The 127,647-nt window shown below is 43.7% G+C and overlaps 7 protein-coding genes and 2 non-coding genes across 11 annotated transcripts; 4 read left to right on the forward strand and 5 right to left on the reverse strand.

Annotated features, from left to right (window-relative positions):
* On the forward strand, positions 21,036–22,823 carry LOC8077660. The gene is made up of 2 exons (XM_002452284.2): positions 21,036–22,225; positions 22,591–22,823. Exons 1-2 carry the CDS (start codon positions 21,115–21,117, stop codon positions 22,638–22,640), a joined length of 1,161 nt encoding a protein of 386 aa, XP_002452329.1. The 5' UTR covers positions 21,036–21,114; the 3' UTR covers positions 22,641–22,823.
* TRNAW-CCA lies at positions 24,741–24,812 on the reverse strand. The gene has a single exon. It is a non-coding gene; the product is annotated as a tRNA-Trp (tRNA).
* Positions 25,377–31,689, forward strand: LOC8070393 (uncharacterized protein sll1770). The gene is made up of 20 exons (XM_002452285.2): positions 25,377–25,829; positions 26,375–26,510; positions 26,820–26,986; positions 27,472–27,592; positions 27,656–27,756; positions 27,977–28,075; positions 28,170–28,280; positions 28,367–28,446; positions 28,533–28,602; positions 29,229–29,302; positions 29,412–29,481; positions 29,567–29,655; positions 29,805–29,929; positions 30,022–30,102; positions 30,185–30,245; positions 30,370–30,424; positions 30,532–30,630; positions 30,739–30,828; positions 31,133–31,192; positions 31,287–31,689. Exons 1-20 carry the CDS (start codon positions 25,377–25,379, stop codon positions 31,401–31,403), a joined length of 2,259 nt encoding a protein of 752 aa, XP_002452330.1. The 3' UTR covers positions 31,404–31,689.
* On the reverse strand, positions 38,612–44,589 carry LOC8070545 (LRR receptor kinase BAK1). Its single transcript, XM_002454009.2, has 11 exons — positions 44,252–44,589; positions 43,168–43,300; positions 43,010–43,081; positions 41,990–42,133; positions 41,456–41,527; positions 41,307–41,378; positions 41,110–41,225; positions 40,888–41,016; positions 40,466–40,807; positions 39,975–40,369; positions 38,612–39,314 (listed from the first exon to the last, which is right to left on the reverse strand). Exons 1-11 carry the CDS (start codon positions 44,343–44,345, stop codon positions 39,003–39,005), a joined length of 1,881 nt encoding a protein of 626 aa, XP_002454054.1. The 5' UTR covers positions 44,346–44,589; the 3' UTR covers positions 38,612–39,002.
* LOC8055395 (hornerin) lies at positions 66,640–71,532 on the forward strand. Of its 2 annotated transcripts, none has more exons than XM_021460389.1 (2): positions 66,640–66,880; positions 68,842–71,532. In XM_021460389.1, exon 2 carries the CDS (start codon positions 69,197–69,199, stop codon positions 71,120–71,122), a length of 1,926 nt encoding a protein of 641 aa, XP_021316064.1. In that variant the 5' UTR covers positions 66,640–66,880; positions 68,842–69,196; the 3' UTR covers positions 71,123–71,532. The 2 variants fall into 2 exon arrangements, with proteins under 2 accessions (XP_021316064.1, XP_002452331.1); XM_002452286.2 differs by having other exon boundaries at positions 68,946–71,532.
* Positions 73,912–76,308, forward strand: LOC8070546 (aldose 1-epimerase). 2 transcript variants are annotated; one of them, XM_002452287.2, is made up of 5 exons: positions 73,917–74,394; positions 74,519–74,568; positions 74,647–74,770; positions 74,918–75,025; positions 75,432–76,308. In XM_002452287.2, the coding sequence occupies exons 1-5, from the start codon at positions 74,154–74,156 to the stop codon at positions 76,091–76,093; spliced, it is 1,185 nt and encodes a 394-aa protein (XP_002452332.1). In that variant the 5' UTR covers positions 73,917–74,153; the 3' UTR covers positions 76,094–76,308. The 2 variants fall into 2 exon arrangements, with proteins under 2 accessions (XP_021314575.1, XP_002452332.1); XM_021458900.1 differs by having other exon boundaries at positions 73,912–74,394; positions 74,519–74,770.
* Positions 86,748–89,930, reverse strand: LOC8055397 (sucrose transport protein SUT5). The gene is made up of 9 exons (XM_002454013.2): positions 89,700–89,930; positions 89,507–89,572; positions 89,011–89,109; positions 88,674–88,857; positions 88,481–88,583; positions 88,310–88,385; positions 88,006–88,185; positions 87,544–87,927; positions 86,748–87,434 (listed from the first exon to the last, which is right to left on the reverse strand). The coding sequence occupies exons 1-9, from the start codon at positions 89,928–89,930 to the stop codon at positions 87,153–87,155; spliced, it is 1,605 nt and encodes a 534-aa protein (XP_002454058.1). The 3' UTR covers positions 86,748–87,152.
* Positions 96,079–100,497, reverse strand: LOC8055398 (NAP1-related protein 2). Its single transcript, XM_002454014.2, has 10 exons — positions 100,239–100,497; positions 99,348–99,470; positions 99,194–99,244; positions 98,966–99,034; positions 98,770–98,883; positions 98,620–98,681; positions 97,093–97,153; positions 96,747–96,803; positions 96,591–96,632; positions 96,079–96,387 (listed from the first exon to the last, which is right to left on the reverse strand). Exons 1-10 carry the CDS (start codon positions 100,368–100,370, stop codon positions 96,343–96,345), a joined length of 756 nt encoding a protein of 251 aa, XP_002454059.1. The 5' UTR covers positions 100,371–100,497; the 3' UTR covers positions 96,079–96,342.
* TRNAL-CAG lies at positions 107,254–107,334 on the reverse strand. The gene has a single exon. It is a non-coding gene; the product is annotated as a tRNA-Leu (tRNA).

The following is a 127,647-nucleotide window of genomic DNA, read 5'->3' on the forward strand; positions in this document are numbered from 1 at the left end:
GCGATAGCCATAACCTAACTCAGTAACTGGCTGATCATGCTTTTGTGCAAATGCTTGGCTCATGAATGAATGCGACGATCCAGAATCAAACAAAACAACTGCAAGATGTTGGTTGACAGGGAACATACCAGCTGTTACCGGTTCTCCTTCCGGGATTTCCTCAATCGAGGTATGATGCACACGAGCTGGATATGTTGGCTGCTGCCTCTTGGGGTAGGGACATTCCTTAGCAAAGTGCCCCATCTTGTGGCAGTTATAGCATGGACCCTTGGGCGCATTGTTGGCGGCAGGTGCTGCGGCTTGAATTGCCCTTGGTTTGGCGGGAGCTATCGCCACCTTGTACGGCTTCTGCTGTGTCAGATGTCCGGTGTTCCTTCTCTGCGGTGGTCGGAACCTAGCACCCGGGGCAGGAGGACGATACTGTTGTCGCCCTGCCACTGGTGCCCTGGACTGGGATGATCCTGCTTCAAAAGCCCTTTTACGTGACTTGGATGCACTGTAGTTGTTGTTATTGTTCTCTTGGGTCAGACAGTCACTGATGTAAGCATTGAAAGTAGCCCTGGCCCCTGTACCCATGGTCTTTAGCATCTTTGGATTCAAGCCCCTCTGGAAACTAGCAATCTTCTTGGCCTCCGTGTTCACAAACTCAGGGGCATAGCGAGCGAGATTATTGAAGGCATGTAGATATTCTTTCACAGATTTCGTCCCCTGGGACAGCCTCATGAACTCCCCAACCTTCATTTCAACCACACCAGGAGGAATGTAATTTCCCCGGAAAGCGGTGGTGAAGCGGTTCCAGGTGATTGGTGTCCCCTCCGGGTAGGTGGTACGGTGATGGGACCACCAAATCCCAGCGGGTCCTTGCAACTGATGTGCCGCATACTCAGCCTTGAGTTCTTCTGTCATTCGGAGAAGACGAAACTTCTGCTCCATGGTGTTGATCCACTCATCTGCTTCGAGCGGTTCCAAGGCCTCCTTAAAGATCGGTGGCTTGGTATCCATGAAGTCCTTGAACGAACTGTACTGGTTGACCTCCCGACCACCCTGATTATCTCCACGACGGGTGTTGTCAGCTATGTTGCGCAAAGCTTCTTCCATGTTGCGCTGCATCTGTTCCATGTTGCGTTGGCTTCCCAGAAACTGCGCGAAAAACACATCCGCAGTGTACGGGGGAGGCGGTGGTGGCGGTGGCGGTGTTGGTGCTCTGTCCTCAATCCGTTGAGCCCCACCTCCGGATGTACCTGTTCCAAGGCCCGGATTGCTGCTACCCCCGCCACGTGTTTGCACCATCTGCATACGCCAATGATAAGCAATCGTTAGGAGTTGCCATCAACCGGTAGAAAATGTGTAAAATCGTGCCATACTGAATTTACTGAGGGAATAGATTCACACAATAAACAAAGGCACAACAACTCATTAACCACGCACAACATCACTAACAGATTACTTAACATTCACGCAACAAGGTTCGCGTACATCCAACTTGCCAGCATACATACACTGGACTTTCGGTATCAACTCATAAAGTCTTACACAGCCCAGATCCAAAGTACACGACATGCCACGCAACATACAACACAAAAGAGGGAAGACTAGCTCTAGAGCCCTAGCATCTACTCGCTATGGTCACTGTCCATGCCAGAGCCATCCTCATCCTCGTCACCACTAGCGGCTGCTCCTATCTCGGGATCCGCGTCCATCTCGTCCTCAGAGTCTAGCTCCGCGGCTCCAGGTAGGTGGTGAGGGTGGAGCTGGTTATGCAGCTGGTGGATCTCCTCATGCAAGTTCTCATTGTACTCCTCGGCATTAGCTAGCTGCTGCTCTAGCTCCAGCTGTCGGGCCCTCAAAGTGTCCTCCTCGTGCCAGGCTTCATTCCTCTGTCCAAGCACATGGACTAGCATGCGCTCGCAGTTCCTGTGAGCAGTAGTCACCCGGTCCTTCTGCTCCCGTACTGCAAGCAGGTCCTGACTCAGCTCACTGTTCTTCTGGACTGCCTGGTTCCTCTCTCTGGTCACACGAGCCAACTCTGCCTGTAGCCTCTCAACCTCAGAGTCAAACTCACGCTGCAGCTGATGCTTCTCATCCTGAACGGTGAGAAGAGACCCGGACAAGCGACCCAAACAACGCTCCAGGCCTCCATAGGTCTTCATCAACGCGTACATGGCACTCATAGCTGCACTGTCACTGTGCTGGTCCTCATCCGCACTCCTCTCTAGAGCATTCACCTCGGACTGATCCCACACCGAAGTGTAAGGGTCACCCCGGGGAAACACCCCAGCGAAGGCGTGGGCCAGCTCCTGTGGAAACCTCTCCATGAGGTCCCTCAAAACTGCGAAAGCTGCCCTGCTGGCACCGTGGAAAGGCGTGACACCTCGGGACTCGTACACCCAGCCGCCCCAAGCAGGGTCTCCTCCACTGGTAGGGACAACTGCCTCAATCCCCACCAGGGTCTCGTCACCAAGCGGCTCCTTATCCCAATAGTAGCGAGGCTCCCTCCCTTCGGGATACCCCATCGAACTGAGCACCCTCCAAAGCAAAGTGGGCATCCCAAACTCCTCTAGGAACTTGCTCTTATGTCGCGAGCTCCTAGCTGCCAACGGATGGCGAGGGGCCCGCCCACCAGTGGACTTGCGAGCTGTGAGCCTAGTGCGTGCCATCTGCTGCAAATGGAATACCGTGGGTAAGAGCGAGGATTACCTTTAATTATTTTATTTAGAAATGGAACAAATTAACTTAAGGGGGAAGTAAGCAATGATATGAAATGAACATGATGCATGCACGAACTTACGATCTCACAAACTTTGAAACAAAGGTCAACACTAAGCGGTATATGCGGTGGCACACAACGTTCTCTCATAACGTAACTAGCGTTCTAAGCGAGAACGTGGTTAGTGTACCTGCAGAAAACTCATTTCAGCCCACCCACAATATGATCATGCAGAGCAAGAATTTAAAACCATGCACTTCACCTACACAGACACCCGTCCATGCAGGTGACGTGCCACTACCCACATCATCGCCCTATTGACGGCATCGCCTCTCAAGACGGAATTCCCAGCATGCGGTACTGTTCCCAAGACACACCAACATGTGTGCCTGACACAGCACCTGACAACACTTCCCTAGACCGGCAGTGTATCCGATCACGCTCTCACAACTCCCACTTACCATGGCGTAGAGGAAGAATTGATCCATACATTACCACTCAAATGAATGGCACTCATACTATTGCACGCCGTATGAGCGACGAAATAAAAATATGATGCATTAACCCCCAAGTCAGTACTTAGCTAGCCACCTTAGAGTCCTTAACTGGGCATAAAGGATATGACCATGGCACACTAGATAGTTTTTCAAAACTTAGTTTAACACCTTGATCTTTATTAATTACTAAAATCTTTCACTAAACCGGTTTAGACTTTTGTTCAGAACGTGCTTATGAACAGTAACTCGCTAAACTTTGCTCCGATGCCAGCTGTAACAGAACCGACCAAATTATAAGAGATTAAGCCTAATAGTGACCATTTGCATAGTCAAACTATCACGCTTAAGCCCATATAATCCCGGTAGTCCGTGAAATCTCGAAGGATTTCAAACCACACATCACATAAACAGCCAAGATCGTAATAAGTTTAACGGTCGCCATCCACAATCACATCCAGATTACAACGTTCATAAATACATCGGAGTGCTTAAAGTTATTACAAACCAAGTTCTTCAAGTAGCGGAAGCTTCATAGTTCGAAAATACAACACACGCGATAAGTCTGATACAGTGCCATAGTTCGGTCATTCCCACAAAAGCAAAAGAAGAGACGGAGTGACCATCGCCCTTGGTCTAGTCATCACCCATAGCTGGGTACAGACAGAGGATGCAATAACCATAGTACATTTGGCCATCTGCAAAACAACATGGGAATAGAACCCTGAGTACGAGAAGGTACTCAGCTAGACTTACCCGTCATAAACTTAAAATAAAGACTCATCAAGGATCATGAAGGCTATTTAGTGGGGTAGCTGACAACCATTTTGCAAGGACCGCAAGATTTTATTACCCGAACCTACATAAATCTTTTCTTCTTTTAATCTGCTCAAGTTGAAAGTATCATTATCTATTATCTATGTTTGCTCCTGTGCTATTACAAGCAAGTATGAGACTATGATAGTACCTCATCACAGCAGTCATAAACCGTTTCATTATAACCCAAGTGTTCCATAGTCCTTACTACGAGGACGAAGCTCATGTCAAGTGCTCACTATCCAGGAGCGATGGCGATTCGAATCGATTTCTAACCAGCTGGCGACTTTATTCCCCACACAAACCACACTCACTGATCAAGCGAGCTACAGGTCACCGTGTTGCACTATCCAGGACCAATTCGCGGGTTCGACAGGCACCGCCCGTACCCGAGGACCGTTCCGGCGACCGAGGTATCCAAGGTATACCAAGGTTGCGCGCCGCGCCCTCGTCGTTCTCTTCGACCATCACCAATACAGCGCGTACATCGGGCCGATTCCCGGCCCGGATAGTGCTCAGGCTTCGCGGTCGGAACGACTTATCCTTCCAGCTAAATGTGGGGCATGCGTTCAACATGACAAGAGGGCCGTCAACGATCGGTCCTTAATCGACACAGGCAGGGGCACTATGGGCAACCCACCATAAGACCCTGCCCGGTCTCCAATTACTTTCCACACTTGGTTATTTCTTTCCCCAGCAACCACTGCTTTAATCAAGCCGGTATCCACCTATATCTCGCAGGTGACAGGACATCACCCGACTTCTACCGGACTAAGCAAGCTAAGCATAGACTCCGCGCCTATCTACATAGGACAAGGTAGATAACGAGTAGGGATAACAAGGAGTACATATGCAGCAACGGCATCAGACAACTCCTATCACTTAATATGCAATATAGTAGAATAAGTATAGCACTTTATATAAGTTAGCGAGAATAGGGAGACTTAGAATGCTCCGGGGCTTGCCTTTCTCAAACGTGCTGGGTCGGTGATCCGGGCACTCTTGCAGTTCCTCTCCGGGCTCTTGTGCTTCCGGAGGTTCCTGCTCCTGAAGCTCCTCGGGTTCCTCGGGTCCCACTCCGTTCTCCTGCGAGCCTGTATGATGCATATATGCTCATGAGTGGAGTGCGAGATGCCCGAGTGGATGCTTATATGAGAGAGTACCAAAAGAGTCATGTTATGATGCATAGGTAATGCACTTGATCATGCTTATTACAAGGTAGTCAACATCATCCAAGAATAAACAATTGAATCAAACATCTATTACATTCTCTTCTATAATTATTTTTCAAATGACATCAGCAACCTACATGATGCTTCAAAGATACACCAAGCCCAACTTAATCCATTCAACCCATATACACAACCATTCATAGTTTTCTTTATTCATTTCTAAGCCCATTAAAAATGACATGCAATTCTGTTCATCAATAAATTCCAGAAAAATTACAGGAGACTACTAGCTAATCATAAAGTCTACTGTAAATTTTTCATAATTTTTGGTTACTTATTTTGAGCCACAAAAATCACAAGATTAATGGATAAGGCAAGTATAATCACCCTACTGTGGTATAAATGTTAAACAACAGATTTCATATTTTTACAATTTGTCTAATATCATAAGAAACATCCACAAAATTTTCCAGATTTATTGCATGACCCATTTAATTATTAAAAATCATAAAGCACTGCCATGCAAGCATTTAAATTACCATAAATTCATTTATACACCAAATAATATGTAACAATATTTTCTCAGTGAGTAATCACACATGCAGAGCCAGCAAAACAAGTTTCACATTTTTCTGAGCCATATTTCATTCACTATGCATTTTCCAAGTTTAACAAAAACATGGATTAATTATACTTACACAGAAAAGTTACTCAAACATGACATGCAATCATACTAGGACATAGATCTGGAAATAAGGAACACACCAAAATTTATTTCACCATTTTTGGAGCTATATTCATCAAGATATGGATTTTTGAACATTTAAATCATTTTCTGGAAAAACTTTTAAAACGGAAAACCACCTAAAACGCTAAACGCACCCGGATCCGTTCCCTCGGAGTCACTGACAGGCGGGACACGCGAGTCAGAGGACCCCACCTGTCATCCACCCCGGGACCCCGCGGCCAAAGATCGGCCGGAATCTCGCCGCCGGTGAGGTTTCCGGCGACACCGTGAGCACCTACGGCTTCGCGCGAACGAGACGAGTCCAGCCGTACCCTCCTTGGCACCGGACGAGCACCGGAACTACCTCGCCGTCGTGAATGGCGGACGCGGCGGCGCTGCTCGCCGTGGTCCGGCCGTTTCACGGCGGTAGAGCGCGAGCCACTAACGGGAAAAGGTGCGCGAGGTCACGGCGGACCCAAAGCACCTACGAGCGCAAGCAGAGACAGAGAGGAGGGGGAGTATCGCGCGAGCCGAGAGGTCGCCGGAGCTCCGACTTACTCCGGTGAGCTCTAGCGGACACGCAGGGCTTACCAAGCGCGGAAGAGCGCGAGCACGCGACGCGGAAGGACGAGGCGGAGCCGGTGGTGGTCGCGAAGGGGAAGAAGAGGGCCGGAGCTGGCCGGGAGAGGAGCTCCGAGCCGTCGACGGCTATGGCGTGCGGCGGAGCGGCGAGCGCTGCGCGAGAGCGAGAGAGCGAGAGAGAGGGAGAGCTGAGGGGCGCAAATGGGAGCGGGGGCGGAGGCGAGCGCGACCGGGGGCACCTGGTGGCCGACCAGGGCGTCTCCACGCCGTCGCATGCCCGCCACGCGGCGGCCGAGCCCTGCCGGCGTGCCACGGCGTCGCGGCGAGCGCTGTCCGCGCGCGGACGCGGGCGCGAGCGCGGGGAAGGGGGAGGGGAGAGCGCGGGCGGGCCGAGCCGGCTTCGGCCAGTGGGCCAGAAGCGAGGCCGCGGCCTGCTAGCGCCCCCTTTCTCCTTTTTTTCCATTTTTTTTTAATTTCTTTTCTCAAATTCTCTCATAAATTCATTTGGACCAATTTAAAATCATTTTCACCTCTTGCTCCCAAAAACAAAGTTGTTCCAAAGCAAAAACCCTACCACTTTGCTTTAACAAGCAAGACCAAATTCCAAGCAGAATTTGAATTACAAGTTAAACTCAGTTCTAGGTTTCAAATAAATTCTTTTTGGGTATTTTTGTATAAATTCCATTTTCTCAATTTCCATAGCTCCAAAAATTGCACAAAAATATTCTAAATTCTTTTCACACATGAATCAACCAAATTTGAATTATTCACAATTTTAGAAGCAAGCATCATATTTTAAACATATTTAGAACACATGAGATGATGCACATAAAATCATAATTTGGCAAGAGTGTCATGCTCATGATGCTTATGCTTGATGGAATGCTTATGCATGGCTTTGGTGAGACTAAGTGCATGCTTAACACCTAGGGTGTTACATGTCTCACTACTGGATGACGGTCATTGATAAGCAGTGTACGTATGGCCATGAATTTATTAATACAAAGATTATTCACCAGGAAATTAGTCTCCAGTAATTAAGAATGAAATATGTAAGTGCACGGCGTCTACGATTTATAAAATAATAATAATAAAAAGCTGAAGTAAAAAGCAGATGATCTAAGAATAGAGATAGTTTTTCAAATAGATACTTGCGGTTCTTCTCTAGTGTAACTAAATGAACTACTAGAGAAGAACTGTCAATCCTTAAGATGAACCCGTGTGAAGAAAAAAACAGAGCCGTTTATGAGGGTGATGGGGATGTGTCGTGCTTGGCCTTACGTATGTACGGTGCCTGCCTTGAGTGGCGCTCACCTGGAACCCAACCACTATTAACTCAGTATTAACTGAGGCTGCTAGGTTGGGTGGGGATAGATCATATAGATGGGCGGTTAATCGCGCGGGCCCCCTGCTGCCTGCGTGATCCATGTCGTCGTCGGTCTTCGTCTTTCTTCTCGATAGCTGCTGGTACCACACACGCACCGAACCATGCATGCCTGCACGCACGCACGCGCACCCGACGGTGCCGTGCGGTGGCGGCGTGCCATTTGCTGGCTCGGGGAGCTTTTTCCTTAAGCTGGGGCCGGACCTATTTAAGCGACGCACTTTTGTTAGAGCAGTTTCAATGCTCTCCGTATAGAATTTGACAGCGACACGGTATTTTGATCTCTTATTTTTATAAAAATATTTTAAAAAATAATATATATGTATTTTTATAAAAGTATTTTTCAAGACAAATCTATTCATATAATTTTTACATTTGCAAACTTAACAATTTAAAAGTTATTGATGATTTATATTCTCAATGTTTGACCTAAACCTTTCTAATTATAAATCCTATACGGAGAAAGTAGTTTCTATACCTATTAATTTTCATGGATATTATATATAGAAACTATGTTTTCAATGAATAGTTTTTATAGAATATTTTTTTGTCTAATCACATTCATTCTCTCTCCATTCTCAACCAATTACATCACTTCATGTCTTGGTTCTCGTGTAGATATGATTTCTAAGGTCTTGTTTAGTTCACCTCAAAAACCAAAAACTTTTCAAGATTCTCTGTCACATCGAATCTTGTGGTATATGTGTGGAGCATTAAATATATATGAAAACAAAAATTAATTGCACAGTTTGCCTATAAATCGCGAGACGAATCTTTTAAGCCTAGTTACTCCATGATTGGACAATGTTTGTCAAATAAAAACGAAAGTGCCACAGTATGAAAATCCAAAAACTTTTTGGATCTAAATAAGGCCTAACTTAGACTCAATTTATATGTTTTTTATTCTCTCTCATCAATAACTATATTGTCACATAAACAAAATGCTTAAGTCGTAATATAATTAATGTCTATAAAAACTATAATAGTTTCTGTATGGAGAGTACACTTCCATGCATCAAGATTCAAGAGCCTGCGTTTCTGGTTGAGCAAAAGTTGCATGCGTTCCAAAGAACAACCAATAAATAACACATGCACCCATCCATCATTCCTGGCACAGGTGTAGCACATTAGTGCGGCGCGGTGGTACACCGTACACACGTACGTGGCCTTGGCAGGTCCACGACACGAGCGATCGAGCTGGGGTGTCATTACACAGGAACGTCTGGGAATGAATCGTCGTCATCCAGATGATGAATCATGCATCAACGTCCGTACGTCCTGTGGTCGATCTTCAGGAGCGTCCATTTTATATTATCCGTTCTGGGCTGCTGGCCTGTCTCGTCCGCGCATCGCGCGGCCCCGGCCCCTTGCACGTGCATGGACGCGGCGGGCTAATGCCATATCGGCCATCGGCCATCGCCCATTATCAATGTTACGAGTAGAATGCGAGAGTACGAGAACAGAGAGGAATAGAATGAACTCGGAGTGTTCGTTTATTCATTGATCACGGGTATTTATACAAGTCGGGGGGAGAGAAAACTCTCGCCCCAAGTAAACTCGTGCCCACGATGAGTCGTGGATGATATCACGGAGGTGGAACCGGTCTCCACGGGTACGTGCGTAGTCGTGGGTGATATCCCGTAGACAGTCGTGGGGGGACGTCGTAGTTGGATAGGATTCCTCGTAAAGGGTATCCGAGGAGATGAGATCACCCCGAAAAATATCCGTAACACTCCCCCTTGATCGAATCACTTGTTGAGATCAATGAATCGTATTGCTCCTCCAAAAATTCCTGTAGGATAAAAACGAGGAAAAATACGTGTGTATATGTGCTATAGTAAAACTCCTTAAAACCGCTTGGGAAAAGAAGGAGAAAGTTATAGCACTTAATGATTGCCTCATTGTAAACTAATATGAGAAAACCTTTGCAGGAGAAAAACTCATGTTGTAGTTTAGAGGACAATATGTGTCTTTGATACCCCTTTAAAAACCCCTGTGGGGAAAACAAGGAATATGACACTCTTGTGTTAATATTATCTCATTAAAAACTCCTTATGAGAAACCTTGTGAGGAAAAACTCATAGAGAGAAAAGAGTATAATGTGATGGTGTAGACAGGCCAATGTCTAGGAGATTTCTCCCCCTGAACTTTGTAAATCCCTAAGTCGTCGCATACCAATTCCTTTGACACATTTTTCAAATGAGGAAGCTGGTAGGGACTTAGTGAATAGATCAGCGAGATTGTCGCATGATTTGGTTTTCAAGATATCAATCTCTCCTTTTTGTTGTAATTCATGAGGATAGAACAACTTTGGAGAGATGTGTTTGTTGATATTGCTCTTGATATAGCCTGTCTCCATCTGTGTAACACAAGCAGCATTATCTTCATAGATAATGGTTGGAGCTGTGATAGCTTTAAGACCACACGACTGCTGTATGTGGTTGATCATTCTGCGAAGCCAAACGCATTCACGTGAGGCCTCATATAATGCGACTATTTCAGAATGATTCGTGGACGTTGTTGCCAAGGTTTGCTTGGATGATGTCCATGATATGGCGGTTCCGTTTTGTAAGAATACGAAACCAGTTTGTGATCTGCCATTATGGGGGTCTGATTGATATCCAGCATCGGTGTATCCTATCATCTCAGGATTTGTTCCTCTTTGGAAGAATAATCCGAGATCCCTTGTGCCATTAACATATCTGAGGATCTGTTTTACTCCTGTCCAATGTCTCTTGGTAGGAGCGGCACTGTGCCTTGCTAGCAAATTCACTGCGAAAGCGATGTCAGGCTTGGTGCTATTGGCAAGGTACATCAGTGCTCCAACGGCACTAAGGTATGGGACATGAGGTCCTAGGATTTCCTCCCCCTCATCTTGTGGTCTGAATGGATCAGTGTTTAGTCCCAAAGACCGAACAACCATAGGGGTTTTGGAAGGATATGCTTTGTCCATATTGAATCTCTCCAATACTTTCTGGACATATGCAGATTGATGCACAAAGATTCCAGTTGAAAGATGCTCAAGCTGTAGGCCTAAGCAGAATTTGGTTTTACCCAAATCCTTCAACTCGAACTCCGTCTTAAGATGTTTGCATGCCTCATCAATATCTTGTTTGTGGCCGATGATATTTAAATCATCAACATACACCGATATGATGCAGAATCCCGTTTGGGATTTCTTGATGAAGACACATGGGCAATCATCACTGTTGGAGTAGCCCTTCTGCAGAAGGTACTCGCTGAGTCGGTTATACCACATTCTTCCCGACTGCTTTAAGCCATAGAGTGATTTCTGTAGCTTTACACAATACATGTTGCGATTTGCGTTTTGATTCGGTATTGGGATTCCGTCAGGAACCTTCATGTATATGTCCGAATCGAGTGACCCATAGAGATATGCAGTCACTACGTCCATCAACTGCATAGATAGACGATTTTGTACAGCCAGAGAGATTAAGTATCGGAATGTTATTCCACCCATGACTGGAGAGTATGTTTCATTGAAGTCAATGTCGGGTCTCTGCGTGAACCCTTGTGCTACAAGCCTCGCTTTGTATCTCACCACCTCATTGTTCTCGTTCCGCTTTCGGACGAAAACCCACTTGAATCCCACAGGGAATACTTGTGGAGGTGTAGGTATTACTTGTGAGAATACCTGTCTTTTTGTGAGCGAGGATATTTCTGCTTAGATTGCATCCTTCCATTGGTTCCAGTCCGAGCGCATTTTGCACTCTGCCATGGTCTTAGGATCTGGATCATTTTCAAGGATTTCGGCAATCATTGCGGAGAAATATGAGTCGACAATTGTAGTCTTTCTATCAAATGACTCTCCAATTTCTGCATAGTTGATGGAAATTTCATGGACCCTTTCCGATGCATCATCATTTCCCAAGATGGTCGCATCAGGGTATTCCGATGTCCCAGCATCAGTAATTGAGTGCACTGTTGATGTGGGATGTGAAGGTTGAACCTCCACTGGGTGTTCCTCAACATGAGGTTGAGCTACATTTACTGGATTAGAAGATTTTTTCTTCCGTTTCCTTTGCTTGCTAGAAGCTGTATCCGTGGAGATAGTCGTACTTCTCCCCCTCTTACTAGGGAGTTGAGTAGTTTTATTTGGTACCTCTACTCTTTCCGGTACATTTCTCGCTGGATTATAGGATTTTGTAACACTCTTATAATCAGTAAATGCGTCTGGCACGTTGTTTGCAATGTGTTGCAAATTTATGATTTTCTGAACTTGGAGTTCAGATTCTGAAGTACGTGGATCTAAGTTGGGTATGTCTGGGGCATCCCAATTGATTTTCTGGCATTGTTTGTGATGTGGTAAGTCTCCCCCTAATGCCGGAAAGTGATCTTCATTGAAGATACAATCAGCGTATCGGGCCGTAAAGAGGTCCCCTGTGGTGGGCTCCAGATACTTTATAATCGACGGAGATTTGTATCCCACATAGATCCCCAATTTTCTATGGGGGCCCATTGTTGTACGCTTCGGTGGTGAGATCGGTACGTATGTAGCGCAACCGAACTTTCGCAGATGGGAAATGCTTGGGGGATTTCCATGTACTAGTTGCAACGGGGACGCTGCATGGTATGCAGTTGGTCGCAATTGAATCAGTTCAGCAGCGTGTAAGACTGCATGACCCCAACATGAGGTTGGTAGATTGCAATTCTGCAATAGCGGTCTAGCGATGAGCTTGATTCTCTTGATGAGAGACTCGGCTAACCCATTTTGTGTGTGGACATATGGGACAGAATGCTGTACTTGTATTCCTAAGGCCATACAATAGTCATTGAAGGCACGAGAGGAAAATTCAGCAGCGTTATCCATCCTAATGGATTTTATTTGATGTTCAGGATGTTGCGCTTTGAGTTTGATAACTTGCGCGATTATTTTGGCAAAAGCATGGTTTCGTGTCGATAGAAGAGACACATGAGACCATCGTGTGGATGCGTCTATTAGAACCATGAAGTACCTGAACGGTCCCGATAAAGGATTTATCGGGCCACATATGTCCCCTTGAATGCGTTCAAGGAAGTTGAGTGGTTCAACTTTGATTTTGAGGGAAGAGGGCCTCAAAATTAATTTCCCTGTTGCACATGCAGTGCAAGTATAATCTGAGGATTGGGGAAATTTTGCATTGGTTAGCGAGTGACCAACAGAATTGCTAGTAATTTTTCTCATCATCCCTGTGCCAGGGTGACCAAGGCGATCATGCCAAGTTTGGAATGCATTGACATTCTGAAAAATTACATTGTACGCAACATGTTGTACGGGTTTTATGTATGAATAGTACAATCCAGACGAAATTGAGGGAATTCTTTCGAGAGTATCTCTGCCATATCCGTTATCCTTTGTAATGAGGAGGAACTCCTCATTATTTTGGTGATGGGTTTCAATATGATACCCATTTTTGCGGATATCTCTATAACTCAATAAGGTACGAGTTGAATCAGGATACAGAAGTGCATCCTCGATTGTAATCGTTGTACCCATAGGGAGCGTAATAATGGCTCTACCAGAGCCTGCTATTACGGCATCGCGTCCAGCGATTGTTAAAACATTTCCTTTGCTCTTTGTGAGAGTTTGGAAATATTTTATTTCCCTGAGTATAGAGTTAGTGGTGCCACTGTCCACTAGGCACATTTCCTCATCCATCGGATTGACTCCCGTACAATCTTGGGGTGATGCCCTGGGCGAAGGTCGATCCCTCGACGATGTTCTATCCAACCGAGCTATTCCCCTCTGGGGTAGGGGAGAGCGATGTGCTGATAACGTGTTACGAGTAGAATGCGAGAGTACGAGAACAGAGAGGAATAGAATGAACTCGGGGTGTTCGTTTATTCATTGATCACGGGTATTTATACAAGTCGGGGGGAGAGGAAACTCTCACCCCAAGTAAACTCGTGCCCACGATGAGTCGTGGGTGATATCACGGAGGTGGAACCGGTCTCTACGGGTACGTGCGTAGTCGTGGGTGATATCCCGTAGGCAGTCGTGGGGGGACGTCGTAGTTGGATAGGATTCCTCGTAAAGGGTATCCGAGGAGATGAGATCACCCCGGAAAATATCCGTAACAATCAACGTCCCTTTGCGTGCACCGCCGGCCGTGCAGTCAGTGGCGGAGCTAGGATTTAGATCTTGGATATTCCTTTATTTATGTTTGGTGGGCCACCACTCAGCTGTTGCCTCTAACCTCATGAGCGACGTGCGCCCTCATCGGTCGCCATGTAGGTGTAGCATAGAGACAGAGGCCACGCCCGCGCTGCACGCCCCGCGTCGCTAGGAGCTTAGGACAATGGAAACCAGCAATGCCGCCACTACGTCATGCCTGGTCGGCTAGGGTTAGAGATTTAGAAATAAGGATTATGGAATTGCCTCCCACTCATACCTTGTTCACTCACACGAAAAGAATAGTTTGTTATACATGTTGTCATGCGCATATTCGGATTTGTCTTGGAAATGAGTTTGGAAATAAGATATGATTTGTACTAATATTTGGTGGCATGTGTATGTGGTCTGGAGATAAATAATTAGGTTTTCATTTGTAGAAACAATAAAATATAATACTTTTGGCAATCGAGCTAACATACAACCTATGTGGAAAAAGGAATACAAGGATAAACTAAAAAATGAGAGAAAAATTTTATTTGCTAAATATAGGAATGCTAATGTACTATATATATATAGTGTATAAAAAAGTTAGGTATTTCTGGAAATACCAGAAATACCCACTGTATCCGCCAGTGCGTGCAGTACTGTCCCGCTTGGATGCAATGCAAGCCAAGGACCGCTTTGACCGACCGAGCCATATGCGATACAGCAGACGATCTAACGGCATCTTATACTGACGTTGGGCGCCTTTTATCGATCATATCGATAGCATATACTATATACAAAGACGCCTGTAGAGCATCAGAGGAGAGGACATCCTGGCAGACAGTGCTTGCCTGCTGCTTGAGAGAGAGAGAAGTAACGGACGCAAGCACAAATCACGGACGTGAGAGGCCAAGCGGACGCTCCCGCGTCCACAAATCTTACACTAATAAAGGCAAAGAACGCATATCACATAGTTGTAAATAGAACATCTCTCTTCTTATCTTACTAATTAAAATATCTTTCTATCCTAGCTTCTTATGGCATACAATATGAAATATTTCACAATGCAATGTATCTTTTGGAAACAAATTGTAATGTATTTATTAGAGACTGAACAATGACATTCATCGAATATGTGAGGACTTCATCCGGATTGACTTATGTTTCTAAAATTGAACTCGTATTTGCTTACAACTTCATAAATTTCATTACACAAAAAATCTTTTATAAGATGTTTTGATTTAGTCCTTGGAGGCGGTTGGGCCAGCTGCCCACCTCAATTAATCACTACAGGATTCGGACGTTTTGCCGGGAGCCGAATACTTCCGGCAAAGGCTACTTTACACTCGGCAAAGTCTTTGCCGGGAGTAGCATCCGGCAAAGACCCTCCGGCAAAAAATTGGCCGGCAAAGATTTCTTTGCCGGGAGCTTTTTATCGGGCACCCGGCAAAGACTTTGCCGAGAGTAAACACAGCCCCCGACAAAGAAAAGTGACCGTCACGTCGCCGGCTCCGTCGGTCCTTTTTTTGCCGGGAGCTGTGTCAGAGACACCCGGCAAAGATTTTTTAACTTTTTTTCCCAAATATTCTTTGCCGAGAGCTTTCTGGGTAGGCTCCCGGCAAAGGTTTTTTTTCCAATAATTTCTTTGCCGGGAGTCTTGTCCCTGACACCCGACAAAGATTTTTATTTTATTTTTTAACAATTACTTTGCCGGACGCCAGGGCTAGGGCACCCGGCAAAGCCTTTTTTTAATTTTTTTTTATTTTTATATTTTTTGATTCTATATTTACAAACATAATATAACACATATTTATATCAACAACAGAATATAGCACATCTATCTCATCACAAACTCAATCCGGCATATATATATCACTCACCAACACAAGATCTCACATGCATACACGACATCGCAAACATAATAGTTCCAATATCCATCATCACAAGTCGATAGTCGTTCACAGTGCATCACATGTCCATCAAGCCGTGAAAAAAGAGAAACAAACTAGAGGTGGGGGGAAACTGAGTGCCCGGTGAAGGAAAAGCGCCGTCGCCTGCTTGCGCCTGAGATGGGTTATTTGAACCCGCCCACTGAGGCTACATAAAGGACAAGAGATTGCATGTGTGAGAGTGGTCAATTTGGTCTTTATGTCATGAAAGAATATGAAAGCACTAGTCAAAGCAATTTGTTTTCATACTCACAGGACTAGCTAGAAGTAGCGGCGGTGGAGCGAACTGTGGCATAGCTACACCGTTGACTTGCCCAAAGCTCTATAAAAACGCCGTAATCTCCGCTAGCTGCTTGGCTTGTCTTTCCCGCTCGGCCCGCTCAACCTCTCTTTCCCGCTCGGCTTGCTCGGTCCTCGCCGCCAGGTCCCGCAGCTCCTGAGCCATCCTCTGGTTCTATTTAAGAGGTGCAAAGGCATCTAAGTTATGTAAACATCAATGTATGGAGAGTTAAATGGGAGAAACCTTAAGTTCATCGACGCGCTGCTGTGAAGGGGACAGCCGTTGGCGTATGGCTGGGCCTCCGCTCGGGGTCTCTGCTCGGATCTGGGAGAGGGTGGGAACAGAGCTGGACTCAAGGGTGCCATCACCAAGCCAGTACCGTCCATGCTGAAGGGTCGAGATGGCGGACTAGAGAGGGGGGGTGAATAGTCCTTTTTAAAACTTATCGCACCGGCTAACCGAAACAAATGCGGAATTAAAACTATCGGTCTAGCCAAGACTACACCCCTCTATCTAAGTTCTCTAGCACCTTGAAAAGATCCTAAACAAGCAAGCAAGGTGCTACCTTAGCAAGAGCTCACCTAACCAAATCTAGAAGCAAGGTCACACAAACCTATGCAACTAGTACTTTGCAAACAGGGGGAGCTCCTACTCAAACTAGTGAGGCAAAGCGCACAAAGCCTAAGCACACTAGCAAGCTCAATAACAAGGTAACTAATGCCAAATTAGAGAGCGCAACTTACTTAGCTACACAAACTAAGCAATGTGACTAATAAGGTTACACAAACCAAATTAGTCACGCAAGGGAACTACTTCTAGCTACACAAGCAAGAAGGTAACTAGCAAGCTACACAAGCTAACTAATTACAAGAGCAACTACACAAGCATGAATATATGAATGTAAATACAAGCTTGTGTTAGGGACTTGCAAACCAACGGGAAGAACAAAGTTGACACGATGATTTTCTCCCGAGGTTCACTTGGTTGCCACCAAGCTACGTCCCCGTTGAGACAAGCTCCAAGGTTGCCGCCGGTCCTCTTGCTAGTGGTGACCCGCAAGTCACACTCTCCCACGTGGAGTGCTTACCACAAGCTCTAGCACTTGACCCGGCCGGACCACTTGTCGCTCTTCACGTCTCGCTCAACTAGAGTTGCTCTTCGCGATCCCCGCGGGGTGAGCACCGTACCCCTCACAATCTCTTCTCCGGAGCACCGCACAATCTCCTTGCGTGCTTCGACGGAGTCACAAGCCACCAAGCCGTCTAGGAGGTGGCAACCTCCAAGAGTAACAAGCACCACCGGCTTGCAACACGAACACCTAGTGCCACTCTATGCAATCTCTCAATGCAACGCACTAGAATCGCTCACTCACACAATCGGATGATCACTATCAAGCATATGTGAGTTAGAGGCTTCACTAGCACTCCCCAAGCATGGACACTAAGTCCCAAGGGTGCTCAGCACCAGCCAAGGCCGGCCACCACTTCTATTTGTAGCCCCAAGGGCTAAACTAGTCGTTGCCCCTTCACTGGACAAAACACGTGGGCACCGGACGCTCACAGGGAGCCACCGGACGCTCCACACCTAGCGTCCGGTGCTCAGCTGACCGCCACGTGTCACTAGCCATTTGAACTCGACCGTTGCTGCCAACGGCTACTGCGCACGCGCGCCTGCACAACACCACCGGACGCTCTGTGCTCACCGGACGGTCCGGTGCTCACCGGACTCGTGCGCAGAGAGGGTTGCAAAAACTCCTCACACCGGACGCTGAGCACCGGACTCACTCCGGTGCGTCCGGTGCACACCTGCGACACCACACCGGACGCTCTGGACCAGCGTCCGGTGCTGCCAGCACCAGCGTCCAGTGGAGAAACACTCCCGCGACTTCTCCAAACTTCCCACCGGTGCAATAGAAAAAATGCACTTAATTTTCTCAAAAGCGCCGAATCCCGCCTCGCAAGCTCGGCGGGAGGGAGAGAGAAACCCACACCTCTCTCAACCCTAGGAACACCACCTCCTTTGTAAAGTGTGCCAACACCACCAAGTGTACACCACCATGTGCATGTGTGTTAGCATTTTCACAAACATTTTTCCCAAAGGAGTTAGCCTCTCAACTTGCCACGCCACTCGATCCTAACACGTATGTAAAGTTAGATCGCTCAAGTGGCACTAGATGACCGATATGCAAACAAGTTTGCCCCTCTTGATAGTACGGCCATCTATCCTAAATCCGGTCATAAACTTCTCTACACACCTATGACCGGTGAAATGGAAAAGCCCTAGGTTATACCTTTGCCTTGCGCTTTCCATTCCATCTCCTCCTATGTTGATGCAACACATGCACCAACCAATCACCAAATGATATGATCCACTTCATATCATCACGTGACCGTATTGGTTCATCGATCTTGACCTCACTTGCTCTTCACCGTTGCCTCGGTCCATCGGCGCCAAGTCTTGCTCAAGCTTCACCGTCACACGCGGTCCCTTGCTTCAAAGCCTTCGACTTGCCCTTTACTCTTGCAACCGGTCCATCAAGCCAAGCCTCATCTTGATCTTCTCCACCTTGGTCACATGACTCCATGTCATGTCTCATATGCAATGAGCTCCTCCATCATCACATAATCACCTGTGGACTAATCTCCTGTGTATCTCACATAAACACTATTAGTCCACCTAAGTTGTCACTCAATTACCAAAACCAAACAAGGACCTTTCACATGCTTCTTGCCTTGTCCGATCCTCATAACCATCGACCCATCAATGTCGTCGGTGCTCGGATCCCACTCTGGCCCATGGACCGACCTTGCCTCCGATGTATAGGAACTGATGCGGGTGTGGGAGCTCGGATTGCTGTATGACTCGGACGGGTCATCCGGGTTAAAGGTGGCATCATATGTGGAGATGTCTGGATTTTAAACATCCGATGTTACAACTTGCTCCAAACTTTCTAATTTTTTTACCTCGGCCCCCACATGCAATAACAAGACACATCGACAAGTTTCGTGATTTTCGGACTTTGTTTTAATTTTATATAATTTAAATACACTTTTCTTGCGAGTATAATATCAGGTTATGATAATATGATGCGCTAAAATTCATGCGACTTCCTAGATACGGCCTCGACATACCCTAAATATTATGAATCTCATTTTTCGAATAACCGAATTATATTATTTCATATACCTGTAGTTCAATTTTACATTACTCGGAAAAATTCAACGAAATGAAAAAAATTAAGTAAATATAGTTTATAAACTCAAAATTGTGCCAAAATTTGAAATAAGAAATTATTTACTGTATCAAGTGGCCACACAAAAAAATAGATCCAAAAAACAAAAAATAAAAAAAATAATTTGCCGGGAGCTTAATTTGGCTCCCGGCAAAGAAACCTTTGCCGGGAGCCAGGTCAGAGACACCCGACAAATATTTTTTATATTAAAAAATAAAAAAATCTTTGCCGGGTGTCTAACGGCGTGGCTCTCGGCAAAGGGTGACAACCGTTGGCCCTCACCCCGCCGACCACCTTTGCCGACGGCCTAGTTTTGCCAGGTGTCGGCCTTCGGCAAATAAGGTTGTTTGCCGACGGCTAGACTTTGCCGGGAGCTTGACCCCCGGTAAAGGCTGATTTGCCGGGAGCAATACTTTGCCGGGAATCCTTTGCCCGGTGCCCGGTAAAAAGCTCCCGGCAAAGTATTTAGCTCCCGGCAAATCGCCGGTTTCCTGTAGTGAATGTTTGGCACTAACCGAGGCGCTCACTTTTTATAACCGAGATGGTTACAAGAAACCACCTCGCAAAATTCATTAACTGAGGTGGTCATTATAAAAATAACCGTCTCAGTTAATAGACATTTGCTGAGGCGGACACCCTAACGCAATTACCTCGGTAAATCATTAACCGGGGGCGTGCATTCTAATTCAGAAAAACCGTCTCCAACAGTTTGACATTCCAATTCTCCATCTTTTCCAATTTTGTATATCTTCCTGTCTAGTGTGTAAATATGCGCGCGGACTCCATTCTTGGCATCGGTCTTTCTTCTCATACTTAGCGGGGCTCTTCGTTCGCTTAGCGGAGCTCTTCGTTCGTTTAGCCGGGCACTTCGTTTCGTTAACGGGTTTTTTGGTTTTTGGAAACGAAATTTGTCAAATTATTGGAGATGAGGTCTTTTTTTCCCTCTCTATACTATCGTGAGAGTTGGTAAATAACAAAATTGAATAAACAAATTTTGCCAAACATGCTCCATGCTAAGGCTGTCTTCAATAGGAGACCTAGGCCTTGTTTAGTTCCGAAAAAATTTCGGATTTCGGTACTGTATCATTTTTGTTTGTTTGTGACAAATATTATCTAATTATAGACTAACTAGGATTAAAAGATTTGTCTCGCGATTTCCAGCGAAACTGTGTAATTAGTTTTTACTTTCGTCCATATTTAATGCTTCATGCATGTGCCGTAAGATTCGATGTGATGGGGAATCTTGAAAATTTTTTGCTTTTCGAGGTGAACTAAACAAGGCCCTATTTGGAAACCCAAACCCAAAATCGGTTTTGCAACACAGGTCCTATAGCCTCCAACAGAGTATCCATACATAAGACCCATTTTGGGTATCGGGAGAGGCATAACCCAAATTTAGGTATCCTCTCTCCTCGAGACCCATTTGCAGAGAGTGTTGTCTTCTAGGTCTTGTTTTTGGAGAAGACTAAAAATAGATATGAAACCTTTTACCTGTAGCGCTTGTATTTGTATTTTGGGTGACGATTTTCGTCCCAATCGTTATAATCGGATGGGTGACGATCGTATAATGGCAAAAATGTAAATTTCCCCATCCACACCTCCGTCTTCCCTCAACACCCACCCAACCAGACCCTCACCTTGGCTGAGCACGAGCACGGGCGCCTCCTCCCCATGGCGCCGCCGCAGCGCTGGCCGCCGGAGCTGAACGAAGACATCACCGTGGAGATTCTCCTCCGCATCCCGCCGGACGAGCCCGCGCATCTCATCCGCGCCTCCGTCGTCTGCAAGCTCTGGCTCCACGTCGTTTCCGACCCCGCGTTCCTCAGCCGCTACAGCGCTTTCCACCGAGGTGCCCCGCTGCTCGGCTTCTTTTACAATCTCGATTCCGCATGGTTCTTCCCTGGCTTCGTCCCCACCACGGCAGCCTCGCCGCCGCCCCAGCCGGGGCACAGCGACTGGGTTAGATGGGTCCCTGACTGCCGCCACGGCCGCGTCCTCCTCAAAGGGATTGGCAGCCTCTGCAAATGCATCCTCATGAGAGGGATTGGCAGCAGGACCTTTCTCGTGTGGGATCCATTCTCCAATCACTGGGAGGAGGTGGAGGCGCCCAGCTCCTTGTCCACCACATTCCAATCCAACGCAGTGGTGCTTTGCGCCTTGCCTGGCTGCGATCACAGCAGCTGCCGCGGTGGTCCGTTCCATGTGGTCTTTGTGGGCGCCGACAAATTCGACTACACCATTGTCCATGCACATGTTTATTCATCGGAGTCTCGTTCCTGGTGCACAACAGCTTCTGCACAATTAGACGGTACACGAAACTTCTTCGACAAGAAGCGTGCTGTTCTTATCAGAGATGGAATCTACTGCACTGTGAATGATGGTGCTAGAATTCTGAAGTATGATTTGGTCGAGCACCATTTGTCTTTAATCGGCATGCCTTACCTGTACAAAAATGTTCCAGTCCTTATGCAGAATGAGGATGGTTCGTTGGGGATTGCTGGTGTGTTGGATTCAAGACTTTACCTTTGGTCGACAGTGGTGAATTTAGAGGGAGTTACAGGATGGGTACAACGGAGGGTCATCGAACTTAAGGAAATATTGCCTGTGGATGTTATTTCTGACCAAGCTAATTTGATTGGTTTTGCTGAGGGTGTCGAGGTTTTCTTCATAAGCACAAATGTTGGTGCCTTCACATTTGAGCTGAAGTCTCGCAGGGTGACAAAGGTAGGCAAACCTAGGGATTACCATTGTGCCACCCCCTTCATTAGCTTCTTCCGTCCAGGTATGGTTTCAGCCATTTTCTTTCTCTAACTGTGTAGTTCACAAGTTTTATGTCATTCAGATACTGATTTTGTAGATATTTTGTTGACTATAGTAGAGATAAATGATACATGGAAACTAATTTGTAGATGTTTTGTTAGATGGAAATAAATGATACCTGTGCGAGATTGAATATTTGACAACAACTAATTTTGTTGAGCTTCACCTATTAAGGATCATTCTTATATTTCGCAAGCTGTGATGACGTAGTAAAATTCTACCTTCACAACCTCTGAATTTGCAGTTATTTCCTTGTGTTCAGTCTTAAGAAAACTATGTAAAGCGAGCTATGAAATAATTCATACTTGTATGCTTGGTTCCTTTCAGATCGTGCTTGCAGCAAATGGACAAAGTCATCACTAGCTCACCCAAATTAAGAATGGCAGTATCTGACTCCACCGATGCTTTAAAATGCTTTGTATTCCTTTGGGTGGTTTGGTTTATGGAAGTGTAAGCCACCATGCATATTATGTTATCGAACTCATGTACCTGCATGCTTTGTATTTGGCTAAGAATTATGATCATGACTGAAGATATTCCAGGTGCACACTTAATCTGACCTTGGTTATTGTTTTTTGATGGTTGATATTTTGATAAATCCACTGATTGGAAGATTAATTATCTGTGTGCTTCAGTTAAGATTATTTCTAGAATGGGGTTCGTAATTTTAGCCCATAAAACGAATACACTTGAACTGAAAGCGCTCCAACTATTTCTGAGTTTCTCTACAAATGATCATTGGTCAGTTGGACCACATATACTATTTCAAACCTCATCTATCTGCTATATGTTGGTAGTATTTTTTTGTACAATTTTGTTTTGAATGAAATGAGCAGGAACTCTGCCATTCAATTTAGAAAGAAATTAGAGATTAGTCAAGGACTGGAAGGGCAGGTGTAAGCCTCGCGACACACCACACAACACTAGTTGGTTCACAGGACCGGTCAGCCCTGAGAGGCTACAACTACAACAACAGAAAAGAGAGGTAGAAAGGCATGTGCCAAAAAGGTCAACAAAAGAAACCGAAGGCCCTATTACGTTGATTAATATCTTCTATTGTTCTTTCACCATCCAGGCCACCTGTTGTGCTGTTTGGTATTTGTTGTCGAAAATGCGCTGAATCCTCTTTTTCCCAATGTTCTTTTTGGGTAGAATTCTATAATGCATCGGGTGGCTGTTGCTTTTCTTCACAGTCTGAAAGGGGATATATTGTTGAACTGACTGTTCCAGAATTAGGTCCAATAAATTCCAAGAGATAGGTTGCAGCCGAATAGCATGAAATGGGTTGAAGGCTGAATACCCAAGAACGAAAATCCACACCTATCCGGTTCAATTGGCAGATGTACCTAGGAAGAACTTGTTCCTACCCTTGAAATTGGCAGATGTACCTAGGAAGAACTTGGAACACCTTTATTTTCTTATTATAGGCTATTATCATTTTATCTTCTATGGCCATTTGGAAGCTCACAGACGAATTCAAGCCATGTAAACCTTTGAGTTGCACTGCGAAAAATCGTTAGCTATGGCCTGGTTGGCTTACTCTCCATGTAATTGTCAGTCTTGAACAAAGATTGCTCACACTTTTAGGAACACAACTGTAACTGAAAACACTCAAATCTTCATACTGTATAGATGGGGTTGCTTGCTCCTCGGTACTCTGATAACTGTTATGAGTGGGAACTATGGTACTGTCCAAATTGTGGTGCCACTGTATTGCCATTGCCATAGGATACACTATTATATTATTCGTTATTAATAGAGAAGAGGGTTGTATCATTGTATGAATGGCAAGGTTGTATTGCACGGTCCCAATGGGCAATATATAGGGGGTGTTTAGTTCAAAAAAAATGCAAAATGCCAGCTACTTTGGAATAGTTTCATCCAAAATGCATAATTTATTGTTCTCATGGGGGGCTCATGAGGTTTTTTTTTTTGGCCTGTTGAGGCCAAAATTCAAAATAGAGAATAACCACATTTTTGGTGTTTAGTTTTATTTTGCAAAATGATGAATCAAACCCAAAATTTTTTGAAATAGGAGGGGAACTAAACACCCCCTATATGATATGTGCCAAAGAGTTCTTGCGGTAACTTGATAGCTAGGAAGCCTGATCCAAATCCAACAAATCCCTCCGGTCCTGAGCAGCCTAAACAGAACTCCGATCTCAAGTAAAATAGGATTCCTACATTGCCCGTGTCCAAACTCACGTGGTTTAAAGAAAAAAAAGTCCGTTTGGGTCTGCTGGGCCTTGTTGCGATGCATATCGTGGGAGGATAAGGGCTGTTGGTTTGTTTCCCAGCCGAGCCTAGGTTGCACCAGCCAGCCAATTCGGAGGCCCCCATTCAGCTGCACTAGGCAATTCGGACCAACTGAAAATAGAGAAATGAATGCTTAATCATGTGACGGATAATGTTATTTCTTTTATGTTAAAAGGAGCTAAACTAAAAACAAAAAATAATCCGGATTAGGATCGGGGTATTGAACCCGACGTGAATCGAACACGCAACCTTCTGATCTGGAGTCAGACGCGCTACCATTGCGCCACGGATCCGGTTGTGCTGTCTTCACTAGATGAGCCTTAAAATACGCTGTATCACTAGTCGCACACACGCGCTCGCAAGTCGCAAGCTTTGCTGGTTGTTTGTTTACCACCAGTTGGCACGTTGTCACAGCGATGGGTCACGGAATCCCAGCCAAAAGATCACACTACACGGGCAACGGCACAAAAACATCAGACGAAGCTAAAGGCAGCCTTCTTTTATCACAGACGGCGAAAAGAGATGAACTAGAGTCTACAGAGGCCACAAACCTTTCCACGCATTCCCTCCCCGCCACGCGGGCCCCATTCGCCTCATCCCTCGCCCAATCACGGAACGCCAGCGCAGATGGCCTCATCCTCCGTGCCTGCCACGTGGCTCCCCCACCACCCACCGCCTCTTTTGTCTCTCTCCCCATTCCCGCTTGCACGGGGCGGCCTCGCTCTCGCCTCCTAGCACCACCACTCCTTCCTCTCCTCTCCATTCCTCCAAGCGGCCACCACCCCACACCTCGGCGCGTCCCGCCAAAACCCCCCCGACATCCAAACCCTACCTAGCTCCGCCCCCTCCCGCGCGCCATGTCCGTCGCGTCCGCGGCGGCGGCGGCAGCAGCCTCCCTCGTCGCCTCATCCTCGCTCTCCATCCCAGACCACCTCCGCCTCCGCCCCCGCCTCCCGCCTCCTCCACTCCCGCGCTTCCGCCGGCGATCGCGCGGGGTCTGCCTCGTCCGCGCCGTCCTCGAGGACCGCGCGCCCCCGCCGGCCGAGGAGGACGCCAAGCGCTACGGGCTCAACGGGAACGGCAGCGGGCTCGGGTACGACGATGCCGCCGTCCAAGCCTACCTCGGGAGCAACGGCGACGGGAGCGCCAGCGGTGACGGCGCGGCGGCGGTGGCGCAGAAGCCCGCGAGCAGCGTGGCCGTGGTCCCGGTCCCGGTCCCGGTCCAGCCGGCGGAGGATGAGAGGAGGAGGAAGGAGAGGGTCGAGGAGATCGGGAGGGAGGATGCCTGGTTCAAGCAGAGCAGCGGAGAGGTACGGGGGTGATTATTTTTCCCTGTTTGCTTAACGGCTTATCATCTGCAGTGTGTTGTCCGGCGACAGTTCTAAGTGGGCGATCATGTGGGATATATAGGATAAGGGCTGCTGTGGCAAAAGTTAGTGGGGCAGCTTTGACTAGGGTGACATCGATGATCGATGTACGTTTGGAACAAGTGCATTCGTGATACTCTAATTGGAATGAAGTTCAAATTTAGGTAAGAGTCCAGTATCAGCAATTCAGCATCACATGTCTTCAGAAACTACTACGCAGTTAGTAGCAGCATCCACAAGCACTCTGGAACGAAAATTGAGGTATTCAGAAACTATTATGGTGTTGAAAATGCAACAGGCTGGCTGGCTGGTTGGTTAGTTACTTAGATTACTGTGTCAGGTTGAGTAGATGATACACGGACACAGCTTACCCTTGGCCTCTGATATATATTGCTGTCCAATTATCTGATGAAAATAGCTGGAGTTTTGTGTCATTCCCTGTGTTCCTTCTTCCTTTCCCCTTTGAGTTGAATGACTAAACCTTGCAGGTTTCTGTTGCTCCTGGTGGTCGCTGGAATCGGTTTAAAACCTATTCGACAATTCAAAGAACATTGGAAATATGGGGGTTCGTTTTTACATTTATATTCAAGGCTTGGCTCAACAACCAAAAGTTCACCTACAGAGGTTAGTGACTTCAACTGAACACTAAAAAAAGGGATACTAACCTATAGAAGTTTGTTTTTGTATTATAAAAGCTTGTTTTTGTATCTGCGGAAAATAACAATAAGTTCTTTCCATTTAGTGATGTATTTGGCTCACAGATATCTTTTGCGAATACAATTGAATAAAATCCTTCATCTTATACAACAGTATGTGTGACATGCTAGCCAACACACTGGATTCATATCTTTTTTGTTTTTGATATTGAAGAATTACCTACATGTTTCTTCAAAGTTGTATACCTTCAATAAAGCTCTAAGTCAACTTCTGCAGGGGGGATAACTGAGGAGAAAAAGATAATGAGGAGGAAAGTTCTTGCCAAGTGGCTAAAGGAGAGTCTTTTGAGATTAGGCCCCACATTCATCAAAATAGGGCAACAATTCTCCACAAGAGTGGATATTCTCCCACAGGAATATGTGGATCAACTATCGGAGTTACAGGTTTGTGTGTTGAAACTTATTCTAATTGCAGACATGATTTGGTGCTTTTCTAAAGTTGAGTAAACTGCTTTTCTCTCTTTAATATAAAGATACGCACCTCTCCTGCGTGTTTGAGGAAAAACAGAGTAAACTGCAAAGACTTTGAAATTGATGGGTTGGTCATTAGAGGAATTGCTCTCCTGTTATTAAACAATTTGACCACCCTCTATTATGCATAAGCTGAAATATTCACTAAATTTAGTTCAGTTTACTAGATCAGCCTAGTGGATGGCAAAATCTGCAAGTCTTAGATTGTGCCCTGTACATTTGTGTAGCATATTAGCATTTATCAGTGGCTCAGTGCCCCATGTGAAGAAAAAGCTGTCTTGTGTAGTTATTAGAAGTTATCTTGTTTTTTCTTTCTCTATATATTTTTTGTTAATGCACATTCCTATGCTTATACCCCTGTTATGATTGAACCATGGAATTATTACCTATTTTTGCAGGATCAAGTTCCTCCATTTCCTTCCGAGACAGCTGTAAAAATTGTCGAGGAAGAGCTGGGGGCATCTGTAAATGAGATATTTGATCGATTTGATTTTGAACCAATAGCTGCTGCTAGCCTCGGTAAATATTTTTTTGATTTTAATAAGCAACTTGACACTATAATAATCTATCTCTTTTTGCCAGGCCAGGTTCATCGGGCACGTCTAAATGGCCAAGAGGTTGTGATCAAAGTGCAACGGCCTGGTCTGAAGGAGCTGTTCGATATTGATTTGAAGAATTTAAGGGTAAGTTATTTATGTTACTAATCCTGTAGCATGCCCTGTTTTCATTTTTTAGATAATGAAATAAAACATCCTGACCTCTGCATCTAAAGATGCACACATAAGTGCTATTGTTGTTTACTAGTACCAAAAAAAAGTATGTCTGTTATGTTTTGCCTATTTACCTACTTATAAATGTGTTTCTGTTTTTTACTATTTGCTGACAAATAACTGAATTGGATAGGTAATAGCTGAATACCTTCAGAAAGTGGATCCAAAGTCAGATGGCGCCAAGAGAGACTGGGTTGCTATTTACGATGAGTGTGCATCTGTTTTATATCAGGTAATTAGTTGTATGATCATGTGCTACTGCCTTAGACTTGTTTGACTACGTCTGTCTATTACTGATCATGTAATCAGTTCTTGTTTTTTATCAGGAAATAGACTATACGAAGGAAGCATTTAACGCTGAAAAATTTGCTGAGAACTTCAAAAAATTGGAATATGTGAAGGTTCCTGAAATTTACTGGGAGTACACTACACCTCAGGTTTCTTCTACACAGAAAATACAAAATAGATCCAACAAGAAACTTGGTATATTAAAGATTTTAAGTTTCTTTTATTTTCATTGCAGGTTTTAACAATGGAATATGTCCCAGGAATTAAAATTAACAGAATAAAGCAGTTAGATAAGTTAGGAGTCGATAGAAAAAGGTAAGTACTGTATAACCATCAGCCATGAACTAAATTTTCTGTGCCAACTGACTTTGTTGCTTCTGGTTGATGTGAATCACTTTCAGATTAGGCCGTTATGCTGTTGAGTCGTACCTTGAGCAGATCTTGTCCCATGGATTTTTCCATGCTGACCCGGTTAGTCACCCTGTATATTCACCAGAAACACTGTTTTAGTCATTATGGTTATTTGTCACCTTCGCATCATCTTTCACTTCATTTCTATCCATGTATTGGTCTGTTTTCAAATGAAGTAGAAATATAATATTTTGTTAAGAAAAACTGTATCACTGAATTTATGAGGTCCCTTTGCCATCCTCCTAACCTTGGCAGATTTATGGCTCACTCTATGTGCAATATGCTTCAGCCATAGACAAATTCCAATGTGCTATTACTTCCTATCACAAACATATGTTCCTCTAGGCTTGTCTTAAGTCAAACTTTTTAGCTTTGACCATCAATATATAAAGTTTTATATAGACTGAAAACATAAGATTACCGTTAGTAGATCTTTTATGGAGAATACTTCCACAATATACAGTTCTTTCAATGAAGATGATATATTTCATAGAAATTGCTAGTCAAAGTATCAGAGTGGAGACCATGTCAATGCCATAATGGACATGTATTTGTGAGTGGAGGAAGTATGTCTTATAATACAAATTTCATGAGACTGGATCGTCCCTATTGTCTTGCTCCTTTTTAGTATATCTAATAAAGCAGTTGCTATACTCTGTTAAAAGCTAATGGTGATTCCTTTACAGCATCCAGGAAACATTGCTGTTGATGATGTCAATGGAGGGAGACTTATCTTCTATGACTTTGGGATGATGGGAAGGTAACATTCCCCCCCCCCCCACCCCACACACACACACACAAAAGTTCCATTCCATGAGAAAATTTGCATCTCAGTATGGATAATAATCTTCATCCCTTCCAACTTCCAGTATCAGCCAAAATATTCGGGGAGGATTGCTTGAAGTATTCTATGGAGTTTATGAAAAGGATCCTGACAAAGTTAGTTCTCTGGGCATAATAGCCAGCAGATGATAATTTATACCCTGTGATGTTCTGAGAAGTGTTGAATCCTGTATTCCTGCAGGTGCTTCAAGCAATGGTTCAAATGGGTGTCCTTGTTCCTACTGGAGATATGACTGCTGTCAGAAGAACAGCTCAATTTTTCCTTAATAGGTAGTTACTTTTCCTTGAGAAATTATTTTTTTCCTTGAACGTGCTTGAGAGTTGTGTGTATTTCATTAAAGAAAAAAGAGTAACCAAATACAAAGCAAATGGAGTTTGTTGAACTGGAAGAGCATGAATTTTTTTTTTTTTTGAACTAGCTTTGAAGAGCGTCTAGCAGCACAAAGGAAGGAGAGAGAGATGGCAACTGCAGAACTGGGATTTAAAAAGCAATTAACTAAGGAGGAGAAGTTTGAAAAGAGGAAGCAGAGACTTGCTGCAATCGGTAATGTTGTGACCTACCAACAGACTTGATAGATGGAAATATGTCAGGGTTTATTCTACAACTTTTATGTTTACTTGAATTAAATTTTGCAGGAGAGGATCTTTTGGCGATTGCTGCTGATCAACCATTTCGCTTCCCTGCCACATTTACATTTGTGGTCAGAGCATTCTCAGGTTTCAGTGTCTAATAATTTACATGTTTACAAGGAAATTGTTATTACTGTCATTGTACTCAAGCTCTCTCCATTTTATGCAGTTCTAGATGGTATTGGGAAAGGCCTTGATCCTAGGTTTGATATTACAGAGATTGCTAAGCCGTGAGTACTTGCTGCATTAGTAGCATCTCAATAGTTTTTCAAAAACATGCAAAGCCTGCACATCTTTGTATTTTCAACTTGACCTTTTCTGGTGCTGACTTGACATGTCTGTTAAATTTGCTAGATATGCCAAGGAATTGCTAAGATTTAATGAAGCTGGTGTTGAAGTAGTTGTGAAGGCAAGTTTCAACATTTGGTCAAAGCTTTAACCTATCTCTATGAAAGCATATCTCCTAAGTATTTTCATTGAGAGTTTTAAGTGCTTTTGATTGCAACATTATGTCAGGATGCAAAGAAGAGATGGGAAAGGCAGTCCCGTGCCTTTTACAATTTGTTCCGCCAACCCGACAGAGTTGAAAAGCTGGCACAAATTATTGAACGTTTGGTATGTGCATCATTTTCCAACATTATTTTGTTGTGTATTGGTGTTATTTGCACATGTCCTCTTGACGAAAGTTTGTACAATTGAACTCAATGAACTGCTATTTTACAGGAGCAAGGTGAACTCAAGCTTCGTGTCAGAACACTGGAATCGGAAAGAGCATTTCAAAGAGTTGCCGCTGTACAGAAAACAATTGGATATGTGAGTTCACAATTATTAATATACTGTTTAACTTTTGTCTATGTTACTTCATTCTGAACCATGAAAAGACAAGGGCAAACTTGTCTGCTGTATGACACTGTCACTGGGTGTATGCAAATTCAGTTAGCCTGCACTGGAATTGTTAAAATAAAATTGACAGAGGGCGCCTGCAAATTCGATGCAAGAAATCTGATCAAGTCATCAAGAGAAACAGCCCTTATATCATGAAATTGTTTTCTTTCTTTGTTACTGCACCTTTTTCCCCCTGAAGTTCCATAACATCATAACGCGTCTTGTCATCCAGGGAGTTGCTGCAGGTAGTTTGGTGAACCTTGCAACAATGTTGTACTTCAATTCAATCCGGGTGAGTTTGTAAACAAACAGGAGTATACCATCCATCAAATTTCTAGCACATATTTGTTCTCATCTGATCTTCAAATCTTCAATAACCGTTGCAGGGACCAGCAACCATTGCATACTCCCTCTGCGCATTCTTCGGGCTGCAAGTTCTGATCGGGCTTGTCAAGGTTAAGAAGTTGGATCGGCAGGAGAGACTGATAACTGGCACTGCGTGAGCTGAGTTCTTGATCAATGAGTGAGAACTGAACCGTCACTTTTCAGCGCTGTGCGTTGTCTTCACGTCTCCTTTTTTTGGCCTAATTTTACCCCCAGCGGGATTTAGCATAGGCACGGCCCCCCGGTGTATGATAGCTGTATGTAGATGAGATAACAGATAAAGATGTACATAGTGTATAATAGAAATTCTACATGTATTGTTCGCTTCCGTGGAGTAGCAGATACGTACAGGATTTTCTTTCTAAAATGATGATTCAGGGTTAAATGATTGATTTGGTGGTTTTATTTGTCTTGAATAGATGCGGTGCCGTAAGTTAACGATGGATGTGGCACGATAGATGACGCGCCGTAAGGTTAAACCACATCCTCAGCGTCAGCGTAAATCGTCACGCCTCCCGATCTTGAGCGCCGGGACTGGTCGCGTGGGCGGATACGGGAATAAGGCCTTGTTTAGATAAAAAAAACTTTATGCACTTTGACACTGTAGCACTTTTGTTTTTATTTGACAAACATTATCTAATTATAGAGCAACTAGGTTTAAAAGATTTATCTCGTGATTTACAGATAAACTGTGTAATTAGTTATCTTTTATATATATTTAATGTTCCATGCATGTGCCGCAAGATTTGATGTGATGGGGAATCTTATAAAGTTTTGGGTTTTTGAATGTATCAGAAAACTTGCCCGATCGGAGATGAAAAATTTTGGGTATCACATCGGATATGTCGGGAGGGGATTTTAGACACTAATAAAAAAATAAATTATATAGCTCGTCTGGAAACTGTAAGACAAATCTATTAAGCATAATTAATCTATCATTAACACATGTGGGTTACTGTAGCACTTAAAGCTAATCATGGACTAACTAGGCTTAAAAAATTCGTCTCACGATTTTCAATCAAACTGTGTAATTAGTTTATTTTTTTTATCTACATTTAATGTTCCATGTATGCGTCCAAAGATTCGATGGGATGGGTGAAAATTTTTTAGATGGAGAACTAAACAGGGCCGCAGCTAAGGGCACTCATAAGATTCTATCACAGAGTCCAAGACAATTAATTACATATTATTTATGGTATTTTGCTGATGTGACAGCATATTTATTGAATAAAGATATAGAAAAAATAAGACTCCAAGTCTTATTTAGACTCTAAGTCCACATTGTTCAAGGTAATAAATAAATTTAGACTTTATGATAGAGTTTGTATTGTATTGTGACCTTGTTTAGATGTGAAATATTTTTGGTTTTTTGCTACTGTAGCACTTTTGTATTTAGTAATTAATGTTCAATCATAGACTAATAGACTCAAAAGACTTGTCTCGTGATTTATAAGTAGTTATTTTTTTTAATCTATATTTAATGTGGCAGAACCACCCTAATTATATGGCCCACATGCACCTATCATTGTCCTTAAGACCTCTAACTACTGCACATGAGAGTCATATAACTCAGATAGTCTGTCGGGTGCCCTCAGAGGACCCCGAATCATCCACATTTGTACTCATACAGGATCAACATGGAGTTACCACAACATTACAACATTTGTCACAAAAATAACTTACATCGGAGTGCGGAAGATTTATAACTCAATTTACAACATATGATGGAATATAAACAACTAAATTTCCAAAAGGTGTGTAGAGTAGCGGAAGCATCTTAGGTGAAGCTTCTAAGGTAGAAGAGGTGGATAAATCATGTCGCGCCCACCGACATGACTTCCATAAGCAGCATAAGTCAGCACCTGCAATAGGGGTTATAAAACCCTGAGTACGGGAGTACGCAACAAGACTTAACCGACTAGAAAAAAGGTGAAGACTCAGGTATGCAGACTATAGGGATTCAAGGTAAGGCTTTAGCAAGCTCAAAGCATTTCTTTTGCATAAAAGCTTACTAAGAGTAAAACCTACTTTCAAGTTTTAACTCAAGATCATCATTTATGACTAACCACAATTATTATCAAACTTTCATAAGCATACCACCTCTTTCTTATACAAAAGATCCATTTATTACTACGGTGATGGTGTGAGGATTGAGGCTCCATATCCGAGGAAACACGGCGATTCTAATCGATTAAACCCAGCTGGGGATTCAGTACCACACGACATATGTAGAACTTAATCTTGCATATGTCAACCTTTTCTATAGATCCTCCCATACAAAAACGGGTCCAGCGTCACCCGAGAGTACTATACACCACCATCCTACAGCCAATCTAGATGTTTCCCGGTCATCACACATCCGTAAGGTGGGTACACGCTACTCTCGCCATCTCTCCACTCCCAGTACACGGTTGTCCGTTCTCAAGTATCGGAATAGCTATAGGTAAGGCTTACCATCGCATGTGGGCTGTACTCAAAGGTCTCAATCACAGCAGGCCACCAACGGAATGGTCCTTAATCGACACAATTGGAGACACTACTTTAAGACTCCATTCTTAAAGCAAGTCTACCGACCGGTCTCAAGTTGAAACATCATTGACCATAAAAGTATTCCACAACAACCCTTCAAACTTTCTCATTTGAAAACCTATCTAATAAGCAGGGCTAAGCATACTAAGCATTTTCATAAAACAAATATCAAGGTTAATATTGAAATCATCAAGGTGGATAATGCAGCAAATAGGATTCACTCAACTCCTATTCACCTAATGCATCATATTAACTCAAGTGATATAAATAACTTTATGAAAATACAAGGATAGGGTTTAATGTCCGGGGCATGCCTTGGTGGGAAGGGAAGTCCGACAACTCAGAAAAACCAGATGGATCCACAAACTCAGAAGCAACCCACTGAGGATCAGATTCCTCCGGAGCGTAGTCTACACGTAGAAGTGCATATGCATGATCAACGAGATGTTCATGACATGATAAAGACAGGTTACATGTTCTTGGATGATAACAACAAACATAACTACCTCGAGTACAACTCACCTTCACGGTATAGAAACAAACTAATTTAGTTATCAAAGCATAGATTACTATTAAGCAAATTTTATCATCTTCATTAAGCAAGGTTGTGTAGCTATCAGACAACAAAGATCATTTATATGAAATAATCCATAACCAGGGAGCATATCATGCCAAGTAACCACTAGTTGTCAATCAATCCCAAAGATCAATCAAAACCTAAAATGATTAGGTTTTCTATTTATCTTAATCAATTCTTAATTAAATATTAATGGAAGTAATCAAGTATTAACATCAAACAATAATTAAGTGCCAAAGGTCATTAAGGTTAATGACCTCAGGTCATCATATAATCCCAAAGTCACTCAAACCCTAATTTGAGAAATTAAGCTACTCATTATTTAAGTAAAGGCTACCTAAAAACAATCAACTCTATTTGCACACATAACCAGGACAGCAACATATACACAACTTCATTCAACCATAATTAGAGATCCAAGCATCCAATAAAGATGATATTAGACTTTATGGAAAGCTTAGATAATTATCTACGACCTGGTTATAACCTTCAAGAATCGATTCAATAGATAAAATGGCCAAACAATATGAATAAACAATTCTGTCCAGACCTTGGACAGAATCAGACATTAAGCTTTATACATCTATAACCAGAGTTCTAGATCACCAAAAGTCATGATCCATAACATTTTGGAAAGCTTATGAAAATTTCTACAATTTATATTTCATCATCAAAGCATGATTCACAAGTTTAGTAGGTCGAAATTGCACAACTACAGAAACTGATCCAGGATTTGACAGAGAGGAACCATTTCTGAAACTTAAATTTAAACAGGCATAACTCAGAAACTATAGGGCCAAATGCCACCAAAATTTAACACCAGGTAGAAACATGAATTATATACAACTTTGTTATAGACAAGTTTCATATCCAACATTATTTACCTAGAGCAATTCATAATGTTCCAAAAACTATCGAGAAACCACTAACAATTGAATTACAGAGAAATAACATTTCATTTATGTTCCAAACTTGAACCTGGGCAAAACCCAGCTCACCAATAGTTGAAATACATCAAAGAGATACTAGAAAACATCATGGTCATCCCTAAATAAATACCTTTCATGTCTTTATTAATTTATTTAGATAAATAGACAAAGTAATAACCATATATCAAAAGTACACAGTAAATTCTGAGAAAACTACAGCACCTCATATATGTTCTCCAGAGTATACTGTATAAATTTCATGCCACTTGGATAAGTATAGCAATTTCCATAAAAAAGATAATTTCCATCACAAGGAAGCATGTAACAGCAAGATAAACAAGAAACTCGACATTTTCTACAAACACATAGCTAAATTATGTATCTATATGATATAACAACCTCATATAAAGGCAGAGGAACCATATTTTATATTTATTTATTTTTAGTTTAATTGTAAACTATTTAATAAGCACTAAACAAGATAAATTAATAACTTAACCATATATCATCCACTGATCATGAAATTTTTACTGCGACACTCCCATAACATCATGAGAACACAATAAAAATTTCAGGCCTATAGGAGCTACACAGAATTAGATATGAATTTCTCATTTCTAAACATAATTAAAAGGCATAAATCATAACCAATTATTTTACTACAAAACATGGTCAGTTTCATATTTTTAATAAAAACTAGACATCTCAAGGAGCACAACAAAATTTGGTTCACCAAAATTGGAGCTACCAAACTCCAGATATCAATTTCCAAAAATTCAACAAAACATCTACAAACAAGTCCTTATAGCACTATTCATCTGAGTCATGGTCTGTGCAGAAAACCCCCTAGGAAAGCTTCAATTGTTGCTCAAGGTCCTTGATCGCGACTGACGAACAGAGGACGTCGGAGAAGGCTCGGTTTTGGTTGGTTGATGCTCGTCGGCGGCGAGGGAAAGGTGCTAAGGAATCTCCATGCCTAACCGCACCCTTGTAAGTCGAAACATGGCCGGAGATAATTCGTGGTTCCCTAGCCACATGCACAGGCGGCCATGGCGGTTTGCCGGTCCGCAGCACGGCGGCACGACGGAGTTCTAGCCCATGTTGTACGAAACGAGAGGCTCATAGGTATCAGCGAATGGAGGTGGAGCTATAACACCAAACGGATAGAGTGGAGCTGCGCTGGAGAGCTCTGGTCACGGTGGGATGACGTACGGCGGCCATGGCTTGCGGCGGCAGGACAGCAGAGGAAGAAATAGGAAGCAAGGAGGGCGCTGTCGTCCGCTTCGGATGAGGATGGCGTGGAATAGGCAAGGGCAAGCAGGCGCACAGCTGCGTGGAGGGCATGCCGGACGCCAGCGCGTCCACCGCGGCTCTGGAGTGCGATGCTGGCCGGTGGCAAAAGGTGGAGCTACTGTAGCTCGCCCTAAACCCTTCCCCCTCATTTTCCAAATTATTCCCAAAATTTGAATAGCACTCAAATTTCTGCCAAAACAACATTTGTTAAGAATTTTGAACTCTACAAATCATATTTAATGACCCAAAGCAAATTTGAATAGAGAGGGACGAATTTGAGCCAAACAGTTTGAAATTCAAAAATTCAATTTGGGGGCAAAACTGGTTTGAATTGGGGCAGAATATAAATTCTAAAATTACTTTTGATTTTTCTCAACAACTTGAAAAACTCCCAAAATAAAAGTTGTTCATTTTGATGAGCCCTACGACTTTCATTTTGATCACTTTTCAAGATTCCAAATAGGTTTTGAATTAGGGATTAAAATTGGAAAAGGGACAATTTCTGGAAATCTGTATTTTCAAAATTACTTTAAATTTTGTGTTGAAACTTCAAAAACTCAAAACACCAAAGTTGTAAACCTTGACAAGATCTACAACTTTGCTTTTGAACTCATCCCCAAATTTTGCTTAGTTTTTATGTTACACAAAAGGGGTAAAAACTAGGGTTGAAATTAGGGTTTTTCCTTAGCTATTCCCTTACAACCCTCCTTAACTAGGGATTAAACAACCATCACAAGCATCACTTCAAGATAAACACACTTTAATTCCCTAAGCACAATCAACCAAAATAAACTTATTTTAAGTTGATGCATAATGATGTGCTTAACAAATATGCTTTGCAATGCTTATGATGACATGATCCAGTTTTAGTGTTCGTAACATCAGAGATGTCACATTTAATCTCTATATATGTGTCGCAAGATTTGATGTGATGGAGAATCTTAAAAAGTTTTTGAATTTTGGGGTGAACTAAACAAGGCCTAAGGTCTTGTTTAGTTTCCAAAAAAGTATCCAAAAATTTTCAAGATTCTCCATCACATCGAATCTTTAGACACATGTATGAAGCACTAAATATAGATAAAAAAAATAACTAATTACATAGTTTGTCTGTAATTTGCAAGACGAATCTTTTGAGTCTAGTTAGTCTATGACTGGACAATAATTATCAAATACAAACAAAAATGCGACAATGTCGAAATCTAAAAAATTTTGGAAACTAAACAAGGCCTAAGATCATGACATGGCCTAGTTTGCCTATTCGTCTATTTGACGTGTTATTAGAGCAAGTATTATAGTAGGTTGTAAGCCGGCTAAATGATGATGTGAAGGAGAGAGAAGAGGAGAGAGAGTAAAGGCTGTAAGCTTATAGCCGGCTCAGACACAAGAACCAAGAAAGTTTGTGAGAGAGACAAATGGACCATATATTAATAATGATGAGCTAACTATTATATAAGTGGTCTGCAAGAAGACCGTAAGAAACCTTATAGCCATCCGTTTGCTATATTATTAGCCTTGCTCATAGGAGCCTTGCTGAAATGCCTCACGGGCATATACCTAGAATGAGTTTCTACATTATTTAGCAAGTGCTTGGCTATTCTTGTTGTGGAAGATATTTTAGAATTTGTATATAAGCTCCAACAGTATCTGGTTTGTAAAATAGAAAAATTAGCTATCCCTTGATTTTCGGTTGCCATATATAGTCAACCATTAACACCAGCTATCTAATTTTGTAAAATAGTAAAGCTGTTGTTGACTTTTTCTTTTTTAAGAATTTTTCTATTTTATAAAATGGTTAAATAATAAAATTTAACTATTAATTTTAGCAAGCTCTTGGAATTACTCGTATATATTGTAAACACAGATCTATCTTGGCTAAAAATATAATCCCGTAAAAAACAGCCAGGAAACACCTCATTTCGCTTTCCATCCTGGAATGCTGTAAATGGTGCGAGTCTGACACTTAAACCAAACACCTAGTACATATTAGCCTCACATTTAGTTGTGTATCGTCGATTCAACGATTATCCATTGTACTATTGTAGTTTTACACAGAAAAACCTAAACATAATTTTTTTTTCAAGATGCAGAAAGGCATACTAAGCTATGACAAAACGTAACACTGTTCTGAATTGGACGATCGCTGCTACATTCCCCAGACCACTACAACAATGCTTTAGAAATTCACCCTCAGATATACGAATTTTCACCTTAACACAACTGCAGCCTACCCCCCAACTTCTGAGGCTAGCGAGGAATCCAAAAAAAAAAAGATACCATCCCTTCAAATTGTCGCTAACAATTCCAAAAGCTACCTTTCATATACACAAGCAGCAATTAGACTGAATCTTGGCAATTCAGTGTTGAATTCTTTCGTCTGAGTCGCCGAGTGGCTACCTTGGGCCGGATAGCTCCACGGCACGAAGGTTGTAGGTGGAATCGACGATCCAGTCATTGCGGAGCGGTGCGGACTCAGCCTCCTGCCTCACCACCTCCACTTTCTGCCACTCGTCCCAGCGCTCTGCCAGGCCGTCACCTTCGAGCATCCTCACCACCTCCGACATCTTTGGGCGGTCCAACGGGGAGCCCTGCGTGCAGAGGAGTGCCACCTGGATCAGGTTCTCCACCTCGATCTCCTCGTAGGCGTTCTGCAGATCTGGGTCCACCAGCATCTCCACCTTCTTCTCCTTCAGCAGTCCTTTCACCTGCAAGATGCCAATTGTGAATTATTCATTTATGCCAGCTTGTTTTTGTCATGAGCAATCCATTCGTTCCATTGTTCTGATAGTTGAACATGTTTTTATAATGCAGCAGGCATATGGCAGGGCGACTGATTGTGCATTAGCATATTGTAGGCATGATTGATGTCCCCTGGAGGGTGAACTGCCCAGCTTGTCACTTGCCAGTGCACGCTCACTAATTAAGTAAATGGAATTAAGGGCACTTCATGATTACAGAGTTAGCTTTGACACCAATCTTTAAGAGAATAAACTAATAAAATATAGCCCAGTATGAAAGAAAAACGACGATGACCACCGGCACCGCCTATCGCCCCGCCGCAGAGCTGTCTCCTACTTCCTTTCCCCCGCCATCGTCGTGGCCATGGTCACCCCCACCCCAATAGTGCTCAGCCACCTCCTCCACTGCCCACTCTGGCAGCATCACCACCACCTCTGCCTCGCGCTGGGCCTGCCTGCCACCCCTGGCCCCTTTCTAAGCCCGCCAGAGATGGAGAAGGGAGGGAGAAAGTGGGTGCAGGTCGAGCGCGACAGGTCGTCGGATAGAGTTTGCCAAAGAAATATGTATAATCTGTGCAGTAATACTGTATGATACACTATTGACTATTTAGAAGAAAAGTTACTTACCCAGTCAAGAAGCATAACATCGTCATCATTTGCAAGACGAGCAAGATCAAATGCCCTCTGGCCAGTAATAAGCTCCAGAAGCATGATCCCATAGCCAAAAACATCAGTCTTTTCAGAGGACTTGCCAGTGGATAGGTACTCAGGAGCAATGTGTCCAATTGTTCCACGGACAGCAGTTGTGACATGGGTATCTTTGTAGTCCATAAGCTTGGCAAGCCCAAAATCACCCACAACTGCCTCGAAGTCCTCATCCAAAAGAATATTTGCAGCTTTGACATCCCGATGGATGATTTTGGGATCGCAGTGATCATGCAAGTAAGAAAGTCCTCTTGCAGATCCAAGCGCAATCCGTCTTCTTGTTTCCCACTTAAGAGGTGGCTCAGATTGCTGTCGCTCTATGGAATCAGAAAGACTAATGAGAACAGGAAGCTAATATTCTGCTTGTTTAGTTGGGGCTATGGAATCAGTATTTAGAATAAAGAACAAAGTACCTCGTAAACGTGATGCCACACTCCCATTAGCCATGTATGGGTAGACTAGCAACCGTTCAGTAGGCGTCATGCAGAAACCACGAAGTCTGAGAAGGTTCCTGTGCACTGCCATGCTAATCATCTCAACCTCTGTTTGGAACTGAAGTTCACCACCAGGTGTTCGCTCCTCTTTTAGCCTTTTCACTGCTACCAAAGAGCCATCAGCAAGCCTTCCCTTGTACACTTTTCCAAAACCACCTCTTCCTAAAATGTTCTTGTTACTGAAATTATCAGTTGCAACTTGAAGCTCCCGCAACGAAAACTTTTTGAGCTGACCAAGATGGACTTCTGGATCCTCTTCGGCTGAAGCAAGCAAAATGGGCCAGTAGATGAACAAACAGGCAATATGGGTTAACAAAAGAGGTACACCATATGATACAGACCAGGTACATCGAAGAAATGCTCTTCAGGTTTACGACGGCGCCACATTGCAAATGCAATTGCAGGAACAGCAAACACCAATGCTGCACCAGCAGCAACGCCTCCAGCGATTGCTCCAGTGCTAGAGGCACCTAATAGTAGACATAAATCCAGGAATTACATGTTGTCCAGAATGCTAAAGTTTCAGTGTACTAATGAGAATACAAGTAGATTAAAAAACCTACCGGTTGATTGGGTTGGGGGAGATGGAGGATTGAATGGAGGAGGCGGGGAAAAGGGAGGAGCCCCAGGGCAGGGCTTCGTAGTACCAGGGCCACAAAGGCCTGGATTGTTGGCAAAACTGTAACAAACAGGTAATATTTATCATGCACGCTGAAGATACAGTTTAGGCTAAGGATCAGTGAATGGTCCAGATAAAGACCTAATAGGGGTGAAGAGTGAAAAGGAGCCTGTTGATGGGACTTGTCCTGAGAGGTTGTTGTTCGAGAGATCCCTGCATTTTCATGATAATAATATTATATATTTATTCAATACATAGCAAACATGAAGAGAAGTGTGCATGCTACTTACAGTACTTGGAGAGTGGAGATATTGGTCAAGGATACAGGAATTTGACCAACCAAGCTGTTGTTGTTAAGACGTCTATCCTTGCACATAGGCACAGAACAAATAAATATTTGTGACTTTACCAAAATATAGGAACTCAGAAGACACTGATAAAAATAAAAATGTTAATGATTTTTTTCCAAAGACAGCATGAGTTGTGCTGATAAAATACAATTCAACGATACAACTGCCATAAATATAGAATAAGCATGGAAAGAGGAGAAAGGAGGAGAAGCAAACACATAAGTCCATCTATCAAATAGGAAAACAACAAAGTTAATCAAAGACCAACATGCCACAGAAATTAGCAAATGCAGCATCACAAGTTCCTCCTGTTTTTCAGGTTACAGAATACATAGGCCATTCTTGACAAAGAGATCAAAAGTCTATATAAAACAACCAGAAATTAAAAAAAATGAAAAGTGTCTAAACATTAAACCGCAGCAAGTAAAACAACATAAGAGGGTGCTAGTAATTGGTAAACAAAATGAGTCTTACAGGAACCGCAGCTTCAGAAGATTCCCCAGGCTGTCAGGGATACTGCCAGAGAAGTTGTTCATATACAGATCCAAACTGACCAAGTTAGTCAAGTTCCCCAGTTCAGGGGGTATTGTTCCACTTATGTTGTTGCTGTAAAGCTCCCTGTTACCAAAAAAAAAGGTAATATAAATAAATTCTCAAATATAAAAGGACACAATTACAAAATGAAGAAATGCATACAGCGATTAACAAGCAGAGCTACGCATAAAATGTAAAGGATAAGACTTTTTTTAAGATCCACTCATTTCTAAATGGATAATTTTTTTTGAAACAGCTTCAGTGCTAATAAAAAATTAGCACGGACCCTGAAGCACCTAAGTAAATTAAATGGTACCTTCAACGCTGCCTCCCTAACCCATTGTGGCCATCCCCAACTCCCCACACCCCCAACCGCAAAAGAAATGTTGGCAGATTTCTTTGGTGAGTGCAGAGGTATGCAGGCGGTAGAGTTTCTAGTGCACACAACCTAATGCCACTGAGGCACTGACTCACTGACAGATTGCAATAAGCTAATAGTCTTGGAAGCACAACCTCAAATGAGCACTGAGTGGCCAGGTAAAAGGAAGTCTAAGAATGAAATCCATATAGGCAAAAGGTGACCAGAAGTATGCATTTTGTCTGCCATAGAGCGTAATCTGCTGGTGGTGTCTGACAAACTGTCCTCCCAGGCCAACAAATTTTCAGTGCTGCAGTCCCAAATTTGATCACCATGGTAATCAGACATGTCTGATCCACAGATCAAGCCATGGTGTCCCACAGCTAAGAGAAAGTGAAGAATTTGATTGCGAGAGACCAGGCCAGGCTCAGGAGGTCATTCAAAATAAACCAATCAATTAAGGGTGCTTTAGGGTCAGTTCTAATTTGTGAGAAGGGATTACTGGAGCACTCTTCTTAAAATAATTATTCTGACAGCAAATACAAGATACAGAAAATCCACATCTTCAAACTGTTGGCAAAACCAACACATGCATAACTTACAAATATTGGAGATTTTTCAGCTGACCAAGTTGTGGCACTAGGACACCAGACAATTGTGCATTTCCGAGGTCACTGTGAAAGGGAGGACATTTAGAACCAGAAGGAGAACATCACTAATACTTTGAAATGAATATATGAGAGCTTTTTCATCAACTTACACTCTGATAACACTGTTATCGTTGTTACACGTAACGTGGAACCATGTACATGGATTAACAAGAGTGGGATCCCAACTCTGCAAGACATTGTTAGCATCTTTCAAGCTCTGCCGCAGGCTGTACAGAGCATCACCTGTGGACGAAAGGTAGCATTATCAGCAGCAAGTATATTGCTAGTTAAGATGAACAAACATATAAGAAATTTATCAGTGATGTCTATGCAAAATATTTAGAAAAAAAAATTAGGCTGCCAAGGCAAAAACACTGTGATTGAAATTTCCAAAACAGGTAAGGTAAGAAACAATGTGGTCAGGAAGTTCCAAAACACAGAGATTAGTAGTTATTATAGTTGGCCCCATCCATTGTTAGTACTACAGTGTCTGCTGTTCTTCTATTCATGGTAGACCATGGGGACACATCCTATCAAACTATACTGTTCAATTACCATCTGTGGAGAGAGAGAGAGAGAGAGAGAGAGCTGTTCACTAACATCCCAACGGTAGAACCAGCAAAAAGTTTTTCTGTACCAGCTGAAAGAACCGGTCAAACAATCTCACTTCAAAGTCAACATTAGCAATCCAAATGAACTCCTTAATTATGGAGAACGATATTAGCAGAATTCCTCTTTTTATTATACAAACAAATTATGCTAAGCTTGGTGGTCTCTCGCTGCATCGCTATTGGAAGTAGACTTAACGATGGACTGAACGCGCAAACGAGAAAAGTATATGGCATAACGAAAGAAACTACAGCGAACAACAAAAAAAGTCTACGTTTTCCTCGAAATCAACGAAACGCGGCTTGTTCATTCCTCTGATCCACCGAAGCAGAGCTACAACGAAACGTATGCTCTATGCATAAACTTCAAGTATCCGCCAAATACATCACCACGACCGGAAGCAGGAGGAGGTAGTGGAGAGAGCAGGCAGTACCTACTGCACGAAGAGCATGAATCGAACCAAGTAAAAGAACCAAGCTCATCCATGCCCCATCCCAGCTGTACAGATTTCAAACTTGGGACGAATCCAAACCGGGGCAGCGCGTGGGTCACTCACTAGTGCGTACGAGATCAGGCAGGACTCACCCTCGGTGTTGGCGACGACACGTCCCGGCCCGAGCAGCACCGCCACCGCAAGGACCACCGCCCACCAGCTCCCCGCCGCCGCAGCCGCCGCCATTCCAACTCGTGCGCCAAGCGGGCCCCCACCACCTCACCGACGCATGGGCTCGCGGGTCCCCCCACGCCGACCGGTGCGAGCTACACCGGCGCTGAGGCCGATCTGCCGCGCCGCCGCCGGCCTCTCCCCTCCTGAGCTCACGGCGTGCTCCTCCTCCCCTCTCTCTCTCTCTGGAGATTTTTTTTTTCTTTTTCCGGGACGAATTCTCTCTCTGTAGCTGGAAACGGAGGGCGGCTGTGTGTGCGCGTGTGTATAATGTCCCGACCTAAATTGTTCTTCTACTCCGCGGTGGGGACCACCGCCTACGGTCGCGGAACAAGGTGACGCCACCCCTCACCGCGGCGACTCCCACAGGACGTCACCGACGTGCGGGACCAGGGAACCCTAGGGGCCCGCGTGGAAGGGAGAGGGCTGCGCGGTGGGAGGTGCGGGCGGCGTACTTTCCGGGGAGTGGTGGGGTGGGGTGGGGTGGGTGACTTGATGGAGCTAGTAGTGGGGAGGAGGAGGGACCCGGAGCGGGAGGGGAGCAGGGGGAGGTGCGGGCCCCGCCCGCGCGCGGGCGGGCATCTGCTGACATGGCGGCGTGCGGGCGCCGGGGATCTCGTGGACACGGTCCTCGGTACGCCCGGTCTCGTCATTCTCGAGTGATGGTGTCGCTTGGTACAGCTCCCGCTGGGGCCTTCTTTACCCAAAAAAACCAAAAAAAATTCAGTTTCTCCGTCATATTAAATCTTACGGCACATATATAGAGTACTAAATATAAATGAAAAAAAACTAATTGCACAGTTTATCTGTAAATCACGAGATGAATCTTTTAAACCTAGTTACTCCATGATTAGATAATGTATGTCAAATAAAAACGAAAATACTACAGTCCCGAAAACCAAAAAGTTTTCAGAACTAAACAAGGCCTGGGATTGGGAGAAGGCCTTGTTTAGGCCTTGTTTACTTCAAAAAAACTCAAAACTTTTAAGATTTTCCGTCACATCAAATCTTTAGTCATATGCATAGAGTATTAAATATATATGAAAATAAAAATTAATTGCATAGTTTGGTTGAAATTTACGAGACGAATTTTTTAAACCTAGTTAGTCAATGGTTGGACAATAATTACTACAGATAAACAAAAGTGCTACTGTATCACGAAATTTTTTCCTTCCGAAACTAAACACTACCTTAGTTGGTGAAAAAAATTTGTAAAGTGCTGCTGCAGTACTTTTATTTGTATTTGTTAATTGTTGTTTCATCATAGATTAATTAGATTTAAAAAATTCGTCTTGTAAATTATAGACAAATTGTATAATTAATTTTTTTTTATTTACATTTAATACTCTATGTATGTACTTTCATCATTTTGCAAAAATGGTGAAGCAACTAAGGGCTTGTTTGGCACAGCTCAACTCCACAGTAAAGCTGTTTTTTTAGAAAATAGCTTCATGAGTGACTTTCTAGATGAAGTTGAGCTGTTTTGAAAAAAGTGTTTAGCAAAATAGCTTCACCAACTACTTTATGCATAGTTGAGAGAGAGAGAAATGAGGGAGAGAGGTGCAATAAGCTACTTTTTTTCAGTTTCATCCTAACTTATGTCTTTGTGAGAGGAGAGGAAAAACAGTTTTACCCATAAAGCTATTTCGGAAATAAATATTTGGAAAAAAAAATAGCTCACAACAGTTTATAAAACTATTGTAAACTGTAGCAAACAAACCCTAAACAAGGCCTCGATCCTTCCTCGATCCATCCGTGGAACGGACACACCGGCCCACGACACGTCCTGTGCTCGTGATTGGATTTCTAGGCTTGAGGGGGGGGAGCAAAGGTCCCCGTTTTTCTATATTGATTGAGATCATCGAGCTAACCTCATGCTTCATTACAGTACAACATGTTAAGTGAGAGATTAGGTTAAGCCAAAGGGCCAAACCGGAGATCCTAGCTGTACCGTATACCAGCAGGCGGCGACGGCAGCGGCAGCAGTAGTGGCTGCTGGTAGCCTGGTACAGCATGGTTTGGCGCAATTGTTTAGTTCGTAAAAATTTTCAAGATTCTTCGTCACATCAAATCTTTAGTCGCATACATGAAACATTAAATATAAATAAAAATAAAAACTAATTGTACAGTTTACCTGTAATTTGTGAGATGAATCTTTTGAGCCTAGTTACTCCATGATTGGATAATGTTTGTCAAATAAAAACAAAAATGCTACAGTAGCCAAAACTCAAATTTTTTGTCAACTAAACAAGGCCAGTTAAGGTCCGGATCCCGAGAGATGTGAAAAGGGTGAAAACGCAGCACAGAAAAGAGTCCGTGGATCACTGCGCGGTGGGGCCGCCTGCGCACAAGGCCAGCTGGAGAACAGTCAAAAGTCCGCTCCCGTCCCGTGACAGGGGGATAAACCCCGTCCCGTCCGTGGACCGGGTCTACACCCCCCCCCGCCGAAGCCAGCCCCAGTCTGGGCCCACCTGTCCGCCGGCTGTCGTTCCCAGCGACCGGGCTTGAGATGTTTTTTGAAGAGATAAAAAAAAAGGGCGTTCGTGCCGTGTTGGGTACAATTCAAACGTGCGGTGCGTTGCGTCCTCGTGTGCTAGGCCTTGTTTAGTTCCGAAATGAAAAGTTTTCGGTACTGTAGCACTTTCGTTTGTTTGTGACAAATATTATCTAATCATGGACTAACTAAGATCAAAAGATTCGTCTTGCGATTTACAGCTAAACTGTGTAATTAGTTTTTGTTTTCGTCTATATTTAATGTTTCATGCATGTGTTATAAAATTCGATGTGACGGAGAATCTTAAAATTTTTTTGATTTTTAGGGTGAACTTGAACAAGGCCTAGTCGTGTGTGCGCGCCTCTTCTTCTACTATGGTGGGCCATGCATACCGGAACCGGTCAAAATGTTTGACCGCCCACGGCCGGTCTACGCACGTACTCTTGGTCTGGTCGTTATCGTTAGCTCCAAAGCCGGCTCTAATGACGACGGCGACCAGCGGATACGCATGAATTAACAGCATGCTAACAGCACAAGTATTATAGTATGTGTTGGGTAAACTCTTTGAATGCGTGTTCGGTGAATTCTGGCGAGAAGAAAATAATGCCCGAAATCTAGGCATCACATCCTGCCGCTGTCACCTGTGGATCGTAGTAGTAGTACTATAGGATAGCTAAAGATTTTTTTTTAAAAAAAAACAACAAAAAGGTTTTGTCTATTTATGAGGAGGAAAATTCTTTGCCCATGGAAGACCGAAAAAGTCAGTCAACGCTCCGAGAGGCCGAGAACGACAGCCGTGTCGCCGAGAGCTGCAGTCCAAGGCTTGGCACGGCGATGGTGACTGTGATGATGCGCGGTAGCACAAAACACAAAGGAAGTGTGGTGTCTCCATCACTCGTGCTCGTCTCGTATGGACCAAACATCCTCAACGAATTTTCCGTTTCCAGAACGTCGGACGCTAACATTAGCAGAATTTATCTTAATGACACTAACGAACTCTCAAGTCACGCGGTTCTACACTGATGGCCGACGAGGGCCTCGTCCCCACTTTTTCCCGTTTATTTAAGATCGAAGCACAGAGTCCACCACTCGTGGTTCCAAAATTAAACAAGTGAAGAAGTAATTTCTGATCCCAATTCCCACCAACGTCTGGAATGTGTAATTTTTTTAAGGCCTAGTTTGGAAACTCAAATTCTTTTAGGATCCTTGACTTTTTTTTCTTTTTGAAACGAAATCCTTTTTTTCAGTATAAGAAATTTATAGGGAAATAATTTATCTAGTTCTTTACGAGGGTTTTTCATCACTATGCGCCCCTCTCCTTGCTTCCAAATTAGCCCTAAAAGGGCAGCTACAATGTTAAACTCATTTCTATTCGCACATTAGACAGAGAACAGTAACAACTTCATGTTCACAACTCACAAGTGCTACGTAGCCGTCCTCTACCAACACAACTTACTTAGCGAAATTCCATCCACGGTTGTTGTCTGGATTTCTCAGCTTCCTCCTTATATATTGCACCACAATGCACAACACATTTGGTTTTAAAACAAAGGGATATATGCCTAAGCTTTTAGTTGAGATGATAGATTTATTCTAATTTTTTGTTTGATTTAGGGGGGGTTAAAAAGAACTGAATGACTCAATTTTTTGACACTGCTAACAACATCCACGGGTCTGCTAGTCATCCTCCTTTCTTTTTCTAATAGCATTATCTTCACTCTTGCAGTTTGTCGTCGTGTAACGCTGCCTTTTCATTAGTACACAAAGAAAACAAGCAAGGGTATTTTGAGTGTTATGCTTCAACCGACACGATATGAATGACGCATGGGTTGCGCTTGGGCCAAAGTAATGACTTATCACATGTACCTCATGTGCGTAGGTGTCACAATTCAGAGCGACAAGAAGCAAGAGACGGTTCTCACACAGGCATGACATGATCATAGGCGAATCCAGGGCCCGACGACCCTGGGTGCCTGCCCGGGCTGGCACGCTGCGTTTAGGTGTATATGCATGTTATGCTGAGCTTATACGAGTATTAGCTAGGCAATGAATTACGTAGGTTTGCATGGAAAAACACAAAGATGCAGCAAATCATCCGGTAAGAGGCAGCCCGACTCATAAATTGGTAGCCATTGCACTGAGTGGTTGTGCTATCTTTTCTCTTTGTAGAAATATGTTTATATAAACATATTATCACTTATCATTGGCCATATTTCACCCGGGCTCTAGAAAGTCTCTAGGTCCGCCATTGGGCATGATCCAAGTCTCACCTCTAAAACTTAGTGTGCTCTCTGTCCATCTAAGCAACATTTTTTCAGTGTGGATTGTAATAATTAATAATTCATGGTTTGTAATCTACAGTGATTTTGGTCTGAAAATCATGCTTCCAAGCAGAAACATGAATCAAGTATGAAACAAGAAATTAAGTTGGAACAAGCAAATAGAACCAAATAACTACGTACTCCCTTTGGTTTCGAATTGTGCATCATCTTGTATTTTCTACATTCATAACATTTATTGTTTGAATAGGCACAATTAATATTAGGTACGTAGTAAAAGCTAGTCTCTTCACTGCAAACTATAGGACGTTTTAGCTTTTCTAGATATGTTTTTTTTACTTTGTATGTGTTCGACCTCAAAACTTTTCCTTGACTCGTGGATACAGGTGACACTCTAGCATTCCATCAGGGTTTTCCCACTTTTATACCTTGTAGGTTGATCCCATCATTGCCTCAACCGCTCCCTCCTCCTTCTCCCTCTAGGGTTCCCTGTTGCTCCCTCAAATCGCGCAATCAGAGACCCCGACCTGCCCTCCAATAGATGGAGACTCTCAGCGACGAGCGGGCGACTCTCAACATCAAGTGCGAGTCTCTCGATGATTTGTGGACAAGTTGTACCATGACGATCCTCTTCCTAGCATCGAACACAGGATGATGGAGGCATCATGCTCCTATGTAATTCGAGGGTTATATTCTTCTCAAGTGACACGCCCGAAATATGGCATGTTCAACCATGCATCTTTCTCACCGCGAAGTTCCTGAAGTAAGAGTTTCCATCATTGGGGGCGATGTTGTAGAAGATGGCGAAGTATAAGGGATGTGGTCCACCATTTGATATGGGGACAAGGAGTTTCCGAGATACTGCCATGGCGAGGAACTTTCTATTTGATGAGGTGGTTGAGGATATGTGTTGAAATTGAAGTTTGCTCTGATTCAATTATGTCGGAATCAGTGAGGAAGGACCAAGAATCAGGAAGTTTTGGAGGGAATTAGTTTGAAGGCAAAGTGAACCGTGGTTGAAGACAGTCAAATAGGGGATTCCATGTGGTTCCGATTACCGCTCAAGGTGAGAGTCATACCGGGAATCCTAGGGCCATATCTTTTGGAAGGTACATGTGGCATCAATCGGAAATCAAGTTGATCTTCTATTAATTTTCATATGAGATTAAGTCGTTATTGCACCAGGATCTATCATGGGCCTTAGAATGTATTTGGTTTAAAGTTGGACCAAGCCTAATTAAATCCAACACAAATATATACTATATTACTATTGGCACAAGCAGTCTGCAAGTGATTATATGTCACCTTGCAATATATGGGCATGTTTGCTAGTTGAGACTAAGTATGAGTCTAATAGGTAGCTCCAAAGATAACCTACATAGAAGAAGAATATATTCTTTTCTTGTAAAAAATAACAACATTCCTAGCTACTTAGCCAAATAATAGACCAACATGCAACACTCGCTCCCATCCAAATGTGGAAGGGTGCTTCTTGCTCTATCCCTTGTAATAGCGCCCAAATAAACAAGCTATGTTTTGTTGCAGTCTCAAACCAAACCCAATCAAACATTCTCCAAAAAAAACATGTCATATGAAAAAAAAAGATGTTGATAGTTTCATTATTGCTACAAAAAGCAGCAATCAACACTCACTTTTGTTCAAATCTCACTTAACTAAATTGTTTTTTTTTCAAGATTACACCTTTAATTTTTGTTGAACCAGAGTACAAACACACATGCGCGTATATTTATCCTACCCCTAATGCAAGTACCTGAATCAAGTCAAAGAGTTAAAGTAGGTTCATAAAAAAATACCTCACCGGCTGAGCTAGGTTCAACTTGTAAAATTATACTTTAACTAAGGCCTGGTTCAGATTACGAAATTTTTTGGATTTCGCTACTGTAGCACTTTCGTTTGTTTGTGGTAAATATTGTCTAATCATAGACTAACTAGGATCAAAAGGGTCGTCTCGTGATTTAAAGGCAAAATGTGTAATTAGTTTTTATTTTCGTCTATATTTGATGCTTTATGCATATGCCGCAAGATTCGATATGACATGGAATCTTGAAATTTTTTGTGAACTAAACAAGGCCTAAGAAATAGAATACCAAGAATGTTATTCTTGAAAGATGTTTTTAACTTCCACTAATGTTTATTCGTAGCTATTAATATAATAACCCAATTAGGTGCTTGAAGTATAGAGATAGAGCGTGAGGTGAGGAGAAGGTAGGTGTCGTAGGTGGTGTGGATGCTTCTCTAGCCTAGCTAGGAGCAAAATTATATTCAGGTATATATACGCCTTGTTTAGTTCACCCCGAAATCCAAAAAATTTTCAAGATTTTCTGTCACATCGAATCTTACGGCACATGCATGAAACATTAAACATAGACGAAAACAAAAACTAATCGCACAGTTTGACTGTAAATTACGAGATGAATCTTTTGAGCTTAGTTAGTATATAATTAGATAATATTTATCAAATAAAAACGAAAATGCTACCGTACTGAAATCCGAAATCTTTTCGCAAAACAAGGCCATATTCGGTTTTCCACGTGCACGCTCCAAAGCTGGCATTTCCCTGGTTCTCTCCAGCTTAGCTCTGGTTTGGGTGCGCAAAAACTGATCGTGAGCGCTGGGTGCGCGTGCACGAGAGCTTTGCCGTCAGGTCGGATCTACGGTAGATACATGGTGTCCCTCCAAAATTTCTAGAAAAACATTAAATATATATCTTTTAATGTTTTATACATATATAATACATTGTTAAATATAATTTGCTTATCCGCTCAACTCATATAACAACCTCAACACATTCTACATTTGTTGTTAATTTTATTAATGTTTAGTGACTTAATTATGTCATATTGATGTTGATAAACTATGTCGTTTTTGTTCGTAGTCCCATAATTGAAATTCGAAATTCGTCACTGTTTACCGTATGCCGTAACGACGAAGAGTCGACGACGGCCGTCTCATTCTCAAGTCAACGGCGAAGTCGTGCGTGGTGATCGAGATCGAGCACGCAGCGCTCGTCTCCACCTGCTGGCACCAACGCAGGTGCTGGGGAGGCAGCGAGCCGCCGCGAAGCTGGGCTGTCTGTCAGGCCCGTCCGGTCCATGCGGAGACGCTCGTGGGCTCCATGCTCTATGGTCCATGGATCGATTGTTGGGGGTTAGTTCGGCCTATTTGGGCCCTTCTGTGTGGCCGGAGGAGGCCCAGGATCAGGCTGTGGGCCAGAATAATATGCATCCACCAGTATCCATTGGCTTCGCCATTTCAATGTCGTTTCGGGTTGCTCCACCATTCTTCGGGAACCATCACACGAACCAATTCATCAGTAGTGTAGTACATGGATGGATTGAAAGTATATCACGCAAACTGTGATATTAACATATACTGAGTACAAGAGTGCAATGACCATAATGGATTTGACGAGCATCATTATTAAGAACAAATCTTATTTAGTAGTAAAAAAAAAAAAACCAAGAGTGCACGACGTTCTTGCTGCCTTCTGTGAGTGTGTAGGCTGCAGTGTCCTTGCGGCGTCCTTTTGGGCTGATTGGCTCCTGAACTGTTGTTTCTTAAAACTCTCTTTCTCTCTTAATCATCAAAATACAGAGCTCCTGACATTTACTTTTTTTTTAAAAAAAAACTATGGTCGATCTCGGCTACACGCATGGAGTTCCTTTGTTTAAACCGACTCACTTGCTCCTGTCCTCTGCTCTAGAAATGGCATGCTCGTGTGGCCACCTAACTCCTCTTATTCAGATAATACTAGAGAAAACCAAATGATACTGTTCTTCATAGATGACTAATCTGAGGCGTATGCACATATACATATATGCACTCTTTGATCTATTCACAAAGTTTCTTTCTCTTTTTTTAAAGATAGTATATAAACAAGCCCTGTCACCATCGTGAATTATTCGTCTGAAATAACTGGTAGGTCTGGTAGTAGCATGACAATTGTAAAGTAAATTCTCATCAGCAGATAATGCCTCCACAAACCTTAAAATGCTCGCTGCGTTTTCTGACTTTATGCGGAATATAAATACTGCTCAAGTTGCGTCTATACTTTAAGGGGAGCTGGATTCTAGTCGACCGGCCGGGAGCAGGAATCTTTTAATTGTTCCTTACAAAACTAAATTTGACCCCACGATTGCTGCAATTGGCTGCTCATTTCAATTTTTATTCAGGGTGCGCACCTGCGATCTTGGACGTTTCGCAGCAAACGCCGGCCAATGTTCGTGGGGTTTATTTGGATGTCCCCCCTTATTCAGAAGGTAGCCGAATCATTAGTTGGAAACAAAACTTCGATCGGATCCTAAGGCAGCTATGATGCATGGATATGGTGAAGATATCAAATTTGAATGTTCTTAGTTTATTATTAATTTGCTCTCTCGGGGCTGTATATGTTGCAACACAGAAAGAAATAATAATCTACAGACCCATGAGTTCTAGCTAGTTTTCAGCTACAACCCTCAAAAGTTTTGAATTTTGATCCTAAGGTACTATCATGCGTGATCTGGCTATGATATATAAGTTCAATGTCCTTATTAGCTTATTAGTTAGCTACCGGGACTATATATATGTTGGAGTCAGCCAGTCAGGGGCAGAGCTTCAGCATTGCAAAAGGTGTGGCTACCGTCACACCTGACTATGCCAGATGCTATACTATAACATTTCAGTTCCATTAGCCTAGGTATATATCATGGAGTGCATCTCATCGTTTCCTTTGCCAGCTACGCCATATCCTACATTTTATCCGTCCTATGCCACTGGTTGGAGTGTAATATTGCAGTGTGAACAATTCCTTTTCTCAGTTGTTCTAGTGTACATATATATATGGCTATAGGCAACAAAGTCTATGATTTTTAGATTGGCATTAATTTGGAACAGTTTAAACCACAATAACTATAGAATTAGGATTTTAGCTTATCATAGACTGCAACACATAGTTTTACATTAATTATTCAATATGCTTTTTCAGAAATAAAACTGATTTGCAACTACATGTAAGTTCTAGTTTTCCACTTTAAGACGCCATCAATTTCAATCTTTACTTATGACAACGTAGAAAGTGGTGAGGCATGGTGGCGCCATCTGCCATGCATGGAGGCATACATGGCGCCACCTCGGTTCTTGACTTCTTGTGGACTATGCCAAATGTGAAAAGACAGCAGAGTATGTAGCTTGATGCGGACTTCCAACAACTGCTAATATAAACAGTGGCCCTAAACAAAATTGTGCCTTAACCGCAAATCCTCTTTTCCACAACATGAAAGGTTATGTGGTCGCAATTGAAGTAGTGCTGGTGGTGGCTCTTGCGAATGAAAAAAAATAGAAGCAACATGCTCAGCTCGCTAGTGACATCCTCTCTTTGTTCCTTTTTATTTGTCGCTATAGGAAACATGTTGAACAAACTTTCATAAATTTAACTAGGTTTCTAGAAAATATTTATTATAAAAATAGGTTCAACGGTCTATCTAATGGTCCTGATTATGTACTATATTACTATCTTTTATATATTTGATCAAAATTAAGTATATATATTTGATTTCTCAAATAGTAATAAGAACGACGGATAAAAAGAGACAGAGGGAGTACATATATGTGATGCGGCGCTCCAACAATTGCTAAATATAAAAGCATCACCACAAGCAAGTACTCTTTTCGAAACATGAAAGGTTATCTAGCCATCAGTGATGATTGCCACGCAAGAAATTAGTCACCCTTCAACTTGCGAATAAAAGCTTAAAAATAACCAACCGCATGGACAATATTCTAGAGCCCTATAATTGCATTGCATGTCACTACAACATCTGATATGATGGTGGTGGTATAATCGACTAGGAGCGAGCAGCTAGCACGCAGGAAATCTATATATCCAGCCAGCACCCTGCCTCATAGGCGCCATGATAAGCCACTCGTAAACAAAAACTAAACTAAACTAAATGCAGACCACTCCACCCTTTTGCGCTTGAGAAAAGGCAGAATTTCGGCGTACGCGGCGCCGGCCTACTAGCTATCATATCCGTTCTGCACTACGTAGTTTGTTGCCGCTCATCAGCTAGCAGCTCACCTCATTGCGTGTGACCTAGCTAGCTGCAGCTTGGTCGATTTCCGGCTCCTGTTTTCTTCAACGTATGACTGTATGTGTGCTCGGTTACGTGGACTGCAATTGTTAAAAATACCGGGCGACTAATATAATTATACATCAGGCATTCAGGCCTAATCGATCGCCAACTAACGTCGTCACTCTCCATGATTCGCAATTTTCAATTAGTGTCAGCTGGCTAGCTGCAGAACCATCGATTCCAGTGGTTTCCCGCAGGGTAACATAGCATGCATGCCCTACTGCTCGCCACTGCAACGCATACCGTACTGTCACTGAAAGTGAGTCCCACTAATAGGTGGAATCTCTCTGGGTCAGCTTCGCAGTCGCAGCGAAGGGTGTGGAATCAGTCGGGGAAGCTTTGACAGATTCTTTTATTACTAAAAAAAAAAGAATGGTTCCAAGGTTAAAAAAGGGCGACAAGTGGTTGCGCGCGGCGTCGTCGGTTGTTGATAATTGGGCATGCAACAGCTTGTATATTCAGGAAAACCGGCCTTTGTACTTGTCTAATGGTTGCGCCTTAGGGCACTTGCAATGTAGACTCTATCATGGATTCTAAAGTTATTTATTACCTTGAACAATGTGGACTTAGAGTCTAAATAAGACTTGGAGTCTTATTTTTTTTACCTCTTTCTTCAATAAATATGCTGCCACATCAGTAAAATACCATAAATAATATAGAATTAATTATCTTGGACTCTGTGATAGAGAATGGCCTTAGCCTTGCGTCACCGGCTCGCAAGTAGGTGTTGTATCTTATTGCTCCAAGGATTGTTTAAAGGCGTTTCGTGAGAGGCAATCTTGTCCTTTTGAATCTGGAAGAATCCACCATCCCAATGGCATACTGTCCAAAAGTGTACACTGCGTGTGCTACTGCTAGCTAGCTCCATGAGCGAGAGTGCAACCGATTAATTAAGTGCATATAATGCAGATGGTTTGTAGCATATGCATGTCGATGACGTATGGCTCGGATCCATATTTACTGTAGCAGCACGCTAGCATTTGTTCGTCAGTTAGCTAAGGCCTTGTTCAGTTGCCGAAAAAAAAAAAGTTTTCGGTCAATATAGCACTTTCGTTTGTTTGTGGTAAATATTGTTTAATTATAGACTAACTAGGTTCAAAAGATTCATCTCGCCATTTACAGCCAAAGTCTGTAATAATTTTTATTTTTGATTATATTTAATGGTCCATACATGTGTCACAAGATTCGATAAAATGGAGAATCTTGAAAAGTTTTTGGTTTTAAGGGTGAATTAAACAAGACCTAAGCAAAACTTCCTTCTACTGGCTTCGCATTGTACGTACTATCAATATTTTTTCACAGGCATGAAAGCATAGCGTTGCATAGGTTGTTAGGGCTATACCTAGCTAAACTTCCTTCTACTGGGTTGCATTGTAAGTACGTACTTGCTGGCTGCCATTTACAAATAACGTGCGCAATACCTATACTTGGCAAATATAATAGCCATGATATATGAGTGTCCTGCTGAGACGACCCATATTGGCAGAGCCTCGTAGAGGCGAAACGGGTCGTTCGCCCCCCCTTGCCTCTGACAAAAATGAGTGAACAAAGTCTGTTAATCCCTCAAGAAAGCCTTTATCTCTGACAAAAACAAATGAACTTGTACAGTCCTAGTACCTACCTACAACTATGACTGACCGGAGAGAAGTAGAAAAGGATAGCGATGGAAAGTCGCGCATGCCTGCCATTACTACTGTCATACCTACAGTAACACCATTTAAAATTAGCCCCTTCTTGATTCTAGTTCACCCTCTGCCATGAGCTGAGGCCAAAAAGACTTTGTCTGAATGTTCAAAGCATAATTTCCTATTGCAGAAAGAGCTAATTATAGTGATGTTACTTTGGTTCATCGACCCAAAATGCAACTTGGTACACGTACCATGTTTTCAGATTATATAAACTCGTGCACACTATGATTTGACTTGTTAATTGTAAGTCAAGTTGCACCGCCGAACGGAACCACATATATATTAAAAAATTAGGTATGATTGAAGTTGAAGCTATATATAGAAAAAAATCCTACTCCAGCTTAGCTCCAAACAGGCAGACGACGGATCGAGCCAGCAGCGGTTGAAATGCTCAGATCATCACTGAATCTAGCGCGCACGGTAGTCCAGACCTGCATGAAGTATAGTATTTGTTCTGGTGTGGAAGCACTCAAAGCAATTAAGCCACAAACTTTTTGTTGAGCTAGCCGGAAACAGTGATAAAAGAATGATTGTCGTCTAGACGACATATATGGAGCTCCAGTCAGGATTCACCATACCGACGTGATCGACCATCGGTACCAGATCGAAACAGCATGAGGTGTAGGGACAATATACAGGATCCTATCATGTGGCTCGGGTGATGACACATCATGACATATAAGCTGTCAACTGGGAAGAGATTAAAACCATGGTGACTCAGCTACAACTTGGATTTGAGTGATACACGGCGACTCTTATACAAAAAACTATATTTATCGTCTAGCTAGAATCAGCATGCACTCAGATGCAAATTAATCTAACGCACACGAAACCGAACTCTACATATACCTAATAATAATAATAAGATCTACTATTGTCCTAACTCCTAACATGCACTAAGGCATTAGTATAAAATGGAAAGCTAAAATCTAACAACACGTACATCTGTTTCTTTCTTTCTATATGTCTTTTTCTTTGGAACCAAAACCTCGCATGTTTCTTCCCAATCTCCTCTTAACCACACAAAATTTTCTCTTATCACCCTGCATTGTTCATGTCCTCCTTGTTGGCGAGGCAAGCAACATTGACAATTTGAATTTGTATTGAATCGATCCATATGTAGACTTGGACTTTGTATATTATATAATAGGAAGAGCGAGGGTGTGGAAAAGTGTGGAGAGGTTTTGGTTGGCGAGGATGGAGAAACATAGAGCATGCTTGGTTTTTGGTTGACGCTCGCCTTGCCTCGCCACATAGGCCTTGAGGCAAGCAGGCAAACTATCAAATAAACACACAACTCAGCTTCATATCGTGGTTGGGCAAGGCAATACAGTGCTAGGCAGAGAAACCAAATAGCCCCATATATTGCGCTGAATGAAAGAAGAATAATAATTGGAGGTAGAAGAAAAAGGCTCATGTTAGGATTAGTGATCTATAACAGTTCAAAATCCAAGTTCTAAGATTCATTTAAAATGTCATGCGAATATAACACACTATAATTACATCGAAGCCAATAAGTAAATTGAGTCAAACACACGACCTAGCTAGTTGGATTACTTATTGGCAATGAAGTACCCCTCCATCTTGAAATACAAGGCATCCTAAGAATTTTAGGATAGATTATGGGGGGTAAAATAAATAATGCATGTAACTCTCCCTTAACTACCAAGAACTATTGTGCTTACCAATTTTTGAACCAAGTGGTACACACTAATGACATGCATGTATGCATGTTTTTTTTTCTTTTCGATATCACGACTTCACGTGTTGTTCATTAAGAAGAGCCGAAAGAAGCGGCAGGTAACCGATACAATGAGTTCGCAAGTAATCCAAGGATTACCATTGAAACCCAGAACACAAACAAAAGCAAGAAACATGAGGGGGGATCCTCCACCTAACAACCCCAACAGCTAAGCCAAAAAACAAGAAGAAGAACTCAAGATAAGGACAACTGACGGCCATGCATCCGTCCCCACCTCTTCAACCTCAACGACCAACCCAGCCGGAGACGCGTCCTCAGTGGCAAAGCGAACCAACCGACGGCCAAGCATCCGTCTCCACCTCAACAACCTCGACGACCCACCCAGCCGGAGATGCGTCCTCAGTGGCAAAGCAACCATCCGACGGCCAAGCATCCGTCCCCACCTCAGCAACCTCAACGACCCACCTGCCGGAGATGCATCCTTGGTGGCAAAGCAACGCACCTCGGCGGCAAAGCATCCGCCGAAAACACCTCGGTGGCAAAGTATCCACCGGAAAGAGCACAACTGCAGCTACAACAAACACTAGCCAGCAAACCTGAGTGGAGAGCAGCATGAAGCACGAAAAGGCTCAGCACAACCCGCACCACCAACACGCGCCGAAGACAGGAGCAAAAGAACTCGAAGACAACGCCTTCAAGAAGGGAGCGACGCACAGAGACGTCATCGTCGTCCGCCCGAACAACGTCAAGCTGAGCTTTCGCCCCTAGTTCCTTGCAACCATCAACCCCAGAAGGGATGAGCGCCGTCGGCCGAAGAGGGGTACGCAACGACATATGCCTCCAACGAGGAAAACGACGCCCCGAAGGCGTCGCCATAGTCGGCCAGAAGGCACGGATTTCGCCTAGCGCCACCCACTCGTGCACAGACCGCTCCAAAACGCCGACCACGCCGCCATGACGCCGAAGGCGAACCGCTCGAACAGCTGCCCACATCACCACGATGCAGGGAGCGCACGAGGCGAGCCGGCCGCCGTAGCCGTCCGCCGCCAAGCAGATGACCACCGCAGCCGTGGAGGGAGTGCCGAAGCCTTAGCAGCCGCCCCGAACGAGCCCAACCGTCCTGCACCCCACCCCGATCACGCCGGAGCCCAGACGGACGCCAGGCAGGCCGGCCAACGGAGGGAACGGAGGGAGCCGCGCCAGATCAGAGGCCGACGCAGGCCCAGGTCCTTGGACAGGCTGTACACTACGTGCACGCGCTCCGACAGCAGCCCGTCAGCGTCCGTGGAGATCCGGCGGCGCGCGGCCACCACCTCGAGGACGCTCACGAATCCGGGCTCGGCGAAGGCTGTGCCGGAGTATATCTCGTCGCTCACCAGGTGGATGCCCTTGGCGGCCACGAAGTCGACGAGCTTCTCCAGGTCGGCGCACGGGGACGTGGTGCCCAGCGGGTTGGAAAGCCGTCCCTCGGCCCAGGCCGCCGACGGCCACCACCACGGAGGCCACGCCGACGCCCCTCGGCGACGCGCGTCGCGGCCAGCGTCAGCGCGGGCAGACGGCCACCGCCGCGGACGCCAAGGCCGCCGGAGGGCAGGGGGGGCCAGGGGACCAGATCCGGTAGACCCCCGGCCCAGGCCACCAGCGCCCGCCCCAAAGACCTCGCCGCCGCGCGACGAGACGGCGCCGCCGCAGGCCCCTAGGCCATCGGGGGAGGGGGAAGAAGGGGAGGGGGAGAGAGGAGCGTGGGGGAGGAGGGGGGAGGGAGGAGCAGGCTCTGGCGGGCCGCCGCCGCCGCCAGGAGGTCGGCGACAAACAGGGTTCGGCCTTAAAGCTGCATTGGCTGCCGAACCTCAAAGCTGCATCGGCTGCAAGGATTCTACGCGCTTGTATGCATGTGGTTGGTGCTTTGCCGGAGTTAATTCACCTAATTTATAACTAAATTTAAAATGCTTCAATACCTCATATTTCAGGATGAATGGAGTGCCTATAATTAGGTGGCGTTTTGGACTGTAAATTTAACTGAATTGTTTACTCTTTGTACCATCCAAATTAGAAACCATATCTACACGAGATTCAAGACATAAAGTGATATGATTTATTAAGAATGGAAAGAGAATGAATATGATTGGATAAAATAATATTATGTAAAAACTATCCATTAGACTATGGTTTCTATATATATAGTGTCTATAGAAATTAATAGATATAGTAATTTCTATTATTAGGACTGCCATAAGCAACAGTCTGTAGAGAATACTCCCTATATGTTCGTAGTCTACTTTTCGATCCAATCATCTTGATGCACTGGTCAACTGTTCCAATCGAGTCGCTAATTCCAAGGACGTACGCAACTTGCGGTCGTCGTGACTAGCTTGCCTGTGATATGTGAACACGCTGCAAGGACCGACGACGGTTTGTTCATGATCGACCCTGACGACATACACGTGAAAAAAAACACTCGTACGCATACATGATACGTCGTAGTATACTATAGATATACGTACGTACCTTGGTTAACTTTTTCCCAATCTAAACGAACAACCACACGTCCGTTGCCACGACCTCCCACGCCAACCTTTCAACAGTAGCTAGCAGAGAACAACGTATACCAGCAGTGAAAACACCGATCGATCTCCTCCTCCTTGTTAGTTTGGTGGTGTTGATTGGTGACGAGAGAGGGTAAAAAAAAAATGTCACGCACGCAAAACATATGGAGGTATATCTCGGCCTCGTTTAGTTTCGAAAAGCGAAAAGTTTTCGGTACTGTAGCACTTTCGTTTGTTTGTGACAAATATTATCCAATCATAGACTAACTAGGATCAAAAGATTCGTCTCGTGATTTACAGCTGAACTATGTAATTAGTTTTTGTTTTTATTTATATTTAATATTTCATACATTTGTCACAAGATTTGATGTAACAAGGAATCTTGAAAACTTTTTAGTTTTCAGGTTGAACTAAACAAGGCCCTCGTCTGCATGGCCAACGGCACCAGCAAGCTTTTCCCGCGAGTGCGAAACCTCTCTCATGCATAAACCCGCGGACAGCGACCGGCGCGGCCGCGGCCGCGGCCGATTCCTCCACGACTCCCACCCGCCGCCGACGACGATGCCCACCACTGACGTCACCACCACCCACCAACCCCGGCCACCACCTCTCCGGGGACCAGGACCAGCCCGGCCGGCCGGGCTCACCGCGCATGCGGCATGCCGCGGAAGCGGCGGAGCAGCAGACACCGACCCCGTCCGCCACCGCATCCCCGCGGCCGCAACCGCAACCGCAGCAGGACCCGGCCGGGGACCGGGGACGCCGGACGCGGGAGCGATTGGCGGCGCTCCACGTGGCGGGCGGCGAGAGGCCGCGCACTTCCGTCCCTTGTCGCCTACTATCGCTAGGCCGGGACCGGGAGGCTCACGCGCCACGAGACTACGAGAGGGGAGGGCGGGCCCACGCCTGGGGGGGGTTTACCAGGAATCTCACCGCGGGGGAGATTCCAGTTGCTGTCACTGACACGTGGAGACAGACACCGCGGGGCCGCCGTCGCTGTCGGTGGTGGGGGCCTCGTCCGTTATTTTATTTTTGTCCAATCCAGGAGGCGCCTCGGGCGCGTGAACGGCACGGAGAAACGACGACGGGCCGGGTTGAAGCCGAGCCACGAGCGGCCGAGCCGAGTCGGAGCCAAGCCGGCAGGGAGCTTTGAGCCCACATCCTCAAGCGCCTTTGAGGCGAGAGCGACTGTTGAACGTGAGAGGGAGCGGGGCCAACGCAATTATTTGCTCCACGACCACGAGACCACCACCATAATTGGACGCTTCAAGAATCTGCACCAGTACTACTACTATTCACCGGTGTAACCATCTTTATTTAGTATTTATTCTCTACATTCCAAAATTATAAGACGCTGGATTATTTTGATGTCAAGTATGATGACTCGTCTTATTTAAAAAAAATTATACAAATATAATCAAATTTAAGTCAGTTTTGAAGAAGTTTTATTAATGAACCAATCCACAACAAAAAGAAGTGATATTTTGTATAATTTTTTAATAAGACAAGTGGTCAAACCTTGGTGACAAAAAAATAATCAAATGTCTTATAATTTGGGATAAATTGATTAGTATTTTGCAACAAGGGTATACCAGATTTTTTTTTGGGGGGGGGGGGAGGGGGGAGGGGGAACACAGTTTCCAATGCTACTTTATCTTTAAAGTTGAATTTTGCTTTTGCGAAGGAAAAAATGGAGTTATGAACTTTTCGGTGTCCTTAATAAAGAGGATGAAGAATAAACCAAATAGAGGACGCAGAAGATGAGGAGGAAACGAAGTAGCAAGGCGCCCTACCTCGATAATTATTTTAGATTTGTTCATGTTTGCCATCCTAATCAAATCAAACATACAACTGCCGCAACAAACATATACCATGTAGCTACTAGCCTATTCCTCCCACAAATTGCAATATGTATAAAGGGTAGGTTTCTTTTCCCTTATATTTTCAGACCTGTAAATAATCGTACCATAATTTTCTCGATTATGAAACGACACAACACCTATACCATCCCTTGTTCAAGAAAACAAGACTTCAACCATGTGGTCAAACATCAATTAGTCATACAAGATGTAAATTCTATTATACAAACGTGATATCATCATATTCACAGTTAAAAGAAGTATTTCATGTTATGAAAGAAAAACATATACATCAAGTTTTGAAAATTGTGTTGGGCCAAACTATGTCTTATATTTTGAGACAAAGGGATATCAAATACTCCATCCATTCCAAATTATAAGTCATTCCAAAAATCTTGGAGAGTCAAAGTATCTCAAGTTTGATCAAATTTATAAGATAACATAATAATATTTATGATACCAATTAAGTAGTATTAGATTCTTCATTACATATATTTTCATATTGTGTGCACGTAAAGATGCCAATAGGTGGTGGTCCGAAACAAAACTCACCATTACTAGTAGGTGTTGCAGCCATTTGTTGGTCAATATTGTTCACTAGAAATGATTCAATTTTTAATAAACAAACATTAAAATTATTTTTACAGATCTTATTCAAGGCAACACATTGACTTCGGGGTTTGGGCTCGGTTGGAGCACACCGAGGACCAAATGGAGGCAACGATGCAAGCATGTCGCCTACTACAATGGAGGCACTTCACTTCAACTCAAATGGATGACCTTTTACTTTTCGGATCATTCTTCAGCTTGGAACTTTCGGGTGAGCAAGACATTTTTTTTTATTTTATTTTGTCATAAGTGTGGAAGAATGGTACCATTCCATTAAAGATGGCTGAAGCCGGAACCTTAATTTCATTATCTAAAATTGTAAAGATGCCGATGCAAAGATAGCTAAAACCTAAAAGCAACGAATCCTATATATGCTCCATAGCACAGTTCCTTAACTTTTTTTTTTGTTAAGACCATCATATCACTGCAACAAGTGGACGCAAAGCAACAGCAATAAGAATGGCCCACACTCCCACACATACAGGAATCTAGCTAAGCTACCAACCAACCATCCAACCAAACCAAACCAATTCAAGCGTTCAATCCCGGTGGTCCATGGATCCAAAAAACGAGAGGCCCCAAGAAACGCAGGCCCGTGCACGTAATGTCTTAGCCAATCGCACGATCGTGTCGCTGCATAGGACTTTTCCTGCACACAGCTCATGCATGAGCATGACCCTCCCTTTTCGTTGAAAGCGACGGGGTGAGGACTGCTGTCCAGAGGAGGAGATCGATCGCGAGCAGATGGTCCAGTAGTCCCCGTGGTCCGTGGCATCGCGTTCACTTGTTGCGCGGTTTGTTGCATAGCTTGTGCTGTTTGAATTTTGTTTACTTACGCTAGCTAGCTAGGTTTTCTTGATTTTTTTTTCCTCGATCATGCATGTGTGTGGTCGACCGTGTATCATCGTCATCGGCAGGAACATTAGATTCACTAGTCAATGAATCTAAAAGAGGATGATAGTACACACACGGCAGCTCTCCGTTATGGTATGGTGTGAGTCGCTAATTGCGTTATAGACTTTTGTTTTTGTTCTGGTCCTTGGTCGTGTAGTAATTCTAGAGCGGAGCAGCCTTGTAGTAATAGTCCTCTTTCAGTTTTGCTATATCTCGTGTCTAGGTATATATAACAGAAAACTTCTACCTACATCCGAATTTTATAAGCATGCCACAAGAAAATTTTCGGATGTTTTGAATGACTCCATGACCTACGTCAAAGATGTTGTAAGAATCGGGTAAAATTTTCCTCGGTGCACCTAATTTATTTACTTACACCAACTCTATCTAGAAATTACACCAAAATAATCTGTGTAACATTAGAACAAGTTAAGTGTAAAACTAATAAAAGTCAACAGTAGCTAAAATTGGACTTTCGCTTCTGATACAATTTGGGTGAAAAAGGTTGATCTAGAACTCAAATTAGCCATAAACAAAATGTGAGTTGTTGACTTCTGATCGGTCAGAAAATTCATGGATTTTGTTCATGGATGAATGTTGACATGTTTAGGGCTCCAGCACTTTGGCTCCATGCGGAAGTCGAGAAAGGACAGCAAATTAAATGAAGATTTTGATAACAATTTCTCTCTCGACTCGAGTTGGACCAATTCATGTTCTTTTACAGCGAGTGGGGAGTGAAGAACATCTACACCCCCTCCCCCTCAACATCTCATCCAGTGTTGTGCCACAATTATTTCCTTTTGAGCATGGGCTATTTTTTTATAAACATGGAATATTTTTGTCTTAAATAAGGATGATTGTATGGATTCCGATATGTGGAATTGGATTTGTTTGGAGCCTTGATCCTCTTGTATTTTGGTGTATTCATTCTTTCTTATGCGAAGGGAGCTATTGATTACTATAGGACACTCAGAAGTCGTTGCTATTCCCCACTTGCTCGCATGCCACTCCACCTAGTGACACTCCTATCTGCCTCTTCTCATCCTATAGCTCTCCTCTATCTTTGTTGCTCCACATTGTGGGTGATGAGTGGTGGCTTGTTGACAAGGTAGATCTGTACCAACATATCCGCAACAACAAAAAAGGAAGACTACTCAGGGAAGGGAGGATCTAGAGTGGTGAGGGCTGCTATGATAATCCCCTTAGCTAGGTTGACGAATCTCTGCACGTTTAGGGACTGTTTTGGTAGCGCTTCGGCTACTTCGCTCCATGCAAGAATCCGAGGAGGAGCCCTACCAAAAAATGGTTTTGTTGATAGCTTCTATATCGAATTTGAGCCAAACCTATTTAACGTTCACCGGTGTTCAAAAAAACCTACCCCCATCAATTCCCTTCCACTTTCGCCTTTCCTCATCATCTCACCCATTGTTGCACCTACTCGTCACTTTTTCTAGCAGCCCTATCTACCCGTGTGCCACCTGTCCTAAAAAAAAAAACCTTGACCATGTTAATTCCCTCACGATGCCCGTCTATAAAGATGATTAATAGAGACATGCTTAGACTTAATTGGAGGTCGCTTAACCATTTTACGGAAGGGCGATACATGTATATTTTTATAAAAATATTTTTTAAGATAAATCTATTCATATGATTTTTTCACATTTTTAAACTCGACAACTTAAAAAAATATTATTTATAATTTTATATTCTCAATATTTGATCAAAGTCTTATCCAAAACACCAGTACGGAGGGAGCAGTGTTTAACTTTGAGTAAAACTAATGTGACATGTAAAAAAGAATGAGGAGAGAGAGAGAGAGAGAGTATAATCAAGAGCGTGAAAGCAGTGTTTGGTAAAACTACCAACATGATTACAACTTTCAAGAACGAGAAAAAGACGTCCTTCGGAAGAGAGGCAGGGCAGGGTTAGGGTAGGGAGATGCTGAAAACATCGCCACCAGAGAGAGCTCAGCTTCCCTCCAAAACCCACCGATGTGCCGTCGCAATTCCACAAAAGCAAAGCACTGGGGCGAGCGAGGTGGGCCGAGGAATCCACCCACGCGGACACCCCCGTCCGCGTCGGCTCCAGGCCTGCAGCCGCGACGCGCCGGCTGGTCGCTTGGAGCCAGGTGCGCTGCCCGCTGCGCGTGGGCGTGGGAAAGGCGCCGCCGTCATGTGACGTCGCCGGCGCTCGCACGAGCCCCCCTCCCCGCACCACAACAGCCCCCGTCAGACCACTCTCTCCATAATAAAATCTGGCCTTCCCTCCTCTCCTTCTCTCTCTGCTGCCTCTCTGTGTTTGCGCGCCACAGATTGCGATTCTCTCCGCTGGCGCCGGGATGCAAGGTGATTCTCTTCCTCTGTTTCCTTCTCCGCCTCTGTTTCCCTGCCAAGATTCCGTCCGCTCCGCGCTGCATGCTCTCTGCCAAGGCCATGCCCCCCCCCATGGCCGTAATTCATTTCTCTCGTTTCGCTGGGCAGCTACGTACTACTGTACAACCTAAGCAAGCAAGCAGCCTTGGTTAGGCATGCATGTCGTACGGTAGCTTTTTTGCGCGTGGGTTGTTGTTGATTACTACCGCTGATTCGAGGGTCTTGAGGTTTCTGCCATGGATGCACACGGCTGAAAAAGCAATTGCTGTTCGGTTCATTCAGATCTGTCTTTGTCCCGGTTCATGTTGCTGCAAGAATTCGATGGGTCTGAGCTGAGGCCCGTGCTGCTGGAGCTCTGGACTCCCCCTGTCCGGATACTGTTCGCGGTTTGTGGTTGTGGCAGACCAGGATCAGGCCACTGGAATTTCGCCGTCTTTCTCAATCTCTCTCTCTCTCTCTCTCCGCCTCCGGTGAAGGTGCGCGAGACAACGATCTGAGAGTTGGTTAGAAATCCGAGGTTTACGCTAACTATTTTTTTTTCGTTTTGATTTCTTTCTGAAACCGCTCTAAAATCAAGACTGCAGTAAAATCAAAGAGAAGAATCTACGTCCTTTCTCCATTTCTGGCAAGCGGCGGCATCTTAATCACTAAACTAAACTTTCTTCATGCCATCCTTTTCTTAAAAAATGAATAAATAACTTTGTTCATGGCATGAGTCGGTAGGTAGCCCAATTCGATTTTGCTCTGCCCCTATTTTCTAGGTTGCTTCATTTTTTTCCCACTTGCAATGATTTTTTAGGTAGAATACTACAGTGTTATACTTTAGATTTTCTTTGAGAACTTCAGAAAACATGCATGAACCTTTTTTTTTTCCTTTTGCAATTCGCATAATTTTGCTTGATCTCTACGAACTTCCCATGTCTGATTTCACTTTTTTTTGGGGGGGACTCGAACTCGCTGAAAAGAACCGATTCTCATGGCCCTGATATTCTTTTTCCGCGGCTATTGGAATCGCTGTTTCGTCGAGTCAACTGAATCGCTCTTCCTATTGTCTTAGAAAATTTGCTCAAGGGTATGAGCTCTGACCAAGCTAGCCAGCTGCTTGTAACGTCTAGGTATATTTCTTGTACGGTTTTAGGCGTACACTACGTATGACCTGAGCAGACCTGAATTATGTACTTCTGCAAAAAGGTTTGTACGTGCTGGTATCATCATCACTGTCTGATTCATGAATAATCATGCATTAAGTTATGTGATATCCATCTCGTTTTCGCATAACGCAACAACCTATCTAGGGATCGATAGCTAGGAAAGTCAACTTGTTCAGCCGAGATGTCAACGCATCTTCTTTTGGAGAGCAGAAGATTTTAACATGCCTATGTATTGCACAAAACTCTTGTTCTCTAGTGATCATGGTGGTCTTCAATGATTCTTGTCTCAGGCTCATGTTTGTGCTTGCCATCATATCCTTTTTCTTCTTCATTCATCAAAACTAACTCTGACACCAAAGGTTATGTTAATTATCGGAAAAATAGAAGTCATATATCAAACGCAAGTAGAATAGTTAGGCCACTTGTTGTTTTACTTTTTTTATTTACCTTCAATTATTAGTGTCCCATGGTCTTCCAACAAAATATAGATCTATTTTTTATATAAAAAAAAACCTAGTCAATGTTCTTCCTAATTAGTTATGATTGGTCGTTGTATGTTTACTGGCGCCACTAATGAATCATTTTCTCAAGTGCGGTAAATAGAGATTTTCTTACGTAGTTCTATGGTTAAGTTCAATTGCATGACTTGGTGGATGGTGTCAACTGTGAAGTACAAGAATTTCACGGGATAGTAATTATACTGTTGTGAAATTTTTGCATGCCAAACGGGCCTTGAGTTTTTTCTAGAACAGAATCTCAACTGTGTTTCTACTCCTTTTGCAGTTTTGTAGTCTGAAGAATTCACTGGCAGTGCACCTTGGCTTCCTCTGCTTCTTATTGATGATCAACTGTCAGTGAACATAACTATACGGTTTTGTCTATCACAGAGTTCAAGTACCTCCTGGGTCAAAATTTTTATACTGGAGCAAGACAGTAATGGATCGGGCAGACACATCAGGCTTTGTTAGTGGTGGATCAGATGGTACTTCACTGCTGCTGATATTCTTTCACTTCGTCTACTCGACTGTGCACATATAAGAGATCAGTAAAGTAAACCCCTGTTCTCACTCTGAAGAAATACACTCTCTCCTCGTTGTTCTTCGTCCACCACCTTCACTGCATTTTTCAAGTAGCCTAGATGAATAACGGTTTCGCGGGTGTCCTGCACCGTGGAAACCAGGCTCTCATGGATGATCCTGCAGTGTCAATTGGTTTCTCATTGACGAGCTACACAACAGGCAGCCATGGTGGTCAGAGTCAGATAACATTTGGCACAGACCAGCTGGGTTCTGCAGTGAACAAGAGCAGCAGCCATGGCCACAGAGGTTTTCAGAGGTCAATTCATGCGCCTGCTCAAGATGATGGATGCAGGCTAGTCCTCGGGCTGGGTCCGACGCCGGATCCAGACGTTAACTCTTCTGATCAGCAGCAGCCTGCCGGAGCAGACAAGTCGAGACCACCTGTAACTTTGTTTGGCCAGAGCTTCTCCTTCGCTGATCCAGGGGCGCTGAGCCTTGGGATTCATCAGGGTCGTCGTAGTGCTGGAGCAACCAAACACTTGGGCGTGCCTGCCGGAACCATCATCTCCTTCTCCACCGTTGACGAGGGCTCCACGTCCGCCAGGAGAAGCTCCGGCGGCTACATGCCGTCTCTGCTCTTCGCGCCTCGGCCAAACTATTCAAGAACCGAAGAGGAGCAGGGTTTGCTAGATGATGAAGACGACAGTAATGATGGTACTGATCCCCGCGGTTTTCGGCTCAGCCCTGAACCTTCGGCATCCATGACGGAGGCTTCTTTTGGTGGCGTGAGCTCTGATGTCGTGACCGTCGTAAGCAATCCTGGACAGCAGGCTCAACGCCGGCATCCCAAGAAGTGCAGGTTCAAAGGGTGCTCCAAGGGCGCGCGAGGCGCGTCGGGCCTGTGCATCGCTCACGGCGGCGGGCAGAGGTGCCAGAAGCCCGGGTGCCACAAGGGCGCCGAGAGCCGCACGGCCTACTGCAAGGCCCACGGCGGGGGACGCCGGTGCCTGCAGCTCGGCTGCACCAAGAGCGCGGAAGGGAAGACGGATCACTGCATCGCGCATGGCGGCGGCCGACGGTGCGGCTACCCGGACTGCCCTAAAGCCGCGCGGGGCAAGTCCGGACGCTGCATCAAGCACGGCGGCGGGAAGAGGTGCTCCGTCGAAGGCTGCATCAGGAGCGCCGAGGGAAGGGTCGGGCTGTGCATCTCTCACGGTGGCGGGCGGCGGTGCCAGTTCCCCGACTGCCGCAAAGGAGCGCAGGGGAGCACCCTGTACTGCAAGTCGCACGGCGGCGGGAAGCGGTGCGTCTTCGAGGGGTGCGGCAAGGGCGCCGAAGGCAGCACGCCGCTTTGCAAGGCGCACGGCGGCGGGAAGCGGTGCATGTACGAGGGCGGCGGTGTGTGCCCCAAGAGCGTCCACGGCGGCACGGACTTCTGCGTGGCGCACGGCGGCGGGAAGCGGTGCGCGGTGCCCGGGTGCAGCAAGAGCGCGCGCGGGCGCACGGACCGCTGCGTGAAGCACGGCGGTGGCAAGCGGTGCAGGGTGGACGGGTGCGGCAAGAGCGCGCAAGGGAGCACCGAGTACTGCAAGGCCCACGGCGGCGGGAAGCGGTGCAACTTCGGCGGCGGCTGCGAGAAGTTCGCGCGCGGCCGGAGCGGGCTCTGCGCGGCGCACGGCACGCTGGTGGCCTCGCAGCAGCGCCGCGGCGGCGGCGGCGGCAGCATGATCGGGCCGGGCCTCTTCCACGGCATCGTTCGGTCCGCCAGCGCGGCGAACATGAACAGCGACTACTCGTCGTCGGGAGTGAGCACGGTGTCGGACTGCGACGGCTCGCCTGTGGCGGCGACGAGGAGGCAAGAGCTGATCCCTCCCCAGGTGCTGGTTCCCCACTCCATGAAATCCTTGACGGCGGCAGCCGTGCAGCCATCGGAGAATAGCAGAGAGGGAGGGGTGGTCGCCGTCCCCGAGGGGAGGGTGCACGGCGGTGGTCTATTATCGTTGCTTGGCGGGAGCTTCAGGAACGTCGACGTCGACAAGCTCTGATTGAAACGGCAGCGCTTGAGGCTCGATTTCTACTTCTACAGCACCTTTTCTTAAAAAAAGACAGATAAAAATTGTCTTTTTCTGTTATTTATAGCTGTCAGATTATTGCCTGTGTATAAAACATTTTCTTGTCTGCAGATCGAACTTGTATGGTGAAATTTAGGTTAATTTTGTTTCCCTTGTGTCATCAACATCAAGGGTGAAGACATGAATTTGTTGTCGGGGCTTGTATATGGTTGGATTATTCGTAGCAGGCCCGAAAGCTTTTGGAATGCGAAAGCTTTACTGCTGTAGTTGTTGTGAATAAGATCCATGTGTAACAATCAAACTTATTGGTACACTGTGCTGAGTTATCAGATGATGATTCGCAGCAACACGTTTCGCTGCACAGATGGTTATGTGTTTACTGATTTATGGTATTTGATGAGAGCTACAAGTACGTACAATGGTGCCCTAGTGACTTTTTTGTGTTTCATATCTGCTCTTACTAGAATTTGGATTGTTCTTTGCAAATTGAGGCCTTGTTTAGTTCCCAAAAAATTTTGCAAAATTTTTCAGATTCCCCGTCACATCGAATCTTTAGACACATGCATGAAGTATTAAATATAGACAAAAATAAAAACTAATTGCACAGTTTGGTCGAAATTGACGAGACGAATCTTTTGAGCCTAGTTAGTCCATGATTGGACAATATTTGTCAAATACAAACGAAAAAGCTACAGTGTCGATTTTGCAAAATATTTTGGAACTAAACAAGGCCTGAATTCCAGTGCAACCAGACTCATGGCATCTCCAGTAGTGGCATCTCAACTAGCTAGCTGATAGAGATCCGCCTCAAACATTTTGCTTACACAAAAAAGAGAGAAGAGTGAATCTTCATTTCATCTGAGCCTGTTTGGTTGTCTGAAAAATCATGGTTGAAAGTATTGTTCGCTAATTTATTGTTAGAGAAAAATACTATTGGCTGATAGAGAAAATATGACTTATAAAATAAGTGAACAGAGCCTAGGCGGCAACAGGCGAAGTTAGCTCCAGTGGCAATCGTGATGGTAGAAGCACTAAACCCACAAACTTAACACACACAACACCTCTCTACCATTGCTAAACAATCATTTGTGAGTACACATAGACACTATCTTTTTTTATAAACATTCTGTAATCTTGTATCTAATATTTTAAGTTCTTTCAATTGAAAAATTTTAGCTATATACTTTTGATATAGGGTGTGTCTCCATCCGTGATAGTTTGGAATTTTATTCAAAAATTTGAATATCAGAAGCAAAGAATTTTGAAACGAACATTTGGGACTCTAGATGTTTCCAAATAAAAAACTTGTCAACTGCAAAGTTACAGATTGCATTGACAGTTACAAGTTCGGTATAGATCATGTTAGAGCATCTCCAAGGGTTATGCATTTACTAATTTACAAAAAAAAACTTAAAATATACTATCCAATGATTTTGCATTTAGACTTTGCAATTTGCATAACTTGGCATTTAGAGGTCTAGACTTGGCATATATGCCAAGCCCCCCCAGGCTTTGCAAATCGTGATCGTCCCCACACCCGCGCGACTCGGGCTGCGTTCCGTCCACCCGCGCGACTCCTCCACGCGCGAGAGCTGCCAAGTTTTGCCGCGAAGCTTTGCCGCAGAGGATCAGGACGGGGCGAGGTTCATGACGGGTGAGGACCAAACGACACGACGCGAGGACCTAGACGGGGTGACGACAGCTGAGCGAGGAATACAGCGATACAAAGGCGCGCGACGCGCGAAGAATTACAGGCGAAGAAGAAAATCACGCACCAAGAGAAAAACCTTCCGAGGAAAAAAAGTGTGGGTCCAAAATTTCCTCAAATGCCAAGTGAAAATGCAAAACTGTTGGAGATCACGCCTTTTATCCTTGTCATTTTTATTTGGAACTTTACAAACTCTATCAAATACAAAACTAAAAATGCATAACTCTTGGAGATGCTATTAACATATTACGTCAATTGAAATCTCTAGATTTTAAATTTCTAAATCTTAGAACATAAAACAAATATTTAGGAGTGAAAAACTTGTGAACTTCGAAGTTATAGGCCTTATTGACAAATACAACTTGTGTAGATCACGTTAACATCAGAGTTTGTTCAAAAATTATAAATAATAATTTTGAAAATCTGATTGCTTGAAATGATTTTTTGTTGCTCTAAATAGTTTCAAATAAAAAAAATTATCTACTATAAGTTGTAAACCACATTGAGCTCTACAATGTTGGTACAAAGTTTGTCACCATCTAAATTCATATGAAATGTTTTTGAGACAATTATTTTTGGATGCGGATCCGTATGTGTTAATCGATTTTTAGAAACGGATCCTTAGAGTATCCGTCTGTGTTAATAGTCATTTTAGGTTCTGTTTGGTTTTAAATATTAAAATTTACCGTCCATTGCATCAAATGTTTAGACACATATATGAAATATTAAATATAAACTATTTACGAAACTAAAAACATAGGTACATTCTTGTTGGGATCATCAAGCTCATATAGGCATATAGCAGCTGCTTCTTTTTTGCTGTCCATGCATATAACCAACTGGCCGGCTGATACTGCGAGGGGACCCTGTGTTTTCCACACAGCGGATTGCATTGCATACAAAACCTTCACGGAAAAGGAAAGCACGGCTGCACTGCACGCGCGGCGCAAGTATCCGACAAGCCACCGGAGGCTTTCGGTGGCATCCAGTACCAGACTACAATCCGTAGTGCCGCGTGCAACGCAAGTAGCACTGGCAGCAGCTGCCCGCCCGTCCATCCAGAAGCACTAGCACTCTAGCAGGGTGGTGGATAGGCGCTGGACCGGGAGCTAGCATGCATCATCAGATGGCGAAAACGCGCGACACCATGCCGATCGCTGGACCGCAGTAGCTTTCTGACACAGCCCACAAACCAAGGAGCTGCGTGCGGGCCGGGGTCGATCACCTTAAATTTCTGAAACGCGCGGCCCCGTTCGATCGGCTGGACCAGCTGCTGCTCCTCCCAGTTCCATCGAAATGGCAAGAGCTCCTCCTCCTCCTCCTCTGCACCGGCTCCCTGCTCTTCTCGCCGCCCTGTGCCTTGCCGTGGCGGTTTGCTTCTCCGGCGTCGTCGAAAATGCTGCAGCGGCGACCCTAGCGGCGGACAGGACCGGCAGGAAGATGGTCGGTGTTCACGAGCTCAGGATGGGAGATTTCTCCATCAAGGTCACCAACTGGGGGGCGACTCTCATGTCCGTCATCCTCCCCGACTCCAAAGGTAGTAAATTAACACTCCTCTTCCATGCCTCCTACTACAGTTTCTCTGCAACGGAAGAAAATCCAGCCAGCTTCCTACAGTGTTCACGAGGTCAGTTGTTTCTTTTTTTTTTTTCGCATCGCAGGGAACTTGGGCGACGTTGTGCTCGGCTACGACACCGTCGCTGAATATGTCGTAAGATCGATCCATCGTAGTTTACATGGATGGATGTATACTGTCTTGTGTGAAACTGAAACTGTGGATAATGTGCAGAACGGCAGCGCCTACTTCGGGGGTCTGATCGGCCGCGTGGCCAACAGGATCGCCGGCGCTCGGTTCGTGCTGGACGGCAAGGCCTACCGCCTCTACCGCAACGACGGCAACAACTCGCTTCACGGTGATTCATACACGCATGGCTGCATGCTCAGAGTCAGAGGCTCTGCTGATTGCTCCGAGCGAGCAGAAGCAGCTTCGTGCTATGTTTTCTGACTGAAGTTCTCTACCTTTGTCGTCCTCGGATCGGAACATCGGAACATCGGGGCAGGTGGCCACCGGGGGTTCAGCAAGGTGATATGGACGGTGAAGGAGCACGTCGGCGGCGGCGACTCACCGTACATCACGCTCTACTACCATAGCTTCGACGGGGAGCAAGGTACCGTGTCATGTCATGTGTTGGCTTGGCTCTTCCCATTTGTTTTGTTTCCAACAGATGCCCTCTTTTTCTTTTGGTGGTACTACTATGAAACCCACACATCTGTAGATGAGTGAGTGCCGGAGAGAATATTTCAGTGCAGCCCAGACCAGCGATCATATGGACACGTGGACTGTGGTCCAGTGTCATCATCTCGCAGAAGGTCTTTTCCTGAATATGCGCACTTGCACTTTTTCATCCCTTTTGCAGTTGCAAAAACAGTACACTCTCGGGAGCACTACTGTGGATCGGACTGTGGACTGTGCACTAGCGTGCACCACTGCTAGAGTGTAGTGTAACAACCATGTGTTTGCATTTGTTTAGATTAACGTACGCGACTGCTTTGTGATTGTTTTGTTAAAAGCAGGGTTTCCGGGCGACCTGGACGTGTACGTGACGTACCGACTCTCGTCCCCGTACGCGCTGAGCGTGCGCATGAACGCCACGGCGGCGGAGAGCAGGAGCAGGGCCACCCCGGTGAACCTGGCGCACCACGCCTACTGGAACCTGGGCGGCCACGGCAGCGGGCCCATCCTCGGCGAGACGGTGCAGCTCTTCGCGTCGCGGTACACGCCGGTGGACGCCGCCACGCTCATCCCGACGGGCGCGCTGGCGCCCGTGGCCGGCACGCCCTACGACTTCCGCGCGCCGGCGCCCGTGGGCGCGCGCCTGCAGCCCGACCTGCCGCACGGCCTCGCCGGCTACGACACCAACTACGCCGTGGATCACGACGACGACGACGACGATGGCGCCGCGCCGCCGTTGCGGCCGGTGGCGCGCGTCTGGGACGGCGCGACGGGGCGGGCCATGGAGCTGTGGGCGGACCAGCCCGGGGTGCAGTTCTACACCAGCAACGGGCTCGCGGGCGTCAGGGGAAAGGGCGGCAGCGTGTACGGGCGGTACGGCGCGCTGTGCCTCGAGACGCAGGGGTTCCCCGACGCCGTGAACCACCCGAGCTTCCCGTCGCAGATCGTCAGGCCAGGACAGGTGTACAAGCATGACATGGTCTTTAAGTTCTCCTTCGCCTAGCTTTCTAGCTACTTGCACAACAAATGCGCGCATGTGGTTCATCTCTAGTGCTGTCACCGCGTGGTGTGTCATGGTTAGACTCCAACTAGTCTCCAAGGACATCCCCAAATAATAATGTGCTGCGCAGTATGATGGTTTTATAATTTAGGATATGAAAACTACTGTATTCACTAAGCTTTAATTTCATATGCTGAATAGGGTATTTTGCATTTTTACTAGATTCTTATATAGTTTCAACTTTCAAGTAGTACTATAACACACGCAGATAGCTCATCCACTGAAATTGTTTTATTTAGGAAATTTGTTTTCATGATTAAAATATATTTATTTATTTATTTATTTGAAGGAACATTTCTTTCTGAAGCAGATGTGTATCTTTTAAAATTTACGTGCTATGAACAAATCACATACTCCTTCTGTCCTAAAATTTAGTACAATCTAAACAGAGGGAGTATATTTCTAGAACATGATGTTAAGCTGGAACAGTAATTTTTAAAGCTAGACAATTTATTTAAGGAACTTATATATATACACACACGCTCGATTGTTCCCAAAAAGTTACTTTGAAGTTCTTTCACACTGAACATGTCTTTGGTGTGTTTTATAGGAATCCAAATTTTCGAACCTAAACTTTTTTAAGAAATGTTTTGGAAAATAAATAAGAATTACTTTGTAAAATCGTTTGTTTGGTACAGCCCGATATCGTGTCGTGTCGTAATTCATCGGGCTGTTACGGGCCGTTGTGCCTAGCGGTCGTGCCTCTATAGACATCGTGCCTAACCTTCGGCCCAAGACACGGCCTGCGGGCTAGTTTTTGTGCCGTGCCGGCCCGTCAAACATGCCGTGCTGTGTCAGCCCACGGTCCATGAAGCCGACAACAACATATTTTCATCAAATCCTAAAACAATTCATCATTTTTACTAGTATAATAATCAATAGCATATATATACGAGTCACAACTACACCAACAATTAATTTTCACCGAGCCGACTGTTAGAACAGACCATGCTCGTGCCGTACTGCATGCTTGGCCCAGACACAACCGGCCTGGTCTCTCGGGCCGAGCCAAATCACCAAGCCACCGGGCCACGGGCTGCATGGCCATGTATAATTGCAGGGTAGTTCATTTCTAGGAACTCCAAGCCGTGGGCGGCTATGAGTCGTGCATCCATCGTGGGGCTTTTTGGCGGGTTTATTCTGCTTATGTCGCTCCTCTCGATCGCTAACGCGCGTATGCGTGGAAACAGACAGGGTACACTTACGTGAGAAACGTTTCTTGGCTGAAACGTTTGGCTTGTAACACGTTTGGTGCCGTTCCAGGTGGTTCTCGGAAAGAATCGAAAACGATTCAACTAGCCAAACGGCACCCCCCAAAACCGAATAGGAAATATAGGACAAGAATGGTAAGCCTCGCAAGTTGCAAACACGATGTTTATTTGGCTGATAAACTATGATGAGTGATGTAATTCGACTGATAAGCTCAAACGAACGAAAGAACGGCACGGCTTTACCAGTACCAGAGGTACAATACTAGTTTCCAGGGGCGATCTTACGAGACGCACCCCCAGGCCGGGCCTTGGCGTCGCTGCGGGCGAAGGCCACAGCAGGCGACGGGGACGGGGACGGGGACGGGGACGGGGCGAGCGTGTTCCAGGTCGTCCCGGCAACGCAGCACCGAATGCCGTCGCAGCAGTCAAAGCGGCAGCACGGGGTCGGCAGGACCTGGGCCTCGGCCGTGCCGAGCACCAGCAGCAGCGCCATCGCGAGGGCGGCGACGATCTTGCAGCACATCATGGCGTGTGGGATCGTCCGGTGGCTGCCTCCCTGTGGTAGTTGGTTGCAGTTTTGCGAGACGGCACCCGTCAACCGGCCGGCTGCTTTTCTAGTTCTAGATGTGTGGTGTCTTCCGTCCTTGGGCACTCCTATTTGTAGGCTGCGACTGCGAGGGGTTGAGCCGTTGAGGATGTGCACTGCAGTGACTGAGTGTGGCGAGGGTAATGCAGAAAGCAATGAATAGCTGCCGTATCTCTCTTGGCAGGTGAAATCTAAAATTAAATGTTGTCATAGAATTTCAAGACAAAAATTAAGAAAGAGGCATGTATCTTTATTTTATTTTCTAATTAGTAGAAGCTATTATCAATGTGATTAATGATGATTGGTTGATAAATAAAAAGAATTTAATGTAAATTGGTTTTGTCCTTAGAATGCATTATATTTGGAGATAAATTTAAATGTTTGAATGCATTATATTACAGGACAGAGGTAGTACCTTGACATATAAAATCTGAAATTAATAGTTGTCATATATATCTATTCTCTCTGTCTTTATATTTTAGGAATTTAAAGACAAATTAAGAGAGAATATAAAAGACACATGTACCTTTATTTTATTTTCTAATCAGAGATATCATCAATGCGATTAATAATGATTAGTTGATAAATGGAAAGTATTTAATATAAATTAATTTTTATTCTCTAAAATGTATTATATATTAGGGTAAATTTTAAATGTTAGAATGCACTATATTACACGATGGAGGGAGTACCTTGCCAGGTAAAATCTGGAATTAAATGTTGTCACATATATTTATCTCCCTTGCTGGCTCGTGGTATCTGAAATTAATAGCTACTCAACATGTCCTTACATTCTAAGAATTTTAAGATAAATTAAGACAGAACATAAAAGACGCATGTAATCTCATTTCATTTTTTAATTAGAAGCTATCATTAATATGATTAATGATGATTTGTTGATAAATAGAAAGTATTTAGTGTAAATTTTAAATATTAAAATATATTATATTACAGGACGAAGGGAGTACCTTTGGCGGGCAAAATCTAAAATTTAATGTTAAATTAATAGCTATCAATTTTTTTTGAGGAAATAGGAGGAGCCAGGGGCACCTACTGAAGAAGAGGATGAAGATATCCCGTGAGAATTCAGTTTGTAGAATAGTTTTCCAGACTTGAAATATTTGCTGAAGTGAAAGGTATCAGCAAAGATAAAATTCACCATGCTCCAAAAGCTTTTGGCAAAGGGACAGTAGAATAATAGATGCATAACTTTCTCTTCAATAGAGAGCTGACAAAGTACACATTGATAGTCATCTAAATGCATCCTCTTCTTCTGATCATGTTTCTGGTGCTTAGTTTATCTTTTAGGGCCAACCAGAATTTTTTTTTGTGTGTTTTCCCTGACAAGAAGTTTTCCACAGCCAGCTGTAAATTGGGTGAATCTGGGAGTGACCTGTGAGTGATCTATAGGCTTTTGAGGAGAAGAGTTGCGTGTTGCCCAAAATATAAGTCCATTTATCATTCTCATCAGAGCACTAATTCTGACGACTCAAACTGACGTGCTTGCATTTGGTCATTGGCTTCAACTGAGACTGGTAGATTGAACAAATCATGAATGTTAGCTGAGTCAAATGCCTTTCTTAGGCTTGTGAACTTGTTTTTTGCAGAAGAGAATAGCTCTGGAAATTGCAACTCCCGAACTTGACCATTCCATAAATCCTTCCAGAGAATATTGTACTGTCCATCAAGGATCAAAACATTTGTCATTCCTTTGTACTTATCGAGTAATTTTAGAATAACTCTCCACCAGAAAGATCCTTTTGGCCTATTTGAATTTGGGAGTTTTCTATTTCTGTAATGTTTATCCCAACTAGATGGCCATCGGGCCGGGCCAGCCTGGGCCCGGGCTAGGCACGGGTCGTAGCGTGCTGTGCCGACTTGGCCCGCGTGCCTGCCGTGTCATGCCTTAGCGGCCCGCGTGCCTGGCTTCGGCCCAAGCACGGGCTCATGGGCTAACTTCGTGTCATGTCGGCCCGCGTAGCCTGGCGGGTCGGGCCAGCCCACAACCCGGTTTTGTAAAAAAATCAAAATAACCACATAATGACAACGATCACTTCACCAACATAATGCCACAATCAATTTTTATAATTCTCAACTTCTCAGATTCACAATCTCAGTCTTAGATCATAGAAATGACATCAAAAGACATATAACATAAAAATGAGTTATTTGTGCAATGCTCGTGGAGGTGGTACCAGGCTGTTGCCGGGCCGACCCATAAAACTCAGGCCGGGCCGGGCCGGCCCGCGGGCTCAGAGGTCGGCCCAAGCACGACCTGCACCACCGGGTTGGCCCAGCCCGGGCCACGAGTTACCGAGCCGGGCCATGCTTGGACCGGGCCAAAATGTCGTGGCATGGGCCGGGCCATCGTGCCTCAGGCTGCATGGCTTTCTATAATCGCAACTTAGTTCCACCCATGACATGTTTTCCCTATTGAAGTTCCACCCAACTTAGTAGAGTCTTGCATTGTGAGTGTCCTAAGAGAGAAGTTTCATCCCCATAAAACTCTTATGGCTCGGTTACCTAGTTTATAGTCTTGGTAACTGTGTCATGAAACTATACATTGAGACTGACCTAATTGTATCTCCAAAAAATTCCAATGAACCTCCCAATCTATGCCATATTGTACCTCGAGACGAAGGGGTTTCCTGATGCCGTGAACCACCCGAGCTTCCCCTTGCAGGTCACCAAAATTTATATTTCTGTAAATTATAAAACTGTAAGGAGTCTCCTAGAGATGATCTAAGCTTTCCTTAGCCAGCTATAATTAAAAGAAATGATATAATATTATGATATATCAATACTTATAATGATAATTTAATTGTGAGTATTCTATTTTTTATAAAATAATACTATCACACATATAATTTAAAGTCAACACATCTGAGTGCAACGGTGCTTACCTACGAGTAGAGTCTAGGATCTAGAGTCCAATATCAATAAAATATACAAAAGTGAAAATTTTACTGGGTAAAAGTTGAAAGTCAAACAGGGCATAGTTTGGCTGACGCGTATGGACGTGGCGTCTACACTGTGGCCCCGTGCCCCGCGCGAAAGTTCAGTGCTAGAAACTTCCACCAGAACTGCGGATTTGGCGTGAGAAATGAACTGCCATGGCGAGACCGTGGCATGCAACAACTACGGCAGCGAAGCAAACACATACCTGAGCATCTCCAACAACTTCTTAAAATTCACTTAGTATATCTTGAGTTATAGCAACTTGGTATTTTGTTTGGCAAGAAGAAAAAAAGATGTGTCTCCAACAAATTGGTATTTTTACTTGGTAAAATTGAAAAAAATAGGCCCACCTTTCTCCTCCAAACCGGTACTGGGCCTTGACTCACGTAAAATTGGCTGCGCGGCGTCCGATATCGCGTGCGTTTGGCCGCCGCCGCCGGTCGAGCGCGACGCTAGCCATCACCTACGTCGGCAAGGCACTCTGGCCTCCTCATCGATCGACGTCGTTGAGAACTAGTATACTCCGGTTTGGACCAGCACTTCACCGAACGGAAGCTTCACGGACGAATTGTGTGTGGACGTGCATGGCCAGGTGCAGCGTCAGATTTCTTCTGAAAATTGTTGTCAGTCTGTCCCATCTCAGTCTGGCACCGAAGATTTGCCGGCCACTGAACGCATGACAGCAGCAGCGACGACGGGAAGATCGATCCATCAGGCTGGGGACGGCGCGGGAAGAGTTTGGCGCGCTGGGAACTTCACTCGCGCGCGCGGGACGAAGCCGAAAACCGCTATATGCAGTCCACGCCGCGCGCGGAGATATACGCGTGCGGACTCGGTGTTTAGCAAGTTAGGAAATATACCAAGTGAATTTAAAGAGTTGTTGGAGATGTGTTTTTGTGTTTTTGTCAAAATAATAAGAATACCAAGTGGATTTGAGGAGTTGTTGGAGATGCTTAAACTGCGATGCGGACTGTGCAGCGCAGTACGAAATGAAGCAAACACGGTCCGTAACGACACAAAATGGACAAGAGTTCATATACTTTGAACTAAACTTTTGTAACGTCCAGGCCCGTACCCGAGAATTTTAGGCCCTGGTGCAAATCATACAAATGGGGCCTTATAGAGCAATACAAATAACTAAAGTGCATTTAATTTTATTATATAAAGCATGTTTTCTCACAATATCAAGAACTATTCGCTCAAAAAACAATATCAAGAACTACAAACAGGCATATTGATGCTAAAATATTAAATGTTGAATCTAAACCTAATTGATATCTTCTTAACTTGGAGTAAAAATCATCATTCTTCAGGGATTCTTTAAAACAAAATCATCGTTCTCTAGGTATTCTTTAAAATCATCATATTTTCTAATACTAGAAGACATCCAACAAAACAAATCAAAACGACAAAAACATATGACGGATGTTACTAATTAGCTAAGAAAGTAAAGGGCATGTGCTTGGGATCAGGGATCGCGGATCGCCAAGTCGCTGCTTGTGCAGTCTGCCAGAAGAACGGGTAGCGGCGGCAGTGTCGGTTCAGCTTTCCACGCTTGAAACTCACATACTCCTAGGCCTTGTTTAGTTCCGAAAAGTGAAAAAGTTTTCGGTATTGTAGCACTTTCGTTTGTTTGTGACAAATATTATCCAATCATAGACTAACTAGGATCAAAAGTTTCGTCTCGTGATTTATAACTAAACTGTGTAATTAGTTTTTGTTTTTGTTTATATATAATGTTTCATGCATGTGCCACAAGATTCGATGTGATGGGGAATCTTGAAAACTTTTTGCTTTTTAGGGTGAACTAAACAAGGCCCTAGTCAAAATGCGATGCAGGAAATCACATAAAACTATTAGGCCGGCAGGCTACAGTATGAAAAAACAAAAACAAAAGGCCCATACAAACATATTATCCTCTTGAAGCCCAATCGGAGGGGCCCCTAAAATTTAGGGGCCTAGTTCCATCGCCCCACTTGCACTGGGCCAAATACGGGCCTGGTAACGTCCGACTTCTACGAGATCGGGCCCACTTATATCTGACAGTTTTTCTAGGACATAGTCAGCCCTCACAAACCAACACCAGGGATGGAGCTAGAGAAATATTGAGAGGGGTGCGGGCATGTGGGCTTATTTCATAGCAGTTATATATATATATATATATATATATATATATATATATATATATATATATATAGACACACACACACGATAGTGTAATTTAATAACACCATTGAACCCTTTTCAATTGAGATCTACCAGTTAATAACAATATATATGAACAGTGAAGTAGCGATAATAGTGCTTGCCATTTACCAAAATATAGTTAGAGGATGCTATAATTACCAACAAAAGATTATCGACATTGAAAGAAGCAATCTTCAACCATAAGATCCTCTTTGTGACTTAAAGAAAAAAGAACAATCCATTCAATTTTATGCAAAGAAAGAATGGTTCATTGAAAAAAGAAAAATAGTTGCATTACCAATTATGGATCAAATCTACATCCATGTTCATGAAGTGATGAACCACGTCATCATTTGTCGTAACTATATTCAAGCCAATTTCTAAACTTATCGACGCATTCCGATTGAGACATTTTAGGATTATATTTTTCCCCACGTCAAGGGAAGACCCTTCCATGTTTTTTCTAGCATCCACAAGAATATTTAAATTTCAGTTGCTTTTATTGATATTAATTTTCAATTATCATAGAAATAATCAAACAGCCTAACCCTAGAATCCAAACAAATAATGAAGAAGGTAAAAACCACAAACTGAAACCAATTTAAACACTCAGATTAATGGAAAGTAAAGAATTTTTTAAGTTACTTTGCTCTTGAGGCCTTGTTTACTTCCAAAAAATTTTACAAAATATGAATAGTAGCGCTTTCGTTTGTATTTGATAAATATTGTGCAATTAGTTTTTATTTTTATCTATATTTAATACTTTATGCATACGTCTAAAGATTCGATGTGACGGAGAATCTGAAAAATTTTATAAAATTTTTTGGGAAGTAAACAAGGCCTGAACCTTGATCAAGAACAAAAGCATGGAAGAGGCAGGGATGTAGGGCGGCACTCGTGTCTCCTCTCCCCTGTTGTTTTAGTGCTTCAGACATTAGCAAGTAAGTGGAGGCAGGAGGCAGCTGACCGCCAGCGTCGGCGTGGTGTGCGTGCAGACGTTTGGTTGGTGGGGGTGCGATTAGCCGATTATGGTAGTATTTTGCATTTGAGACTGCGTGCGGCCGCACCCACGTGGTTGTATATGGGTTCGTCCATGACCAACACGAGTTTTTTCTATGTACTTTGTCTTTACTCATGTACATCTGAAAAATACTTTCCGATCGGTCACTCATACTTAGATTTCTCTAGATCAAGCACGCTTAATTTTAGAGTTCCTTGGAGTTGAGCTTTCAGAAAAGAAATTACAACTTGTTGATATAAGTATTCTATTAATTCTATTAAACCCTGGGCCGGGTGTTATAATTTTTAACTAAGGCCTTATTTAGTTCCAAAAAATTTTGCAAAATAGAAATAGTACCACTTTCGTTTGTATTTGACAAATATAATCCAATCATGTACTAACTAGACTCAAAAGATTCGTCTCGTCAATTCCGACCAAACTGTGTAATTAGTTTTTGTTTTCGTCTATATTTAATATTTCATGTATGCGTCTAAAGATTTTATGTGATAGGAAATCTAAAAAATTTTATAAAATTTTTTGAGAACTAAACAAGGCCTAAATACTCCTTCCATACTGGTAATTCAAGTCATTTTAGAACATAATTTTGAATTCAGAACATTTAAGGAACATCTGTACGTCGATTGTTTCAACAAGCTCCTTTGAGATTCTTTCACACTGAACATGCGGACTGTTGAATTTCAGTAGTAGTAACCGTCGTACATCCATCGCCGGCAACACGTGTAGTAAAATTCCGAGCCAGACATGCAGTACACCACAGCCACAAAGCTAAGAGCATCTCCAAGAGTTTGCTATTTTTTACTTAGCAAATCTTGTGTTTTGCCAACTCCTAAAACAAAATACCAAGTAAAAAAAGAGACCATTTCTAAGAGTTTGCTATTCTTGACTTGCCATAACAAAAAATAGAAGGCCCACAAGATTTTTTTTTACCGATCAGGCTGTTGTCGCAGAATCAGCAAGATTGATGCCGCCGCCGCGTCGTCCTTCCTATGCTGCACGTGAAGGTTCCCTCTCCCAGCAATTATCTCCACCGCCGGCCATCTCCTCAAGCAGCCACGTACCTGACTGGATCAAGGGCACCACGCAGCACCTGATTGGATCAAGGGCACCACGCAGCAGCAGGAGTCGTCGGAGCAGAGGCCGGCCGTGCGCGCATGAACTGATGAGATGACTCACGCAGCAGCCGTTGGGGAGGAGGCCGGCCTTGCGCCATGAATTGATGAGATGGTTCACGCAACAGCCGTCGAGGAGGAGGCCGGCCCTACGCGCGTGAACCAGATGGCTGTGTGCGGATCCGATCTCGCGGGAGGAAGACGACGAAGTTTCCTCGGGCGCACGGGAAGGAGCCGCTACGGCACGCGATGCTACGATGCGCGGTCGATACGCGCGCGCATATATGCGCGTGCGGAGGGGAAGGATGGCAACTTGCTAAAATTACCAAGTTGATTTACCAATCTGTTGGAGACTACAATTTCTTGTTTTGCCAAATTTTTAAGAATAGCAATCTTATTTGGCAAACTCTTGGAGATGCTATAATACGGAAGAGGACAAGAATGGGTAGTACCGTAGTAGACGACCGAGAAGGGCAGTGCTTACGTACTAGACACACAGAAGCAGCTCCCAACGTCCGAGCCTAGGACACTACTAGTAGTAGCTAGATGTGCACGGGACTAGGACACAAGGAGCCAAGGACACACTAGTTATACTAGTTTCCGGCGCCGGCCTTGCGAGGCGCACCACCTGGCCGAGCCTTGGCGTCGTTGCCGGCGAAGGCCACAGCGGCCGGGGTGACCGCGTCCACCACGGGCATCCCGGTGCCGGGACCGCAGCACTCTGGCTTGCCGTCGCAGCAGTCAATGCGGCAGCACGGGGTCGGCAGGATCTGGGCCTCGGCCGCGCCGAGCACCAGCAGCAGCGCCAGCGCGACGACGGCGGCGACCATCTTGCGTCCCATCGCCGTACGTGTGATCGATCCTCCGCCGGCTGCCTGAGTTTTACCAGCAGACGGGACCCCGTGAACCGGCTGCGCGGCCTTTTCTGGAATCTTGATGCGTGTGCCGTGGTACTGAGTGTGTTAGGCTGCCTCAGTTCTTGGGCGCTCTATTTGTAGGCCTGGGACTGGGAGGGGAGGGGCTGATGTGCAGGTGCAGCACTTTGAGGACAAATGACTGCCTTAAGCAAAGGGCTCCTACGATTTCTTTCTGGGAAATGCGATGATGAGATGATAAACAAGGGAGCAAAACCGTCTCGGTGGGTAACACACATGGGCTTGCCCTGCTCTTTGCAGCAAGGAGACCTGCATCTGGCTCTGTTAGTTGTCCTGCCCATCACGGACGAACATGGGAGGAGATGCAGATGGCTACTGCAATACCGATCAGCAAGGAGATGCAGACGTCTAGCTGCCGTCTGGGTCTGGGTGATTCCTGAAACATGCACCTGATGGTAGGCTGCCAACATTGGCAATGCTAAAACTTTTGGCCTGCATGCAGCGAGAGTTTCATCAGGATACCAAAAGTACCCCAAGACCAGTGACTTGTTCGCAACAAGCGGAGTTTACTTTTACTGTCCCTGAAGGTTAGGATGATGTGCCAACAAACAAACAAAAAACATTCAGATCTGTCAAACGAAAATGTTCACTTGACTGCAATTTTTCTTTTTCCATCCATTGATAATAAGACTTATAACCATTCTATTACACCAGAGAGAACCTGAGACGAGATTTCCAGTTGTGCAAAACATTTGGAAAAACCTCTCTCGCTCTCTCCTGCTGTAAAAGTATACTAGAGTCCAATGGATCGGAAAATAAAGCTAACACAGAATAATAATAATAATAATAATAGATAGATAGATTAAACTCCCGAAATTAAACCTAAGGCATGTATGAACAGACTCCGCAACACTACGGGTTGGTTTATCTAACAATTAGAAACCAACCCAGTGCTTTTACTCCCTTGTGTGCGCGGCTGAAACCAAGAAGCAGATTCTGAATTTTCGATCCACTCTCGGCTGGGCAGCCGCTGCCGCCGCCTGGCGATAGATAGATCAGTGGCCGCCGCCCGCCATGACGGTGGCGTTGGAGACACCTCTCGTCTTTGGGAGTAGGACGAGCGCCAGGACCGCGCAGATGAGGGCGAAGACGCCGCCGATGCCCAAGGCCGGGGTGTTCCCTTTGTTGAAGGCGCCGTCGATGGGGCCTGCGCTGAGCGCGATCACCAGCTGTGGGAGGACGATGGCGATGTTGAGGACGCCAATGGTGAGACCTTGGCCACCGCCCTCCTCAGCGGCAACCTCAGACACCACGGCCCATGGCACACTGAACAGCACCTGCATTCGTGCATGCAATGCAACAAGGATTATTTAGCAATAATTAATGCAATCCAATGCAAAACAAAACAAAAGAAAACAAAAGAAAAAGCGCGTCGATCGATCTTACGGCCTGAGGGATGCCAATGAGTGCGAAGATCGCGAGAGCGCCACTCTTGAACCTGTGGTCGGGGCCGGCGGAGAGAGAGGCGGCGAGCGAGGGCCTGTAGCCCTTCATGGAGACGATGCCGAGCGCGACCATGGCCGTCATGAGGACGAACACCATGAGGTTGCTGATGGACCAGACGACCCGGGACGTGAGCTTCCGGCAGAGCTTGGGGATGAGGAAGGAGGTGACGCCCAGCAAGACGGAGCAGAAGAGGAGGCCCACGGCGCCCTCGCGGACGCCCGCGTCGTACAGGTCCGCCTTGCCGCCCGCGCCCTGCGGCTCGCCGTGGAAGATCTCCCGACCCATCCAGTCCGTGTTGTACTGGATGAACGGGAACCACGACAGCTGCGATCGACAAAGACAGTCAGTCAGTGAGATGGAGTCCATGATGAGCGAGCGGTGTGCGGCGGCGGCGCGGCGTACCCAGGTGACGGCCGTGACGGCGAGCACGCTGAACATGGCAGGGGGAAGGTTCTTGAGGCTCTTGAAGAGATCGACGAACGCGGAGCACGCGCCGCCCGAGGCGTCGTCGACGTTGGCCTTGTCGAGTAGCTCCTCGCCGGCGAGCCACAAGGTGACCGACATGGTGACTATGATGAGGATCTGACCAACAAACCAAAAAGAAATTAAACGTTATATATACTATCGATCAAAATCTCAGCGCAACGAGAGACGAAAGAATTGAAGCAACAACAATCAATGGTGGTGCTCGTCGATCGTAACTCACCACCGCAGTCAAGAAGGCGCCCTTGAGGTTCGCGCAGGCATCGCAGCACGCCGCAGTTTTGAGCCAAGGAAGCCACCTGAGATTTGATATGGATCAACCTCCACACATCATCAGTGGACGATCTCAACAAATGCTTTAGAAAACGCAAAACAAAACGGGCAGGCTACGTACTCGTGCCATTTCGCGTTGGCGCCGGCCAAGTATCCGAGCACGCTGCCGAGAGCCATCCACAGGGAGAAGATGGCCTGGCCAACGTTGGGGCCGTGATGTCCAGCTGCAGCAGTAATAAATGAACAGCATTAACTAATTAATTAGCATACAGATACAGAAACCACCAGCGAAACACAGCAGCATGCATGGTCACCTGCTAGGTCGGCCATCATCGCGCGAGCCGGTCCCTGGACGGTGTTGTTGGCGAAGTCGAGGAACCAGAAGCCGACAATGTAGACGGCGGCGGCGTACCAGCGGGAGCCGGTGAACGTGCTGCAGTGCTCCTTGGTGTCGCCGAGGCGCCGCCCGATGTCCGCCGAGAAGCCGATCATCATCACCTTGCATTGCATCGCCGGAGAGCACCAGCATCATATCGATCATCACAGTAAAATACAAACCCGAGGGAATCAGAATCGCTACTGCCAGTGCCAGTATGCAGTAGAAGTAGTACATACAGAGGTGTGAAAAGTGTGATGTCATGATGTGCTTACAGAGAGGCAGATGATGATGCATCCAGCGAGGATGAATGGCCTCCTCCGGCCCATCTTCGACGTGCACCGGTCGCTGTAGTAGCCCACGATGGGTTGCACCTGCCAACGAGAAATCAATTCCAGTAAATGGCCACATTAATCCCCAGCCGCCGCCGGCGGCCTCGGAAAAGGGAGGAGGAAGATGACTGGATAGACGTAGTATGAAAAACGGATCTTGGTAATTATCTCATCTCATCTCATCTCATCTCCTGAAAATAAATCTTGGAGATTATCTTATCTCTTAGAAAATACTAAATCTTGGCAGTTAAAACCTCAAAATGGTATAACATAAAAGATGGAAACGAATCGTAGACGAGCAGTTTCGTAAACTGCACAGATTTATTTCCATTTCACAAAATTTAACGTTCTTTATATTTATCCAAATACTCCTAGTAACTGAATCAGAATCGGAATCATATATATACACACACAAGAACAAGAGAATGCATGCACGTACCACAAATCCGGCGATAGGTCCGCAGATCCATGTCAGTGACACGTAGCTGTGCGAGATCCCAAGAGTCTGGGCGGGCATATCAAACATCGATCAGGCCATGAAAATTATCAGAGAAAACTAAATAATGTGTATGAACAGACACCAAACTAGAACAGTACAAAAGACGACATGAACAAGAACTGTGTACGAGTACCTGAGAGTAGGGCGAGAGGAGGGAGAGCTGCAGCGCCCAGCCGTACTGGATGCCGCCGGAGACCATGCAGGCCAAGAAGAGCCGGACGATGCCTATCGGCGGCTTCCGGCTCGCATTGCCGCCCTTCTTCTCGCCGGCGCCGACGACGACGCCGCGCTCCAGGTTCATGGTGGCCCACTCGAGGCGCTGCTTGTTGTTGCCGTCCTCCTTGCCGCCGTCACCACCGTCCATGGCTACGACTGCGGCGGCGGCTTCGGCGGCGCGAGTAGCAGGAACGCAACAAAAGCGCGCGGATTGGCCGCAGGAAAAATTGGGGGGGAGAGAGAGGACGATAGGGACAGCAGGCAGATCGATGAAATGATCACGGACGGGATAGCCAAGGCAAAGCGCCGGGCGGAGGGGGGGTTTTTAAAGGCCGGGGCCGCGGATGGCCCGGCGCGTGGTGGTTTATGGCGGGTGGCCCACCGGCAGAGAGACAGCGGGCCGGAGGTTTTATCCGTTTGTTTGGGAAGGTTATCCCGTCCTTAATCTGTTTCTTGGTAAGGGGTTTTACCATGGGTGGAAGGGATTAATTGGCGGGATAAATACTTATTATACAGTTGGTAGAGAAAAAAAAAGAGGATAGGGCCGACATCAATGAATTGGATTTGATTGGATTGGATTGTTTTTACTTTTTATTTACCTGATGAGTTGCAATATATGAGAAAATTTATTCTTCATTCACGCGGAATTTATAACAGAATGGAAATGTTTAGGATTTACTGTTTGTTTAATTTAACGAATGTGTTATCTATAAATATTGTCGTTTGATTCTATCTTATCCGAAAATTACTTTGATAGAATAGAATCTCAACGTGTTCAGAGCTGGCTGCCAGGAAACTAATGGATACCGAATTACCGATTCGATGCCCGTACATTTGGGTTTATGTTATCCAAAGCTTAATTGTTTACTAGTAAGAATAAAAATAATGTACTCCCTCAATTCTAAAATAAAAAATATATATCTCAGTTTTCAAAAAAGTCAAAAGTTTTACTAGATTTATAAAAATAAAACCAAGATTTGTGGTCTCAAAATATATATTTGTTTTAAAAATATATTCTGCAATGTATTATTTTATATATGTTGTTAATTTTTTAAAAAGAAAAATGACACCTTACCAAACGGTGAATATGACGGAGGCTATATGTATAAAACAGCTATATTTTTAGATAATACAACAAAGTTTTAGAGCATCTCCAAGGGTTTTGCATTTGAGTAATCTGCTAAAAAGCTCCAAAAGAGGTATCCAACGGTTTTGTATTTGGAGTTTGTAATTTGGGCAACTTGGTAAATGAGGGAGCAAACTTGGCAAAAATGCCAAGCTGTGGACGGCTTTGCAAACCCGATCGCACAAGTAAAGTTACGCGTGAGGAAAGCGCGCGCGCCTGGAGACCTTCTATTTTTATCCTTTGTCAAGTCCAAATGTCAATTCTCTTGGAGATGACCTATTTTTATCCTTGACATTTTGTTATAAGAGTTTACAAACAACAACAAATGTCAAGTCAATTTGCGAAAGCCTTTGAAGATGCTCTTAGTATACAACGGCTATATGGGTTGGCAAAGCTGGAAACAAATGGAAGAATGATGCAACCCGATCTGTAAAGTTTTGTTCTTATCCTCGAATTTATTTCCACACGAATGGAAATTGATGAACGTTGTATACCAAGCTGGACACATACTTACTGATGGAATCAGTTTGGTAAGTGTTTTTACTAGCTAACTGAATGACTAGCTTCCAATATAAGTCTCACCTCACAAGTCAAACGCGAGTCGTCTGACTCTGACCTGCTTACCACCCGTGATTTTGGATCCTAGCATCCGAATTAAAAGCGAAATATTCAAAAGGACACGTCAGTAGAACAACACACACCATTTTGGAACCTACTATTAATTAACTTTATATTTATTTAAACACAAAGAATGATGCGTGACGGCGCCGTAGCTAGTCTATCATCGTCTTTCCAGCATGGTTCCAAAGAGCAAGGAACAGAACAGAATTAGCCGCCTCCAAGTAAACTAGGCCTTGTTTAGTTCACTTCTAAAACCAAAAAGTTTTCAATATTTCCTGTCACATTGAATCTTGCGGCACATGCATGAAACATTAAATATAGACAAAAATAAAAATTAATTACACAGTTTGTCTGTAAATCACGAGACGAATCTTTTAACCCTAGTTAGCCTATGATTGAACAATATTTGTCACAAACAAACGAAAGTGCTACAGTAGCGAAATCTAAAATATTTTCGCATCTAAACAAGGCCTAGATGGTTTTCTTGGATGGTCCTCAAGGAAAGGAATTATCAAACAGATTCTGAACAATGCTGCCCATGATCAAGATATACATTGGAGTGTACGTGCTGCTCAGTGGGGGTTGATGGTCTGTTGACCTATAGACAACCTTTTGGGTTGTTCCCTCTCGTCGTTTTCGCTGAGCGTTACATGCATGCAACAATGTTTGTATGTAATAATAACTCTTTTTGTTTAATTTAACATTCATTATGTGGTAGGTGCTGCTACTACGGATATAAAGATGCTAACTTTCGATCTGTTAATATATGGACAAAGAAAATAAAGCAACTTATTGTACCCCTGTGTAGTGTAGTGCAGTGTACGTATGTGCAGTACTTGTTGAAGAACAACAGGAGATGGGGACACAGGCTTTACAACACACACATGCATTACAGCATATACCTACGTGAACGTGATATATTAGTTGTTGTATTAACCACCCCATACCTGGAAATGCGAATCGGCTTCAGAAGACAGCTTGGGGTGTTTGGTTGGAGGGACTAAAGTTCAATTAGTATTCAATTATGAATTAATTAGGTTTAAAAATTGTCTCGCAAATTATTCTCTAATTGTACTTTTAGTTTCATAAATAATTTATATTTAATACTTCATGCATGTGTCCAAACATTCGATGTGATAGGAATTAAGTTTAACATGGATAACCAAACAGGACCTTGGTTGTGGTTGTTAGGAGAAGATTGATTAATTAAGGGGAGAACGATTTGAAGATGATTTGAATTGGGCCAATGCCCATATCTTCTTTCTCCCTTGCAAGTCTGCAACTGCGATCACAAGTGAGGAACTCATGAGTTGCTCACCACCGGTGGTACTTTTGCGACCACTCACTTCTTAGTGAAGTGTGCACTTTAGGTGCAGCTTATATATATCTTGCCGGCGCGATGATGTTTTGACCTCATAATATAGCTTGAAGTGGTGCCATGGTGAGCTTCGTTAAACCTTCTTTTTTTATTTGCATTGGGCTCCGCTAAACTTAGCGCGTCCCAACAAGTTTCATCTTAGAGATATAGAGTTTTAAGAAAACATAGACCCTCTACTTAAGCCTCCATGGCTAAATTTAGACAACCTCTTCGGCTCCCTCCGGTTCGATGACCTCCTCGACTCCGGCAACCTCCTCTACACCAGCAACCATTCTGCACCAACACCACGATAGTCCTATGGCCTCCCCAGCTCCCCTCGACTTCCACCCAGACTTTTGCATAGTTTCCTCCCCTGCACCAATTATCCACCGTGTGGCCTCTTTCTATTGGCGGACTGCGTCGTGCTTCCATCTGCCTCCCTCCTCCTTGGCTAATGGGCGAATTGCTCCATTGCATGTGCCCTAGTCACGCGGGAGCAGCCCAGCCACGCCTCCTCTGCTGCGACGGTCCGCGACGAACGCACGGGTGTGGGAGCGATGCAGGCCCGTCTGGCGGTTGCAGCGGCACTCCTCTGGCAGATGCGGTGGCGGTCCATGACCTTGTGCTCCTTCCTCCCTGGCCGGTGGATCACCCAGTCGCAGCGGCGGCTGAACGAGGAAAAGAGGAAAAGGGAAAGAGGGAGGGAGAGTGTCATTGACACTAAGGTCCCATTTGTTCAGTGGCTGTGGAAAGAAATTTGGAGACTTTTGTTTTGAGCGTTATTGTTGGAGTTGAAACATAAATTTGGGCCAGTAAAAATAGAGGTGGACACCCAAATTAAAAATGGAAGAGTTGATTTGGGCCTACTGCCGGAGTTGCTCTGATGTAACAGGGTTTTTAATATCAATGGCGTCATTGCACGGGCTCAGTTTTTTTACCATTGTTTCATTTAGGCATTGTTTAGTTCTCTACAAGAAAAGTTTCTATGTACTATAACACTTTTGTTTTGTATTTGCCAATTACTGTCTAACCGTAGACTAACTAGGTTTAAAAAACTCGTCTCATAAATTACATGCAAACTGTACAATTAGTTATTTTTTATCTATATTTAATGCTCCATGCATATACCGCAAGATTCGATGTGATGAAAAATTTTGAAAAGTTTTTGAATTCTGGGTGGAACTAAACAACGCCTTAGATGCATCACACCTGCGATTGCATTACTTTTGACAATGGGCAGTACAGTGCAGGGTAGTATCATGTTAAAGCCCCCCCCCCCCCCCCCACCCCCCCCACACACACACACACACACACGCACACACACACAGAGCACCCCCAAGATATTTTTGGCGTTGCAAGATTGGCAACAGGCATGGACAAGGAAGCTTGAATTTGATTTGACAATGGCCAGCTAGATTTCTCCGTAGCGCTCATCCGCAGAGCTGAGAACAGAAGCAAGCGACGCGCATCACAGCGCAGCTGTTACATGTTTCCCCTCGATCTATACTACGGAGTACGTGTTCTCCATCTCATTCCAACTCCATAACACGAGAGTAGGTGCAGTAGAGAAACACACGAGTTTGGTGCTCGATCTTTTGTCTGCAGTAGTCCTGTCCGGCCGGCCCAGTGAGTACCAACAGCCATACTGCTGGTCTGGTCAGGTACTCGTACTCCAGCGCGCGCACAGGGCAAGGCAGAATGACAGGATGGCAGCGGTACACCGCAGCCCGAGTGCTGTACAGCAGCACAGATGGTGGTGCTTGCCATGCCGCCGTCCCAGTCCAGTCCAGTGGACAACCGTGCCTGCGTCTGCGTGCGCCCGCCGGTGCTTACGTCGGACTGGAGACTGGGGTAGTGGACGGATGCACGGCTGGACCTCGATGGACTCGCTAAGCCAATTAAGGCCTTGTTTAGTCGCAAAATTTTTTAGATTTTGATTACCGTAATATTTTTGTTTGTATTTAACTATGTACAAACTAGGTTCAAAAGATTTATCTCGTAAATTACAGGTAAACTATATAATTAATTATTTTTTTGAGCCCGTTCGATTGTCTTAGGTCAGTCTCAGTGGAGAGTTTCATAGCGTTGTTTTCAAGATTGCCATGTCATATGAAATGCAATGAAACTTGGATGAAACACTCATTTTCAATAGAGAGTTTTATTACATAGTTTCATAGACATTTAATTTCAAGACTCATAGAAAGTTGGTAATCGTGCCAAAAGAGTTTCATCTAGATGAAACCTATTTCTTCTCTCTCTTCTTAAATACACTGTTATGTCATCCAAAATGCCTATGTGGCAACCTATTTAATGTGAATAAAACTCAGATTAAACTCTCATTGAAACTGGCCTTATAAGCAATACTTTTTCTATCAGCTAACAGTGTTTTTCTTTCATGATAAATTAACAGACAAAAAATCTTGAAGAAATTTGGAAACTAGACAATGGCTGTGGGAAAGAATTTGGGGACTTTTGTTTTTGAGCGTTACCGTTGGAGTTAAAACATAAATTTGGGCCAATAAAAATAGAGGAACACACCCAAATTTATAATGGAGGACTTGATTTGAACCTACTGCCGTATGCCAGAGCTGCTCTAATGTAACGGAAACGGAATTTCTGATGACATATATGAAGGTTGTAGTCGAGGCGACATTCTCGCCTGCACCTTGGCTAGCACGACCCACTGCGGGCCTAAGCACGGGCTCAGTTTTTTTTTTTTTACCATTGTTTCATTTAGGCATTGTTTAGTTGGGCCTTGTTTAGTTCCAAAATTTTTGACAAAACGAGCACTGTAGCAATTTCGTTTGTATTTGACAAATATTGTTCAATCATGGACTAACTAGACTCAAAATATTCGTCTCGTCAATTCCGACTAAACTGTGCAATTAGTTTTTATTTTTATCTATATTTAATACTCCATGCATACGTCTAAAGATTCGATGTGACGGAGAATCTGAAAAATTTTGCAAAATTTTTAGAAAACTAAACAAGGCCCTATACGAAAAGGTTTTAGATACTATGGCACTTTGTATTTGGCAAGAGGCTCAAAAAATTTGTCACATAAATTATAGCAAACTAAAAAAATAGGAACTAAACGCGACTTTTGCGACACAGACAACATACCAATTTCATCTGCAGAAGCCAAAGCCAGCCGACCGGCTCAGAAAACCAAATCATCGGATCAAGCAAAGATTGCAGCAACAAACGCGAATCACCAGCATAAGCATGTCAAATTGCGTTGATAGATATACCCAGATTATGATATAGCAGTCTCCTTTCAAGTTGGTTGACTTCAGAAGGCATTAAACAGTTCCCTACGGTGAGTTCCAGCTAAGTCAAACAACCCAAAAAAAAAAATCTCCCAAAAAGGGTCCCACAATTCCTTCCGCCCAGCCACACCTTCCACCAAACAGCTAATGAGATTCAGAGAACATTCTGATCCAAGCACCACTGGTCTCAGTTCTCCTCGCCACCGTCATCGTCGTCATCATCTTCATCCAACTGCAAACCACAAGATGCCATCAAACGAAGGGAAACTTGATCAACAAAACAGACACATAAATCTAGAAGCCATAGTAGTAATTGCCCTATGCTCAAAAAATATGTTGTCATGCTACAATGTTGTTAGCCCAGTTTGTCAGGGAATCACTGCTTTTTGTTTAAAATTGCAAGAAAACATAAAGCGAACAAGATAATAAGCTTACATCATCATCATCTTCATCTCCTTCGAATTCATCTTCAACCTCCTGGAGAGAGAGAAGGTAAGTACCAGATAAAAAAATATTTTCAAGATAAATGTAGGCAAACAAGGTAAGGACCAGATAAAAAGATTCAAGATAAATATAGGCAACAATACTGACATTGTTGAAGTACTTCAAAGGATTAGGCCACAAGTCTTCCTTGATGATCTCCGCCACCTGCACAATTTGAAATCTCAGAAAACTCTCACAAAGGAATAAAACAAGTATGCAACTCCTGGCCTTCTAAAACAAACACATGGAACGGATTGCCAGTTGATCAGATAAACAAAATAAGTACTTACAAAAATTATAGGATAACATTTTGCTTGGTATTCTCAGTTTACAAAAAAAAAGTATTAAAAAATAATTCAATATCAATCAACAAATACTGGGCAAGTTAGTTGAGTAGTGCAGTTTGGTGACAATGTGAATAACGCTGTCAAGAAAGAGTGACATGAGTTTTTACCTCATCTTGCACACCATCAGCAAGACTCTTGAGCTCTGTATCACCAAACCAGGTGAAAAAACTGCAAGGAAAAACGAAATAAGGTGTTACCTTTCTGATTTTCAGTGTAACTGAAAGCATAAATGACAACACACTGATGATAGGCAAGAAAGCTTTTGCAATAATCAATAAAAGTCTTCAGAATAATCTGATAAGAAGTTCACAGAAAGTTACTAACTACAGTATCTTTTTAAGAACTGGTTTGCAGGTAACATATGGAAACTAAATTCCACACCAAACCACACCAATAAACATGGATTGAGGGATACATGGGAATCCAAAAGGTATTCAAGTCATAAATAAGACTGTTAGCATGCAAGTCAATAAAAAGACAAGAGACCGCAAGCATACGTGTCTAGAGGCAAAAGATTGTGAGCATGGGACAAGGTTCACGCCAAGAGATGCACATTTTCTATGAATTTATGCCATTTTGGTATGGTTTCCAAGAGAATATCGACTTCGGTTTCTCAAGCGCTAGATAACAATGGAATATCTCGTTGACCACAAGGGAACATGTATCCAGATTGGCTAAGCAATTAACTAGACGACAAGCGGTGGCATGCACAGGATTTCAAGAGCCTGAAATGACTTTAAAATCTATATATTAGAAGAAAAATGTAAGGGGAAAATCTATCTTGAGAAAGGTAACCTCGATTCAAGGAATTATATGACGTGTGATTTCGTGATTTTGGTCTCAAACATGTAATTTAACCAAAATATCATAGTACACATGTATTATACATTCTATGTTAAATACTTCATGCCCAAAAAAATCAGGTGTACATTTGTACACCCTTGACCCAAGGTACCACCCCTGATGACAACGCACACCAAATTTGGCATGCCTCGTTTTACCTCCTTAAGAACCTTGAACTGACTGCTAAGTTCACATTGGTTAGCAACTACAAGAGCACAATAGAATGGAAGTACATTTGGATGCCAGACCTACTTGTGTAGTTGTATACTTCCAGAATAAATGTATGTTCATGCTATGTTCGTTAAAATTGAATGCACTGCTTCCAAAAGGTCATACATTTGGATACAGCAGGATTATTTGAAAGCCAGTGACCTCGAACCATGGGAAGGGGTCTACATTAATCAATGCAAACCATATGTGTTATAGCAACAAATGAGAGAGAAACAGACTGCTTAATCAATCCACTGGTTGTCCATTGGTCACAATAATAATATTGTGGCAATACCTCAGTATGTAGTAAGAAATAATACATAACAAAAAAGTGTGATTACATATCCTGCTGAAAGATAATAACACTTCAAAGGCAGGTCAATATAATTATAATCATAACAATGTGACAACTTAATGCATAAGGTCACACTAGACAAAATCTTGAACTATATCAACCATGGCATATACAGGCAAAAAAATAGCATCACAGAAGACTATAAACAAAAATGACAGCATAGACAACTTGACAACCTAACAAGGGTAAACCAAAAGAAACAATAAACATGGTATTAATAACCAACCTTTCCTCTACTAATGGCCGCTTGCTCCCCTTCTTGTTAAGACCATTTCCATTTGCAGGTCCCTTCACATACATTATACATTATTGAAAAAGCATTAGACTTTCTACATCTAAAACAGGCATTATGTGTAGTTTTGGAACATAACAGTACCATTCCTTCCTTCCACTTAATCTGAGAAGCTTTTATTGTGGTTGTTCCATCATCAGCGAAGGAATAGATCTTTGTAAGCTTTGTGTCTTCAAAGTATGGGTTCTCAGAGAAGTTCTGCCAGTTTTTTAAAATTAAACAAGTAAATACAAGTGAACCAATGTGGGAACTATAATAGATTGTAAGAAATGAAACTTACAAGATGAATGGAGTATCCTGCCTTAACATCAGAATCATCCACATCAACTGAGTCCAAGTACTTGAATATCTGCAACAAGAGATCATAAGATAACTCTATGTTACATACATACATAGATCCAGAAGAATAACCACAACGTTGGTTTTACTTCAAAAAGTTTCTTTTGCTTTCCAATTCAATATTCATAATTTCAAGGGATTGGGTAGTAAATTGTTGGGTAGGGAATACCTTCTGATCCTCTTCAGTCAGAAGCTCACTTAGTAGAGGATGGCTCAAAAACTGCAGGGTAACAGCACATAACACAAATAGATTAGAATCACATGTATCCACAAACAGTTCCAACAGAAAGACCCATTTGTATAGCACAGAGTAGGCTACGAACCGCTGTGAGCCAAAAGTCTGGGATGGTCTTGATAATGTCACCCCTCTTGAGATAGACAGGTCTGCGAATCTCACTATATTTCTGCTCCACCTCCATAACCTTGTCACTTGCTTCCTCATTTACCTGTCAGCAATGAACAAAGATACCATAGGCATGACAGCATTATGGTTTCATTCACAACACTTCCATAGTAAATAGTACATGTTCCGAACCAATGATCCACTTGTCTTAAAAAAACATCCCTTTTCAACAAAAAATTGCCTCATATGCATGCCATGGCTGAATGACGTGGAGTATCAGGGCGTGCAATGAACAAATGAGATAAGGGAGCAAGTGTTTTTGAACAAATGATCTCATCTGTGTAGCTTAATTTTGGTTATAAAGGCAGCACAAAATTTTTCAAAGGAACACCCTGCCTCGAGCATCAAAAGTTCCACAGTATCCACATCAAAATCACCTACCAAATGTTGTGGATAAACTAACATGTTTTCTAACGCTATATAAAAATTCTGCACTATAACAAAAGTTACTAACTTCAGCCCGCCAGAACAACCTTACGTATCAGCCAGGACAGAAGCCTCCTACTCTCCAGCTAGAGACTATCACTAGAATTCCATCCTCCAACCTCCAGCGGCACAATTGGTACACAATTGGCACAGTGCCCGAACAAAACTAGCAACAACCGAACCGTATACTGCTCAGTGCCGGAAAATTCCCGCATACCACAACCGCCGCGGTTTTCTTCCGAAGTTCCACGACCTTACGCAGTTACGCTCCTACCCAAACCCCACTACCAAATCCAACAGTACCGACCACGCACAACCCACCGCGACCCACGAAGGATAAGCCCAAAAATAGCCCAGAGAGCGGGAGAAGAGGCTCGCGGCTGACCTTCTCGAGCTCGTCCTGGATCTCCTGGAGCTTCTCGATGGAGAGGACGAGGGCGCCGTCGATCTGCTCGTTCTCCTCGCCGCCGTCGGCCTCGGTCTTGGCCTTCTTGCCCTTGTCCGCCGGTGCCGTCATCGCTGAGCCGGCTCGCCTCCTCGCGCTAGGGTTTTAGCCTCTCGCTGTGTCGCCTGCACCTGGCCTGCCTGCCTGCGCGAGCCGGGAGAGGGAGGAGGGTGGGAAGGGAGGCGGAGCTGGGGAGAAGGCCGCGAGGCCCGCGCCTGCTCTATTATAGAGGGCGGTGCTGAGATTCGCGCTCGTGGAGTGTTGGGTCGGCTTCGGGTGGGCCGGGCCGTCGGATCCGTGCGGGAGCGGGACTGTCCACTCCCAGCGGGGGGTTTTCTAAAACCCTAACCCTAAGGATCGGGTGCGCCGCGGCGTTGCTGCGTTCGGCCACATGAGTGACGGTGTAGCCGTGTACCCGTGTGTATAGAGTAGGAACGAACCAATTGGACACCCGGGCCTGGTTGAGTTCACTCCGAAATCCAAAAAGTTTTCAAGATTCTCTGTCATATCGAATCTTGTGACACATGCATGAAACATTAAATATAGACGAAAATAAAAACTAATTACACAGATTGTCTGTAAATCGCGAGACGAATCTTTTGATCCTAGTTAGTTCATAATTAGACAACATTTGTCAAATAAAAATGAAAGTGCTATAGTAGCAAAATCCACTAAACAAGGCCCGGTTAAGTTTTCCATTTACTGATTTATATTACCGTGTTAAAAACTTTTTTAACATATATATCCATCCAATAAATTATGCTTAATGTGCTATTACCAACCAATGAACACGCCACGTGTTCGTTAAAAAAAAATGAACACGGCACGTTTCCTTTTGGAACACCTAGCATCAGCACAGCCTTAGGTCTTATTTACTTCCATCCAAAATCCTAAAATTTTTCAAGATTCCTTGTCACATCGAATCTTTAGACGCATGCATGGAGTATTAAATATATACAAAAATAAAAACTAATTACATAGTTTGGTCGAAATTTACGAGACGAATCTTTTAAGCTTAGTTAGACCATAATTGGACAATAATTACCACAAACAAACAAAAGTGTTACAGTGTCGCGAAATCTTTTCGTCCACAAACTAAACACGGCCTTATCCTTTCCCTTTCCTCTCTTTCTTCCCTCCATTCCAAACTCACCATTCTTCAACATGCTTATTCGGCCCAAATCCATCTAGGCCCTAGGCGGTGCCTAGGATCCAAAGAATGTGTCTACATCTAGCTGCTCTCTTTTTCTGAATTATACAAGTTATTTTAATATTTTTAGATTTCTATATTATATTATATATCTAGATATAATGTATATCTAGATGATAGAAAAACAACATATTTAAAAATAAAGAAAAATTACAATTTGAAGCGGAGTAATATCTATACCTTTATTTTTTCTAAATATTAAGGTCATGTTTGTCCAAGCTTTTTGTCATTTTTAGACTACTAACTTTTGCATTTTTCAAAAGCCTAACAACTCGTATAAGCCAAAAGCCTAAAAACTCACTGTGGCTTTTGGCTTCCGAGAGCTTTTATAGCTTCTCAAAAGGTCTAAAAACTCCAAAGAAACTAAGCAAGCAGGTCCTACAGAGATAAATGTTCGTCTTTTTTACTTCTCACAGTGCTATCACACCTCTCCACGTTATATATATGAACTAGACTTATGGTCCATGCTTCCAACGAAGATACGATGCTCAATTCCAAGACATGTCGTGACAGTATGATGTTTAATTACAGAACATATTGAAACTTATGACAGTGGCGGATCCAGGATGAAGGCCAAGGGGGGCTAAATAGTAAACTTATTGGGTTAAAGCTAGAGATTAATAAAAATTTAAGGCTAATTAACCCTAATCTAATGGACAAATCATACTTATAGGGGGGTGGAGCCCACCCAGCCCCCCCTTTGGATCCGCCATTACATATGACGATTGTTTGAATCAAATCATCCAAGTGTCCGCACAACAAATTATACATCCCATTACAAAGTGTGGACACATCTACTAGTCTATAATATCTACTCTATCCATTCAAAATGTAAGTTATTATAGCTTTTATAGGTCCATCTGTCTAGATACGTAGCAAAAACTATGTGTCTAAAAAAGCCAAACGACTTACAATTGAAAAATAATGAGAATATAACTATATCTATATTTGTATCTGTATAGTCATATATATTGTATTTATACTAGTATCTATATTTAATATTAAAGAGTCATGTGATTTTTTCCGTCTGTCTTTTTTTACTTTTCAAAATGCCCTCACGCCCTCTATATCTCATATGTGATTCAAAGTTATGAATCATGCTCATACGGGAGGACGATTCATTTCCGACTATTACATATATTTAGGACGATTTGTTTTCGTTGCAACACACTAGCATATTTGCTAGTTACATAATAAACCAAAAATATGTACCCTAAACAATTATATTTTAGTTACGTAGGAGCATCTCCAATATTTTGGCAAATGACTTCATATTTATAACTTTTTAACAAAATAAGAAAAAATCCTCTCCAACAATTTGGCATCCCAATTTCTCATATTTTCTAACTTGGCATATCTCCTTATCTAGGCGCAAATATACGTGTGAGCTCCGTGCTTGACATTGGTCTTTCATTTTGTGAGCGGGTTTTGGGGTTTTTAAAAATGAAATTTGCCAAACTGTAAGAGATGAGATCTTTTTTCTCTCTATATTATTTTGGGAGTTGGCAAACAACAAAATTTAGAAAATAAATTTTGCCAAACGGTTGGAGATGACAAGGCAAAACATGTATCCTACAAAGTAAGTTACATTGGCGTTCCCTAAATTATCGTTGTGTTCTTATTCAGGTCCTTGAATTACTAATTTGCACGTTAGGCTCACTGAACTTCTAAAGTTGTCTCGTCGAGTTCAAACCCACCACGAGGCAATACTTTATTCGATATGGCAACACAGGTGACACATGATTTATGCAAGTCATGGGATCCTTCTATTCCTTGTATTATCGTCCTTCTCCCTTCCTCCATTTCCCAGTGTATTCATAACCACCATCGTTGGGCCACATCATCATACATCTGATATTCTTTGGTAAACAATATTTTACGAGCATCTTCAGAAGTTTGATAAAATAATTTCCTATCTTGATTTTTTAGTAAAAAGAGAAAAAAAAGTCTCCTCCAACAGTTTGTAAAAGAGGTACTTAAAAATAAAAAGTTATTAAATATCTTCCTCAACTCAAAAGTTTTGCAAAGTGAAGAGAACTCTCTATCCCTAAACCAAAAAACAAGAAATAGATGTGGACTCTACTATTAATTTTTAAATTTTAGAAAGCAAAATTTTAAAAAGCTATTAGAGCTTATTGTTGGAGAAGAACACAATTTAAAGTTGCTTTTTCTTTTATTTACTTGCTAGGTCTATTAATTTAGCAAGTAAATTATAGTAAACTCCTTGCTAATAGTGCAACGCTTCCTACATCCAAAGAAGATCGCCTTACTGCGCCTCCCCGTTGCCACCACCACCAGTGAAGACACCCCTTTCACCTTGACCATCGGTTTCAACCAAGGTCGTTAGGATTAGGATAGTACTAGAGATTATCTTTTTGACTGAAATTATCAGATTCTACAAATATTTATATTTATATATAAATTATTGCTTGCAAAAAAATGATTGTAATACGTTATAAAGATTCAAGACTAGTATCAATTTTAATTAGTTTAGTTGACTTTCTTTGTAAATTTAAGTTGGCTCATTGACATTATTTTCGTTCCACCTTATAGCTTTAAACAATATTGTCACAACCAAACCATTTAAAATTATTTTATGTCAATAATTATGATAGCGGCGGCATAGGTTTGGGTCCTATGTAAGAGATCTACTAATTTTATGGGATTTTATAGAGAATTTGTGCTAATAAGTATTATAAAACTTAGGATACATGAGTAACTCCAATGGTTTTGCATTTTTTGTTTGGCAAAACATAGAGTTTGCCAACTCATAAATAAATATGGCAAAGCTAAAAAAAGTCCATCTCCAACTGTTCCCCATAATTCTTTTCTAAAAAATAGAAATATGGACCCACTTGTTGCCTATTCTTTTTCCCCTCAGGCGCCGCCGTCAGTTCGTACGGTTTTTCTTTTTCTTCATCGTTAGGTCACAGCTATTCTCCATCGCCGCCATCCGCGTGATATTGCTCGTCACCAACACGTCAGCGAAGAGTCCCTAGTCGCCGGCGATTTCATCCAACCGGCCACTGGATGGTGGGCGACGGCGACACCATGGACAACCGCGCGGGAACTCCGACGGCGGTGCGCGGGAGAAGGAGTAAGCGCGCGGGAGAAGGATACGCGCGGTGGAGGAGTCTCTCCGTCGTGCAAAAATACTAATGTCAAGCCTCGTGGACTTTTGCATATATACATTTTGACCCTCCATTTGCCAAGTTGCCAAATTTATCAAAACTAATTGTCAAACTGTTAGAGAGTAATTTTTAGAGTATTTTTCAAAAAATAAAAATATCTAACTCAATTGCAAAATTGTTGGAGTTGCACGATATCACAGCAGTTTGGAACTTTGGAACCTAGAGTTACACGGTTGGTGATGCGATCTCCTCGAGCCGGGACAGTTACACTAGTTTGGATTAAGAAGAAGATATAATTCCCGGTGCGCTATCACAAAAAAGTTGCTCTAGCATCTCTACCAATTAAAAAGGATTGTTTACCTCTGCCACAATTTAAGTTTTTCTACCTGTATGAACCCTACGGTTTGTTTTTACTCATTTTGAAATAATGAATGCAATTTGATTCGCCTGCAAGACTACCACGAAATAGGAAAATTCAAAACTCCATAATTATCAATTGGTTGCCAAGATTAGCCCTTGTCCTACCCTACTTACGATTACGAAATGATGCTTATATCCTCTATGGATACTCAGGCCGTGCAAAGAGCATCTCTAAGGATTTTGCATAATTGACTTGACATTTGTTGTTGTTTGCAAACTCCCAAAACAAAATGCAAAGTCTAAAATTTAGGTCATCTACAAAGATTTTGCATAATTGACTTGACATTTACTCAAAGTGGACCTGGATGCGAATTTTTTTCCGTGTAGCACGCTGCACGCGGTTGTGGTTCCTTCCCGCGCGGTCGACTTCTTCGCGCATCTAGGTACCCGCACTGCCAGTTCTATTGCCAATCAGGTCGCCGCCATTTCCTGCCTTGCTCCTCCCCATAGCGATCAGCAGCGGACGGCGACACGTGGAGGGCCAGTGCTCGCGATGGAGTCCCTCGCGACTTCGATCGGCTATGGATGGCGACATGTGAAGGGTCGGGAGGGTTTCTGTCGCGATCGATGGAGCATATATGATGCGAAGAAAAGTCCGGATCAGGGGCCGGGAGACACGCGCGATCGGGCTTTTGCCAAGTCGTCCGCGGCTTAGCAATTATGCCAAGTTTGCTCTCTCATTTTTCAAGTTGCCCAAAATGCAAACTCCAAATGCAAAACCGTTGGATACCTTATTTTATGATTTTTGGCAAATTAAAAGAATGCAAATCACAAATATAAAACTGTTGTAGATGCTCTACAATCTATTCTTAGACCTATTTGGCATGGCTTTGGCTGTGGCAGTAGGCCAGTAGCTCATGCGGAGGAGACAAAGGAGCAGTATCGATCACTTTAGGCCTTGTTTAGTTGACCAAAATTAAAAAGTTTTCAAAATTTTCCGTTACATCGAATCTTTCGGCACATGCATAAAGCATTAAATATAGATAAAAATAAAAATTAATTGTACAGTTTACCTGTAAATTGCGAGACGAATCTTTTGATCCTAGTTAGTCTATAATTGGACAATATTTGCCACAAACAAACGAAAGTGCTACAGTAGCGAAATCCAAAATCTTTTCGCATCTAAACAAGACCTTAATAGGATGTTCCGTTTTCTCGTGAACAGTAGATTCAAACAAAAAGTAACATTGTCCCTAGCAAAAAAAAAGAACGATCTTTTAGCCATACCAAACACTTTAAAATCTCTCTCTCTGTGTACCATATTTAGTTTGTTCTAAGTCAAACATTGTATCTTTGATCATTGATTTCAAACAAGTTATATAATTTCATGTCATAAGATTTATATTTTTTAGATTTCTTACAAGAAATACTATCATACTATATAATTCATATATTGTTAAACTATAAGGACTTTAAAAATGGTTTGGTCAAAGATTGCAATGTTTGATTTAGGATAAACCAAATGTGACACTTGGGCCCTGTTTAGTTACACCCAAAATGCAAAAATATTTTGGGTTTGGGTCACTTTTTTGCATATGGGAACTAAACAACACCCTATAAAGTTACCAAAAAGATACCCCGTAAACTTTTGGGTTTTAGGAGGTAGGAGGCCCAAAATTGTGTAAAATGTTTTTGGGTGACGTGCATGCTCTCACATTTGTTTGCTATAAACCAAAAAAATTAGCATGCGTCTAAACACCAACCTGTAAAGTTTGTATTCGTAAAATTTATGACAAAAAGATTTGGATTGTAAAGTTTTTTCATTATTTGAGAACTAAGGCCTTGTTTACTTCCAAAATTTTTTGCAAAATAGGAATAGTAGCACTTTCGTTTGTATTTGATAAATATTGTCCAATCATAGACTAACTAGGCTCAAAAGATTCGTCTCGCAAATTACATGTAAACTGTATAACTAGTTATTTCTTTTATCTATATTTAGTGCTCCATGCATGTACCGCAAGATTCAATGTAATGGAAACTATGAAAAATTTTACAAAATATTTTGGAAACTAAACAAGGCCTAGACAGTCCCTTGAAAAACAGAGAGAGTAGGAGGCAAACAAAATTAATGTCAAGGATGAGGCATGCAGGATACTCTTCTAGGAAACAATGACCAACCAGCCTTTGCCCTCGGCGGGACAAAAAAAATAGAAGCCAAAAATATAATGCCAAGGACACAAAAAAGTAAAATTAATGTCAAGAATGGGATTTGAACCCATGCCCTTTCGGACCAGTACCTGAAACTGGCGCCTTAGACCAGCTCGGCCATCTTGACATTTTGGGTGCTTGTTTTGTATAAAGGCTATTTATTGGATCATGCAGACACATTACACAGCCACAATCCTCTTTAAGATATAGGTTGGTTTGCTCTGAATCCTATGTTTTTTTTGCCTTCTATTAGGGGATGCAATCTCCTGGCAGCCAATTCCAGAGTGTATCAGTCCCTCTTGCTAAAAAATACATGTTTTACAATCTTCAGTTCATTCCTTAATTGCATCATTAACTAATTTCCACTGCATGGAGTAAAGTAATCAATTTACTTCATTAGTTATTGTGCTTAACTCTCAACTCAAAAAAAAAAACAAGTGTTGTGAACCGGAGGGGTATTTAAGATTTTAAAAGGGAGTGAAATAGCTTCTTTCATGGTGTAATATTTGGAAATCTTTTTATAGTACTATAACATTTGCATTTGATGTCACTTGTAATCAGAATTTGATGAGGAAATGGGATGATACTAGTTGTACCCTCAACCAAAATCACCAGCTTGGTCCCTCTGCTCCCCCACACCAGACAAACTCCTCCATCAACGAGGGGTCCTCCACTGACTTGGATCTTGCTGCATCGATGGAAGCCCTACAGCTTTCCACGCGTGCGGCTCGGGACCGTCGCCGACGCTCGACTTCTCCTGACCGCGCCGATCCGGATGAGCAGGACCGGGTTGGTCAACGTCGAAGGATGGATTCCGGAGCCGTTGCAGATCAGCCCAGATCCCCTGCCCCGCGTCTCCCTTCTCCGACGACTGTGGCTCTGGCTGCTGGCTCTACCTCGACTCCGCCAGCAGCTGGGACTGGAGGGTTTGCCGGATCTGGAGCCGGTCTTGGAGCTCCCTCTAACGCCTCCGCATCCGACTCGGAGAGATCCCGCAGATCTCCTTTCACTACATCCTCATACCGAGCTCGCCGTCGTGGTGCTTCCCGATGGGACCAACCGAGTTCAGGCGGGAATGGAGTTCGCAACGCCTCTGCTGGGGGGTCTCCTCACGGCGGCCAGTCAAGTCACGTTCAAGGAGTACAAGGAGCAGCCTCGCCGGATCTTTATTGCCATTCTCCTGGCCTTTTGCCTGCAGCTCCTCTAGATCCTGCTCATGTCATCACTTCTCCCCCGCTTCTACGCCGACTGGGAGCAAGTGATGAATTCATCCGGTGTGTTGAGCAGGGACGCTACCAGGATGTCGCTCAGGAAGCGGCTCGTCTCCGCAGTCAAGCGTCTGCTACTCAGTTCGTTCCTCTCAGGGGGATGGGAGATGGCCTCATGCCTAGCTCCCATCCTCAAGCTCAAGCTGGTGGCTCTACTACACAGGCTCAGGCGCCGGCCTCTAAGGCGCCACACTTCAAATGAGCATCCTCGCATGGAACTGCAGGGGGGCAGGCGGCCACCTCCGCAGTTCTAAAATGCAGCATCTCGGGCGCCTTCTAACCTCTACTAAAGCGTTGGTAACTTTTATTTCTGAAACTAGAAATGCTACTATTACTCGTTCTGCTCTTATAAATCACTTCAATCTAACTGATGCGTTTGTAGTTCCAGCACTAGGCCAATCTGGAGGCCTTTGGTTACTTGCAAGTGCTGACATCAGTCTCAACATAGTTGATCAGGACCACCACTCTATATATGCCTTATGCACTATTAGCTCTAGTAATCAGATGTTTGCCTTGATCTGTATATATGGCGATCCTCATCACCGTAGTACTCATGCTATCTGGGCTAAAGTTCATGACTTTGTTGTAGCTACTAGTAATCTGCCTGTCATATGTACTGGGGACCTTAATGAGATTATGAACGCTAATGAAAAGGTTGGCCCTTGTCGGGCCAACCTTACCCGTATTAACCGTTTCTGTGATTATGTTAAGCAGTGTGGGCTTATCGATTTGGGATACAGCGGTCCGACTTACACGTGGACGAACAAGCGTTTCAATACGATCCCAACTTTCCAGCGTTTGGATCGTTCGTTAGGCAATGCAAACTGGTGCTCCGCCTTTCCATCGTCTACAGTCTTCCATCTCCCGATGCTTAAGAGTGACCACGCTCCTATTCTCACTATGCTAAAATCCTCCATTTCTAAAACTGCTAAACCTTTCCGTTTTGAAAATTATTGGCTTTTGGAACAGGATTTTAATGAAGTTGCTCGGAGCAGTTGGGATAGATCGGCCTCAAGATCTTTCAACCAAAAGGCAACATATTTGGCATCGGATCTCAGAAAGTGGAGGAAAACAAAACCAAGAATCAGTGATCAATTGGAGACGGTAGAAAATGAGATTCTAACTCAACAATCAAAGCCTCCCCACCTTCAAGACTTCGATGTCCAGAATCACCTAGCGATGCAACATGAACAACTTCTAATCAAAAATGAAGAATTTCATAGGCAGAGAGCAAAGAAAAATTGGGCCAATTTAGGGGACCGTAACACTGCATACTTCCATCAATCAATCACCAAGAGAACAAGGAAAAATAAAATCAGCAGTTTACAGAATCCTGATGGGACCTTCTCAATAACTCACCAACAAATAGCTAACACTCTCAATTCCTATTTCACAAACCTTTTCAATACAACAGATGAGGGCCAAGGTAACTCTCAACTATCTATTCATCTATCTAACAATGATTCTGTAGGAACACTTGATCAGGACTATGAGGATTACACCAACTCAGTTCCAAATCTTCAAGAGTTACACACCATCCTAAAGAACATGCGCAGCAATGCGTCGCCAGGCCCAGACGGCTTCAATGCAGCTTTTTACAAGGCAGCCTGGCTATGGATTCGACAGGATGTACTACAATTGGTAACTGATTTTTATTCTTCTGCTATGCTTCATTCTGATATAAATAGAACCTTCATTGCTCTCATTCCTAAAAAAACTCAAGCCATGACTCCGCAAGACTTTAGACCTATAAGCCTTTGTAATGTCTCCTATAAGATTATTGCGAAATCCCTAGCAGAGAGGCTTAAGCCCCATCTTCCTGGTAGTATCCATGCTAGTCAAACTGCTTTTGTTCATAACAGACATATCACTACAAACATTATAGCTTCTCAAGAAATCATTCACTCCTTTAATCTTAACAATTGGAACCATAGGGCTTTTATCCTTAAAATTGATCTAGCTAAGGCTTTTGACCGCATCAATTGGAACTTTATTGCCACTGCTTTGAAAAGGTTGGGTCTCTCTGATCACTTTTTTTCCCTTATTTACTCTTGCATCTCTACTAATACATTCTCTGTTCTAGTCAATGGACAGCCTACTGATTTCTTCAAACCAGCTTGTGGCATCAGACAGTGATGTCCTCTCTCATCCTATTTGTTTGTTGTAGACATCAATGAACTGTCCAAGAGTCTTCAGCAACAACTTCAAAGCAATCAACTAGCAGGTATATCCTTAGGCCCCAACTGCCCCCCTATCCACTCTCTTATGTTTCCTGATGACCTTATCATTTGTGGGCAAGCATCTCCCCATGAGGCCAATATAATTAAAAATGTTTTAAACAATTTCTGTAATATCTCTAGGCAAACTCCAAATCTGCAAAAATCTTCTATTCTTTTTAGTAAAAAGGTGCCCCAGAACATTAGAGACTGCATTAGGGCCATCTTTCCTGTTCCTGATCTTGTTCCAAATACCATGCACCTAGGCCATCCTATTTTGTTCTCTCACAATGATAGGAATAAAGCTTACAATTTCATCAAGTCTAAGTTTAGAGGCAAGCTAACCACTGTCAAAGCTAATACTCTCAACCATGCAGGTTGCCTCACTTATATTAAATCTGTTCTAGCTTCTATTCCTATTTATTATATGTCTACTGTGCTTTTCTCCAAAACTTTTCTTACACAGCTCACTGCTATCATCAGAAAATTCTGGTGGGCTGGGGTCCAGGAAGAAAATGCTACTAACCCTATTGCATTCAAATCTTGGGAAGACATGTGTCAGCCAAAAGAGAATGGATGTTTGGGGATTAGAGACCTCCCCACTATTAATAAGAGTCTTATTATGCAGGCTGCTTGGAACATAGCTGTTAGAAAGGACAATTTCCTTTCAGATATCCTTAAAGCCAAATACTTCCACAATACCTCTTTCTGGAATGCAGGATCTTCTGGTCCCAGATCTGTTTTTTGGTCCTCTGTTTTGCAGGTTAAAGATGAGCTGGCTAGCAACTCAATTCTGCAGATCCATAGAGGTAATAGCTCTATCTGGTCTTCATCCTGGTGCCCTAACTGGTATGATATCTACAGTCATGTTAATTTGCCTGTCACTCAAACCCCCATGCCAGCAACAGTTGCTGATTTATTTCATCCCCAATCTAAAATTTGGCATCAACCTTACATTCAATCAGTTTTTGATAATCAGTTAACTAATGAAATATCTCAGATAAGAATTGTCCCAACTAACCATAATAATCCGGAGGATGACATTTTAAGATGGAAACCATCTAAAAATGGAGTTTGCACTACCAAAGAAATATACAAGTACCTGTATAATCAAAATATCATTCAGCTGCCAGATGCAGGATCTAGGAGCATTTCACCTCAAGCTATATCAATCCTCCAGAAGGTCTGGAAGGCGCCCAAGATGCCACCTCTCATCAAAACCTTTGCCTGGAGACTGATGAGAAGGGCCTTGGCTACAGGAGACAGAGTAGCAAGGTACACAAAAAATATTAACATTAACCAAAACTGCAACAGTTGTGGTCAAATAGAAAATGATGCCCATCTCTTTTTCCACTGTCGCTTGCCTAAAGCTGTTTGGTTTTCCTCTAGCCCTCCTCTGATAGTAGATACTCTTCCTATTGAAGACGATGGAGTACAAGAAATCTTAACCTCCTTTATTGATGATTCTACTCCTGATGATCTTTTAAGCAAAATTTTTATTACCTTGTGGTTCTTGTGGAAAGCAAGAAATGATAATCGATTTTAGAGGAAGATATGGACCCCAAACCAGGTGCACAATGTCGTCAAAGCATACACAGAGGCTGCTATCCCTGAAAGGTCCTTGTTTGGTTTTGGTAATTGAGTGACAACTTAGGTGGACTAATAGTGTTTATGTGAGATACACAGGAGATTAGTCCACAGATGATGATGTGATGATGGAGGAGCTCATTGCACATGAGACATGACATGGAGTCATGTGACCAAGGTGGAGAAGATCAAGATGAGGCTTGGCTTGATGGACCGGTTGCAAGAGTGAAGGGCAAGTCGGGGGCTTTGAAGCGAGAGACCGCGTGTGATGGTGAAGCTTGAGCAAGACTTGGCACCGATGGACCGAGGCAACGGTGAAGAGCAAGTGAGGTCAAGATCGATGAACCAATACGGTCATGTGATGATATGAAGTGGATCATATCATTTGGTGATTGGTTGGTGCATGTGTTGCATCAACATTGGAGGAGATGGAATGGAATGCGCAAGGCAAAGGTATAACCTAGGGCATTTCTATTTCACTGGTCATAGGTGTGTAGAGAAGTTTATGACCAGATTTAGGATAGATGGCCGTACTACCAAGAGGGGCAAACTTGTTTGCATATCGGTCATCTAGTGCCACTTGAGCGATCTAACTTTGCATACGTGTTAGGATCGAGTGGCGTGGCAAGTTTGAGAGGCTAACTCCTTTGGGAAAATGTTTGTGAAAATGCTAACACTCGTGCACTTGTTGGTACACACTTTGTGATGTTGGCACACCTTAAGGAGGTAGAAAGTTTCCTTTGTGGCGGTGGAAAGTTTCTTGTGCACTAGTGGAAAGTTTCCTGTATGCCGGTGGAAAGTTTCTTGTTTACCGGTGGAAAATTTCTTGTGCGCTAGTAGAAAGTTTCTTGTACACCGGTGGAAAGTTTCTTGTTTGCCAGTGGAAAGTTTCCTGTGAGACAGTAGAAAGTTTCTAACTGAAAACTCACACCCGACGTTCTGTCCTGAGGCACCGGACGCTGCCTCGGAGCGTCCGGTGCTCTCTCGGTTGCTGGCTTAGGTGAGAGCTGTGCACCGGACGATCAACACCGGACGCTGGCTGAACGTTGTTCGTGCGTCCGGTGTCCCTAAGCTTTTACGGTGTTCTCTGAGTAGGCGTCCGGTGCCGACCTGGTGCGTCCGGTGGTAGCGTCCGGTGATCCTACGTTTTGACAAACTCTCTGCGTATGCGTCCGGTGCGGACAGGACACGTCCGGTGTGTGGCAGCAGAGCGTCCGGTGCTACTGTTCCAAACGCGCGTGCATGTGCTAGCCGTTGGCGGCAACGGTCGAGTTCAAACGGCTAGTGACACGTGGCTGTTTCTAGAGCACCGGACGCACTGTTCCAGCGTCCGGTGGCTCCTGCAGTGAGTCCGGTGCCCCCGGTTTTTGGGCAGTGAAGGGGCAACGGCTAGTTTAGCCCTTGGGGCTATAAATAGAAGTGGTGGCCGGCCTTGGCTAGCGCTGAGCACCCTGGGGACTTAGTGTCCATGCTTGGGGAGTGCTAGTGAAGCCTCTAACTCACATATGCTTGATAGTGTTCATCCGATTGTGTGAGTGAGCGATTCTAGTGCGTTGCATTGAGAGATTGCATCGAGTGGCACTAGGTGTTCGTGTTGCAAGCCGGTGGTGCTTGTTACTCTTGGAGGTTGCCACCTCCTAGACGGCTTGGTGGCTTGTGACTCCGTCGAGGCACGCAAGGAGATTGTGCGGTGCTCCGGAGAAGAGATTGTGAGGGGTACGGTGCTCACCCCGCGGGGATCGCGAAGAGCAACTCTATTGGATTGTGCGTGTCATTGAGCTACCTCACTTGTGGGTAGGTTCTTGTGGTGTCCTAGTGGGGACGAGGTTCGTGTAACACCTCTTAGCCGCCGAACCACCAAGTGTTGGTCGACACAATGGGGACGTAGCTTGGTGGCAACCAAGTGAACCTCGGGAGAAAATCATCGTGTCAACATTGTTCTTCCCGTTGGTTTGCAAGTCCCTAACACAAGCTTGTTCTTACATTCATATACTTGTGCTTGTGTAGTTGCTCTTGTAATTAGTTAGCTTGTGTAGCTTGCTAGTTACCTTCTTGCTTGTGTAGCTAGAAGTAGTTCCCCTTGCGTGACTAATTTGGTTTGTGTAACCTTGTTAGTCACATTGCTTAGTTTGTGTAGCTAAGTAAGTTGCGCTCTCTAATTTGGCATTAGTTGCCTTGTTATTGAGCTTGCTAGTGAGCTTAGGAGCTTTGTGCTTTTGCTTACTAGTTGTGTAGGAGCTCCCTGGTTTGCAAAGTACTAGTTGCATAGGTTTGTGTGACCTTGCTCCTAGAATTGATTAGGTGAGCTCTTGCTAAGGTAGCACCTTGTTTGCTTGTTTAGGATCTTTTGCAAGGTGCTAGAGAACTTAGATAGAGGGGTGTAGTCTTGGATAGATCGATAGTTTTAATTCCGCTTTTGTTTCGGTTAGCCGACGTAATATTTTTTAGAAAGGACTATTCACCCCCTCTCTAGTCCGCCATCTTGACCCTTCAAGTGGTATCAGAGCAAGGTCTCTCATTTGTGGTCTTCACCGACCCGAGAGGATGGCGTCTAGTGGGATAGATGATTGTGAGACACACATTTTTGATGGTACAAACTTTGCACTTTGGAAAAATCACATGCTTGATCATTTTCGTGCCAAGGGACCTAAATTTTAGTGGATTGTCACTAATGGTCTCACACACAACTTGGACCATAAGAATCTCACCAAAGCTCAAAAGGTTCTCTTTGAACTTGATTGTGAAGCTTATTGTTATCTAATGAAATGTTTGAGCTTTGAGTTGTTTGATAGGATAAACTCCAAAGGAACCGCATATGAAATGTGGGAGTCTATCAAACACACCTTCGGTGATTCCTCCACATGGGATGATGGCAAGTTTAAAAAGGAGGAACCAAAGGTGGAGATACATGAGGATGTTGAGCATGACCACAACAAGGTGGTTGTGGAGGATTGCTCCACCTCATGGTCAAGTGAAGATGAAGATGATGGCTATGAGAGTGATGCTTCACAAGCTCATCCACTTCATCACATTCCTCCATGTCCCATGGTGACGGCAAGGTATCTATTGGAGGTGTGATTGTTGATTGTGATGATCCAAATTTTGAGCTTGTATGTAGACTCACCAAAGCTTTAAGAAATGAGATGGCTAAAACAAGTAAATTGAAAAATGAAAACTCATTTCTAAAGACCACATGTGAACAACAAAAGCATCTACTTTATGTTACTACTTGTTCACATGAGGAGCTAAAATTGATTCACGAGGAACTTTGTGTTGCTCATGACAACTTGGTAAAAGATCATGCTTTTCTCACTAAGAAGCTTTCTAATGAAGAAATTAAAACTAGTGAGAGCTCATCACTTGGATCAAATGATCAATCACATATTGTTACTAACCCTTGTGATGTAGGCAAGAAGCATGTATCCACCTCTTGTGATGATTTATTATCTATGCCATGTTCTTCACATTTAGATGCTTGTTCTACTTCTATGTCCAGTGAGACTAACATTTTGAAGGAGAACAATGAGCTCAAAAATGAAGTGAAGAATTTGAGCAACAAGCTAGAGAGGTGCTACTACTCAATAGTCACCTTAGAGCACATATTGAAGACTCAAAGAAACTATGGTGACAAATGTGGCCTTGGCTTCAAGAAGAAGATGACAAAGGGCGAAAGAAAGCAAGAAAAGAGGAAGCTTTCTCATTTCATGTGCTATCGGTGCCATGAAGTGGGACATCTTGCTAATGGTTGCCCAAACAAAGAGAAGCTCAAGAAGATAAAAGAAGAAGAGAGGCTCAAGCATGTCAAGTGCTTCAAGTGCCGCACTTGGGGTCATCTCACCTCAATGTGCCCAACCAAGCAATTGGTGAAGCAACAAGAAGAGCCTCAACCTAAGCCACAAGTTGAGCAAGAGAAGACACCCCAAGCTCAAGTCAAGATCAACCATGATGGTGATGACTTGATGAAGAAGAAGAAGAAAACAAGAAGGGGTGGGAGAGCAAGGCATCCAATGCAAATCCAAGATGCCAAGATGATGAGCAATAATGAAGACAAGAAGAAAGCTTATGCTCACATCAAGTGTTTTGAGTGCAAGGATGATGGACACTTTGCCTCAAGGTGTCCTACCAAGCTTGAGAAGAAGGCTCAAGCAACTCTCAAGAGGCAAGGCAATGAGAAGCAACACATGAGCAAGGAAGAAAAGGCTCAATCAAAGAGAAGTTGCTACTTGTGCCGGGAAAGGGGACACATGGCTTATTAATGTCCCCTAGGTAATAATTCTAAGCCTATTTCAATTGATGATAATACTATGCTTAGAAAGGATGGTAATGGTGCCTCTATGGTTGTTATTGCAAAACATCCTGCTACTCATACTAAGGCTATGCCTAAGTATGTTGCACCTAACTTGAGAGGACCCAAACTAGTTTGGGTACCATCAAAAAGTGGATGAATGTGTGTAGGTACCATCGACATTGGAGGCTTGATTCAATTGATATTATATTGTTCATCATATGATTGAGTCAAGTATTGAAGCCTAGTGCACATCCAAACCCAATGTCATGATAAGATAGTGAAGTCCAAATGTGCTACAAGTGTCACATTCAAGTTGTGGTGACTTATTGGATTATTTGATGGCTTGCAAATCCATGAGTTGAAGCTTGTAAATTGGATGATTATAAGCTAACCAAGGTATATCTTTGTTGATCACACTCATTTGGGTGCATATGAGTTGATTGAATTGGATATATATATGCAATGTTGCTTGCTATAAGATGTTTGAATGGATTAAATGATTAGTAATCAAGTTTGGATTGATTTGAGTTGGATAAGTTCATAAGATAACATTTAGTAAGTGGATTGAATAGATATATATCTTGTGAAAGTATTCAATCAAGTTGATTTCAAGTTTGATTCAATTTGAACAAGTATAGCTCAATTGCTTGAAATCTGTATAAATATTGAAAATCTGAGCTAGCAGTGATCAAGTCTGAGTTTGAGTGATCAAATCTATTTGGAATGGCTTGAAATTTGGTGTGCATGCTGTACACTTATCATAGAAGATGCTGTAGAAATTTCATGAGAATTGAATAAGGGATACTTCGGTTTTGGAGTGGATCTTATCAGCTATAGTGCAGCAGTTTTCAGCATGTAGCAGTGGTGGAAGAATTAAAATCTGGTAGCAATCTAGAAGTCAAATGAAGCTTAAATTTTTACAGCTGCTAAGTGCATCACATCTCCACCAAATTTCGTGATATTTGGATCTGTACATTGTGAGATATGGATATTTCTTTAAGGGGTACAGAATCTGTCAGAAAAGTGACAATTATTGGATTGATCTAGAGTCACTTCAATTGAAAGGTCCTCAAGTTGGAAACATGATCATAAGTGTTTGAGGCACCTAAGTTTGGTTTTGAATTGATCTAGAAGCATGACAAGTAATGAGTACAAGGTCATTTGATTGTAGAATGTACTTGGTGTACACTTTTAATACTCAAATTGAAGATCAAGATCAAACTCAAGATGAAAATGAAGTTTAAGTTCTAATAACTATTGGAAATCATTTGGTAGAAAAAAAGGACTTAAAGAAGAATTCATGGGTACTCATCATATTAAGTCCATCACTTGAATCAATCAATCAAAGGCAATTCAAGTGAGTGTCAAGAATGGTTCTTTGGAGAGAGGTCACTTCTCCCTATGTGAGGGGCGTGCCGCCCGAGGAGTGGGTAATCCAAGTGTGGTGCTTGGAAGGCTAACATGGAAGTGGTGATCTAAAGGACATTTGAGATGCTTAGTTGAAGCAATCAAAAGGATTGATCAAGAAAGCAAGCAACAACCCAAAAGAGAGCTAGTCATGCTATTTCAAGTGATATTCTTAGTAGTTCTCTCATGCAATCAATGGTCAAAAGAAAAAGCAAGCCAACCACAACAAGATAGTGCACTTGATCATAAAGTGGTTCTCAATTCATATGGGTGATGATTTAATCTATTAATTGACATTTATAATTAGTCTTAACCAAGCTTATAGTTGGACTTCACATTGCTATTTGGAGCTAAATCGGAATCTTATTAACTATCCTCTACTCCAAGATAGCAAAGGTATCATTGTAATGTGCATGATCATTTCATTCCTTACTAGTATGCGGTTAGTGCATATAGTACATGCTTAATAGGATCATGCATGACAAATGAAAAGTTTTCAATTCATAGCCTACCACTATTGCTTTAATGATTAGTTGATCTAGTGGTATGTATATGAGTTTGTTCATGAGCTAGTGAACCCAAGTACTTGATCTATTTTGGATTGTTAACAAGTGACAAGTACAACATTGGCAAGATAACCCTTAATATGAGGTGTGAAAAAGCTTGTCATTGGTTCAAACCGGACTTGGAAGCTTAGGCAAATCAACATAGTTCAAGTCTACAATTAGAAGCTCATGATGATTAGAGTACAAGAACAAGACAACAATGCAAATGGATATCTAGACTCAAATGTTCCTTCAATTGGATATCCTACAATTGGTACTCATGATAGCAAATGTTCAAGATTGCAAACAAGTGGTTCCATACTAGAAGATCCTTAATTGGTAGAAGAATCCCATATGGTATTGGACAAGATATTTCAAATGATATCACATTTATACATATGATATCTATCATACAAGAAGGTGGTTCCACAAGTGATCCTCAACTTTAAGTGATCATCAAAAGTTCCCTCACCAATAAGATTGACAAGTGAATGACCCATGCTATGACATAGGGGGAGTGCCCCACCAAATGGTATCAAGGTCAAAGATCCTATGTGGTATCTCAAGAGCAATTCAAATAATGTCATTCCAACACATATGGTGACGTCCATCAAAAATGCAAGATTCAAGCCTCAACCATCTATCCCAATGCAATCCTTTGTCACAATGAGATTCACAGTTTTTCAATTGGTATAATTGGTATCACATACCTTTTATGGAAATTGATGACAAAGGGGGAGAAGTTGGAACAAAGATATAATCATGGGATAAGTTGGACAACAAAAGATATGTGTCAAGGGGGAGAGATCAAAGATGGACATGGACAAGGGAGCAACATTAAAAGAAAAGATGATGGATCAAAATCCTTGGACAAAAGAGAAGCACACAAGTAGGGGGAGCAAGCTCATGAACATTGATTGTTTGCATTTGATTTGTGCATATTCATGTGCTTGCTTGCATTGCATAAGTCTTTAAATTCAATATGCATGCTTGTGTGGTGTATGCTAGTTATAGAACTTTATTGATGATATGATAACTAGCATGCATAGGTTGGTAGCTAGACTTGTGTTCTTCAAGTAAAGACTAGACCCTTGCTTTTAATGTTGATCTCACAGGGTTTCTAGTGTTTTTGTTGTCTAGCTACACTTTGTGCTAAGGATGGTGGTACATCGAATGCTTCAAATGCTATCGAATTTGGTATCGAGCTACAAAGGTTTATTCTATACACCTTAGCACTTAGTAGGGTTTTATGGTGCTTATCCAAATCTTGACATAGAGCTTAAATGTTGGATAAGTAGCATAAAATCCAAAACAAGTTAGCAATTTACACTTGTGTGAAGTGCTAGCTTGAAAAAGCTTAATTTGCATATCTTTGTAGAGTTGTCATCAATTACCAAAAAGGGGGAGATTGAAAGGTCCTTGTTTGGTTTTGGTAATTGAGTGACAACTTAGGTGGACTAATAGTGTTTATGTGAGATACACAGGAGATTAGTCCACAAATGATGATGTGATGATGGAGGAGCTCATTGCACATGAGACATGACATGGAGTCATGTGACCAAGGTGGAGAAGATCAAGATGAGGCTTGGCTTGATGGACCGGTTGCAAGAGTGAAGGGCAAGTCGGAGGCTTTGAAGCGAGAGACCGCGTGTGATGGTGAAGCTTGAGCAAGACTTGGCACCGATGGACCGAGGCAACGGTGAAGAGCAAGTGAGGTCAAGATCGATGAACCAATACGGTCATGTGATGATATGAAGTGGATCATATCATTTGGTGATTGGTTGGTGCATGTGTTGCATCAACATTGGAGGAGATGGAATGGAATGCGCAAGGCAAAGGTATAACCTAGGGCATTTCCATTTCACCGGTCATAGGTGTGTAGAGAAGTTTATGACCGGATTTAGGATAGATGGCCGTAGGCAAACTTGTTTGCATATGGTCATCTAGTGCCACTTGAGCGATCTAACTTTGCATACGTGTTAGGATCGAGTGGCGTGGCAAGTTTGAGAGGCTAACTCCTTTGGGAAAATGTTTGTGAAAATGCTAACACTCGTGCACTTGTTGGTACACACTTTGTGGTGTTGGCACACCTTAAGGAGGTAGAAAGTTTCCTTTGTGGCGGTGGAAAGTTTCTTGTGCACTAGTGGAAAGTTTCCTGTATGCCGGTGGAAAGTTTCTTGTTTACCGATGGAAAATTTTTTGTGCGCTAGTAGAAAGTTTCTTGTACACCGGTGGAAAGTTTCTTGTTTGCCAGTGGAAAGTTTCCTATGAGACAGTAGAAAGTTTCTGACTGAAAACTCACACCGGACGTTCTGTCCTGAGGCACCGGACGCTGCCTCGGAGCGTCCGGTGCTCTCTCGGTTGCTGGCTTAGGTGAGAGCTGTGCACCGGACGATCAACACCGGACGCTGGCTGAACGTTGTTCGTGCGTCCGGTGTCCCTGAGCTTTTACGGTGTTCTCTGAGTAGGCGTCCGGTGCCGACCTGGTGCGTCCGGTGGTAGCGTCTGGTGATCCTACGTTTTGACAAACTCTCTACGTATGCGTCCGGTGCGCACAGGATGCGTCCGGTGTGTAGCAGCAGAGCGTCCGGTGCTACTGTTCCAGACGCACGTGCATGTGCTAGCCGTTGGCGGCAACGGTCGAGTTCAAACGGCTAGTGACACGTGGCTGTTTCTGGAGCACCGGACGCACTGTTCCAGCGTCCGGTGGCTCCTGCAGTGAGTCCGGTGCCCCCGGTTTTTGCCCAGTGAAGGGACAACGGCTAGTTTAGCCCTTGGGGCTATAAATAGAAGTGGTGGCCGGCCTTGGCTGGCGCTGAGCACCCTTGGGACTTAGTGTCCATGCTTGGGGAGTGCTAGTGAAGCCTCTAACTCACATATGCTTGATAGTGTTCATCCGATTGTGTGAGTGAGCGATTCTAGTGCGTTGCATTGAGAGATTGCATCGAGTGGCACTAGGTGTTCGTGTTGCAAGCCGGTGGTGCTTGTTACTCTTGGAGGTTGCCACCTCCTAGACGGCTTGGTGGCTTGTGACTCCGTCGAGGCACGCAAGGAGATTGTGCGGTGCTCCGGAGAAGAGATTGTGAGGGGTACGGTGCTCACCCCGCGGGGATCGCGAAGAGCAACTCTATTGGATTGTGCGTGTCATTGAGCTACCTCACTTGTGGGTAGGTTCTTGCGGTGTCCTAGTGGGGACGAGGTTCGTGTAACACCTCTTAGCCGCCGAACCACCAAGTGTTGGTCGACACAACGGGGACGTAGCTTGGTGGCAACCAAGTGAACCTCGGGAGAAAATCATCGTGTCAACATTGTTCTTCCCGTTGGTTTGCAAGTCCCTAACACAAGCTTGTTCTTACATTCATATACTTGTGCTTGTGTAGTTGCTCTTGTAATTAGTTAGCTTGTGTAGCTTGCTAGTTACCTTCTTGCTTGTGTAGCTAGAAGTAGTTCCCCTTGCGTGACTAATTTGGTTTGTGTAACCTTGTTAGTCACATTGCTTAGTTTGTGTAGCTAAGTAAGTTGCGCTCTCTAATTTGGCATTAGTTGCCTTGTTATTGAGCTTGCTAGTGAGCTTAGGAGCTTTGTGCTTTTGCTTACTAGTTGTGTAGGAGCTCCCTGGTTTGCAAAGTACTAGTTGCATAGGTTTGTGTGACCTTGCTCCTAGAATTGATTAGGTGAGCTCTTGCTAAGGTAGCACCTTGTTTGCTTGTTTAGGATTTTTTACAAGGTGCTAGAGAACTTAGATAGAGGGGTGTAGTCTTGGATAGATCGATAGTTTTAATTCCGCTTTTGTTTCGGTTAGCCGGCGTAATATTTTTTAGAAAGGACTATTCACCTCCTCTCTAGTCCGCCATCTCGACCCTTCAATCCCAACTCTACAGAAAGAACAGCAGGAGCTGCAAAACCCCACACAACCCATTGCTATGGCAATCCATAATCCCTGCATTTCAAATCTTACTGTGTCTATCCCAGCATCTTTAACAGGGCCCAGATGTTATGTTGATGCATCCACGCTGCCGGATCAGAATCACCCCTTCATTCGACCTGCAGGTATTGGAATCTTTTTTATTGATGTGCAGGTGCAGCCTCCGATCAAAATACTTGTTAAGACGCATGTCGAACAGGTCTCTTCTGTCCTCATGGCGGAAGCAGCGGCTGCCGCTCTAGCAGCTCAACTCTTGCATCTCCTCCAAGCACAAAATTCTTATATTCTTTCAGATTGCCAGCAGCTGGTGCTATTCCTAAATCAGGAATCTGTCGCCCACCCCCCGGATTGGAGGATGAAGCCTTTCACTCAAGTCTTCAAGAATTTTGCAGATGCAAGAGACATTTCCATTCGCAAGATTCACAGATCCTCAAATTTGACGGCGCATAGTCTAGCCACCCAGGCAACTAGACTCTCAGCGGTCCTCCCTCGGAGGAGTTGCTCATCCACTGCTCATAATCAGCAGTGCCCTGTTATGAATGCTCTCCATGAACTTTTAGTTCCAGATGTACTCATCTCTACAACGTTTTGCTGTTATTAATATAATTCCCGTCTGTGATAAAAAAAACATCCATATTTTGCGTTGGATGAGGTGTAACTTATATTATTTCTTTTTGAGTTTTGAATAGGAATTCCTTTGCCTGGATATTGTTTCCTTTTAGATCTACAAGTACTTGGGGTGTGTTTGGTTTTTCGGCCAGACAACTTTGCCTGCCATACAACAATTCCACGTTGTCGAATTTGCCACACAAGCTATCTACCAGGTCGTGAACCATGCTAATTTGCCAGATAATTGGTTTGAGACCAAGATCCCACTAGCCTGGCCTTATTGTTTTTCACGATCGGAGGATATAGTCTGTTTTTTGTTAAGAAGAGTGAATCAGTGGCGGATCCAGAAAAATTTTGGAGCCTGGGCAAACATAACAACTACTCAAGAAAAATTCATCAGCGTGAACCCCATAACGACATTTTTTTAATGAAGGGAGTAATATATATGTTCACATAAAATTCGACAACATTAATAGTTTTGGAACAAAATTAAAATTAAGTATTAAGTACACATGCGAGCGAGTGTACATTCAGAAAAATAGATATTGTAGTAATTGTCTAATTATGTGACACCAAACTGATGGCGTGCTATGACTGTAAAAATCAGGAGCAAAATTATCCAATTTCAGTGACCTGACTTGATTGATTTTCATGTAGTCTGCCCAAATCGTAAATACTACTGCACTAGTAGTATGTTTTATGTTCTCTTGCATGTAAGGTCTTGTTTACTTCAACTCAAAAACCAAAAACTTTTCAAAATTTCTCGTCACATTAAATCTTGCAGCAAATGCATGGAGCATTAAATATAGACAAAAATAAAAACTAATTACACAGTTTACCTGTAAATCACGAGATGAATTTTTTAATCCTAGTTAATCTATGATTGGACAATAATTCCAAACCATAAAATTTTGGGAACTGAATAAGGCCTATTGCCTCTTTCTTTACGTGTCAGACTGCCTTTTCTTTCACCGTACTCCACTGCCACTCACAAATGAGCCTAGGCAGGTGCCCAGGGTCGCTAGGCCCTAGGTTCACGTATGAAGTGAATTATAAGTCAGCTATGAGAGAATTCCCATAGCGTAGATTATAAACCACTAAGATAGTAGTGAGTAATTTAGAATAAACATAGGAACAATAAAAAGATACAAAAAAGATAGCGACTGTCCTCAACACCCAAGACCTAGAATTGTGCACGTAAAACGACACTGTAGTGGTCTTCAACACAGAAGACCGTCTAGCAGCAACAACGGGAATGCATCCACCAACGAATCAAACGACGGCAAAGCATCTGCCAACGAACCAAATGATGACAAAAGCATCCGCCAACAAACCAACCGACGGCCAAGCATCCGCTAGAGAAAAAAGCGAAGATATCCACTACGACAAAAGCATCTGTAGCACTAGAAGAGCCAACTCACTCTCGGCAGCAAATGAACTGCTAGAGAGGAGGCCTACAATAGGGCGGCGAAGCATCCACCAACGAACCAATTGGCAGTAAAGCATCTGCCAATGAACCAAACAACGACAAAGCATCCGCTAAGAGAGCAGCAGTAGCAGCTAAGCATCCCACTATGATATCCAAAGATGATCAAGCAGACAAGGTCAACAGCTGCAGGATAAACTAATGCGAGTAGAAATGAAGCACATGCAAGAAAAAATTGGTTTAGACGGAAGCACATGCATTCTTTGGCGCTTGGGCATTTAGATGTGTAGGAAATATAGAAGATGGACACGCTTAGCAGCTTTGTACCCCCGCGCAAGCTCAATGGACATACGGAGAAACTTACATCCGGAGAACCAGACCTAGACACCTCTTTTGCACCCCGCTGGTCAAGTCCCTACAACAAAATGGCTCAGAGGTTGCTCGGTGGAGCTGAAAGCCCTAGTTTGGTTTTGGATAATTGATGAAACCCTAGTACTAACCTTTATACTAAGTGTGTGTAGACTTAATGAGGTTGGTACATGCCAAGTGATGAAGCAAGTGTTGATCATGGTGATGATGGTGTTGACCACAAGATGATCAAGTGCTCTACTTGGAAAAGAAGAAAGAGACAAACAAAACCCTATGGAGATCAAGGCAAAGGTATTGCTTAGGGTTTTGGTTTTGGTGATCAAGACACCATAGAGGGAGTGATCACATTTAGGATATATAGCCGTACTATAAAGAGGGGAATTCTTTGGCTAAACAGTTATCAAGTGCCACTAGGTGTCGTTGTTCATGTACATGCATTTAGAACCTAGTGAGCTAACTTAACTCCTTCGAAGAAAATGACTGTGAAAATGCTAACACACGTACACATGTTGGTTTACACATTGTGGTGTTGGCACACTTGAGAAGGAGGTGGAGTTTGAAAGGTAGAGAGAGGATGGGTTCCTCTCTCCCTCCAGCCGAGCTTGCGAGGCGGGATTCGGCGCTTTTTGAGAAAATGAAGTGCATATTTTCTATTGCGCCGGTGGGAATTTCGGAGAAGTCGTGGGAGTGTTTCTCTCACCGGACGCTAGCACAGAAGCACCGGACGCTGTGCATGTGCGTCCGGTGTGCAGGCAGCCTAGCTCGGTTAGGGTTAGGCACCGGACGCTAGGCACCGGACGTAGTTTGGAGCGTCCGGTGGTGTGAGTCCGGTGACCTGAGCGTTTTGCAGAGCTCTCTGAGTTTAAGTCCGGTGAGCACCGGACGCAGCTTGGAGCATCCGGTGGTGTGCGTCCGGTGGCCTATGCGTTTTGTAGACCTCTTTGTGTTTAAGACCGGTGTGCACCGGACGCGTGTCCGGTGCCAACTTGCTCAGCGTCCGGTGCTCTGCAGGTTACCGTTAGACTCTGACACGCGGCTGACTTTGGAGCACCGGACGTAGGTGTTCAGCATCCGGTGCCCCTTTAAGAGCGTCCGGTGACCCCGCAGTTTGCCCAGTGAAAGAGCCAATGACTCTATTTGTTTGAGGGGCTATATATACGTGTTTGGCCGGCTTAGGGCTCACTCTCTAGGCATTCTTGACTACTAGACATTCTTGTGAGCCTAAGCAAATACCTCCCACTCATCTCCTTCATAGATTAAACATCTTTGTGAGATTGGGAGTGATTCCAAGTGCATTTGCTTGAGTGATTGCATCTAGTGGCACTTGGGGATCGATTTGGCTGCGGTTTTCTTATTACTCTAGGTGGTTGCCGCCACCTAGACGGCTTGGAGCAGTGGAGGAGCATTGGCACGAGTTGGTGATTGTTCGTGGCCATCTCCCGGTGATTGTGAGGGGTCTTGTGCCTTCCCCGGCGGAGAGCCAAAAGGTAACTCTAGTGGATTGCTCGTGTCATTGAGTTACCTCACTTGTGGGTAGGTTCTTGTGGTGTCCTAGTGAGGACAAGGTTCGTGCTACACCTCTTAGCCACCGAACCACCAAGTGTTGGTCGACACAACGGGGACGTAGCGTGCCAGCAAGCACGTGAACCTCGGAAGAAAATTGTGTGTCTCCATTGTCATTGTTCTTTGGATTTCTCCCGGTGATTGGACTTCATATTATTGATTGGTTCATCCCCTCTACGCGGCGGTATAAAGATCAAACCTTCTCTTTTACATTCCCGCCAACTAGAGTAGCTTACTTACTTGTATAGAAACTTTAGGTAGTTTTGTAGTGTAAGTAGTGACATAGCTCTTGTGTGCCTAATGATCATATCAACTAGAATTGTTGGATAGGTGGCTTGCAAACACCCCATTAGAGCTAGAGCAAAAAGCTACGCTTTGTTATTTACTAACCACTTGCTCTAGTGAGTTTTGTAGAATTTTTAAATAGACTATTCACCCCCCTCTAGCCATATTAGGACCTTTTAGGAGCCCCCACAGCCTAGGTTCGAGCCCTGGGACGCAGGGTTTGCACTGGTTTTTTCCATTTTCTTTCTAGCCTCTGAAAGGTCCAAATGGCTAGAGGGGGGAGGTGAATAGCCTATTTAAAATTCTATAAACTTTACTAGACAAGTGAGTTAGTAAAATAAGTGGCGAAGCTATTCTAGCACTAGCACAACTAAGCTATGCAAGCCACCTAAACAAGTCTAGCAAGAAGGCTAAACACTAAAACACAACAGCTCTATACTAACAAGAACTAAGCTACACAACCTAAACTAACAAGGTAGGCAAGTAAGTAAAGAGAGGAGAGTGATTGTTATACCGACGTTGTAGAGATGAGATATATCCAATCAATCACGTACACAATCACAAGAGAGACCTCGGCAAGAGATGACACAATATTTTTTACCGAGGTTCACTTGCTTCCCGGCAAGCTACTCCTCGTTGTGGCGATACACCCACTTGATGGATCACGAGCTAATTGGCAATCCAAAGCCAAACCCTCAGCGGGTGCCGCACATCCACTCACAAGATGGGGATCCTCCAAGCCACGAGCAATCCACTAGAGTAGCCAATTGCGATCTCCCGCGAGGAAGGCTCAAGAACCCCTCACAAATCACTTGGTGAGGCTCGAAACAATCTCCAATCACGAGCTCAACACCACCACTGCTCCAAGCCGTCTAGGGCGTCGGGAAACACCCAAGAGTAATAAGAAATCCGCAGCAAACTCAAGAATCAAGCGCCACTAAATGCAACTCTC

This window comes from Sorghum bicolor, chromosome 4 (assembly GCF_000003195.3).
Source record: "Sorghum bicolor cultivar BTx623 chromosome 4, Sorghum_bicolor_NCBIv3, whole genome shotgun sequence".
NCBI classification, from domain to species: Eukaryota; Viridiplantae; Streptophyta; class Magnoliopsida; order Poales; family Poaceae; genus Sorghum; species Sorghum bicolor.

Bases quoted from the DNA above. Each gene is read 5' to 3' on its own strand.
- LOC8070546 (XM_021458900.1), top strand. From the start codon at position 74,154: ATGGCAAGAGCTCCTCCTCCTCCTCCTCTGCACCGGCTCCCTGCTCTT. The intron at 74,771-74,917 runs GTGATTCATACA...ACATCGGGGCAG, and splicing joins CGGCAACAACTCGCTTCACG to GTGGCCACCGGGGGTTCAGC. The intron at 75,026-75,431 runs GTACCGTGTCAT...TGTTAAAAGCAG, and splicing joins TAGCTTCGACGGGGAGCAAG to GGTTTCCGGGCGACCTGGAC.
- LOC8070545 (XM_002454009.2), bottom strand. From the start codon at position 44,345: ATGGCGGCGGCTGCGGCGGCGGGGAGCTGGTGGGCGGTGGTCCTTGCG. The intron at 41,226-41,306 runs GTCTTTATCTGG...TGTTTGTTACAG, and splicing joins TCACTCTTCACCCCTATTAG to TTTTGCCAACAATCCAGGCC. The intron at 39,315-39,974 runs GTAAGTAACTTT...GGCATCTTGCAG, and splicing joins ATGTTATGCTTCTTGACTGG to GTGAAAGGACTGCTGAAGGA.
- LOC8055398 (XM_002454014.2), bottom strand. From the start codon at position 100,370: ATGACGGCACCGGCGGACAAGGGCAAGAAGGCCAAGACCGAGGCCGAC. The intron at 99,035-99,193 runs GTATTCCCTACC...CTCTTGTTGCAG, and splicing joins TGACTGAAGAGGATCAGAAG to ATATTCAAGTACTTGGACTC. The intron at 97,154-98,619 runs GTTGGTTATTAA...TTTTCCTTGCAG, and splicing joins CGGCCATTAGTAGAGGAAAG to TTTTTTCACCTGGTTTGGTG.
- LOC8055397 (XM_002454013.2), bottom strand. From the start codon at position 89,930: ATGGACGGTGGTGACGGCGGCAAGGAGGACGGCAACAACAAGCAGCGC. The intron at 88,186-88,309 runs GTGAGTTACGAT...TTTGTTGGTCAG, and splicing joins GCGCCTTCTTGACTGCGGTG to ATCCTCATCATAGTCACCAT. The intron at 87,928-88,005 runs GTACGCCGCGCC...TGTCGATCGCAG, and splicing joins CCGTCACGGCCGTCACCTGG to CTGTCGTGGTTCCCGTTCAT.
- LOC8055395 (XM_021460389.1), top strand. From the start codon at position 69,197: ATGAATAACGGTTTCGCGGGTGTCCTGCACCGTGGAAACCAGGCTCTC.
- LOC8070393 (XM_002452285.2), top strand. From the start codon at position 25,377: ATGTCCGTCGCGTCCGCGGCGGCGGCGGCAGCAGCCTCCCTCGTCGCC. The intron at 30,246-30,369 runs GTGAGTACTTGC...TAAATTTGCTAG, and splicing joins ATTACAGAGATTGCTAAGCC to ATATGCCAAGGAATTGCTAA. The intron at 30,631-30,738 runs GTATGTGCATCA...GCTATTTTACAG, and splicing joins CACAAATTATTGAACGTTTG to GAGCAAGGTGAACTCAAGCT.
- LOC8077660 (XM_002452284.2), top strand. From the start codon at position 21,115: ATGGCGCCGCCGCAGCGCTGGCCGCCGGAGCTGAACGAAGACATCACC. The intron at 22,226-22,590 runs GTATGGTTTCAG...GGTTCCTTTCAG, and splicing joins CATTAGCTTCTTCCGTCCAG to ATCGTGCTTGCAGCAAATGG.